Source organism: Myripristis murdjan, chromosome 24, assembly GCF_902150065.1.
Source record: "Myripristis murdjan chromosome 24, fMyrMur1.1, whole genome shotgun sequence".
Classification (NCBI taxonomy): Eukaryota; Metazoa; Chordata; class Actinopteri; order Holocentriformes; family Holocentridae; genus Myripristis; species Myripristis murdjan.
Genome location: NC_044003.1, coordinates 16,841,974 through 16,986,152, shown reverse-complemented (window position 1 = coordinate 16,986,152; position 144,179 = coordinate 16,841,974). Strand labels below are relative to the sequence as shown.

The window sequence follows — 144,179 nt, the reverse complement described above, 5'->3', positions numbered from 1 at the left end:
TCCTCCTCCTCCTCTTCCTCCTCCTTCTCCTCCTTCTCCTCCTCCTCATCCTCCTCCTCCGTCAGCAATCCATTTCTCAAAAGGCTTGGAAACAAATAGCAAGAGAGGAGCAGCGAAACAAGAGGAGCGATCCCGCTTTCCCCCATCCTTCTCAGATGTGCAACACCTCCGTCTGTGCGTTTGCATGACTGTCCACTGCCTCCCTGTCATCGTGTGAAGACGCGCCACATATGTGCTCCAATGTCTCCAGAACATAGACTCGCTGCAAGGTAAGAGGACTGGGGATCACCCAGAGAAACGGGGCTTGTCTTTGGTTTTTTAAAATTTTCTTGGTTTTTTTTTTTTTTTTGAGGCATGTCAGCCCTCTCTGTATGAGCAATTTCGGTTGAAAGGTCGCAGTCTTATGAGTATAAATTTAACAGGTTGATGAGAAGTTGCCAGAGCAGATTAGGTAATTGGTATTTCTCGTGGTGCGCAGAAATCACAACAGGCGCTCAGGGATTGTGAGAGAGATCGATTACACCTCCGTCGGATGGTTGAAACACATCTGTCTTGACTTTTAGAAGAAAGGCACCTCTTCTCTCCCTCAATCATAGTGATCAGTGCAGGTCTGTGTGTGTGCTTGTGTGCGTGTATGTGAGAATCAAGCGGGGTGGGAGGGACGGTTCCTCACCCAGTATTCTCGATGGGCAACAAGGGGATTTTCATCTTGACGATGTAACCAACATTTTCACATTGAGCTTCCCCTGAGCGTTAAAGTCGGCAGATCTGATACCGTGGATCTTCATCGCCTCTGTTGAATCATTCTGACGGACGTCCATAGATTTTTTTGAAATTTCATTTTTATTCATCCTTTATTTAAATGTTTATTTCCATATACACATTTTGAGTGTGAAAGGCCCCTAGAGAGGAAATTAACCATACCGCTTATCTCTCTGTGTTAGTGTGTTGTTCGTTATTGGATAAGATGGAGAGTGAAGAGAAAGGGTGAAGGAAGGGGAAAGGCACAGGAGGGGTGGGGGTATGGTGTGTTGGGGTGTGGGGGGTTGTTTGGGGTCACTGAGCTAGTAGTAGAACTTACTTCCATATCTCTGTGCTCTGTAAAAACTGCTGGTCAGCAGCTGAATGGCGCAATTTCTCTCAAATCCTTCAATCACATGTTTGGTCTGGTGGTGCTTCAAGTCCCAACCCCCAGGTGACCTAATGAAGATTTATGACTTTAACCCTTCTTTCTCACAGAAACACACACACATACACACAATCACATGTACAAACACATGCACACACACAATCACATGTACACACACACACCTTCTCCTATTCTATAATTAGAGATGGAGACAAGCTGGTGCTGCAGTTCCATCCAAATTCTGCATTCTGCTGTTTGACAAGACTTCAGGGCTTTTCAGTGTATTTGTGTGTGTGTGTGTGTGTGTGTGTGTGTGTGTGTGTGTGTGTGTGTGTGTGTGTGTGTGTGTGTGTGTGTGTGTGCGTGTGTGTGTGCGTGTGTGTGTGTGTGCGTGTGTGCCTTGTGATGAAGCTTTTGGCAGTGTTTTGTGCTTTTGGCCATCTAGCTTATATTGTACAGTACTGAACGCATTTGTTTGCCAAAAATGCTCAAATGTGACATGCACCGTAAAACACCTACACCTTAATGCTTTATATTGATCATTGCAAATGCGATGACGATTATTAGATTAATGCAAGGCATTAGAAGTAAGAGAAGTAAGTGCACGTGTGGTCATGTTTGCATATAGATTCAATAGAGCATGCACGTTTTGATTAGATAATGCAAAGTAATGTACGGCAGGGGTTTGACAGAAAAAACACACAAACACCAGACCCACAGCATGGCATCTCTGCCCTTGAAACAAATATCTCCTAACACACTCACCCACAAGCATACATGCCCACACTTGGACAGCTGTGAAGACCGAAGCAGGCTCTCTACATTTGCAGCGAGGCCTGTCTGGTTCTAGGTAGCCATTTGTCATGTGTGGCGTTGGAATGCAGAGGAGGATCTCAGAGGAACAGACTCTCAGCTCCTCGGAGCTCCCTGGGCGGCTTTGCACTGCTCTGATTCCCCAGCAGCTACAGTAGCATCCCGAAACAGCTCATTTAGCCAGAAGCCTTCAAAAAGCTTGCATCGCCCAAAAACCTCGCATTTTTGGCTCCGTTACTAGAGTGATGAGACATTTTCTGCATGTTGGACTTAATGTTAGATTTAATGGCCAAGATTTCTGCAAGGCAACAATAGTTTGCTCCTGCCATTACCTTTACCTATCAGGCACTTGACTCAGTTTAGGACATGGCTAATGTGTTTATCTGACCCCTAGTTTTGGTTACAGGGAGCCTGTGCATCACTGGGTCATGACAGCAGAGTGGAGACGAAGAGGTGTCATGCAATCAGTGTATAGTTCTAAACTCTTCCTCTTTTAGGACTAATAAGATGTAATATGTCTGGCAGCTGGTGTCATCTTCTCTCTACGTTCTGTTGAGGGGCTGTGAGGTCAGGATAGGAATCATTAACCAGCTATTAACTCTCCATTTATTTCTGCGTAATGTGCAAGACAATAATAAAAAAATACCAGTCAATTCTGTGAAATTTAAAGTGATAATCATCAAGGTCCTTGTTGTTTTGTCACTATCTTTGGTGCGAAGCACTCACTGCTGTGGTGTCTCTGCACTGCACATCCCAAATATCACCTGTCAATCAAACAGTGTGGGCGGTACTGTGATTTCTTTTCCCTTGGTTTTTCTGTTGATGAACTTTTGAGTTTCTGTGGCTGGCACCTTTTTCTTTGTCTGTTCAGCCATGGTGGCTATTGCTGCTCATGCTAACTACCTAATACTTTTACTTTCTATTCACCTATCACTGATATGGCAGCTGATATAGTAGATTTTTGACGTGACCATTTACATTAAGTATACTTTTAAAATAATGGTCTCATTACAATGAAATGGCTATTATGGGGGCTAATATCTTCGTATGCCGTTCCAAGACTGATGAGTCCCTTGTATGCAGAAACACAGTATTACAGAATATGCCAAAATAAGTAACACATTTTACCATGCAAAATATGTTTTTGCCCAAAACTGCATAGAATCAACATAAGGTTGGCATGTCTGCAAAGGGGAGAAAATGACTATGGCATTTTCCCCTCACAAAAATAATCTAGTTTAACTTTGGAGCAATATTTAGCCTCCTTCCCACTCCCCTAGCGTGACATGCTTGGTACCAATGGATTCCTGAAGTCATCTAGTTTCATATGATACTAGTTCACTTGATGTGCGCATACACTGTCAACATACACCAATATGATATATCTCTGACGGTATTAGCGCCTAATATATTGGTCAGGTACTACTAATTACTTATTATTATTAATTAATACAAACCACTGTTGCTGTTGCTGGAACAGTAAAATACAAAACTTTCTCAGTGAGATATTTTTCGTGCCAAATACATAGTGAGTAGATCAGGAAATCTGTAAACTTTCATGAACTGGCTATAAGTTAAATCACTCTTGTTATTATTGATCAAAGGTAGACATTACTTATTCAGTATGCAAATGTTATAGATTATTACTTTCATCTGTACAGTGAACAGAATGCTTTGTTTCCATTTTCCTTTTATTCAGTATTTTTTTCCTGATTTTTTTTTTTTTTTTTTTTTTTTTTTACTTGAATTTAGCTTTTGTTGTCCTTTTCATGCTAAGTAGGTCTCATGACCTTAGGGCCCACAGCAACATATTGTATTATGCAAAATGAAAGCAAATCAGTTTGATTCAGTGGCTGTTTTACCCCAATCTGAAAGTTAGGGTTTTGGTGGTACAAACATTATCCTACAACAATGATGTAAAATTTAAATCCATTTTGAATATTAAATTCAACTGGGGAAAAATGTCTTCTCCCAGGGTGGCAGTGGGTTTATATGTTTTTGTCAGAGACAATGAAACAGCTGTCATGTCTGCTTTTGATGCCATTCCCTCATCGAGACCTGTCCAGAATTGTACTTTTGGTCAGTCCTCCGGGAAACAAGTCCACATGTTTGTGATGATAGTCAATACTGCCATTATTTGCTGCCTTATAATTGTGAGGGATCAACATTTTTCTTAGACATGGCACGACACTTCCTTGACAGTTCCTTCCCAGGTGATTTCAAGACCCTGCATTCAATCTACATTTTAAATGGTTCGGGATTGGGTCTGTCTTAGCAGCTTACCTAAATTAGATGCCTGACTGTTATAATTTCACGTCTTTTCTCCCTCTTGTCACTATCTTGTACCTTGCTAGTGACACATTTGCATCTTCCCTTTTCTCGTATCTGTATCCAAATCACAAAAGGCACTTAAATTGCCTTCAATTTAATAACTAGGTGAATCTGACAGACATTTCATCTGGCATTTTTACCGAATACTTGTATTAGCAAGTGAGCCAGCCGAGGCATCCTGTGCTGCCATAATAAGCCTAATTCATAAACAAACATTACAGGAAGCCCTGGTTTCAGATAAATATTGCTCTAGATAAATATCCTTACAACTCAGGATAACAAAATTAATTGTTGATGTGGTGCTTAAAAACATTCTTATTTTTTTTTTTTTTTTTAGCTTTAGAGTCACACTGATTTATTTGGATGATATTTATATGTCTTCATACATGAGCCAATATTTATATTCACTTGCATGTCTGACCTTCAAGTCTAATAATTTGGACAGGCGGCAGTACAAATGTGAACAACCTGCACACATGCTGTCGCAGTGACCGTGAATTAGTAAATCTGTAGACCGCAAGCATCTGTTACCTTGTAAACCTGTGAATAGTCAACACAGTCCTAAGACATTCAAGACAAACAGAAGCTCTGTGCTGGCATCACAAAGACATATCTCACAGAATAATTCTGATTATTTATTGTAGATTTCTGATTCTAAGATGATTTAATATTTCTTAAGCGTTTTCGTCATCAGTACGATTGATTGATTGATTGAAAATTCTGTCTCTTTGCTTGAGAAATCTCCAAGTCGCCCGGAGCGCTGTCGTCCAATACACTCTCAAGTGCCAAAGTGGTAATCTCAAACAGTTTAATCCAAAAAATGGCTAAAACAATAGCAACAGATTAACATGCACACTGCAGTGGAACCTCACTGCATCTTACTTCCGATTATCCTTTGCCTGAAAATTGTATATATTGTGACATTACAGATGTTTTTTTTTTTAACTTGTGGCAAGTAGACCAGTCAACTAATCTGATTCTGCATTCATGTCATATCAGATTCTCTGTAACTATGAACTGAAAAATTGGAAAATCCATTCACATCCAAGTGGTGTTAACAACAAGAAATGTGGAATTTACTGGAATTTACTGGAATTACTCTTTTATCTTTCACCTGACTTCATGGTTGGTCAGAATCAGTCGGTGCAAGCAGTGAACATTGTGGACCGTTCAGTGATGTTGGTGGTTGACGATATTAAATATTAAAATGATCAGTTATATAATACAATCAACTGTATTTATGAAAAACAAAATAAATTATATCTCCTGTAGCTTGTGGTTAATTTTAAATTCCTAAATACAACTAACTATGGATGTGTGTTAAAGATTTTCGAGATGAGGCCATTTTTTTTGCTCCCTCTGAAATGATGTGACATGGCCAGCAAAGTAAGACACACACAACTGCAGTGTGTGTCTTATGTCGTTGAAAAGATGCGTTTTAATCGTTTGGAGCTAGCTTTGGCCCTTGAGCAGTGCATTGTGGTTTGGAAATTTTGAACACATTTTGAGCACAGTCAATTGTCATGATGGCAAAAACAAGTACAAGGTCCATTTTGAAAATATCCTATCATCTGCACTGCGCTTTATTTGATGCGTTCTTGTCTACGCCTTATTCTTTTGCTGCTGCAATGACCCGACTCCCCCACAGGGATCATTAAAGTTTCATCTCGTCTCTCTTATCTTAATACTTCCTGGGCAAATGATGTTCATTCCTGTGGCAAAACGAAGCGAAGCTGGATGGAAATAACCAGAATCCTGGCTCCTAGTGTTAATCCCTCTGAGTGGTGCTTGGTACAACACCATGTGATGTAGCCAGCGAGTGTGTGTGGGTGTATGAGTGAGTGGATGAGTGAATACGAGTTTGAATATGAAGAGCATTCAGAGGCAGCCTTTTGCATCGGTGAGCTGGATAGTGACAGCATAGAGTGCTATTGATACAATTTATTGTCTTGTATCGAGATGACACGCACATACACACACACACACATGTTCTCTCGGTCATTTTTGGGCACTGTGGTAGTTTGGTGAGATGATCATCACCTTTTGTGAAAAGTGCTGGATGAAATGTCAACCCTGGCATGATGTTACATGAAATTTCAGCCTGGAATCGGTTGTACTGGTGGAGGCAGAAAGCTTTCCCAGAGTGAACGCTCAGTCCTGTTGGTGTGGAAGGGAAGGGAGCAGCAGTGGAGGTTCGTCAGCAACTCCCTGGTTGAACCTTAAATCTCTCGCTGCACCACTCTCTTCATGGCTGCTGTAAGCTCGCTCATTGCCACTAAATATCAATTTGAAACAATCACAATCCGTGCAAAGGCTTCCTCTGTGTACTATACCACATCTTGTTGCACCTGACCTACAGTAAGCGTCACTTGGGCCCACAGTCAAGCTTTTTGTAAGGCTGTATCATCAGTATCCGGCAGCAATATTACATAATTCAAATCGATTTTTTTTTTCTCTTTTTTTTCTGTTTGGCTGTTCTACTGTACATTGTTTTATGCTTGGGCTTCCTCTCAGCAGATGATGGAAGATTTACATTTCCCACTTTAGTCTTTAGATGCTGTAAAAGAATTACAGAGCGTAACATGGAAGATATGAGGTGAATGCAGGAAAATGATGACGACGAGCAGGGATGAGACTGCATCGTTGTGTGTGTGTGTGGTGTGTGTAGTGCGTGTGTGTGTGAAAAATCACACAATTTCCATTGATCTGCCTGGGGAAGGAACCTCTTTTACAAGTCCGACAAGCGAGTTTGGAAGGAGAGATTCAGGTGTTGACTCGTTTTAGCATGAGGAAACCCCTTGCTCAGGTGAGAGCCTGTGTGTGTGTGTGTGTGTGTGTGTGTGTGTGTGTGTGTGCGTGTGTGTGTGTGTGTGTGTGTGTGTGTGTGTATGTTTGTGTGTGGGGTTTTTTCCCTGTGAAAAAGCTGTTGCAGTTAATAATGGAATCTACCTCCTGGTGTGTGGTGTGGTTTGGCTTCCCTAATGAGGACCGGATTCATCCTCAGTCTCTGACAGTACGCTGAGTGGGATATGCTGCTCTCCAGCCTGTTTCCATGGAGATACTCAGGAGCTGTAGCGTTTTTTCCCCCTTCTGCTGTACATTCCACCAAACAGTGTCGCTTCAGAGGAGAGATCTGGGCCACAGCAATACACTTTCAGTGGAAGTGTGTGTGTGTGTGTGTGTGTGTGTGTTTGTGTGTTTCTGATAACAGTGATACAAAAGCTATGTGTATGAGTGTTGTGCAAATGAAGAGAATATGCTAGTGTGTATGTCTGTGTGGCAGTGTGATATCAAAAGCTCCAGTGGTGAGTGAGTGTGTGTGTGTGTGAGTGTTGTATGAAAATGCCAGTGCATGTGTGTGTGTGTGTGTGTGTGTGTGTGTGTGTGTGTGTGTGTGTGTGCGTGCGTGTGCAAGTGTGTTGTATTCCCTTGGCTCGTGGTGTGTCCGGGTAGTAGTAACTGCTACTGCTGTAATGAATGTGCTGTGTGTGTGTGTGCGAGAGAGAGAGAGAGAGAGAGAGAGAGAGAGAATGAGTGACAGTGTGATATGAATATGAAAGCCACAGCAGCAGGTGTGTGTGATAGTCTCAGTGACTGTGAGTGAGTGAGTGAATGAGTGCATGTGTGAGTGTGTGTCATGTGGAAAGCTACTGGTGTGTGTGTGTGTGTGTATGTGTGCATGCCTTTGCTTGCACGTGAGAGATCCAAACAGAGTGACATAGAGACAGAAGAGGCTTTTATGATCACATGCACACAACAGTTGATAGTAACTGCAATTCCCAGTGTTAGTGATCAAATTACAATAGCCCTTCTACAGTTTGTGAGCAATACTTTGACAGATTTGTATCTACAGTTAAATGTATCCTCAAAGCTGTGGAGCCAGCCATCTTGTTAGTGCAGAACAGTAGGGGTTGTGGTCATCAGAGTGACAAGTGATTCCTGGCCAGACTCAAAGGGCCACCAGGGGATGGAGGATATTGAAAAAAGCTGTGAAAAGGACCTTTCTGTCTTAACAGAATGATGCATTGCAGACTTTAACTGAGCGTCTCTGCTGTAGGGAAGCCAGGGCAATCCCTGCAGCAACAGGATTTACCCCTGCTAAAGCCCTCAGCGCCGTCAGTATGCAGGCTGCTTCCTTTTCAAGGGTTGATCCTTCTGTGGAAGGTCTCGGGTCAAGAGAGCGCCCTTGAATTCATATCCTGTGGTTTTTTTGGGTGCTTTGGCTGATGAAGCTTGGTGTAACCATTTTTAAACATGTCCTTGATTTAATCATTGATTTCACATTTTAAATTCATACTGTTTACAAAAAGAGATTGGAATCAACTTTATTGACCTATGTGGTTTTAATTGCTTTCCTATCAAGCATGAAATTGATTTGTGTATGTGTGTGTGTGTGTGTGTGTGTGTGTGTGTGTGTGTGTGTGTGTGTGTGTCTGTGTGTGTGTGTATGTGTGAGTGGGCACGTGAGTGTGTGTGCGTTCTCCTTGGCAGCATCGAAAGTGAACACCTCCCTAGTAGATAATGGGATTGGCTGTGTGAAGGGCTAGCCTGTAGAGAGGCAGGGTGGTAGCGCTCATCGCTCTCTATTGCCCTCTGGGGAGCACAGGATTGGTATGGATCAGTGATGCTGTGTTTGCGCATCTGCACGTGTGTATGTGTATGTGCATGCGTGCATGTGTGTGTCGGTTAACATTTCCACATGGTCTTGATCCTTTGCCAGTGCCACAGTACCTGCTGTGTGTTAATGGCCAGAGTGTTCAGACTCACGCAGGCCGACAGTGCCCTGCCAGGTGGTGCATGTCCACACGGGGAATTCAGAGTGCTAATACTAATGTGCTAACCCAGCATCCAGACAGGCAAAGGGGAACGGTGATCACCAGGGCCGGCATTACACACTGGCAGGGGATGGCAGAGCGCGCCGCTTAGCTGGTTTACACAGCAGGATGCTCGCGCTCACTCTTTTCTTTTCTCTTTCTTTGTCTTTCTCTATCTCATACTCAAACGCTCACCAGCTCACAAGTACAGGAGTGCTCCGTCCACCGAAAAACATCTAGCAGTTTTGACAGCTCAGTGGTTTCACAAGCTGCAGTGGTACTAAGGATGTGCAAAAGTATATTTCTGGACAATTCTTGGACTCTACTGAATGACAATTTCAATTTCCAGTGTGTTCCAAACTAAAATACATGGCATTGGCTGTTTATTTTGCATACTGTTCTCAGTAGTGAACACATTTCCAGTTGTGATAGCCTTGCTTGGAAGCTAATGTGAGAATGAGCGTACCTATGTTCCCAATGTCCTATAATCCTTCAGTGGAACTCTTTTCAGTCAGAAAACATCCCATATTCCCTCAATTGTTTGTTCCCTTTACACAGCAAGAGGAACTAGAAAGTGCTCAGTATGAGTTGGATATTCATCAACTGTTAATCCTGGCTAATTTGTAATCAGTTGTTAATCAGTCTTTCCTTTCCACATGACCAACCTTTCCACAAAGTTTCATGATGCTGTGTGAATCCGTTCAAAAGGTATTGCATTATTAGTTAAAGCCACACCCACTGCCATGCGACACTTTGGCCAGTTGGTGTGAAAAGTTCATCCAACTTCATTGGTGGAAGAAATTATGTGTGATATCCTGTGATATAATAACAAATATGCATCATCTGTTGTTCAGTAAATAATATCTGAAAGGGTGTTTGTGGACATGCTGCTTCCAAAGATTCTCCCTCAAACACATTTGTTTCTTCCATTGTCAGTAAATAGCATTTCACATGCATTGACTGAACACGTATCATCAGATGATACATTATTGTTAATTTAATATGCAAGATGGAGGTAACATGGGGCTGTTTTTACTTTGAAAAAAAAAAAAAAAAACACTTTGAGAGAACATTAGACCCTGGGAACACAGGTTGGACCAATGTAGCGATCAAACTGCACAATCATGAGAGAGATATGGACGCTGAACAACAGCTGAAAAGGTTATTGGCCTGCCCCTATGAAAATACTACTGCAAGACCACCCAGCCTACTGCATCTGGGTGGGTCTTGCAATTCCTTTACTTCCTTCCTGTGGCATGCAGCTGTAATGCATTAATGGAGAGTACTAGTTTCAATTAAAGCTACAGCTCATTTATTATTGTCTACATCTTGTAGTGTAATGTGACGCAGTACTGATATGAAAACACTCGGAAACCTAAGGCATCATGTTCACTGTAATAGATTACCTTGCTTTTTGGAAGTTGTTTTTCATACTGTACAACAATGAGTGACAGAAAATGGCTCCTTCTGAAAGGTGAAAAACAAGGCTTCAATCTCCAGCTACACAAACTATAAAAAAGCACCACCAATAATGTCACAGTAAACCTGTTTCCACTTGACACGTAATTCGACGCATCATTTTCATAGTCCTTTTTCTCTGTATTCCTCGTAATGCAGTTTGTTGCTACAATAATCGTTAGCATAGCTGAAAACTGCAACGAGTTTATAGAAAAGGCTCCTGCCTACAGAGCAGCAGTCGTTTCACTTTTTTAATCTCCTTTTGTTGACAGCTCTTCAGTTACAACTGACACATCTTAGTTGGACACACGACTTCAACCATTCTTTCAGTTTTCAGTGGGTTATGCACATTTGTTTCTAGCTGCTAATCAGAAGGCTCTGCTTACTTGGAAACACAGCCTTTGTAAGAGGTTTGTACTGGACTCTAGCACCCTGCTGGCATCCAGCATCCTCGGCCTGAACAGCAAAACCTTGGCTTAACAGCACAACTTGGAAGTGAAATATTTACTATTTTATTGCAGTTATCACTTGAAAGGCATCCATCCACCCTCTCGAGGGTCGCCTTAAGTTCACCTCTGAGTCCGTCTAACACTTTGCAATATTTTCAAATTGTAGACATGAAGATATTGGTGTGCATAAAAAACAGGAAAATGAGATTGGTTTCTCTTGGTCATTTGTGGCTTCACTTGGTTTGCTGTAACAGAATTTGACACAAAAGTATGTTCACATGGCGGGTTCATCTTGTGATTGCAGTGTTAGGCTCAGCACAGGCAAGTCTCACTGCTCTGGAGAGGACTGTGTGTAGTGATGTGCATGGACTGTGATCTCAGCAGTTTTTGATTTGTCCCAAGTGAGCCTGTAGTTGTTCCCCTGGCTTTTCAAAGTGAATCCGCTGTGCACATTTTAAAATTCCTGAGTGGAGAGCAGGGCTTTCTGCTTTATTGTGCGGCCTAAAGTAGGCGTTTATGGGTCCCGGATGGGCGTAAACACATGAATCAAAGCCAACCATTTAGTTTCATCCCTTTCAGCAGCCTCAGTGTTCGCTAATTATTTTAATTGCATGGGATTAGATAGATCAGTTTATCATCACAGGAATACAAAAGGTCCAAGGAGTGTGAACATGTACTCCAGTGTCACATAGGCTTGGTCACAAGTGGACAGCTGAGACAGATCACCTTTCCCACCTGGCAGTATGTGTCTCAAATAAGTCTCCAGCAACCCCTTGTAACTGGATATTTGATCAACCTTAGAGCTGCCAGAATTACATCTTTCTTCTCTTTTCTTCTTACTTTGATTGCTTTGTACCGAGGCACACTCCTTGATTTTTGTTTTATGAAACAACAGCGCCCCCATGATGTCAATTTTCTGTCCAATCGAAGTACTACAAAACTAAATGAGGCAGGAAAGACAGCAATATTTTTGCCTAATATGTTTGCCTCAAACATAGGGGCACTGTGAATGAAAATCAAGGAGGGTGCCATTAATCCAACTCCCACCTGTTTCTTCTTCCTCCTCACCTCTATAGTCCATGTTATATTCCCCATCCTTTTCCTTACCTCTGTCCCGTTCACAAAGCAGTCACGACCAGCCTCTCTAATTTTAGGATTAACTGCCATCTCACTTTAAAACAAACTGTGTTCAAATTTCAGTTTCTCACCAATCGTCAAAGCTACCAGGCTGTCCTTCGATGTTGTCAGACACGTATCGGCACAAATTTCCTTTCACACTAGAAATGCTAATTGGCCTTATGTGTGCCTGCTCACCTCCAAAGGTGGTTTGAGTTATCGGATCGTAGTGTATCTGCAAAACACCTTCAATCCTGTTCACACCCATGTGATCGGATCACCTGAGACACGTGGTAAAACCACATGGGAACAGGGTCATAGAGGCAAATGCACTGACACCGCAGTCTGGCACCCACTAGTGGTGACAGTTCAAAATTTTTCATTGATTATGGCAAAATCCTGGATCTCATTGTCGTTGCTCACAGAATCCCTAGGGAACAGAATGGATTTAGTCATGGAGGGTATTTGTCTGTCTACCAGACTTTTAGATTGACCAGTTTAGAGAGTGGGCATGTATGTGCTGTGTATCATGCTGTGTACTGAGAAGAGGGAGAGACGGGTAAAAGCACGTGTCGCCTCTCCAAGCCATTACTCAGCCCGGCCATTAACACCAAAATCAGAGCTCTTTGTACAATTGGATCTGCACACTATGGGTGTTTTTGTGCATTACGTTAATATCCCCTGATTATGCAGCACGCTCAAATTTAAGATGTTGAGTTTGGAAACAATTGTTTGTAACAAACAGTGACCCCAATTCTGAGAAGCTCAATTAAGTTCTTTAAGATGTAATGTTACACGGGACGCACAGATATACACGCATCAAGGTCAGATACTGGGACTGGGAATAAGCATTTATTTATGTGCACAGGGGTGTTCAAGAAGGAGATATGAAGATGCATGAAGCTTATTCCCAATAAAACCCTCTGGATCTGTTGTATGAGCTGCTGTTCAGAATACTGTGTGCATGTGAATGATAGCCAGCCCTGCAGTACAGGATACACAATCTATGTGAGGTCACCAGCAATCAAGAATCACAAAATACTTTGTGTCTTGCCCTTGCAAGAAAAAAAAAAAAAAAAAAAATTCAGATGAACATGGTAATGCTCAGGGCTTCTGATTGGATCCCATTAGTCTTATGTTTGTTCTTACACATTCTCTAAGAGAATCTTCCACATGCCATCTTTGCACAAACCCTCCACAATAGCAACATTACCACCCAAGGCACTCTGAAATCAGGACAAAAGCTTCCTATTGTCACTGCAGATGGGCATAATGAGGGATACTGCACTGTGAAATACCCCCGTTTGTGCTGCTATAATCTCTCTCGGCAGAATCGTTATTCAAATATTCTGTCAGTGTGGCGTGCTTTTGGTAGCTCAAGAAGGGACAACTTCTGTCGAATGTCATATTGCTTTGACATATCGCAGCTGAGTGTGAGAGTCACATTGCTGCTTGTGCACCACAAAACAGCTGATGGCTACACCTCAGCAGAACATCAAAACCATTGCAATCAAACACAAAAATTAGAAGGAGATTTTGAAAAATGTTGCAGCCGTTAAAGCCATTTAAGCTCAGGGTAAATGGGAATCTCGCATCAAAATGATTTTGAAAATGCTGTGCATCATCTTTTAGAGCTTTATTTGTTTTGAATGGACCATCATAACACAGGTTTTGTTGAAGGCCATGGATCTTATGCCAAGATAAATTGTAGCCGAGCACTGATCAATATAATGATGATAATAATTCTAAACATAATTTTTATGGCACTTTACAAGCAATTAGACAACAAAAACAAATTACATGTTTTGAGAATTCACTGAAAAGCCTCAAGCAGGGAGGTCCAAGCTCAGCGGCCCGGATGGCACAGCCCCACCTCTTCTTTAGTGTGTAGCTCAGACTAAGTCTCTACCTGCGCATATATGTCTACACTCCAACTTATAAAGTGTCTGAGGTTCTGAGATGTAGCTTAAAGCCAGCTGAAATGTTGAGTAAATTCTCAAATGAACAGGTAACAGCCTGTCAGTAACCTGGCAGCAGAATTCTGCACGATCTGGATCCGCGCCACAGCTTGTCAGGTTAGACAGAGGAAGAGAGGCAAGATCACAGATTGTGACCTGTATTGTGCCTCTGCCAAGGCTCTTAACCTTAAAAACACATATTTCTCAGCCTTGTGACTTAAAGGGGTTTTAAATAATCTGTGACCTTTATCGACCTCTATTTGTGACAAGCAGGGATTGCAACATTAATTGAACTTACTCCTCTACACGAGTCTCACACACAGCTTCTCAACACACATCAACCCATGCCTAATGGCTGCTGGTAATTGACATGAATAATAAAGTCACAATTTCCCAACAGACTAGAGTAAGTAGCTAATAATTACAGCAGAGGCCCAGCAAAAACGTCCGGTGAAGGGGCAATATATTTCAAATGCAATCTCTGATAGAAAAAAAAAAAATACTCCTTTGACATTTGCCTCTTATGACGCTTTTTAGCCTTTGTAGTTGGAATGTCATCCTTCATCATTGAAGGGGTGCAACCCTGATTGATTATTTCCACAAATCAATTAGTCAGTAACATTAATCATCAATTCATTTAATTCGTTTAATCTGTATACAATACAGTGGCATACCAATTTTATACATAAATGTGTACAGTTTGGTTATGAACATAAAGACCAAATGTATTTTTTTTTTCTATGAGAGCTTTTTTTTTTTTAATTTTAGATATGGATTGACATTTAAGACACAGAGTGGACATATTCAAACAATATATTGATATGAAGGATCTTGTCCCAAAGTACAAAAGTTATGCCTGTCTGTGTAGTTCTGCATTGAAGTGTCGCTGTAGTTAATATAATGACCTACACTAGTGTGAGCTTTTATAGTTCACTGGAAAGGGAATCTGTGTGCACACTGAGCCGTTTGCTGCAACACCGGACAGCAGGGCTACGATTTTATTAACTCTGTACTAATTAATACTGTACTTTTGTGATGTCCTATATCTTGAATAATTTGGGAATGAGTCGGCATAGATCTGCAAACCTCTTCAGTTCCAGCTGGTTGAAGAGAGATGACAGCTGGCATCACGTTGTCTTCACTCTCAGTGGAAACCAACTCACAAAACGTGGAAGAAAGCGATCGAGCAGACCAATAACAGACCTTGCAGTCTCGTGCTGCTCTACACGCAGTTACATTTCTGGAGAGGTGCAAGAACCTACGCCGCAGCTACGGCAGCATTGTGGCCCTTGACATTGACCTTCAGGCGAACATCTGCAAGTGCAACAATAGATGGAATGTTAAAAAAGACAAAGTACAGGAAATAGCCCTATGTAATAATTCAACCATTGATTAATCAATTATCATTAACTTTAATTGATCAAATATTTATTGGCAATGAATCACCGGGTAATCATTAACATCCCTATTTGTAACCACTGATGGGAAAGACTAAATGGAGCGTCAATCAATGGATGGGGTGTTTTTAGGAAGAATGACACAATGTCTGGTGTGCTTCCTGATTTGGAAAGGAGCAAAGCCGGTGGAGACTGCTCATTGGACAAAACTCTCAATGCAAAATCACAAGGAAAGAAAAAAACAAATGAAAAATGCCTTTATTAGGGTGGCATACACAACATGGTCACAGAAAAACAAATTAATCACACTCTGTGTGGAGAGTTTTTTGTTTCTAAACAGAGCACATGCCAGAAAGTGAGTTGGAAAGCAAGAAATCTCAGCAACTTGGAAAAGTTATCATTAATCATTGATACTGATCAATAGTCCTATCAACCCGCTAGTGGGCAGAGCAAACCTTGCCGACTTCCCCTTTAAAAGTTTAGCAGAATGGAGCTCAATAAAATACAGGCTGTCACTCTGGAAACTGTGTGGTTCGACAGAGTGGCCCACAGATCGACAGCTCAGGCTTCAACAACATGTTTTCACATATTTTCTCCCTGTACTGTACTGTAGCTGACGTGAGTGACCCTGCAGTAGTTCACTTACATGCTGTTGTACCTACTATGCCAGTATCGCAGGTTCACCGGGGCATGGATAAAACTGCGTGGAGGGAGCTCCATCTGGATGAGAACCACACAAACACACAAACACATGTACACATACACACATATGTGCACACAATACACCGGTTCACAACCCTAGCCTTCTGCACTAATTGGCTATGTAGACATCTGGTTACATCAAGGGGCTAAGGGTGGCTGAGGAAGACATCTTCTGCATAAAACAAGACACTTGTTTCAGGACTGTCGTTAAGAAGCGAGTAAACAGAGATAATATTCATTTGGTGGCATAACAGACTGTATTAGTTATTAGCCTCTTCACATGCATAAAATGGATTATTCATACGCTGTGAGTGGGGGGAGGTGGAGGGGGGGTGATAGGAGGTAGGAGGAAAGAGGATGGCATCCTGTTTTGCTGCACACATATGAGGCCTAATTTGTTAAAGGCCCTGTCCCCTAGATACTGCATGTTGCTTTACTGAAGGCTGCCTATACTGCCTTTCTCCTGGATTCAAGGTCAGACAAGGTCTGGCACTTTTCCCATGTATACTCAGACTGTAAAAGGCTTATTTGCATTGGTAATGCGTATAAATGTTGAAGTACAAGAGACCTGCATTTAAAATACTACATTTTCTATGTCTAGGTAAAACTCAAATGTAAATATACCCAAACTCAGATGGTCAAGTAAATTCTAGATCGGATCTGTAACATCCCCCTTAGCTACTACTGGCAATGACTTTTTTGACAAGGCCCTATATTCCAGATAAGGAGGGTGTTGAGAGGCCCTGTTATAATACCCCAATATATGAGTATCACCCCTATTCTCCTGCTCCAGCGGCAGTCTGTCTGTCAGTCAAGGCCGCCTGCAGGCAACCCCCACGGCCCCTCCCCTCTCACGAAAGTCCACATCAATTCGTCTGTCCTTTATCCTCCCAGCTCCGTAGCACTAGGAGCACAAAGCACAGCATGCAGGAGGTGTGTGCCCCACTTCTTGCTCGCTCTACCTTGGCACACTGTGGTAAAGGTGGAAATATATTTACAGTTTCAAACTTCTTGGATCAATAAATCTTAAGTGAAATGGACAATTACCATTGGACTGGATGTACGGTCTACTGAGTGTGCAGGGACTGTTTAAAAAGTGCAACGTTGAAAACAAATACCAAAAAAATATTCAGTAACTTCACTCTTAGACAGTGCAGGGTCCCCAAAATCCCAGGCAGCAAATAATACAGTCAAAAACAGAAAAAAATGAAGGCGGATCCAAAATAGAGGATTTTTTTTTTTTAAATGCAAAATCAATTATTAATTTTTTCAATGGAAATATCTATTTTTCTCCAGTGTTAAAATTTTCAAATAAAGGTTACACTCCCGCACACCATCCATCTGCTTTACAGCATTTATATATGCAACGTTTCAGTGCATTGACCTTCTCCAGGCACTCTGATGTTTATTGAAATTACAAATTTAAACCAAATGTAAGCCCTAAAATACAGCAAATACAGTTCATGTTCTCCTCTCATATGTATCTGTTGTCTGCTGTTATTCCTTGGATTAAGAGCTCAATCACTCAGCTAAAGAGTGAAAATATGTCTCTGTTGGTGGTTTCTGATTGGCTTACCCATTTGATCTCAGACTGGGCTGTTCTTATGAAGTATGATGATGTGTGGAAAACTGTGTGTTCATTTGCATCTTTTGCAGCTTTCCGTCAAATAATTGGCTTTGCTGTTGGGTCTAATATTGTTCAGTAAGCTTGTGCATTAGTGCACGTTTGCTGTGATGCAGACAGGTGGTGGTGTGAGCAGTCGGTGTTTACCTGCTGTGTGTGGCAGTGCTTAAGTTGGAGGCGTTAGAGAATCTGGATGAGGTGCCCATGCTGTGGGCCGGTCTGCGTCAAAGTCCAGGTAGCGGGCCACTTTTTTTTTTTTTTTTTTTTTTTGTCCCAGTCCATCCCTGGTTTGAGCAACAGCATGGAGTCAGGAAGGAACCACGTGGATACTTCTGCCATGGGCTGCTGCCTCTTGTCTGGAGAAGTGTGTGTGTTTCTTCGCTGCTGTGGATTGTGTTCGTCGACAGGGAAGCGCTTCATGTACTGTGAGAAAATTGACTTCATTGAATGAGGACAGGTGCCATTTTCTCCTCTATGACTTGTACCAGAGTTTCACCGTGCATGCATGTCAACAAACTGAAAATTAAAAGCATTAAAGGTGCATCTGAGGGACCAAAATAGAGTTCTTTGGGGGAGTTTTAATACCCAGGTTTTGTTTTCATTGTTTTATTTTTATGTAAACTATGCACTGATTGCATACCTAATTCTTTCTTGAAGTAAAAAGGGGCCTAAGTTATTTTATGCAAATATATTTTGTAACATTTTAATACAATTTTGAGTTAGATGCAGTATATTTTGTGGTGGATTGTCTGAGTAAGGTTACTATTATTATATTTCCCTAGACACAGTTAAGTTGCTTCATGAAAATGTAAAAAGTTATTTAATGGGAATGGCTCTGTCATCATGTTTGTCCTAAATGCATGCCACTGTAGTTCTTTATAAGTGGTAGCATGTTGTTATGCGAGCCATTGATGAAAAGGTTACATGCAAATGTACAGTAAAGCATAACAATATTTAATCTCCCCCATGCGCAATCCCTCCTTGTGGCACAACCCTTACATTATGCTCCCTCTCTCCCTTTCCATTTGTGAAGCACCCTTTCCTCTCGCTCACCGCTCACTGAGCTCAGCTAAGTGATGCCTTAAGATTAATGCTGTACACGGAGGCCCACTCTGCCAGATGATACAATAAGCGTGGTGGTTTGCTGTTGCCTAGATACAGGCGGACAGCAGAGAAAACACTCAGCCAGGTCTAGCTGTCTCTGTCACCAAGACCCTCAGGACCTTTTGCGTCAATCAGTGCACTTTACGCAAGGCAAGCAGCACTACACAGCACTTGTGTTTATGCATTAACTGCCATCAGGTTTTTGGAGTCAATGTCTTCAAAAGAGGGCAAGGAAATCGGTTATTACCGCTTTTAAAATTCAAATGCGGGCCTGCCTCCTGTATTTCAAAGCGCAAAATGTGCCATGGGCCTGATTCAAAGATGGAGAACTGGTGCTTGTTAGGGGTGTTGTTACCCAAAGTTGGAATGTATCATGTTTGTGCATAACCTTACTACTTCATAACAACAGCGCTCCCTCCCACTAATCCTCCAGACGCCTCCACATTCATGTTTCCCTCTGCCTTTCCTCCTCCTCCTTCAGTCCTCCACGAATGTCCCAGAGCTAGAGAAGAAACTCCACTGACCTCCTGAGGTGCAGGTCAGCATGTTTCTCGATGTACCTGTACACAGTGGATTCGACTCTTTGCCTTTAACTATCTTGCATTAAGTAGGTCTCCATCCTGGTGTTTGCAGCTCACCGAACCAAATTCCATCTGCTCGTTGCCATAGCAATAAACCATGAACCATCAACCAAGTCTCATAGTAACTGATCTGTTCATCAGCATGAACTTTGAATCTTGAATTTTGAGCTGAGTGATGACAAGTGGAGGGGGTTGTGCTGCACCACTCCTGGACCCTCAAATCAACAGAGGTCCAGCAGATAAAATAGGTGCAGGACCCCTGAAAAAAACATCAGTCATGGAGAACTATTAATCCAAGTGTATCAACAAACATATTAAAAAAATCCCCCCAAGCCTATTTACTCAAAGGACAGGCATATTCTCTGAGTAATGATGCCATCATTTAGCCACCATCTGCTGCTGTGGAGCCGACGCTCTCTGAGAGACTGGCTGTGACCTTGGGTGTGAGGGGGTGGCGGGGGGGCGCAAGGCTGGCTAGGCCTGTCTGCATGACATGGACTCTTGCTGCCAGCTGTCCCTTGGTTCTGAAAATACTGCCTGATGAGTCAGTGATGCCTCGCCGATACCGCATCTCATGCAGATTTGGCTGGTGGATTGACTGTGATGCATTTTCTTCTCTGAAAAAATATCTATGTCTAGGGGTTTCTGCTTCATTAGACCATTAGAACATGTGCAACAGAGAGAACAGTAGAGATAGAAGAAATTAGCAAGAGCATGGTGGATGCTTTAGTCCTCTCAGTCTTTGAGCTTTGAAATTTAGACATTTTCAATGTGACATCAGTTAAATCAGACATTACTCATACTGTCTGCCATGTTAGGACACCCTGTGCCGGATTTCCAAACCAAATAAAGATCCTGTCACAACATGTTTTGTTCAGTAATTTTTCTTATACACCAAACTAAGACCTTTCTTGCAATTTGTTGCAATAATTAAAGGGTGATGGTAACCCCATTGTAGTTTCAGTTCCGCTCCATGTGCCCCATTTGTTAACACTGCAGTGCATTGGGCAGAGACAGCAGCAGCAGAAAGGGCACTGTCCTCTATCTCCAACAACACCTAAATATCACCTATTATCATTTCAAAAATATGTTTTGGGGTTTATGATCCCTTTAACCCTCCTGTTATGTTCACATTTTTGAACATCTTTTATGTTTGGAGTCAATTTGACCCCTGCAGTTTAAACTTTCACAAAATTATTATAACTAAAATTGTTACCAAAGTTTATGTGTTAAGTACTTGATGTTTTTTTTGTTGATTACCTAAATAGCCCTTTAAATAAAACATAACTCCCCACCACCCCACTTATACATCCAGTATTCCTATTATGCGACAATGGAAAAATATTCAAATCACCATAAACTCTCACTGATTGATCTAAAATTGGAAAGAAATATTAATTTTTGGTGTTTTAATGGCTTTATATTATTTCTAAGTACAGATTTTTGTTATTTATAACCAATGCGTTACAAAGTGTGTACAGGACATTGAAAACATATCATTATGTGAATTTCATGTTTACCCGGTAGTACCCATTACATTAGGAACACTCATTAAATATGAAGCGAAAAAAATGATGTTAATCATTTATTTAGAGATGTTAAATATTGGCTGGGGTCAAATTGACCCCAAACATAATAGGAGGGTTAAATGATTTACTCTGCTGTTGCTGGCATTTAAATTGCCACAATGTCAATGCAAAATTGCATATTTTGTTAAGCATTAACACAGTTTTAGTGGATTAGTCACATATGGATTTTATTCTGTCTTGATTATTCAAACGAGGATGATTTTAAGTGGTATTGATTAACTATGATCTCTATTGGTGACCTATAGGAATTACAAGAACTTTTATAGAACTTATCTCCTCCTACACAAGTCTCGCACACTGAGAGTGACTTCCAGTGGGTGGAAAGTTTTTGTTTCAAAACTTAGTGCGGGCTGCAAAGTTAAATTCTGAAATACAGAAAATTCAGCACCTGGTGAAGTCATTAAGTCAGTGCTGATCAACAACCCTATCAGCACTTTGCCACTGTTATAGTCATTTTATGTTATGAGGCAGTAGGAATGTGTTTTATTTCCTGTGTGGTGCTACACTGTACCCAGAATATTGTGATGAAAGACAGCGTGTGTTTATGATCTCTCTTTAAGATGTGCATGATGAGCAAACTGTGTGTGCATATGTGTGTGCACATTTGGAAGTTTGTGTATGTTAGCGTGCACTCACAGTTCTTTGGGTGTACAGTATGTCTGTGTTGCACATGTGGCTGTGTATGTGTGTGTGCGCATGTGTATGTGTGTGTGTGTGTTTTGATTTATTTACTGCCTGGGGTGCAAGTCTCACACTACACAGTGCTGAGCGCCTCAAGGCACATTTCTTAGCATTGAAGCAGAGGCATCAATGTTGTTTTCCTGCCTTCTGTAACCTGGGGCTCTGCTATGAACAGAAACACACACACTCACACAGGTGTTGTGAAACTCAACACCCGCACAAACAACGTGATAAACTCTAAGTGGCTTTTCTCGCAATGAATGCTACAAATGCGAAGTATTGAGCTGTATCAGCACGGGACATCCTGGCAGCTTCGCACGCAGAACTTCCAACGTCACAGATTGGAGTCTAAAGCTGATTTATGCTCACTACCGTGTCCGTAGAGCGAACGGCAGAATGACATAATTATGGCCTGATCGGTGCTGAACGGTGATCGAACTAGACCTCCATAGCTGTTCCGTGCACCTCACAGTTTTTGACCCAATACAGCACCGTGGAGGCCATTATGGATGAGATGATGATGATGGGTTGAAGTGAGAACTAGGAGGGGACGGAAATTTTCTGATGTGTCACTTCTTTGATAAAGAAACACGGCAGAAAAGCATACACTTTTTGTTCGAGCTATTTCAACTGCAAGAGCCATGACCAGCATGCCGTTTGCAAATGCCAAAATGGAGCATCGATCAGCCTTCACTCACGGCTTGTGTTGCATGTCACCCTCTTGTCTCCCCACTACGTTTACATGCACACAGGAAATCAGATTATTGTAAGTAATCAGGTTATGGCAGGAAATCAGGTTGTGCATTCAGATGTTTACTGTAATCTGATTACTCAGAATTCCTCTACACATGCACTCCCTCCACCCCCACCCTGACTGTAACAGTGGTGCCCCAGCCGACTTGAAACTAGTGGATAGGGCCCATCAGCTGGCCTCTTGTGGGGATCTCCCAGACGGGGTGGCAGATGTGTTTTTTGTTTCCTTACATTTTCATCAGAGGTTGACATAAAATTATGCATTCTTCAGTGCATGCAGAATGGTGAGTTTTTAACCTCCTAGGTGTTGTACAGTGTGAATTTATTGTATTCCTCATGTCATTTTTGCTTATTTGCTCTCTCTCCTGGCACACCTGAAAAGCTGTTCAGAAATTAGTGTATGACAGTAGTCATGTTTCTCCTGGATAAATCTGTCCACCTTGCGCTGATTTCTCTTAATCCCTTACCAGTAGAACCGGGACAAAAGGTGTCACACTCAGAAACAGCTGCGTTAGATATGTGGTGTTGTGGTGATGCTGAGAGTGTAATCTCCATGTCCATCCCCACTGTCTCTCAGAGTCTTATTTTTGCCTCTGCAGGGGCAGAGAGGGGCTGCTCAGCTGACAGCCGAGGTCATCACAGTTGTTTTTATCTGGGCTCGGTGCTGTGACAGCCTTGTACTTTCAAAATCCTAAAGACGAAGCCTGTGGACGAACTTAGAGTGAGCGCAGTAACACACACACATACACACACACAATCACACACACAGCACCACATTCTCCTTTGAGGTACAGGCAATCAAACCCCAAACTTTAAATCCAAGGGACTTATTGATGTCATCAAAAAAAAGATGCATGTACGGCTCCTGACAAATCCTTATTCCAGTATGAAGGGGTAGCATACAGGAAATACGTGTGGCCAAAGCTATTTCCATTCAAATGACAGCTATTAGCATAAGCTGAGATGTGGAAAGTGGTGTTTGCTAATAAATGGTTGAGTCATCATTTATGGCGCATGTTGTCAGGACTCATTTAGGTGCCACACTGCTCGCTGAACATTGTCACAGCACATGTATGGTTTAATTATCGTAGGGTGGGATCATTTCTCCGTGTGACCAAATGACTGTTTTGGATGCGTGTTCCTCTTTGCTGGATAAATTTCATCCTGTGTAGGCTTCCACTACTTCATACATTGCTCTAATCCAATGTGAGTATTTATATTCATACCTCTTTCACGCTGCTGTTAATTTATGGGTGCTTCATTCTCTTCTTAGGATCAGTGCAAAGTTGTAAGTGAGCCCTACCTTGCAAACTGTCTCCCACTGACATCTCTGGTGTTGCCTGGCAACCACTTAGCATTTATGTGAAGGATACCCATATACCCATATCCAAAAAAAGGCACGGTGAAGGCTAAGTTCCTTGAACTCCAACTGTGGGTGTTTGAATGCTGAATAAATTACATCTCTCACCAAACACTCGCGGTAGCATCACAGTCACATTCTTGAGCCAATTCCCTCTGCCTCAGCTATTCCGAGGAGGCCACAAACTCTCTCCTTGTTGGCTGCAGAGTGAAGCACAACTGTGAGATTGCATGCAATTTAAGAGAAACTTTCTTGAGAGAGATCAATAGGCTATAATGCCTGGAGGGGGGTGGTTTGAGCATGTGGTGTATACTTAAATGGAATCAAATGAATGCTGCATTGCAAGGTCATTAGCTGTCTTGGCTTGCATAGTTTCTCTTGAAAGTGCCTGTTGGAGCTACTGTAGATTGAAACACAGGACTGTACTCACTTAATCTTGTTTCTCTGCAATCTCAAGGTAGAATAAACTTGCTCTTAAACTTGCAGCTGGAGATGCGAAGCACCTCTAGCTGGAGGTGAAACTCGCTCACTCACTCGCACACAGGATCACAGTTAGCTGTAGGTGCAATTCATTTAGAAATGCCAGCTTGCTGCTTTTTACATATGGGCAAGGGCGGAGCAAACCATTTAACAGGAGAGTGGGCGGCAGCTGGAGGCTACTGGCTATTACCAAATATACTGCACAGCTAAAGGAAGATGATTCATTCTCATTGTTGCCAATGCTAGGAAAAGGGAATACACTTCCTGACTCTTCAAGTGGGCGTGGTCTGCCTTCCTCTGCCTAACAGTGTCTCTGCAGCAGGGAGTGCCAACAGATAGTGGTGAGCTCAAACAGAGTAGGTCTCAAACTAAGCCACTTTTCTCCTGATTTTTTCCTCTGAAAAATATTAATTTAGTTTCAAAAGTGACCATGGGACATGAGAATCAAGAGGCACGTCTTCTTCAGTTGGAACCAATAGACTCAGGACCTGCTGCTTGTCTCCTAAGGTGGGAGGGGGGCTACAGGAGGGTCGCAGGCCAGTGTTGTCAGCCTGTCCTTAGGCTGTGGTGAGGTACAGTAGGGGTGACCTGGTAGTCATGGTGACCCTCAAATCCAATGTATGGCTTGGCCTCACTTTGCTCTATTCTGCGGTCTTGGATTGTTCTTGTACAGTTCTGCACACTGCAACTCCACACTAACACACCTGAGATGAAAAATTTATAAAATGACCAAAAATAGTGTATGCACATACAAAAATGACCAGTTTTTCTATTGCTTGTATTTGAAATACTAAATATTAATAATTTGAGTATTTTGTAATTAGTATTTGACAGGGCTAAAAAAAATCAAATATAATTTGTAACAAGATACTTTAGAATGGATTTTGTATTTTCAAAATACACTTTTTCCATGACTCATAAAACATAAAACAATGAATGTAAATACATCTTGAAATGAAGAACAATACACTTTGACACACTCACACACAGTGATTTTGTAAGCCCACACTACTCACAGTGTTTCCGTAAACAGATTCATCCTCTGTGAAGTTCAAGCAGCTATGAAGGATGAAAAAAGAGCGTTTCTCAAGACATAAAACAGGTTTAGCTTTAAAGCTTGAGAAAGGTTTTTGTAACCAAAATGTTGACCGAGTCCCTTTAATAAATCAAAGCAGAGGTGAAAAAGTCTGTGCAGGAATTGACATTTTTCTTTGGCAATGGATCTTAGGGGGCACTGATTCACTGCTACACATAAGAGGACAAAGCAAAGTAGTGTGCGTGTGTTGCTTTCTGCTCATCTTCCACTCTTGTCCAGGGCCCGGATTCAAACATAGCCATGATTAAATTAACAAGTGTTTTGTGTAATCAGTATTAATGAACTCATGATTCGTATTCTCACTTTTTTTTTTATCATATTGCTGCCATATTGATAACTTCATTACTTTATCATGAAGGAAATTTGCAAGAAGTCACCATCCTGGCCAAATGACATGGTAATAGATGCAGGACAGCAGCTGATCGGCCTGTAACTGGTCATTATCTCCACGTCCTGCTTTTACTTTCATAAGCAGCCCGTCTCCATAGCGCGTTAACTGTGAGACAGCCAAATGAGAACAAATTAATAACAGTCTGGAACTGTCCCAACTTTCTTTGAGGAAACCGTCCAACTTATTGTGGAAAAACACTACAATGGAAATGGAGGTGCGACTGAGTTCTGAGGCTTTTCCCTGTAGAGTGTTCAGACTGTAGACACAATTTAGAGCCCTTTAAGCACAGGTTCTTGGTTGACTCCCCACAACTGTCAAAAGACAATAAATAAATAAATAAATGAATAAATAAATAGAGAGCTAATGTTGCCTGTTTCAATGGAGTTTGACTTGGCCCACGGAGCTGGAGATATGAACTTGAAGCATCTTGATCCTGAAAGGAGATTAATCATATTGAAACAAGTGAAAACACCTCACTCCATTTGGGAGAGTATAGGAAACATCAGATTTGACTATGTCCAAGATTAAGTTTTTTTTTGTTTTTTTTGGGGGGGATGTATAAAAATTCTTAAAAAAAAAAAAAAAAAAAAAAAAAAAAAAATTCTCGTCCATTTTCCAAGTTGACACAGTGCATGTCATAAACCAGAGATCCAGCCATTTGCAGGGATATTTTACATCTAATGACATACTCGTGAAGTTATGGTTGGCTGTCTTTGAGACTGGAACCGAGGGACCTGAGATTACCACTTCAAAGACCTCATTTGTCTCCATTATGAAACCCTTGATGGGTTTTTTTGGTTTAAAAGGGCTCCATGTGAAACTCGCATTTTAAAAGAATTTAGCACTATTTAGACTATCTTGGTATCTCTGCTTTCTTTTCCATCACTGTCTCCTTCTGCCTTTTCTTTCTGGTGAAGATTATTTACATTCTGCAGGTATGTCAGCAATCTCAGTTTTTTTCTCTGCTTGTTTATTCTTCCTATATTTCTTCTCACTCTCAGCCTTCTTTATCGCAGCTTGGTCTCAGCAAATCAGCAAGACACTCCCTAGATAAGAACTGAAGTGTGTATGTGTGTGTGTGTGTGTGTGTTGGTGTGTCACTTGAAGGGTTAAAGGAAGTGATAGGAGAGCATGAGCGAAATCACATGGGTCACGCTTGCCTGTGAATGAGTGTGTATCTGCAATCTCAAAGGTAGAGAGAAGAGGTCTATCCAATTAAATGAGGGCCGCGCTGCCTTATTACTTATGCACACGGTGTCCAGCATCCCCGAGTAATTCTGATAAATCACTTTCCCTGCGGTAAAATCAATATGTGGAGCACACACAATGCCTCAGCCCTAAACAAACCCTGATAATGCCCCCTGATATGGAAGCCGTGTTTTCCCTCTCATAGCCTGATGCACACAGTAGCAATCATGCACAAGAGGTTACAGGTTGCTTGTTTATTTCTGCAATTAAACCTCTTTTTTTAGCATCACACTGTCATATTAATCTCATCACGCACTACAATATGGGAATCTAGCCAGCGAAGGTCAGCATGCGAGTATGCAGCGTCATGGTAACTTGTTCACTGGTGTGATGACTAACTATCACCAGGGGATTTAGTGTAATTTTAATGCACAATAGAATTAGGTAATGGCATGTCACAAAAATAGTTTAAAGCTGCTCTAGGCAAGATAGTTATTTCAAAATATGGTTGCATCACAAACTGGGTCTGGAAAAAAGAACTTGAGTTGTTCGGAAATGCCTTCGATATAGCCTAAAATACTGGATCAGGTATCGGTGAGTATGTGAGTGTAAGCACTGACTTCATACCGATTAGATTGATTTGATTTATTAATAAACTTCAGGCTTAATTTTTGTGTTCAGGTAGTGGTATGCAGCGGTCCCTCACTGCAACTTATCATTTATCTCGCTTGACCACGCAGCTCTCTCTCGCTTTCTTACCTCATTCACTCTGTTACTCATTCACTTTTTTATCCTATTGTGGCGGTGTTTGTTCTAATCGAGGGTGAAAAAAAAAAAATCCTGATGTGCATTTATGTTTTTCTAGGCGAGTTAATCCACTGCAGATCTGACACACGAGGAACACAACAGTCTAAAAAATGTCGGAGTGAGGGGTTAAAATAGGTTACATAACCTGGCGTTTCACCACTGTAAAAAATGACGAGTAAAACAGCCTTCTTTGTTTCTTAGTGAGTTGACAGTAGACGACTATAAAAAAAAAAGTCACCTGGTAGAGCGCGTACCACTTGTTAATCTGAGCCTCGGCCCTTTGCTGCATGTCATCCCATCTATGACTATCAAATAAAACGCAGAAATGCCAAAAAATAAAATAATCTCAACAACCTGGCAATACTTTACACTGGAAAGTCCCACCAGTAAAAGGCAAAGTGTTACAGTATGCAAGTCTTTAGATTACTTTTGCCAGATATCCTGTTACTTTTTTTAAGCAGTGATATTGGATTGGTACTCGGTATCGCCCAATATGCAATTTCAGGTGTCAAAATTGGTATTGGGAAGGAAAAATGTTACTGAAACATCTCTAAGCAATACATCCCATCTGCTCTAACTGAGAAGCTGTAGTTTTTCCTCGTCTGCCCAAATTAAAATCCGGGGTCAGTTAAGGACACCTCCTCGCCTACAGGAATTAAAAACAATTAGTGTTGGAGTGTTATACAAACTGTCCTCTAAATAAAAATCTAAAATTCTAAAAATCAAATGTTTTGCCTCTTTCTTTCCTTTGGCATCATAGGATTCATATCATGTATTGAAGCAGCAAAACACAATGGACTCAAAATCCATACAGTTTTGTTGCCCAGTGTGTAAAACAGCCCAGAGCAACTTCAAATATGAGTCTCCTCAAAGTAACTGCATGTTTGACCCACTGACTTACATGCCAGTGTGATATTAGAGCAGAAACCTCTATCCTGCACATTAATGTGATTGTGAAGATGCAGCATTTACTTTATGTATACACATACACATGGGTTAAAATCTTGTTTTTCACATGGGATTGGGAGAGATTTTATTATTTATTGCTTGTATGTCACAGTTGGGCTTGTTGCAATAAAAGTGGATTACTTTTACAATTCTATGATTATTTCATTCACTATGTTAGATTATACTTGTCTAATAAGCTCAGAGGCTGCCTGCTATATCCAATATAAAAGTTAATAGTGTTGATCTGTTTGCACTAAGACAAAAAAGACTGCAGCATTATTGGAACTGTGTTTTCATATTGCGGTAATCTCAGGTGCTTTGTCGGGCTGTTGATGGAGAGGCAATCCCAGAAGAGTCAACTCATCTCCTGCTCTCATGAAAATGAGGCGCGGCTCCTTCTTAGCCATTCAGACAGCTGAAATGCACTACTGTCAAGTATATGACTCCCAGGTGTGTGAATGCCACCGCAAATCCATGGCTTATAGTCGAATCACAGTGTGGATATCATTGTGTGTGTGGAGGGATATGATCGCCCAGTGCATCCGTTTGTGTTGCTGGATGGGAGGAATCTGTTCATTTTGGTAACAGATACACAAAACATGTCATCGTGGCAGAGTGTGTCTGTGAACACAATAACTCAATAACAGTAGAAACTTTGTACTGACACTACAGCGTCTGCCTCTAGGGTTGGAGAGCTGGCAAGACACACTGGTTCCAGAGGGAGCCATTTGCATGTTATGAAACTCACTTTTAAACTATTTATAGAGATTTGTGGCTCACCGTCGACTCCTGGATTATTTTTATGAAATGCAATCTTACAATAAGGATTGTTATTCTGATTGTTATTCTGTCTCAAAAGGGTTATTTTTATGTAAACATTTTCAGAAGTGAGAGTCAGTCTCTCTCAGTATCATGGTTAGCTATAGCTGCGCTCCATTTGGACGTGCAAATTTATGACTTTTTAGCGGCAAGGGCAGAGCAAATCGTTTAGAAGGAGTGTGGGCTGCAGCTGTAGTAGCTACTGGCTATTCTGCGAATTGATAACTGTATCTGCGAAAATAAACAATAAATGAACCACTGTTGGCTACGCATCAAGGCCAAACTTACAATGATTTAGCTGTAAAATGTGCCGGTCGGGTGTTGGAGTGCATCCAATCTTAATTTGACATGCATCTAAAACACATCTGAAATTGCACTATTAAGTTGACTGCCTGCACAGCTCAGTTGTTTTTTCAGTAAGTTATTCATGCCTCTTGTCATTTCGCTGACAACATTTTGACTGCATCACACTGGGAGTACCAGCTTCCCAGTGCATGTATCTCTGCACAGTCCAGCATCACCAGTCGGTGTTCCCTGGAAGTGCTTTGGCTTGCCGTTATAAGTTTTTGTCGCACTAGTGGCGCAATCACCTAATCATCACCAAAAACACAATAAATCCAGATGCCAGATTCCTGCTCTATAGCTCCATTAGTAGCTTCCCATGTGTATGTTAGTGATATTTTGTATTTTTCAGGCAACAGGGAAAGCTGTCAGAGGGTTAAAAATCATCACAAGGCTTGACATGTGGGGGAATCTGTTTTGAGGGTCAGATGTCAGGGTGAGTATCTGTATGCGACCCAATTCATCCATGCGACCATTGTGGTGCTCAAAGGGGATTAATTCTGTGAAAATTGACCACAAAAAGAACTACAAGTCTTCAAACATATTTCTGAAATCATTTAAAACGTTTAATGAGCCCAGATTTATCCTCGCAATCCATAGAGAATCCAGTCTCGAATAATGGAAGATGGTGTGTGATCGCCAGCTTATTTTCTAACTGGATCCTCACTTTCTGTACCAGAGGCTAACCAGTGAAGATGTACCCACTTTCCTCCTCTGCAGAGTCAGTGATTTGATAAGAGTGTGGAGCGTGTTGCTCCATATGCATATTAATGAGGGAAAACACTGGGTAGCTCAGTCGCCTCTTCTTATTTGACAGCTCAGTGGGGAATATCAGAAAATATGGTTGATTTGGACCTGTAACATTGAAAATACATGCCATGCCGGAGCCTGCTGATCCACCGGGGCGTCCGGGCCGTGTGTTGCTGTGAGAGGAGCTCCTGCTGGTTTCTCCACTGCATCTCTGTGGTGCAGCCCTCATCCGGGGGATTCCCCAGCAGTTTATTTACGCTGTCACCTTGTCATCACCCTTAATGCATGAGGAGACGCATGCCTCACACACACACACACACACACACACACACATGCACACACACACGCACACTCAAACAGACATAGAGGAGACAATTGTCAACATCACAGCCGTTAGAAGTATCGGTGCTGAAGAGGTAGCCATGATCAAAGGACTGAAAGCAAAACCCCTCTCTAGGAGCGATTCTTGTCCGTAATATTCCCTCACTGTCGCTTTCATTTCGAACACCACTGGGACTAGTTTCATGACAAATGGATATATGCTAATAAATAATCTACAGACTGTCTGTGGAAGTTCACTGGAAGGAGTTTGCAAAGAAAAAAAATCAATAATTAGTGCTGAGCTGCTGTCAGAATATATTTTTTTCCCTTTTCTTTTTCTTTTCATTTTCTACTGTGTGCTACACCTTCGTGTATCCCACATATTTCTGTCCTCAGGTGACACCATATTTAGTTGAACTGATGTGAACTGGACATAAAAAGCCAAAGAAGAAAAAATAAGGTCACAAAGTCATCTAAAACCCCCTGAAAGATTGAACATTGAGTTTTAATTTATATCTGGCAAACATTTGTAATTGTACAGCTTTATCTGCTTTTTTCCAGCAGTATACTCACAATATTGTTAACATTTACAAAGTACACTTTCTGCAATATACTGATTACAAATGTTACTTTTCTATTCACTTTACATATTTTTCTACCCAAATATGATATTGGATGAAGATCAAAAACTTTTTCGAAATATTGTGGTGCTGCATTGTTTAGTTAATTTGACCTACTCCAACCTAGTAACCCTCATGAATGTTTGGACATGTGTGTCTTATGTTATACTTTCTGAAGTGTATTTGTCATCTTAAACCTTATTTGCACAGGTCTCACATGAAGTGGGGACATCCAGTGATAATCTCTTAGATCTCTTAGATGAGTAATAATCTCTTAGATCATCAGTGGTTTTTAATCCCCTGCTAATTTGCAATATTTTCATTTGAAAATGAAAAATCCATTGAATTTTTTCTGCCCCCCGTAGCCACAGGATTTCTATCTTCTTGCTGTCATTGTGGCTGTAGGGGAATCTGTTTAGGATGGTTTTAAGTTTCACCTGATGCAGCTGTATCTCAGGCGTGTGTGATTTCATTTGTTTTCCCCTCCTATCCCATGATGCACAGGGAGGAAGGGCCCAAAACACCCTGGACAGATGCCAGTCCATCACACATTTTGTCTAACTTGTTAGACAGCGAATTTCATTATCCTGTGTGAATACCTTTCACATTATGCAGGGGTGGAGGGGAAATTAATTGCATGACTGCTAGTCCCATGTTAATAGAGCTTTCGACAGCTGTGTGGAATCTGTTTTAGTTATTGAGGTATTTGGGTACAAGTTTGCAGTGAAAATCTACCATGAATAACTTTCTGCCCTTGGGAATCAGCTGCGGCTGCTTGGTAAAATACTCCACAGTATAGATTCATATACCAAACTATTTTTTTACATTGGCACGGTCCAGCAATTTTACATGTCCGGTGTAATTGTGTAATGCAGTGAGCTTCACGAGGGAGCTCTCAGAGTTGTTAACAGCTGTCTGCTCCCTCAAGTGGAATGGACAGCGCTGAAGATTTAAGGCTGCCACACAGCCACTTATGCAAGTGTTGCTGTAGTAACAGGAAGTGAGTCCATAGGGGATTTCCACTCCAGTGTTCCTGGAAGTGGCCACTGTCACATTGAGAGCCCAGCTACAAGACATCATATGACTGGAGGATCTGTTTTTGTTCAGCTTTTTAGGATTTTTAGAGCATTGTGCATGTTCACATATGGTTTGCTCTGTCTGAGATCATAGAAATAAGCAAATTTTATCACTGACTGATGTAACACAACAGTGATTTGACCTATATGAAAGCTTTTACATTTCCTGTTCTGCTGTTTGGTTGGTCTTTGCTGGGAAACATCAGCAGTTTATGTCTACTGAAGCAGAACAGTGGTTTGTTTGGAATAAAAAGAGAAAAAATATGGCATGAGCAAAGAGAGCGGTAACACTTTATAAAAGGGGTGTCAAACCACAGAGAAATGACCTGATGTAGGTTTTGGTTGGAATGAAAACCTGCAGCCTCTCAGCTCTTGGTTGGCACATGCTTTGTAATAATCATCATTAATAAATGGTAAATTGATAGTTAAATGAAATAAAAAATAGTTAAAATAAAATAAAATTGTGTTGTTTTACTGTTAACAAACAATGAAATGATAATTAATAATGTTTACTAATCATTAGTAATGGTATCATTTCTGTATAGTTAGTTATTCTATCATCAGAAAGATATTCTTAAGTAATTCTTAAATATAGGGTTAGGGTTAGGGTTATAAGTAGAGCCAAATGGCATGTCTGTGTCTGTGTTTAACATTACTTAGTTATTTTGTGTGTATCTATATAGCATTACTAATAATTTAAGTAAGTTTAATTAACTATCAATTTACCATTTATTGATGGTGGTTATTATGAAGTGTTACCAAAATGGCCTCCAGGCCTGAACAGAAACTCAAACTTCACCGAGAGAAAATGCAAGAAAAAAAGACATTACAGTTGCCGCCCACGCGGTTTGACTGACAGGTGATCTCTGGGAAGTGCGGCGCAGGAACACCACAGCAGGGAGCGTTGAGCACCAAAGATGCAGACAAAATCGATTAGCACTGTAAACGGGTTATGCAGTATAGCGCTTTTACTTAAACCCAAGGTAAATGTAATGAATGCTTTGCTGACTTTGTGCTCCGCCTTCTAGAGACAATGCATATTTATCCCTCAACCATTTCGAAGAAGACACTGCCAGTCAGTAAATAAGATTGTCTGCTGGCAGGCTGTTCACAGTGAGGCGTAGAAGTGGACAGGCTCATCCAGTGATATTAATGGTTGCTGAGATATCAGATATCATGCACTGTAATCCTGCCTTTTAAAGTGACTATACTGCAAATGCCCGGAAAAGAAAGTGGGTTTAGTGTGTGTACCTGCATTTGACTGAACCGCTGGGCTCATATCTCATGCCCACAGCAAATGTGAATGAATAAATTAACAAATCAAAGAATGGATGTTTGAATAATTTAACAGACTAAATAAATTAATAGGCTAACAACATATGACAAATAATATATTTTTCGGCCCTGGCTGCTCGACACAATTTGCATCCAGAGCCCAGGAGCAGGTGCTGGCTGCTGGTCACAGAAGGGGTGGGGTGTGACATCTGTGGTCCTAATTGTATTTATTATCTGAATACTGATGAAACGTCTTTGCTTTGGTTGAAAAGCCGAGTGTGATCTTGACGAGAGTCTGGCTGAACAGGTTTAACAGAGTTTGTGCCATTGGATTTTTATATTTTCAGCTTTTGTTATGTGATTACCATGTCTGTCTTTAACCAAGATATCTCACACAAGATATCTCATAGTCTCATACTTTAAGTTCATACTTTGAACAGTTATTAAAAAAACAACTGAAGAAATTGATCCAGAAGAAGTTATCTTGATGAAACATCCAGCTCTATTTAGGTCAGGTTTCTGAACCTGTGGGTTTTACTGATTTATCTTCATTTTGTGCTATTTTTTCCCTTTTCTTCATTTATTTATTTATCTGTGTGTATTAGGGTAAAATATGGGTTATCAGTCACAGTTTTTTGCTATTACATATTCTTACCTACCTCCTAGCCATGAATTTCAAGGACCACAATCGGATTAGTCATGTGACTTTATTGCAATATCCCGACTAATTTTATTGTATTGCATGCACATTTGTATACCGTATTTTTAATTAGTCAAATAAAATCAATCAATCGATCAATCATCTCATAAAGGTCTGAAATGATTTACGTGAAACTTTTTAGAAAGGCCATTCCCGGGCCAAGGAAGAGTAGATTAAATTTTCACACTAATAGTTAAAAAGAAATGACGCACAAGTGTCATAGACTCGGTGGTTGAAACTCAGTAGTATGTCAGTAGTATTGAATGAAATGACATCCAGGTCACACTTTCGTAATTTCAAAGCCCTTATTAAAAGACTTCAAATGTTTTTTATCATCACGGTTTTCATGATATAAAATTAAACAAATGGAGGCGAACGGCTGCTCTGCTGAGCGCACCATCCGTCTCAGATCTGTCTAGCTGCTGCAGACGTACTGCACCAATGTAGGTGGTTGAACTGATTTCAATGCGTGTGTATCAGATCCAACCGGAGACGTACCACACTGTTGGGTGAAGGCAAACACTAGGAGGACTGCGCTCTGCTCAACACAGTTTCCAATTTTATAATGTATCGTCAGTGAATCATGTGAGCTTTAGCCTGAGCAAATGTGATGCTTGTTTTGGTTTGTTTCTGTACGTTTATGTCTTCATGTGTACATGTTTGTGTGTGAGTGCACCTGTGTCAGAGCATGTGTGCAGTGAAGGTCACAGCACAGCGTCTGTAATGAATCCTGGGACGTGGTGGCCGCCCGGCTGGCTCTCTGACAGCCTGAGCGTCTTCTCACCAGCAGCAGAGTGACAGACAGTGGTGTGGCGACCCGGCACAGCACTGCCTCCGCTCACACGGAGCTCTGATGGCCCGGATAAGATGCATACCATGTAACCACGACATCTGTGGTTTCAGTCTTGGTCCCAGTCCTAATCCTAATCTTTGCTGTCTCTCCACTGTCATCAAATAAAAGGCTAAATAAAAACCTTCCAGCGGCCATATTTCAGATCCTCTGCTCATGTCTAACAGTGACGCTGAACTGCTGATTGTCCACTCAGAAAATAAAAATAAAAATAAAACATAATTTTCCCATTTTTGTTTAGTCAAATCGTGTTAGCTTACAGCTGACAACCAATTGTTATGCTGTAAACACATATGATTTACTCATCATTATTAGAAGAATAGCAAACATAGTGGCTGTTAACATCAACACTACTTGCTTTCATGACTAACCTGTGAGCCAGTTAACTAGCCAATCAGAAAAAAAAAGAGGGTGAGTCAAGCTGACCCTCAATCTGCTACTCAATTTAGAAATGAATTTACCTTTCAAACTATTCACTGTTTTAGGTAACCTCTTTTTTTGTTGGGTTGATTAAAATGGAAGTCGCCATTTTGCAGCATTTTGGTATGCCGTAATTTAACATGTCTCCCATTTGGTGTAAATCTGTATGGACAATATTCACATTTTTAAAAAATGCATAAAATACGGGCTGCTATATACAGATGAGATATTGGTTCATTGTAACAAAAGCAACATATAGAATGTAATGTGCTCCTCATTTGTTTCAGTGAGGAATGTTAGTGACAATAAATGACTGAAAAAAACAACACAATGTTTTGCCCAATCAGTAACAAATATGTTGCCTCAAACTGTAGTGATCCCTCGGTCAATAAAGAAGAAAATAATGAAAATATTGAAGTTAAGATTATTTTAGACTAGTCAACACAACTTATAAAAATATATTTCAAAGTGATTGCTTAACTTTTACATGGTTTTACATTCTATAAAATCTTGATTTTTTTTTTTTTTTTTTTTTTTTTTGTAAAAGGGGTTTTGTTTGACAGTGCAGCCTTTTGTCACTGCGGTGTTAGAAAAGCAGGTTGCCACAGCAACAATCGTCTATTGTGTATTGGACTAATGGTGTGACCTGTCCTGTCCAGGATATCTCAGCAGCCTCCTGCTCTGACCTAAGTGGCATGACCTTTTTTATTTATTCTAAATAAAATGAAATAAAAAATGTAGAGGCAAAAAGGCTTTAGGCTGATTACTAGTTTGAGTGAAGACTTTTCCTCTGGTATATATACGATATTTGACTGGTTTTACTCAACAAACCAGTGCTGTAAGGTCCATAAAGGGGCTGAGCGCAGTGATTTCTCTCTGACTGATCGTAACAGCAGGCAGGTGTCTTATTCTCCATAACCATTGCCACTCAGCATTGTTAACATCCCCGCATCAATTAATTTAATGGAGTATGTTTCTTTGAACAATCTTTCCCCTCCACATGCACTGTTTTACTTAATCTTGGTCTCTTTTGTGTAAATGGCCTTTTCTCCCCATGCACGATTGATTTTAAATTTTGCTAGCCCCCTTTTTCATTGTGTGCTTTAACAAACATTGCTGGTTGGGTCAGCCCTGCTGTTTAGGTCTGCTGCCAAGTATCGCCTTCTTTTTATAGCCTGTTGTAAGACTCCTCTCCTACCAGTTTCCCTCTGCGCCTGCTCGAGCACTGTGCAGTATCTTCTAATCTGTACTCAGCGCAACCATAAGGAGGCGGGCCTGTCCTCTATATTTCATGTGTTTCAGGTTTGGTTCGCCATCATTAAAGCTTGGGTTTTCACACCGGCTCTTTGATAATCTGGTGCAAGCTGTACAGGTATCGAGGAGGAGTGCCCTCTTCGCTCTCTCCCCCTCCTGTCTCACTGTCTCTCTGTCTCTCTGTCTGTGCTGCAGTGGCTGCAAGACAGATGGAGCAGTGCATGACAAAACAGCCTAATTAAGAGAGTGGTGCACCTCTTAATTCCCACATGAGGAATCCCGTTCCAGAACCGTGACAGAACAAGTTGGCAGCCATGAAAGAAGGAAAAACATTTTTCAATTTGCATCATCCATCATTGTCCTCAAAGCGCTTGACTTTTACGACTGCCTGGAAGCCCGGCTAAAGAGCATGCAACAAATAGGCCATTACAATGTTGTGTGCTTTCCATGGCACGTCACCGACAGACATTGTTGAACAACAAAATGAAAATCATAAAAAGCTTTATGAGTGCATGCGTTCACTGAGATGTGGATCAAAAAAGGCAAAGTGGCACACTCCACATCAAGAGAAGTGGTAGTCACTCCTTGATTGTGGCTTTTACTGAGCATAGTTTGTGTATATGTTGATAGCTTGAAAATATGTCTTTTGCTGAAGTTATATTTCTTTACAGTAGCATTAAGCATTTGCTCATTTCAACACCTTTTGTGCTCTGTGATCAAAATAAGAAGTGACTGACTGTATTTATCAATAGCTAAAGAAAATATTTTATGGAGGATATTCAGTGTGTCAGCTCTTTGCTGTCTTTTGATGTCACAGTTCCCATGGAGCCATTTTGCTGGGGCCATTTTGTATAAATCTTGGAAAGCATTTTGTTTGATAATGTGATTTGGTGATGGGAAATGATGTATCAGAGCAACTTCCAAGCTTTTAAATTGTCCTCTGTTTTCTTGGAGACAGTATTCCCACAGATAAATACCATGCCATCTGCAGCACACCTTTATCCAAAGCACCTCACAGCATTTTGACTGTTTGCATTGATATGTTTGTTGTCTCCAGGAGGAAGCAAACCCCGGCCTTCATTCAGAAACACAGTCTTGCATTATTATTACAGCGGGATGTTATGTGGAGGAGCTTGGTACCTTGCTGCACGATAGTCACTGTTTTCTTAATCTCAGTAAAATACCCACCTTTGTGACTTCTGTACAATAATTACTAATGCCCGTGCACAATACGAAAAGCTTTCCTCACTGCAGTGTACATAAATAAAATAAGAGTGCTTGGAAATAGCACTTACCAGTTCCACAACAACAGCTACTTAGCAGCTGTTGCTTAAGGCGCATAGGAGTGCTTTTCCAAGATAAAATACAACTTACAACAAACAACACAATCATCTCATTTGCATTTTGGGTTGTAGATAATGTAATAACTGATGAATAATGCAATAACTTGTGATGGAATCTCCTGCTAAAGGGATTAAAAATATGATTAAAACCATTACTGTAATAACATAAAACTATTTCAGTCAGTGATTCCCTACATTTCCCAGAATGCCTTTAGACTGCCTCTGACAATCAGCGTTTTCCAACTGGCTAGTTATGTATGGAAACTTAAAAAAAAAAAAAATAAATAAAGGAAAAGAAAATTTAAAATACCACCAAATGACAAGATGGACCCAGAAATGGAAGGGACATTGCGAGTACCTTTTCTATTCTTAACAGTGGTAATGGTGTAACAAAGTGATTTAGGATGTTATTTAGTGATTTATGAATGATTCATATTTATTAATTATTTATTAGCATTATATCAGTGAAAAATGTTAACACCCCTTTCATCTAAAAATTGGTGGTCAGAAGTATTGCATTATCAGGAATACATTATACAATGTGCCTGAAGATGGTATTAAATAATAATTTATTATATTACTGGGTTTTATTACATTTTCAACCCATTGACTGGAACATCGTGTCACATTTTGACCTACTGTTACATTATTTATGACACTATCAGCTGCTAGGAGGAGTAAAGCTCCTTTTCAATAAAGAGACAAATCAGGGTCCCCGCACAAGACACACACCAAACCTCACAGTCATGGTGTTAAGGATATCTGAATTATAATGAATAGGTCCATAATTTTAAGTATTGGTACACAATGCAAAGCAATGACATCCTACTTTCCACTGTCCGCTCTCACAGTGAAAGTTATACTCCCAAAACATCCTGCCAGATTCAGGCAAACAAGGTGATTTGGACATGAACATGCATTGTCACACACACACAAACACACACACACACACACAGACCAGTAATGTAAAATGTAACCTATTTATTGTTAATTCTGTGTGAAAAAGTTGCACATCGTAGCCTTACAAATGTTACAAGATTCTATAAGTCAAACATCCTATACCAATGACCATACACAAGTCCCACCTTCTACCATGGCTGCATCCACAATAGCAGTTTCCATGGAGACGTATCAACATTCGCTACAAGACCTGAATGAGGAGAGGCAGGTTGGCAAGCTTAGCAAACTTAAGCCTCCTACACCTGCTTTTCCTCTTGCTTTCCATAGTGTGTTACCAGCTATGATACCCTGTTAATACACTGATGTACCTGCAGCACCTCCCTTTTTCAGCTGCTAGTTGATATTTGGAGAGGTTAATGTATGCCAGTTTTGCTCCAGTATCCTCCAGTTACATTGCACATGACTGGAAACCACAGTTAAGGCAGGATAGGTCCTTAGTGAAACAAATCAGGCTTAATGGAAAAATGATTACAGCATTTCTTGTCTTTCTTGTCTTGTCTCAAATGGTTAGCTTACTGTGTCATACCTGGTTAAACTTAAAGTAGAAGTCAGAGGCAGAAAGGAAGATTTTAAATGGCACCAGATGAGGTCTGGATGACTACTTCAGGCCCAAATGTAATCCATATTGCCCTTGTTTAAATACTCTTCAGTCTCAGTCTCATTTTCACCGTCATAAACATATTACATACAGATTCATGGACACACACACTTGTTCACATGTGTTCAAGAAAGGGTATGTTAGAGCTCTATAAGGATCTGGGCTTTTGTGTTTAATGTTAGTAGTGTGGGCGGCATTTGAGGCCTCCGCGCAGCAAACGGTGATGGACTAGAAGTTCCCTATTTGGTGCTTCTTCCGCTGAAGGGTGTAGAGAAGAGACTGAGGCTGTGTCCAGGGTGTGTGGCATCACTACAACATCAGCCAGCGTCTGCCTGCTGAGGAGAGAGCAGCAGCTGTGGGAGGAAGTGGGTGGAAATCAAAAGGTGAAATGCAGCTTCTGCCGCAAAGCTACATCCTATTCAATATGGTTTTGTCTCAGTTGCAGGATCTACCACTCTCTCTACTTACATAATATTCACTACCCTCCCTGTGCATATGAGCACAAACATGTTACTATAAAAGATCTGCCTCCCTCCTGTTGTCTACAGTGCTGCTAAGACAGTAATACCTTTATTTAAAGTAATACTACATGACATTTTCATGTAAATAAAGGTCAGTTTTGTTGCTCTCCATCGCCAAATGATGTTATCACGATAGTGAGTCAAATAGCCATGAAAGCTTTTACATTTGCTGTTCTAAACCCCTGGGCAACAGTCCTCTACTGCACAGGAGGTGATGTGTTTTACGCTAATGGTTTGTTTAAAAAAAAAAAAAAAAAAAACAGAGCAAGAACTGGATAGTTTGCATGAGCAATGACAGCTACCATGTCTGAGCAGACGGTGAAAACAGAAAATCCTGTGAATAAGATATCAAAGTACTGGACACGCTGTTTGATTGGCAGGTGATCTCTGGGAATTGTGGTGCAGAGACACCACAACAATTGTGTAGATTGTGTAGATCCAAATATGTCACAAAATTCAAGATATTCAGGTTTCATGACTCACTAAAGGTAGAAAAAATGAAATAGATAAAATAAAGAATTTCCCTCTCTGACTTATTTGACAGTTTGACATCCATCAGAGGGTTACATTTTGCTGAATTTGCTTCTTAATCCAGTTATTCAGGGAACTTCAGTTGACACATCTTAACTCCATTGGAATAACCCTTGTACTCTGATTGTTTGAAACCTGGTTAGGATGCCTGACTAACTCCAACATTAAGTGAGTTACTGTTGCACAGAAACATCTCGTTCCCTTCACTTTGTCATAGGTAAGTTTTGACATCAGTAATACGCATGGCAGTTATTAGGTACATAATTTCTTTGTCAGTACAAATAACCTGCTCTTGCTAAGAGTGGCGTAGTGTCTCAGTAGTGGCAGTAGTATCTCAGCAAAAAGGACGTGGGATTGGTTCCTGGCTCTTTGGGTGCACTGGATCATTCCCACAGTCCAAAGACATAGCACTCAAAGTGGATTGGAGATTTTAATTTCCCATTGGTGTGAATGTGAGAGTGTCTACCTGTCTTAGTCCTGTGATGGACAAGTGACTTATCCAGGTTGCCTCTTAGCTTTCCACTCAGTGCATGCTGGGGATTGGATCCAAACCGCTGTAATTCTGAAGAGGAATAAGTGGGTGAAGAAACTGAATGAATGACTGCTATTTCTCAGTCTAAGAGAGAGGGGGAAGCTGGCGGCCAAATCTGTTTATATTTTTTACTGGCAGACTGTTTTATCTGTGGGCAGCACACCTCAGGTAGACAGGAATATTTTGCTAATTGGTTTATTCATGGCAACAGAGAGACTCAATCACAGGATATCAAAGGTTCATGTAAACAACTTAACTTGAATATGTATTTTACTGGAGTGTGGCCAGTTGCTGGGTTAGTGTGCATGTAAACATAGCAGATTATATTTATGTTTCACAGGCTACATGGCTCATCTTCCTATAGGCAGTTAACTTTATTCAAAAGTGAAAGTGCACATATGGTGCAAATTGAAAGTTAAAAATCATACAAAAATCATGAAGTACTGCATGAATGGGTTCAGTACAACTTGGTTCAGTGTTCAGTTCAGTGGCACCAATCATGCGAAGTGAACCCAGGATGCTGCGATCAGGACTCAGCATTAACAAGTGGTATGCACTGAGTTCCAAGAATTTTTAGAGAGATTTTTGTGGCTTCAAATGTTAAGCATTAGCCAACCCTGTTAACTGCCATTCAATTTAGCAACCTGCTCATTCACTGTTCAGTTAGCCACAGCAGAAATGGGAATCACCTCTGAAGATAATGAACGTGCATCGATGTCAGTCGCAGTAGGTATGTCTTATCGCCTTGTGTCAATTGACCTTAGCTGTTTATTTAAGTGAAATGTCAAATAATTTGAGCTGAGATAATGTGAGGCAGCGATCACTTTGCATTTGTGCAAACGTCAGCGGCAAAGCGTAAAACTGCTTGGACAGACAGTTTGTTCGGGTGCACCACATTGCCCAGTGTCGTTTTAGGTAACAAGAAGCAGTCAGTTTTTACTTGAGCTGCCTCTGTAGACATTGCTGATATGTTTTAAGTTCCAACTTATTTGATTCTGACAATTATGATTGCTCAGATCGCGATAAAGTAACATTGATGCTTGTTGCAGTACCAATGCACTGCTGTGCCTTTCTGAAGCCGTAGAGAACAATGGAAATGATGCCGCTGCCTCTGCCCTTGCTACTGTGATTTCCTGAATCTTCTGTCCACACTTCAACTGGGGAGTTGCTGCTGGCACGTTTGTTTCAACTTGCCTATCACTGAAAACCTCTTACTATGTTAATTTTTAATAAATTAATAGGAACCACTATGGTGTCAACTTTATAAATAACCTGGTTTAGTTTCTTTGGGTTCTGTTTCTATGTGACCCTGGTATTTGTTCACACTTTTATCATTTACTGCTATCATCATCATCATCATCATCATCATCATCATTAGTATTTTATTTATTTAATCCTTGCAGGACAGGTTGAGGCAAAGACTGTCATCTATGATGTTGCTGAGGTTACAAAAAGCACCACAGCTATGCAAATCAACAAAATAAAAGCATTAAATTAAAAGAAAAAAATACCAAAAGATAAATCAATAAAAAATAAGATAATTAAAAAAAGAAAATGCAAACAATAATATGAGGCAGTTCAGTCTGCATTAAAACAATTACAACAGAGCTGAAAATGACTTAAGAGTGCAATCCTGAAATTCCCTAAGTGTTATTACGTTACTGAGCTTAAAAAGGCCAAAAGGCTATTCCAGGTGTGTGGATCATTACAGTAAAATGCAGTCTTTCCTTGGGCCGAATAAATAGGAAATAGGAAAGTTCCTTGCCAGTGCAAAGTAGGTGTTTCTGGGGGTTGTGAAGCTGCAGCATGAGTTCATCTTGCCACCTGCTGTGAACTGCCATGAACCCACTGATCATGGTCTCATAGAAATGAACTGGAGCCACGGTAAAATATCACTCTTATTCATTCAAAAGTGATCATAGTCTTAACCAACTCTGAGAGCAAATGCCTCAGCTGGTAAAATTCCCTAAAAATAACGATGATACATAAAGAGGGAGATTCCCAATAATGCCTTTAAAGACAAACATCTGCTCTTTCCTGACTGAAAGAGTAGGCTGGCCAGCTTTGTTATATAAAATACAGTGATGTAGTCCATAGTTATTATCTAGGACAGAAAAAAAAATAGATTCAATAATGCATCTTCTGCCAAACATAGTAAGACAGGACTTGTTTCTGCATAAAAATCCAAGTTTTAACCGCAGCTTTTTCAGCTTTTTGTTGATGTGGACATTGAATGTAAGTTTATCATCTATTCAAACACCAAGATATTTGTAGTGAGAAACGTTTTCCAGGACAGCACCATTTATAGAATAAATCTCAGTATTATTGTAATCTACCTTTTTTTTTTTTTTTTTGCTTCCATTTGGTTTTATCACAATTTAAAACCAATTTCTGCTCAGCCAGGTGCTTTTACAGGGAGTTAAATGAGAGAGAGATTTTCAGTAGATGGGTAAATAGAGCCAACACATCAATATAAAACTTTATCATCTGCATAAAGGTGGAAACTGCAAGCATTCACTGATGAAGTAATGTCATTAATACATATAGTAAGAAAAAAGCAGCAGCCCAAGGACAGAGTCTTGGGGGACACCCTTTTTGATATTCACAAGTCTCAACTATATATTTCCCACACTCACACACTGGAGCCAACCAGAAAGAATGCTTTTTAACCACTGTAGTATGGTCAAAGATAATTTGCATAAAAGCAAAGAAAGATCCACAGTGTCGAATGCCTTAGACAAGTCAACATAGGGCCTCAACACTTGAATCATTGCTTTTAACACTCAAAATTCTGGATGATGGTTTGGTTCTCACATCAAGCATTTTAGGTTGATCTTTCATTTAGAAATCAGGGCAAGGAAACAAACCAGGCGAGTAAAAAACATTGATTAAGAAAGGATTTTACTTTTTTTTTTTTTTTATCAGTGTGATTCATGTGCTACAGTTTGGCTGCCTGTTGCTCTCTTCTTCCCAATGGCATTAGGTAGCTGTGCATTGGTGTGGAGGAGGAAGGACTCATTTATTCCAAGTTATGCAACCATCTTGGGAGAAGCTGGCCAGGCGCTGACTGTAGCATACCAGAACAGCTTTAACTTAGCAGCAGCAGCAGCAGCACACTGGTCTCCCAGAAAGCAGACACAGCAGAGGCTTTCCCTTCTCTCTTTTCTCTCTCTCCCACTGGCCCTAATCTCCCTTCCCTGAGTGTGTGGTTTTCTTTCCCAGGAATAACCCGTTTATAGGCTGCATCAGGTGCTGACAGGAGCAAATCTGAGGTATAGAGGAAATTGCCTGTTGATCTTGCACCACAATAGTGGTTGCATAAGCCGTGGTACAGGGTGGCTCTCATCAATGTTTCATGAACTTGCAATGTGAGCTCTTAAACAACCAACAGGGAGACTGTGCAGATCTCTAACCTAGATTATTATTTTAATATTTTCACTGAGAAATCAATCAGAGAAATCAATCATTATCATCATGATCTCTAAAAACATCAAGCCAAGTGTATTTATTTTGCATTTCAGCTACAGCATCAATTGTATGGATGGATGTCTGTATCATTCAAACAGCTTTGTTCACATTCATACCATTGCTGCATGTGATCTTTTCTAGAAACATGGACTCCATGTGCCTTTTTTCTTGCTTTTGTCTTTAGCTATTCCCCTTATACCACAATCTGAACAGATTATATGTAGTCAGTCCAAACTAGAATTTATAGATGAGCCTTATTAGTTATTTGCATCATCAAATCATTTTTACAGATGGGAGTATCGAAATATGCCCAGAAATACTGGCTCTTACAGAGAACTATGCACAGCACTATGTACAGGTTATGTGCAACAATGGTGTTCAGATTGTGCTAATCAGCCCAGATGTGAAGATTAATCCAGAGCTCAGGAATAGACAAGACAGTCCAGGTTAACAACCAGACCTCAGCGCCCTCGTAGTCTGAGACTGAGACTGTTGTGCGGAGAAGTGCTTGAAACACTCAGCGGCTCACCTCAGGCAGATCAGCCCGAGGCTAAAGGTGCTTCGCAGTTGCATCAGCTCATCGCAGAAAGAGTGGGAGGCATTGTCCAAAATGAACTTCCCCATCAGTGCTATGTGTAGGTTATCCAGGCTTAGCCCGATGACACAGCAAGCCTTTTTTCACCAGATTGTTGATTCTGCTGGCACCCACTGCCTTAGTGTCACCTCCTCTCCACGCAGCAGCGAATGCACTGACCACTATGGATTGGTACAAGATGCAGAGCAGTCTATTGCAAATATTGGATGGCATGCGCCTGCTCGAATAGACGGTCTGTCTGTACTATCTCGTGGAGTGTGTTTATGCTGTCAGGCTAGTCCAAATTACTGTTGATATGAACTCACTGAACTTGAAGGAGTGTACCACCTCCACATCTTCACCCTGGATGGTGGCAGGTCTCAGTGGCCTCTTGCTCTGCTTGGAAATCCAATACCAGCTTCGTCATTTAACAGTACAGCACTAGGAGTACAGTTCAAGGAGGCATTTTAAAATGGTGGACCCTGAAAGTTTGTGCTGCAACATGTTTCTTGTCAGTACATGTTTTTTGTCTATACTCCTGAGTTTCAGCTTGGGGTAAAAATGTGAGAAAAAAGTCAATCGATACGAACGATATGAACAACATTCATACCGTCTTAGGCCTGAAATAGAGATTGAAATCCACAAACTGGATATTTCTCAAGTCAGAATCTATGCAACGGCGATTTGTCATTCAAGTGCCATACTAAAAACTGTTTTTACAATATTGTTGACCTCAAAAGCAGTGTCATACTGAGGGAGTATTTTGTATCCCCATTACCACTGCTGGTGGTGGCCCAAACCTGCCTTTAGCCAGCCCCTCCCTCCCTGGAGCTCTCTTCTTCACCTTGACATTTGAAACACCATACAACAAACCACAGGTTCTTGGCGAAACAGATAATAAGAAACAGAAGGTCTAAAAAATGATGCGTCTTACATTAATAAAATTCCTTGCAAGTAAGATGACAGTGTGCAGGAGCCTTGTGCTTCATCTGATCTTAACTGTTTCTTTGACACATCTGTCCTTTTGTTGGTGTCTGTAAGCCACTTTTAATGATGAAACAAATTTTGTGATCTATTTTGCATTTTTGTTACTAGCCACTTGCCATGTTGTCTTGAAAATATTTGGGTCCACACTTGCCTAAATGCCGTGAGATAGTTAAAAATGATGATGGCTTTAATGCTGACAGTTAAAAAGAGTCACTGGTGGCAAAAGTAACCCATCAGTTTTATGTTACTCCAAAGTGGCTTGGGGTGCTCAGTGTGTTTGGGTAGAGCTGAGTAGGTGCTATTGTAAGGTAATGGTATGTGATTAGATTAAACTCATAAACTTCTTTTGCTCTGTGATTCATTACTAAAATACAAACATTTTAGCACCTTCTTGGTAGTTTATTTTAGCAACCAGTCTCTCAAATGATTCATGTCAAATTGACTCTCCTTGAAATGAATTGGTTGATAGCTGGAGAGACCAATCATCCTGGTGAGATTAGTCTCTAAACAGCTGATTATGGGGTAATCAAACCACCTCAAGAGAGTTAATGTAATCATGATCCTGGGGTGGTTGTAGAGAGAATATGCAGATCAGGCTGACAGTGATACACAAATTAGCGTTTATAGACACTACTCCATGGGAGCAAACAGATGTCTTGAATCTTCTAAGAAAGCGTAAGACGGATTTCATAACATTCATGAATTAGTGGTGTTTACAGTAACATTGTGCAGTGATACAGGATTTCTGAATTTGCCATTGTAACATATGCACTCTCTATTATATTTATTATTGAATGTTTTCCAGATATAAAAATGTCACTCCATATGGGAGGGAACAAGACTTGCTTAAACAGCCAAGTACACATAATAAAATGGGCTAAATATTAAAGAACTGAGAGGCTCCAAAGACGCCCGCCTTCTTCATCTAGTAAAATCTAGTTGTGCTCACAAGTTTGTTTCTATTTTGAGGGAGCTTAGAATAGATAAAAACTGTCCTGCACAAATATCAGAGAAACAAATGGGCATCATGCTGGTGTAGTGAGTTAATGAGACCATCCTTCAGCTTGAAGACCAGCGCCACTCTGATAATCATCTGCTCTGCTGGAGTGTCCTTGAGCAAAACACTTAACATTTACCAGCTCCAGGGGTGCTTTTCTGTAGATGACATTGACCTCTGACCTTCCTGTGGAGGGGGGGCAAGCAAAAAAGAAGTTCTGTTCGGGGTTTAATGGACTGTCATGAAAATGGCCTACTTGGCCTAGTAATCCTGTCCTGTGGAGCATCACACCTGGTGTGAAAGCAGCATCAAACTGGAAAACCACATTTAGGATTAAGGTTACTGGTTGACAGGAAAGCAAAATCCCATAGCACATTACATGTATTAGATTCATTTGACTTGTCTGCTGTGAATGCATGGCACATGGTGTCAGCTGTACATAATCTCTCTGCAAGCCTGTCTGCTATTGCCCGTTTCCCCTGTTTGCACAAAATTGGGTTTTTAATGATATATTACATATTTGGGGCGTGGATAATTTGCTATGGGTGTGTCATATGGGGAGATGGGATTTAGATAACAATGTGAGACTATTCACAGAGTGGGAAAGTCACAGTAACAACAATGACAGAAAGCAGTAAGCAAAATAAAGTCCAGTGAAGCTAAATTGTGTAGGACAAGACTTGGTCAAGAAAATGATGAACATTGTCAGTGTTTTCTTTTTTTCCAGACTGGCTGCAGTCATGGATGAGGGTTACTTGATTACTTCAGCCTCAGGCTAACACTGTTTCAAGGCAGACAGCTCATCAAGCTGAGTGACAAGTGTCAGGGCGTGAACTGAGGGGGAGGAGGGCGGGCTTAACAATACATTTTGCTGTCTCAAGGCGAAAAAACATGCACATGGTAGCTTGTAAGGAAAGTTTTCCAACAGATAATAGCACCTATACTCAGCACCATCTTTTTGCTGCCAGTAGTGCTCATCTGCACTGCCTCAAAATGCCAGTTTCTCATCTCTTGTTCAGTCAGTGTAATGCTATCCTTTTGTTGCGGTGTTGTGTGGCATAGTGGATGACACAGAGTGTGGGGCGCTGTGTACCCATGGTGCTGCCTGGCTATCCTGGGCAATGATGTGGTACTGTGGTCATTATAGTGCAGCCAGGGGTTGAGGGAAGCACCACTGTATGTCCATAATGGTGGGCTTAATGCCTGCAGGTTACTGAGGCCAGCTGTTACAGTACAGGTTCAACAGCCCTTATTTCACTCTCTTTATCCAAGCAAGCACAGGAAATGAATTCTACAGGTGTTTTTTCCTCGGAGTTGTTAATGATAAATGTTTTATTAAATAAAAGTCCAATTAAATGGCATTCTATTTTCTACCCAAGTCTGAACTAGTGAGTACAAAGGCATTATCTACACCATTAATGGAAGCTACTGTAAAAGCAGCATCCTGTCGAGAGGCAATAATTGATTCGATTTTTAGTGGCAGACCTCTTGGCCATAAAACATTCCCAAAAGTAGCTATGCATAATTATTGACACAAATTAACTTCAAATTAACATCAGTCTAAGTTTAGTATTTTACCTGATATGCATCTTTTGAACGTTTACAATACAAACAGAGCCATTTTCACAACAGCCTTAATATTTTTGCCACTGACTGTATACATCAGTATGGTGTCAAGGGAGGGTCAAATTTAGGTTTAATTAGTGACCTTAATTGCTTTTCTTGTAACCACTCATGATGAGACTGTGTATTGAGGGCTATCTTGTTCGTGTATCTGACTTTTTGCTGTATTGTGACTCACCAGCAATTGCAACAATTGCAGGGCTTTATCCAAATCAGATTAGATTGATTGACTATGCAATTACAGATGATTTTGTGTATTATGTTGAACATAAAACATACCAGTTGGTCTTCAAAAAGTGCAATATGCATTTTCCAGTTGTTGCTATTATTTCATATAAGGAACTTGTTGTGTGGGTGCATCTTTTCAGTTTGCAGCTCAAACCTCAATGTGTACAGTAGAGATAAGCATATGTGGAAACATTTGAATGATTTGGCGATGGATGCTTGGCTGCACTTGTGAATGCAGCCTTTCTGTCTCCACAAAGCAGCTGTGTGTTTCTGACAGCCTCATCCTTGTATGGTAGCGCCACACAATACTGCACATACAGTACATGTGTTGTCTACTGCATGCACATACAGTAGCTCTCTGTGCATACATTACAACTGTTAGCTTTAATTTGAAATGCTTTGCTGCCTTTGCAACCAGTCCGTGTCATCTACCTCATTCCGCTGAATTTGAGATACAGTGAAAGAGGACTCAGAGAGGCAACGGAGAGATGTGATGGTAGAAATGAGATAAAGTAAGGGAAAAGGGAAAAGGGAAGGGGGGGGGGTAAACAGAGGCATGACTCTGTATACGCAGCACAGTGACTGTTATATTCAAGCCTTGCAAAACCCCATCTACCGCTGCCCCTGGTCACCTGCAGTGTTTTAAATGATAAATGTCAGCAGTGGGGGTCCATCACAGCTACTGTACCATAGCTAGAAATATCCCACCACTGTTTAAAGTGCAGAAATGAGATGTGAGGATGACTGATGCGATGGAGCTGAGTAGACCCTCTGAGCAGTAATAGCAGCTGTTAATGTTCACTCTTGCACTAAAACCAAAATTTGAAGCAAGGCATGGACATACATCAAACCAAAACAAGAAATACATCCACCCACCGATGTTCCAAGGAGCTTTTGGGGGAAACCTGCAGCGCGGTGTAAACCCGTGCCACTGATGGTTGATTTTGGGGGGTCAGTGATTCTCCAGTGGGTCTTTTTTGCTCTACATGTGTTCATTTAAAATGTAGGTCCAGTGTAGCGTTCCTCCAAGAGACATTGCAAACAGCGCAAGCCGCATCATAAGACATGCAAACTGACAGTCAAGTCCTCAGTGAACTAGTAAAAGAGAATGGCTAACAAAATTGTGCTCCACTGAATTGATGCAATATTTCAGTGTACAGTTATGTATTGCTTATTTCTGTGTGTGTCTTCAAGCTCAGACTTAAATTCATAATTCATTTGAACTCTGCAAACTGCAGCAGTGCTTGTAACGGTGCACCAAACACAATAGCCAATACGTCCAGTCAGGCTCGAGTGTGTGTATTACATTTACACGTTTTTTTTTTCCTTTTCTTTTTTTCCTGAAGACCAGGATCCACCCGAAACAGCCTTGAAAATCCTATTACATTTTCAGCAGTGGTTGCTATGACAACTGTGCATTTTATTCCTGGCTCCTTTGAAACAGTGTGTGAGATCAGAGATCCCAAACATTATGTAAGAGGATGTGCTCTGTTCATGACTGGGGTTTCCTGCTGCAGAGAACTTAAACTAATTAATTACAGGGGAATGACAGACTCTCAAGGTGCTTCACCATTTTCTCGCTGTGTACCTTGCAGCCTTTATCACACTCTGGTAAGATGTAGACTGTAATTGTTAGGTGGGAGGGTAAGAATGGGGCCAGATGCTTTTAATAATATTGCTCATTTTGGCACATTTTGATGAAAAGACATTTCCAGTTTAGGTGCCTGACTACATCCTGACAGACCTCAGAAAATTAAAAATCACAGGCAAAGTGTGTGTGTGTGTGTGTGTGTGTGTGTGTGTGTGTGTGTGTGTGTGTGTGTGTCTGTGTGTGTGTGTGCCAGTGAAATATGAAAATGCAGGAAAATGTTTATATCCCGTCAGAGTTTGAACATGAAGAGTCCCCCCTAAGATTACATAGATCGATTACATTTAACGAGATAAGAGTAATCGATTACAAGGCACCTGTAATGTGCTACACTTGCTCAGTTATCATATATAAGACAATTAAAGAGTATTTTACTACTTGTAGGATTTCCCAGACTACATCTGAAGGTTATTTAACTCCACACTTTTTGAGACAGAGTAATCCTTAAGTCCTTAGAGTTAAATCCGTAGAATCTGCATGGGTTTCCGCTCCAATTTCCTCCCACAGTCCAAAGACATGTAAGTCAGGTGAACTGGGGACACTAAATTGCTCCTACAGTAGGTGAGAGTGTGTCTGTCTCTGTGTCTGCCCTGCGATGGACTGGCGACCTGTCGCGCTGGGATAGGCTTCAACACCGCGTGACTCTAATTCAGATAAAGCGGTTTGGAAATTAATGGAAAAATGAATATTGTGGCAAAAAATGATTAGAAATTAGAAATTGAAAGTGGCATTACTCCCAAACTGTGGTAGGTGATTATGCCATTGTTTTACCTCTTTAATTTCATACCCATGTCAAATGTGTGTCCGGCAGGAACCATTAAACAGATTTTACCAAAATGATATGGGGAAGACAGAAACAGCTGATGCATCCTAAAAACACTCAAATTCACTAATGAGGCCTCAATAAAGTTCAAAGGAAGACTTTTTCCGTTTAACTTAAGAATTAATAACATAGAAACCAACACAGCATACATCCCCATACAGCATGGGGATGTAATACATGCAGAAGATTTTTTTTCGTGTGTGACACAAGAGTCAAAGTCACAAAGACCAGCCGAGCCAGACCAAACAAGCCTGGAAAAGGAGACTTTAGGACAGATCTTGCATGGATAGTTTCTGTATACTCAGACTACCAGAAGGCTCCAAGAGACTAAAGCTCGCTGGATTCTGAGTTTCAAAGGATTGCCAATGGATATTATGCAGGCAGACAGAACTGGATCTACTGGCACAGAGAGCAGAGATGCTAATTATGAAACTCCTATGATTCATGGATGGGGACTGTATCCTCAAAGCTTCACCACTGGCAGTGGACAGGACTGTTTTTCCACAGACTATAGTGCCTGTTTTACATAGACAGAGCAAAAATTCATACCATCCATACCCATTAAGACTAGGTGTCCCACATGTCCTGATGTTCATGGGTAAACCAGTCAGAAATGATGCACCACTCACTGAGAATAGATATTATGGAATGGCGATAATAATAAGGCTTGTCAACTTTCATTACCGTCTTGGACCTTAAATGGATTTTTTTTCTCCATGTAAAATTGTTTGAGCAGAACAAGGAGGACACAGTGGAGATATTTTGGTTACATTAGGATGAAGTGCATGGCTTTATCTTTAGGGAATGACCTTGTGGAAGGAAAGTACTCTAGGGTCTTTTTTCTTTGTCTTGGATACACATAACTGCCTCAAACTTATTAATCTGGAAGATGCATGGCCTCTCAGCATCTCTTAAAAAATATAAGCTACTTCAGGGACCTTTCCATCATCCAAGAATAATTTCTTTTGTAAAAAGATACTGCCGGATAGTAAAGCAAAACATTGAAAGGCAATTTCCAACTCCAAGAAAGAGAGGACTTTGGTCATGCACAGCAATTATTTTTTCAAATACTTAATAACAGAATCACAGGTTATTGTTGGAGGTGATCTTTTCAATATTGTTATTCAACATAATAATAAAACAATCATGTCAGAAAACAGCAGCGTTCAGCATCAAGGGCCTGGGCTGATAGAATGTATTTGGATGGTTAGAGTGAACTACTGTATCAAGCCCCTAATAAAAAAGGTATTCTTTCTTCTCATTGTGATATGAAATCTTTTCACAAATTAACTTTTTCCCCCCATCAAAAAATCTCTTTGAAGTAGTGGAAAATGTGTTCTACTTGTTGCTCTTTGAGATCACCGCCCAGCGATGTGCAGAGGTATGCTCAAAGTAATTAAGCGTCCTGCTAGATGTTTGTTAGCTACTACGAGGGTGAAAAAGTAATATTTTTATCAGAGAGTTAAGAGCAGTGAACTCGATTTGTTGAAGGTAAACACTTCCTTACAGGGCATAGTGTAGAGGTTTGGAATAAGGTTAAGAACATGAGGCACTAGAAGGAGTTAATCTTGCCTTTTGGGGATCAGGAATGATACTGGATGATTTCAAGGTAGTAGGGCCGGCCTAATCAATTGGTGGCCCGCTGGCCACATCCAGCCCAGAAGCAACTTCTGATTGGCCCAGCAAGTTTGAATTAAACAGGCTACTTTAATAGCAATTTTAATATTTAAATTGTAATATTAATTTAATAAAAAATATTTGTAAATACTAATGTTATTGTGTAGGCTAAATAGTTACAGCACTGCAAGCTTGGTCTAAAATCCATAAGTAGTCAAGAAGCAGAACCAGTGGAAGGAGATGGTTTGAGTTGGAGTTTATTCAGGGTTGCAAATCACTGTCTAGTGTCCCAGATGGCTTTACAGACTCACAAGATTACAGCAAACAAGATTGGATGACACATCCTAACTTGAACCCTTATAGTGAGAAAGAAAAAAAATCCTCCAAAACCCACAGAAATGATGATGCTGATGGCATTATTGTAACTCCTGAGTAAATGTTGCCCTCTTATAAGTTGTGGTAATGAGAGTAATATGAAGATACAAGAATACACAGCATGTGTGTATTTCCAAATAGGGGTATGTTATGATGTGGAGGATTATCTCACAAAATTAAAAAGGGGTTTTTCTAGGGCTGTACCCGACTCACAGTTTCCAGAGTCAACTTGGAGGCAGCCTTTCAGTACGACGAATCAACTATTTGTCCCTCTTTTGTCCCTCATTTGTCCCTCCCGTTTGTCCCTCCTTGCCCAGTAGCTATCTAAAAAAATCTAGAACTAAAAACAAAAACAACAAATATAGGACTCTTCGACTTCTCCGTCTGAGTTTAGTGTGGAGGTCTACGACTCGTCGACTTTCAGGGGCCAGCTCCAGCTTTTTAACTTCAAATCCAAGAAAGCCTAGTTGATGTTTATGTCCCCGTGCCGCCGTTGTCTCGGAAGAGTGTAAACATTTTAAGAAAATGCATCTTTAAGGTTTTAGGGCTGCTGGATGTTATGTGCTGACACACAGATGTTCACTTCACAGCTTTTTCTATCAGTTCTATACAAGAGTTTAATTGAGAACATGATGCATCACATCCATAGTGCATTGTGCACTATGAATGAAGTTTGGGTGCAAAGTGCCATTCTCTGACTAAATCTTCATTTCCAATCACCATTTTTAGTTAAAAAGTAAACTTGTAGATCTTCATTTGTCATAAGTCCTTGATTTGTTTGTGTTTTGTACTCATACTTTGATTGTCAAATGCTTTCTGGCAGATAAAAGAATAGATACTGAGAAAGACCCTTTGTTTTTTATCCTCTGTGATGAGGATAATGGTGGAGGACAAGTACTTGAGAGAGGCGAGGGGTGGAATTATCCTGGCTGTTGCATGGCCATGACTTGGAACCCTGTTGAATAAAAATGTCAATAGTTGAGGTTTCTGGCATTTATGGTGCGGGTGTAATTTCAGTTTTTTTTTTTTTTTTTTTTTTCCTGCTTATGAAGTCTTTGAACAGCTGCCATGTTGAACAAGAGCCATTGTTGGCAAACTGACTCTCCAGTCTCATCCAGAACTTTGACTTGGAAACTTTGTTGAGTAGATTTGGGTGGAATAGGTAAGGAGAAATTGGGTTTAGTGATAGGATCATCGCAAGGGGGTCACAGTTTTATTTTTGCCAGCTATGCCATTCTTTATTCCTGTGTCACTTTATCTACAATGTATCTAAATTAAAATGGCAATTACTGAATATGAAGGATGTATTTAGTTAATTACTTTTTCATACTGTATAGTACTGCTAATAACATTGATATCTATCATCATAATATATGTTTTTGATGAAACTCGGGGTAATGACGGATTTTGACATTGGAGTCTGGCAATTATGAATTTGAATTTGAATATAAACCTCACAGACATACCTTTGGACCGTATATTAAAGGCAGTCCATTTATAGTTACTCTCAGAGTGTTTTTCTTTCTAAATGGGTTATGATAGCCTCATGTTTTCCAATAATAGTTATTAGGTGGCCCAGGTTTCTGACTGGTGAACAACAACTTCATAATACTGTAATTAAGAGTTGTCACCCTCAGCTAGGAGTCCCTATACTGCCATTTGTATTGTAATATCCTCATTTGATAGGTAATAATTTGCACTTAACTGGTCTGTCTTCACAAGAATGTTTGATCTTCTTATATGATCCCTGGTTTATACTGAGCTGGATTCAAGATGGTAAGTGATAAGAAGAAATATTAATGTATACTCACATACAGAGATTGCATTTTGAAGAGATAATCTTAACTTTGACTTCATAGAGATGTAGATATGAAACAAAGGGTTTCACAGGGTTGCCAAGCACATTTCTTGCCCTTCTCTCTTCTCATTTCTTCTCCTGTTGTTTTTTTCTGAAACAGACCAGAAGTTTTCACCTTGGTCCCCATCTCAACACTTCAATGAAGGCAGACGCCTCTCTCCAGCCAGGAACATGAAGGGCTTATCGGGCAGCCGTTCCCAACACCAGATCCCTTTACCCCACGGTCTGGACTACGACCCCTACCCCCATGACCTTCATGCCCACCATGGCCCCGACTCCCGCCACTCCTCCTACCTGCTCAGCCCCACAGAAAGCTGCCCCATGGACTTCCACCATCGTTACTCGCCACGCAGCTCTATCCACTCCGACTGCATGATGATGTCCCCAGTCATGATGCCGCCAGTCGCTGCCTCTGACCACATCTCCAGCAGCACCTTCCCCAGAATGCATTACAGCTCCCAGTACTACGACTCTGCCACACGGGATGACTGCGCTGCCATCACAGCCTCTGCCACCTCCCCTGCTGTCGCTGCTGCAGCAGCCGCCGCCGCCGCTTCCTCCTCTCACCACGCTGGCACCAAGAGCAACCGCCTCCCTGCCAACCTGCTGGACCAGTTTGAGAAACAGCTGCCACTTCACCGCGATGGCTTCCACACGCTGCAGTATCAGCGCACCTCCACCACCACCGAGCAACGCAGTGAAAGTCCCGGCCGCATCCGACACCTCGTTCATTCTGTCCAGAAGCTCTTCACCAAGTCCCATTCCCTGGAGGGCTCGTCCAAAATGAATGGCACCAAAAGCGAGGTCGTAGGAGGAGGGGGTTACCACCATCATGGCCAACACTCCACCAAACATGGTAGCAAGAGGAGCAAGAGCAAAGAACGCAAGCACCGCTCTGGTGGCTGGTGGAGCTCCGATGACAACCTGGATAGCGACAGCACCTACCGCACACCCAGTGTCATGTCGCGGCACCATGGGGATCACGCTGCCCACTGCTACCCGGACTCCATGCACAGCCACCACTTTGGAGACCTGTCGCTCAAGACCTCGAAGAGCAACAACGATGTCAAGTGCTCGGCCTGTGAGAGCATGGCCGGGGCACCGGAGGGCAAATTCATGAAGAGGAGCTCCTGGTCCACACTGACTGTCAGCCAGGCCAAGGAGGCCTACAGGAAGTCTTCGCTCAATCTGGAGAAACCCATGATGCACACAGACCTGAAGCCTTCACTGCGGGCCTGTCACTACCTGCAGGTAAGTGTCGCTATATTTATTTTTAATTTCCACTGTCTTGTGAGGTTATTGTTATTTTTTATTATTATTTCTGCTTTATTAGACAGTCAGTGGAGATATACAGGAAGGACAGGGCAGAGAGAGAGGGGATTACATACAGCAAAGGGTCTGGGCTGGATTTGGACCCAGGCTGCTGTGGCTTAGTTGCTCTGCACGGTGAGCCACTGGGGCACCTCGCCTTTCATCATTATTAGGAAGTGAATGATAGAGAGAAAGACAAACAAAAGAAAGAGAAAAATATTGATGGCATTCTCCTCGCCAATTCATGCTTCTTGCAGTCTGTCCAGTCTATGCAGCATCAACAGCGATATTGCATGATTGCAGATCTCGCACAGAGCAATGCATCCCTTTATTTTTGTAAATTAATTTTTAAGTGTCTCAGAGGCCGCGTTGCAATGATTGGGTAAATGGATGCTTTAAAAGAAATGCCGGAAGTGAACAGTAGTGCATCACCATGGCAACAGCTCACACCTTGTTCTCTCAAGAGCTTTAACAACCAACATGCATGCTGAAGAGAAGCATGAATTGGCTTTTAGGCTGTGTGTGTGTGTGTGTGTGTGTGTGTGTGTGTGTGTGTGTGTTGGTTACTGCTGGTGTAGGTACATTGTTAATAGATTTTACATTAGATTATACTTAGAAATTTCAATTCCCCAAACTCACTCTATCATAAAATACACTTTGCAGTACTTTTGGTTTTATTACATTGGAGAATAAGAGGTTTGTTAATAATATTGAGCAATAAATCGAGACATAATTCAGTGTAAGAATTCATATATATTATTTTTATAGCCATTGGAATTTTATTAAATGGCAGACGTTTGTTTTTTGCACACCTTTACTTTACATTGATGTGACCTTTAGTCGCAGTATGCAGCTTCATTCCAAGCTTATTTTAATAAGCTCTATGAACCTCACACCAGTGTAACATTACCCAGTGTGTTGGACAAATTCTTCTCATTAGAGCTGCAAGAGACAGCAGTGAATATTACACACTGTCCACAAAGGGCGAACATAGAACATGTGTGGAAAAAAAAAAATGCGCATCATGTGTCGGAAGATAAACAAAACAATAATTGAGATTAATCCCCACAAATGCCTTCTTGAGTAAAGTGCACTGATTGATGTATTGATTTGAAATCTTGCACAGAAAGCATATTAGATTCCACCTTTGTTTTTGGTTTTCTCTTGAGGGTAATTACAGTGTCCATGAGTGTGGGAAGTCAATATATTTAATCTGGATTCCCTCTTGTGTGGACACCTCGGGGAGCTATTGTCTATTAAGAAGTAGAGATCGGTTGAGGGGATCAATGTCATGGCGGAAGACACTGACAGTGGAAGGCTACCTGAACTGGACAGCGAGATAGGAAACATGCAGGAAAGATGTATGCTGATGATGGTTTGGGTATGTTGCTGTGGAAATTGAGCATTAAAACAGCAAAACCATGATGTCATATCCAGGTTTGTAGGCCTCTGTTCTTACTACCCCTCTGACATATTAAGGGGCTGAACTACTTTAGCCACAGGTATTGGGTTTTTCATTCTGGGTGGTAAAATAGTCAAAAGCTGGCGTGCTGAGACAATGAACTGAAGCCTTTTTACTGGGGTCATTGTTTTGCCATCCATTTGCATAGCATTTCAATTTTCAGCATTAAGTTGTGGGGTGCAACAGCAGAATAAGCTTAAATTCATGTTTCTAATGGTTTGACCTGAAGGTTAATTAAGATCCATATTTAATAGGTAGCAATCCATTCTTTTGCTTCATATTCATCTTTTACTTTGAAATTCATAGTGAAATAATTGCAGTTGAGTCAACAGCTGAAGACTAACTTTTGATCACTGTCCTGTAAAAAAAAAAAATTGATGCAGTAAACGGACAGGTAACTGATGTCAACTTCTTTGTATGTAATGAGTTGTGCCAGAGACTTCCACCATATCTGATTGTGGCACAGCACGGTAAGGATTCGCATGTTTCCTAGTCGCTATTTTGCTGACTTTCGCCCATAGAGTCAGCAAACATACTGTTGACTAGGGAAAAGACAGAGATGACACACGGGAACGTGCTTTGCATTCTGAAGTCCCGCCAGTCTATAGCTCGTCATGCAGACGATCCTCCAACATTTTCAGTTTTTTGTTTGCTTTTAAAATGCCTTTGTTAACTTTTGTGTGACAGACTTTTGGACTTTGCTAGCTGAACAAATAATGCATGAGTCTGCTTAGACCGGTCTCCACATCATCAGAAAAACACAGGCTTTGAAAATCAAAACAAAAGCTTAGAGGGGGACACTAAAAGAGACTTGTTCCAGAGCCGGGATTCATAAAAATCATTCAATGAAAGTGTATTATTGGTACGCCAACACCACACTTAGATTATCATGTGGAATGCAGCACATTCTTTTAGCCAAACTTAAAATTCTGTGACAAGTAATTTATTGCTTATTCTCATATGCACAAGTCAAGTTTATTTTCACCCAAATTCCTGAGAGCACTATAAAATCTTGTATCATATGTAGTAATGATTTAGTGTAACTTACATCCTCATTGATTCAATACTTTATTTCCACATCAACTTGACAATTGCTAGGAATTTGTGAAACATACTCTAAAGACAAAAACAACCTCTAATACAAAGCAGAGTCGCCATAACATGGCATTGATATTTATGATCACCTTCCTGATTTTTGTGATTTTTCAGTAAATCAAACAGCCAACATCTTAGCCAGATGATCGAATGATTATTGATTATTTGGCATGATTCTAATCTGCTTATGTTATTCATCTCTCCCAAACACTAACCACAGAATATTCACACATTTAGGTAATGCAGTCACACTGGTTAATTAAGTGAATTAGCAAATGGTGTCAGTAAGCTGATTTGTTATTCACCCAGGATCCATGGTTGTAACTAATATACTTAAGTGTTTAAAGAAAGAGCAGGAAATCAATCATGATGGCAATCAAGCACGATGACACAAATATAGTTTATTGACCAATAATTTGTAGTTTGCTCAGAATATATTCCTCTGAACAACATCACTGTTCACTTGTGTGAATTCAGGTGATTCACTCTCCAAGCTCCAAACTTCCATGCTCCAAACATGGACTGGGTGATGTGCCAAAATATGTATTCCTCAGATCCAAGTGCATGCTGCGTATGCATTTGCTTTGCTGCCCTCGTGTGGCGGTGGTCATCAAGAGCCACACAAACAATATTTTTTGCTCTCTCCACATTATGGTGTGATATCAAAAGAAAAGCTGACTCCTCTGCAAGTCTGAGAAAGTCTGCATGGTGCCTGACATTACCTCATATATCCAGAGGAGAGAGGGTGTCTACCGCTAAAAATGGACAGAATAAGTTCTTTTTGCACAGGAGTGTAATGACATGACCAGCCACTTGGTTTCTACATTCAGAGGACATGCACCAGTGTTTGCCCCCCCTAGAGACAACAGATGTTATTGCACAAAAGTGTCTTATCAGTGCAGTTTTGATGAGCACTTAAAGGACTGTCACGTCTGTTCAAGTAGCACTCTTACCGTAAGTCTTACCGTCAGACTCAAACAAGTCAATAAGGCAGACTTTATATTTGGACAGTTCACACTCTCACTCTGTTGACCATTCAGCTTCTGCTGCTATTGACCCTGGTTGCTGCAAAAATTTGCTAAAGATGTCTTCCTTTGACCAAATGAAAATTTCTTCAGGGAAGGTATTTGCCCTACATTTTGGTGCAGCTCCTCCCGCTTCTGCTGCAGGTACTGGTGTGACTCCCGCTAAGAAGCAAGAGCCCAAACTCAGGTAATAAGTTCAACCTGACGGCTTTTCAGAATTCAGAATATGCAGACCTCACTTAGTCATGAATGCCCGCTTCAAGCTCTGGAAATTGGTCCTTATCCTGCCCCGCTCCATCTCGAGCATCTGCGGCTCATTAGACACCAGGGCCTTTCCTTCCCAAGAGATTTTTTCATATGCTGCTGCTGTCACACCACTGCTGAAGGCGCAGGAAAATGCAGCCCCTGCTGCCACAAATCCCTCCTGCTGCTGTAACTTCACCTGAGCATTTACATTTAATAGATTTGCTCTTGTATTAAGCTTATCTGTTTACAGAGAATTGCATTTGTGCTGGATGGTAGGTGGTTGAGCTTAATTTTCAGTTCAGGTTGTTTTTGTGAATTGGGTTATGTATTTTGGCATATGCATGATGGTGCTGGCATGCTGCCGGCTGTCATGTCAGAGAAAGGCGATGAGTTCAACATGCTTGTTCATGGGATTGTGTACGTTCAGTAGCGCAGAATATTTTCCCTTGAATAATAACAGATAAATAAAATGCATGTCATCACATTATTTATCTGCTCCTCTGAAACCATTTGGTATTCTGCTTGACACAACAACAAGGGCCTGCAAATGCAATGTGCTTTCTGCCTAGTGGTTTGGGGCATTTTCCCTCTATTGAGATACAACATAATACCGTGCTTCATGTTCAGTCCTGGGAGGACAAGCAGGCTTGCCGAGCTCTCATCTCAACTCCAAATGGCTTTGTAAAAATCCAAAGGGATTCGCCACATGCGTGTTGCTTCACATAGAACAGGTACATAAAGATGATATCTCAATTGTACCAAGATACAATTTAATATCTTGTAGCATGTTCATTCAAAAATAGCTGGAATGCAAGCAGAGATCATGCCTCAGATGAGAGGGCTGTGCATCATTCAATGGGAATTTGCATACACTTACTGTATTACATGTGCTGTTAGCATGGCAGTCTCGGTGTTGTCTCTGTAATTTGGGGGTTTCCTGTGCTCTGTGATTCAAGAGTCTAGCAGGGAGTAATCTCATGTTGTGAGAGGTTTTATTACACTGTACAATCTCTTGCATGCTGCTTGGATTCATTTGAGGCTCATTCTCAAGAGCAAAGCCTTTTCCATCAAATACTAACTGGCTAACCATGTGTTGCAATAATTGTTCCAAATTAGTTTGACGTAAGTGTTTCTGACTCAAATGGAGCAGCACATTAACTACGGCAGAACAGTGAGATCATGCATACTTTCAGCTGATTGGCTGCCGGCTGCACCAACCAAACAGCACCTCCGCTGATCGGTTTAAGATGACTGTTACAATCACCAATCACATTCAAACAAGTCAATCAGACAGTCTTCATGACGTGACTGCTCACACTCTTGCTCTGTTGATCATTCATTCCGCTGCTGCCGTTGACTCATCAGGTGGCTGAGCAAAAAACCTCCGTGCAAGCTGTCTCTGAATCTGGTTTTAGGTTATGATATTCATGTTATTGAATTACAGCCTACTGTTTCTCTGGGTTTCATTGTGCTTTACCTGCAGAATCTCATGCTGCTCGCTTGGATTTATTTTCCCCGTAATGTGACCAGACATTGCTTTCATTACAGTATCCCCAAGTGAGGCTTCGGGAAATTTGAGAAACAGTTGATAGATAGTTATAGTTGAATACAGAGTGAGTACAGGAATTCAAATCAAAACAATGAGAGTATCAAATATAAAAATATTTAAAACCCCAAATCACATAAAGGCCACAGTGAAAACGTTAAAGACCCATGTTAATGACCTTAAATTTTTATGTATAATATGTTTGTGCAATAAAATCACAAAATAATATTGCTTTCATTCGGACAAAAATACTTGGTTGACGTCCCACATTTTCACAACATTTGGTTCTTGTATGATTTTCTGTTCATCAGGTTGCCGATATATTAAAACTAACATAACTGTTAATAAAAATAGTGGAGACTTGGCATCAGGTGTTCACCTTGCAAACATGGAGAACTCAGAAAGGCTTGAGTCAAATACACAGTACAGATCGCAGCACAGCCAATAGCCAAGCTCACCATGAATTTTCCTCTTTGGTTTTATGTAGATTGACGCCATGGTATTACATGACAAACTGTCTGCCATGTTTTAGTATTGATTTTGGTAGGATGCAAGCTAGCCACCTTGCTGTAGCACAGAGCAGCTCCACTTGCACAGTGAGAAAGAGGGTGGTTTACCTCATCTAGGAGAGGTGGGACAAAATAAATACATTCAAAATATTAAGTGTAATTCCTGATGTCAAATGCAGATTTCACCCAACTCTATGGCAAGTAAGGAGCCACCACAAGCATGTTTTGGTCCTACAAATTTATCATGGCTTACATATCAGGACATCATTTTTGAAGCTCTCTGTATAGTAAGGCTGATCTAACATGGAGGCACAATAAGATAAATGGTTGGTCTGCTCAATCATCTGCCATCATTTGTGTCTTCCATAGTACATAATAATGAAGTAATATTACTGATAATTAATGAGACTGAATCAGGCTTCACAGCACCTGGTAATGATGGAAGTAAGCTGTAGAGATGTTGGCATCAGGAGCATGATAACTTGCAGTGAATCTGATTTGCTTTTTTTTTGCATTTTCGTTTCATTCAAGTAAATCTCTAATGCTTAATACTCTGCCTGGCAACACTAAGAATCCTAAGCTGTAAATTTATCACTGTGCTGAACTGAAATACTCTCATTATCCACTTCACACGTTTTCAGCAAACACTCAGGTGCTGGAAACGTCCGGTCCACGCTGACTAATACCGCAGCACCGTGCTCGCAGATTGTTTGGTGGGACATTCATGCTGCGAACATCCTGTTCCATCCCAAATTTGTTTCTCCACATTGATTAAGATCTCTAGACGGAAAGGAAGCCACTCTTCTTATGTTCCTGGAATAATCGTGAGACAGTGGCACATTGTCCTGCTGGAAGCATCCGTTTAAAAAAAAAAAAAAAAAAAAGAAAGTGCTTAGGTGTGTTTGTGCCAAGAAATCATTCTTCACACCGTTTCATCAACCAGCAGCCTGCACTGTTGACACCAGGCAGGATTGATGCATCGATTCATGCTGGTTATGACTGTGTTTTATCAATGCCGTCCACGTGTTGGTCTGATTCAGCAACGTTTTTCCACCCTTGAGTCGTCCAGTTTCAGCTCTGTCTCACATGCTCACTATAGTTACACTATCTTGTGTGTCACCTACGAGAGTTGAACCCAGCACGGTCTTCTGCTGCTGTAGGGCGTCTACCTCAAGGTGTGACAAGTAAACTCTGTGAAATCCCTCACAGTTTCTGAGCTGGTACTCGCAGACTTGTGGCCCGCTAGGTGTAGAATGTGTCCTGACACTCTCTTCTGAATGTGAATGAAGCGTTTCCCCTGATAGGGAGTTTTTGTTTGTTTGTTTGTTTGTTTTTTAATTACAACTTTCTCCGTAACTGTTAGACACTGCTGTCCCGGGAGGTTGGTTATTTGAGAGATGCTGGAACGGGCGCATTTGGCACCAACAATCAAACCCTGTTCAAAGTCACTTAAATCACACTTCTTGCTCATTTCGACAGTAACTGAGCATCTCAACCCTGTCTGCACGCTTTATACTTTATTTATGTGTGACTCACTGTCTGGAGGAGTGATTTGAGGCTGTTTGTGTAAACAGAGATGTTTACATAATTAAGTGGCCCTGAGTGTATCTCAGTTTTCAAAAAATGTGCAACACTGCTCTTCCATGACTTCCCCTTGACCCATTTTCTATACAAACCAGTGATATTACCTTTTCAAAATAACACTAGGAAACAATATTATTTTAACTCTATTTAGTCCCCTTCCAGTGGAGCCACCATCAGGCAGCACATTTTGACAGATCGTTCCCAGCAGAAGTAAATTTATTTTGATTCATAATTTAAGCAGAGTAAACAACCGATTGTACAAGCTTAGCCTTCTGTGTAGCCTCAAAATATATCTTGTTGCACTCCAGCCGAAAGTTAAAAAACAACTGGAAATCTTTTTAAGGATGTATTTTTGTACCATGCACATTAGTGTATGCAGTTGCCTTGAGCCTATGTGTGTGCAAAACTTGTCTATTATCAAATTACATAGTTGACCTGATGATAATGATGACCATAACAGGAAATATGTTGCATTATTGTAATAGCAGCATAATTGTAATATCTGAAACCAAGTTGAAATGTCAGCCTTTAAACTCCTTATTTCAGTTGCCAGTAGCCAAAACAGCAATTAGCCATTCTTGGTATTAATATGAAGGACTGGAAGGGGAATTTTAATATTTTCTTTTTATTATTGCTATGGTGTGTGAGAGGTTAAAAGAAAGAGGGAAGAGAGCAATGATGGCCTTGGCTATGCGGTTTGTACCATAACGGCTAGATGCTTTAAATGGTGCAGAGCGTTTGGTGGTGCACTCAGATCAAGACTTGGACAAGATTAGAATGATAAATGCATGGTAACAGACATAATTTGATGACGTCAAATAAAACAAACGTCTTTAAATTTGTTTGAAGATGTATTGTGCACAATGCTTAGTATAGTTTCTTTGTCTAAAAAATCTCCCCCATGGATAGCCATGCATTTTTTGGCATTTTCTAATCATTTTCTCACTAAGACTGATTATTAGCAATTATGAAATGATTTTATTTTAATTCTGTCTCCAGCTAAATCAACTGCTGTCTTCTCCAGGTCTTCTGAGCTCCAGAAATATCTCAACAAGATTAAACTGGACATAAATTTGATCATGGTTTCTCCTTGTCCCAGGATCTTGAAACAAAGTCCTGTGTGCAGTAAAAAAAATTGGACAGATAATCCATGAATCAAATGTTGTTGCCCTACTCTATCTGAAATTTGCCAGTGAAGTCCTGTCAGGTGTATTCACGAGATCTCCCTGGAGGTGGCGGTGAGTTTGAACAGGTTGTCTGGGGAGAAACTCTCTGTCCTTGATGTCTCCATTTGAGTTTCCACTTCAACACCTCTGAAGGTCAAGCAGGCGTCCGCCGCATGATATACAGCGGCCTCGTAACAAATGGTGTCTCGGTGGCCCAAACACCCCCCAGCCACCCTGTGCTTAGAGAGCGTGGCATGCCCACTCCCACTCAGCATACATGTGTCTGCGCACATGCTGCATGTGAAGTTATGGAGACAGATTAGGGTAATGGTCTGCATCCCTGTCCGGGGGGATTCTTTCATCATCTGGCTGACTTGCATGGATCCAGTAATTGTAATGAATAACCTGTCAAACCTAGTCCCAGATGTTATATCAGTGATGTGAGACAGCATTCAGTGTAGCTACAAAACCAGCATCTGACCGCTTCATATGGTTATAAACGCAAGAACCTGTCAGGTTAAAGTTAATGTCAAGACCAGCACCAGTCTCTAATAAATAAATATTAATTATTGTGTGTACTGCAGTGTTTATTTGCCCTTTGGGAGTCATTGTAAATAGGACAAAGTACAGTTGGTTTTGCTTTTCACATTATTGCATAAAAACCTGATGGAAAGCATCTAATTTTCAACGTGTGTCCCTTGTATCTGTCCACCAACAAATTCAGGTGCAAAAATGTTATGTAAACTTCATATTTTTTTTTACAACTGGTGTTTAAAGTCAAGGAGAGTGTTTGTTATAATTGTCTTCATATATAGTACAGTTATAACAGTGCCATGGGACAGTTGTAAAACACATTTGTAATTCTGTCTACTACATAACATAGCTAAGACAATAAATAGACTAGGTTGTAGTGTTTTTTATTTTCATACATCAATAAAATGCACAAAACAATAGGCTGTAAGAAACTGACATGTTTACAAATATGAACAAAGGTTTGTACTTGGATACATAATGTGAGGCTGTTTTCTAGAGGACAGATCAGTGATTACAGCAGTATAAGTTTGGTTTATGGTCAAATAGGCATGAAGATCTGTCCAGTGTTTATAACTGAGTGTGAGAATCGGCCGAACTGCTGCCTTTTCATTTCACAGGGTGGACAAAAGTGTGTGTTACAGCTGTCCCCTGCTTACCCCCTGTCCCAAAATATGTCACCTTAGTGGACAGATCAGTGATTATAAGAATAAAAGTGTCATTTCATGGTCAAAACGAAATAATTCAAACAGACTTTGTGTTATATCTTTAGAGTGGAGATGCGTACCGAAAATTTCCCACATTCAAAGCCAATGGTAACATGTCCAGAGCAAATATGACAGTTCAGCCTGACACGACTTAAAAATATTTAATGTGTTAAACTGTACTCTGTTTACCTTACAGGGCCTGGGAAGGAACACTGCCTGTATTGTGTGTTCCACTTAATGCTATAAATAAAGGTTGTGGTAATTTAATTAAAGGTTAATGATCTGATCAGATAAACTTGTTTTCAGTGAGGAGCAATTTCAGTCCACCTGAACAAACCTCTGTTTTTGGGTTAATCAGCAGGTTAATTTAATTAAGGTACATTTTGTTCATGTTATTTTGTGACTATACAAGCTGCTGCTATAGGAGTCAACTTTGCCTTAACCTTTGACTGAATTGACATTTGTCAGTCATGCCATCAGAATTTCAGACTTGATTTATCATTTTCATCAAATAATTGTTTGAAGTCTTAACAATAAGCTTTGTCAGTTAAAGCCCCTCAAAAGTGTCGGTGCAACTTTCTTATTTTAGTCATTCCCTTCATTTAATTAGCTGGAGTTTTCAAATTGAATAGCTGCTGGCCATTTATTCACATTACTTTTTACTTCATTCAGTTACAGACGAGGTATTAAAAATGTCAATTGTGACGTGCATTTTTCACTGTTTTCTGATGTTTTATAGACCAAGTTCATTTAGTAACTGAGAAAAATAATCTGCAGATCAATTGATAATGAAAATAATTGTTAGTTGCAGTCCTAATTTCATGCCATTGCCACCAAATAACTCCAATTAAAATGAAGAACCTGTAGTGCTTTAAAGAACCACGTAAAGTGTGTGAAGAACCATCGCTGAAACAAAGAGGCTCTTCAGTTGGTGAGCATTTTGAAGAACCATTGAAGAACCATTATTTTTCGGAGAGTGCTCCTAAAGTTTACTTTTGCCAGATACATTAGGCGTAAACTATCTCACACATGCCCCTTGTTCACTCCATGCATCTTTGCACAGATGTGTTTGAATCTCAGTGTGGTTCATATACCTTATAGGTAACATTATCTAAGGGTTTTTCAAAAGTATAGCATACCTTTGTGTTTAGGCTACCTTTTTTTGAAAAATATATTTATCAGGTTTTTCACAATTAACACAACTGTTACACTTCTAAAGGTCTAAAAAAGGAAAAAAAAAAAAAAAAAAAAAAGAGTCCTGCAGTTCTCATGTAACTGTTACGCTGAATAAAATTACATTATCTTTATACACTGCAAAATTCTTATTTTTTGGATACTTTTCAGATAATTGTCCCCATATCTTATATAAAAAAAAAAAAAAGTTCTGAATTTTCCCCTTGGTGCTATATGTCATTTTTTCCATGGCTAAGCAGTTGGAGAGACTTTTCAACCAGTGTTCAGCTGCGGGTGCCTCTCTGCTCTCCCAGGCAAGTCGCAACACAGTGTTTAGCCTGAAGTGAGCATCTTTTTATTTGCACCTGTCAGTCCTAACTCAGGTGGAAGTAGTCCAAGGAGAAATACCCGAGGGCAGACAGGCAGCCCAACAGAGATTATATCAGATATAGTTTGTATGACCTTTTCCCAGCTCCAAAGGCAGTAGAATAATGGGCCTTCTTCTTAAATACATAAATCAGGATTATTAAGATTCAGAGTTATGTATGAATGCATGATCCAGTTTTAATCTTTTTGGACGTGTCACCATCATAGTTTTATTGTTTCGACTATTTTGTATTTGTATATTGCTTTGTGATTTTCACATGTTCAAAATAAAGCCTTCATTCATTCATTCATTCATTCATTCATTCATTCATTCATTCATAATCTGGTGTTGATAGTCTGGCTTTGTGCATCTTGGCAAACTCTCTGCCCATCATCTTCAGAGATTTCCACACCCAAGTCACTAGACAAGCCACTCTATTATTGTTGTTTAGGCTACTTTTATCTCCAGTTACTTTAATTCAGTAACTGAGTAGCTTTTTTGTTTGCATGGGGAATTTAGACTTTATTAAATTGATTTATTAAGTTTATTTCATCATAAACAAAATGGTTACGTTTTTAAAGGCACTAGCAGTAGCTGTTCCACCTCTAGCAGATCCATGTTTGTATTTTGTGATGGGCACATACTCACTTCTGACACTCACACATCAACTTCTGCAACGAGAGGATGCTTTCTCACCTCAGGCTATTTTTGAGCAAAGTCTTCGCACCGTGGAGTTGTAGCTAATGTTGCTGTAATGCTGCTTGCCCTCGCTCGCTGCCCCAGAGGCACAGCAGAGCATGTTCTCTCAGGTGTAGCGTCAAATGAGCACAGAAATAAGGGGCCGCTAATGAGCTAATGCTATGCTTCTGTGAGTGATGGCTGACTTAGTTAACTGCAGCCCCAGACAATCAATGGCAGTGCATTAGGAGGAAAATGATTCATTCTCTTTATCGCTGTCTTTAAGCCTGATTAACTGACTTTCCAGACAGTTGCTGCATTTTATTCCTGCTCTCATGTGGCAGATTAGCATGCACGATAGTTCTGCTGATATAGGCCTTTCAGGGAAGACATACTGTAAGCAGGCCAGTTAGTTGTAATGTGGCCTTCCCATGTTGAGCTAATGGGAGAGCCTTCTTCTTCTCTGTTCTGAAGAAAATGACATGCAAAGTTGGCTTCTAATTTACCAACCACAAGTAAATTCCTTGGTGTTTTACTTCTAAACCACTACAGTGCAATTAATGCTGCATTTCAGTCCACAGAAGTGCTACCAAACCCCATTTTCTCATAGTACGCAGGATAATGTCGAAGGGATCATTGTCTGGAAACACTCCAGTTTTTCTGCGTGTGTCAGTTACATCTATGGTACATTATATAAAGTTAAAGTCTAAGAAGTCCTAGTGGTAAAAAAAAAAAGAAAAAAATCTGGCCCCTGAGCAAAGTTATTTGACTGTACTGTGCTGAATATGTTGCACACTGAATGATAGTCAAATATTTTCCCCTGAGGCAGGATGGGTCATGCTGGCCGAAATAATTTTGTCTGTATCCGGTTCAAAGTAAAGTGGCATATGGTCTGAACGCTTCAGAAGCCTTTCCACCTTGACAACAAAAACATATGGGGAAAACATTTGAGCAAAATATGCATTAAACTGGAAAGGATTGGCTGGTATTAACATCATCACTGAACCACTCCTCTCTAACCTGTCTTCTACCCCTTGTGGAGGAGACAAATGTTCATCATTTTCCGCTAAGTGCTGCTGAGTCCCTCACCTGTCTGGCCCTGTGAAGGCGGGCTGACGAATCAAAGACAGTGCAGGCTGCAAAAGGAAAGACAGAGTGAGGGAGGAAGGGCAGGAGAGGAGAGCAGATAAGTGAGAAAAGGAGAGATAGAGCAAGTATTACCTCCAGGCAAAGAAAAGAAGCTATCAGCTACTGCTTTCCATAAGAATAGCCCGGGAATTGTTGCAGAGAAATAGCCAGGCAAGCTCCATGATTGTGTAAAGTGAGTAGCTGGCAGAGCATTAGGGAGAGCCCTGAGCCTGGGGCTGTTGTTCCAAGAGCCGAGGCCACCCTCTCCGCTGGGACCGCTGCTACATCTGCAGCACACACACTGACACAATGCTGCACTTAACCATGGTGCACACCTGATCAATACTGTGCCACAACATATAACGTGTGACACAGTCGCTGTCATGAATTGTCTTCCTCAAAGAGAGGAAGCCACAGGATTTAAATCATGTGGCTGTGTGCAGTTTATCCTCAATCAAGTCAAGTAAGCTGCATCGAGTACGATCATCAGTGATGGTAAGGGTAATTGACCTGGATGTGCTCTACCTTATTGTTATCACACCCAAATCTAATGAAACCCTGCCTTACTATAGGCTTTCAATGCCAAAGCAGCATTTCATGTGTATGCATGTTAATGGGGCCGCAGTTAAACTACACAACATTACAGTTTTCACACAATAAGCTCACTGTTTTAATCCTAATGCTGTAAAGTTTGCTGCTGCTGCTTCTGCACAGTGTATTACAAAGGCTATATTTTAAAGGCCATTAACAGTATAACATAATGTAAGGGCTGTGCTGATGTGTTCATTTCTGTAGTTCCTCTCCAGTTGCTATGGCTGCAGCCTAGATACTTGGCAACATGCCTGTTAGAACTGCATTTTGATGTTACACAGTTAAGCTACAGGATGTAAAAACATGTGCCGTGCTCGTTTGATAGACAGTCACAGCTATTTTAGCAGCTATGTATTAGAGGTGATGCCATGACTATTAATTATGACACGCACATGAATTGTTATTCAAAATCACCGCCACTTTAATTAACGGCGTCCCATAAATGACAGAGCGGTGTTTTTTTTTTTTAGAGTTACAGTTATACTGTAGCCTTGGGGGCTGTGATTGGCAGGCTTTGCTGTGCAAGCAGAATTATAAAAATACCCAAAGTGCATGACTGGCGAGAGCGTGAGGGAAATTCTGTTGCCCCTTTTCTGAAAATCCTTGTGTCAAGTAGGCCAGTGTGTTTTAATCTGCACATAAGGGTGTAATTCTGAAAGGTTTCTCTCACCTGCATCCCTTCTCCATTACAACCAGAGTAATGAGCTAGGAGATTTGAGTAAAGCAGTAAATGAAGTCCCCCTAGAGATGCTCTAATGAATCTCAGATGGTCCTTCACATTTATTAGCAAAACTTCAAGCTCACAAACACGGTCTCCGGCAAACATCTTTGAACAGAAGTGCATTTGTGGAATTTTACTTTAGCTATTTTTCAGTCTGCATTCTTAAACTGTATAATTAACGCCAACAAAAGGACACATCAGAATCCAGCATTTTGACGTACTAATTAACGACATTTATTGACTGGGCTGTGTCTTGCAAGGTTGGTCAACTTTGGTAATGTCTAGAAATATTATTAATTTTGGTTATAATGAGTTCTGAATGCTTAGGAATCTGTGAAAATTACCATAAAACTGAAATGGCCAAGCATAAAGAAGCTTTTTAATAGCAACATATGGTTGCAGTGACTGCTTAGCTCCAGATTTATTTTCCTTTGTCAATTGTCATTCAAGTTATTGATTTAACATGTGATGCTGAATCAAAAAACACCATTTATTTTGTCACGCTGTAGATGAAAATCTGCATTGAAAAATAATACTTTGAAAAAATAATTGTATGCAGTTGAAGAAGATGAGAAACAACTTCTTACTCCTCAATTAAACCCAAACCGATTCATTTTCTTTACCTGTGTATCCCTGTTCTGGATTAGGGGGGCACGGAAATCTATAGACTTTTTGATTAATCTGAAAATTAACTCCACCTCTGAGGAGAGCATCCAACTCAAAACCTTAACTGGACATAAAATGTTGGTCTGTGTTTTCTCCCTTTATAAAAACCATTTTTATTTTTCAGTTTGTGTTCCCTGTGACACAGAAATGACAGAACCCGCTGCACATAAAAATGTACAAGAAAGCTGCATTGCTGGTGTCTTTCCTTTAAAGACCCCATGAAATTGAAATCAAAGCACAGTTTATGATGTGTGGCTCAGATAAATATGAAATACGGGTAGGAGTTATGTAAGTTGTGGGAGGACAGATCACGTTGGTGACAGCACAAGCCAACTGCGCAGCGGCTGCAGCAGACAGATAGACGGAGTTTGAGCACAAAACAAAGAAGCAGATCTTAGCTTTGTACTTGCAATAACTTCATAAGATTATTGTGCCCTTGCAGTTTCACACTGCAGTAATAGAGCTTTAGGTTTGTATACAGTAAAACGAGAGAGTTAACTGTGCCCTCTGGAAAATAAAATAAGCCTGTAAACTAGCTGTCATTTACAGTAAAGTGCAGTGTAACACGAGCAGATGATTTTATAGCGCTTGATCGTGGTGACTGAGGGCCACCGCACATAAATCAGCAATTAATTTTCATTGTTTGGTCACAGGAAATCAGCTGTGCCCCACCTTTACATCGGCAACCAGATGAATGAATCATCACGCTATTGTTTTGCCTCTACTGAAATAGTCACATTTCTCACATTTCTCTTTGCCTAAAATATGATGGAAAGATGATTGTCGCAGTTGGAGCCTGCAACAAAACCATTAATCAGGTCAAACGCACAATTCAGAATTAATTTAATGGCACCAAGGGAAATGAGCAGGTCGCTCGTAAGTGCATGAATTTTAAGTAGCGACATAATAAGACGCCTGTGTTGGCTTTTGAAACAGGCGATTGCAGTTGGCATGCTTTGTTTACAACTGATGCTTGAAGCAAAGACTGTTTCCATGGTCACTGTTGTCTCAGTGCTGGAGGATCTGTGTTGTGTTGTGACCATGTGATTTCTGTAGCTGTAACACTTGACGTAAGTTCATTCATTAGGATAAACCCCTTGAGAAGAACCATCTCATTTTCAAGGAGGTGCTAACATGCAATACAAGCCAATCTCAAAGACTAAATGCAAAATAAAGTCTTTAGAGTAATAGAAAAGACAAAAACAAAACAATTCAACAGACACATTACAACTATGACAGTCAACACACAAACATCAGAAAGAGGAGTACATTAGTGAACACAACCACTAGATGGCCACTGAACATGTTATAAAATGTTATGTTGATAAATAATATAAAATATACACTGATTTTTATATTGTATATAGGCATCATCTAAAACATGTACTATTAATTTTACAGTACTCCATGTTGAAAACTGACTCACTCACAAGCCTTCAGTCTTCACACTCGTGCTACTAAACTATTTGATGTCTCAGCCTGTTTATTTAGTGTGCATCAGATGTTTTTTGTGTATTTCTGTTTGGAGTACATGTTGCATTCGATACCCTACTGTGCCAGTTTTTTCCCCTTTAGGACAAGGAAATTTATTAAATGTCCATGAAGTTTTCTAAGGAGGATTGTTACCATCCTGGATCATGAGAAATGGTGACACTGGCTCACTGGGGCAGCATTTTCTAAAACAGATGATCATTTGTTTGTTTGTTTGTCTGTCAGAAGCTCACAAATGGTACAGTTTTAGTTGACATGAAGACAAGAAGCATATTTCCATTACCTGTTTAGACCTAAAGTATTCTGCCATGGTAAAAAAAAAAAAAAAAAAAAAAAAAACTAAAATTATCATATGAATCAGAAAAGTAACAAATAATAATGATTGAAAAAAAAAAATCCAGTTCAGCTCTATTATCCTTGGGCGCCCCGGTAGCTGAGCAAGTAGAGCGTGTACCACTTATCAAGGCTCAGTCCTGACCACGGCGTCCTGGGTTTGAATCCGAGCCCTGGCCCTTTGCTGCATGTCATCCCCTGTCTCTCCCCTGCCTTCCCTGTCTCTCTCTATTGCCACTATCAAATAAAGCAGAAATAAATGCCAAAAAAAATGTCATTAGCCTTGCTAGACTTGTCAAAAGGTGACATTTAAGCAATATAGATCATGAATAGCCTCCTTTTATCTGCAGCTAGAATCAAGCTGGAAGCAGGATACATCATTGCATGTTGGTAATTAGACCGTAGAAACCTGCTGCTCCAACCTGCTGCATCTAAAAATACATCCTGAAAGCTACAGCTCTGTCACTTCTATACTGGAGACACTCTGCATGCTGCTGCTGATATGACTATTATTATTATTATTGTTATTATTATTTTACAACTTATTAGCCTTTCCATCCAATGTTTTTTCTTCTCAGTGGTTTGCCAAATTAGTACTATTTGTTAATAATGCTAATAAACTGTGTTGATCATTTCGATGAGTAAAGTAGACCACATTTAAATAGAACTGTGACATTTGGGCTGGGATGTTTCTTTATTAAAAGGATTAAGGAAACAGCTTTGTCACGATTACTTTCTTGCTCACTGGAAAGCAGCTCTCTTTACTGGCTTGGCTCTCTTCACTCATATGAAGTGGAAAGTGCTTTTCCTACTCGTTGTGCTCATTAATAACCCATCTGATGAACAGACTGTGTGTCGCAAGTTTTGAAAAAGGCTGTAGTTGGTGAAAGTTCTACTTTACTATTACTTTAAGTGTTCTGTCATCAGCGTGACACTATTAAGGAACCAAAACAGCTGCAGCCACAGATAGTGTGTGTGTGTACAGACTGTATAATGTACCCATACTCTTGCACATGCACACATACGCACACTCACATGGCCCAAAACAGATGGGATAACGTTGTGAATAGAAATACAAGGTGCTGCACGTGATCTGTTTGTTGTAATGCCTGCTTGTGCTCGTTTTAGCGCTCCTTAAGTTTACGGTAATTACACAGATATCTGGTTATGCTAATGTGATAGCTGCATTAGCTGTGCTCTGTAGTAAAATAAAGTATTCTCAATTTTAATGTCCACCATATTTGTTTCATTATGGGTTTTCCCGAACGCAGCAAAACCAAAGCTGACTGTTACTGACCGAGAGCAGAGGGACTATCACCGTCACACCACTATCATCCCAATCATTTGGTCACGATAACAATTGGACTTTAGCAAAGGCTTTTATTCTTTTGTGCTGTAAAATGCAGGTTTTGTTATATAGCTGGAACCCTCTCTTTGTAAGTTTTGGTTCCATGGGAGTGCTATAGACATAGGAATACTTTGGCTAATGATTTATCAGTCCCGTTTTTTTTTTCTTTTTTGCCTCTCCAAACAAAAGTTAATGCTTATCATGTAACAGTAATGCAAAGTGGCCATTATTAAACGGCTGCAGATGGGAACTGTGACATCAAATGGAAGCAAAGTGTGAGCCAGAGTTAGAGGAGGAAACAGTTGGATCCTATTCTCATGGGTACGGTTGAGCAGTGAGCTTGTCTAATTAGTGAGCCCAGACTCAGAGGGGTATAAGCTAGAGGTGGAACTTAAACCTGGGAATGCATGTGAATCTGCTCAATTTACTGTTTAGGGAAAAAGCTCAGCCAGAGCTCATCCTACTGCCTGTCTGACTCAGTGCTCACACTCGTTTGGCTAATTGGGTCCCATTGTACTTGCAAATAAAACTACTCACAGAGCCCGCTGTACAAGCCTGATATTTTGTCTGTGGGTGGGTCGACCCACTGTTCCATTTATCCTCCAGGATAACCCACGATGCCTCCATCATCAGACACTGCCTTAAATCAAGCATTATCTCAAAGTGTAATGGTCTTAAGGTTGTGAAGGTGACTTGTGTTTGATAGTGGTGGATTTTCTCTCACAGGTGCCTCAGGATGAGTGGAGCGGATACCCAGGCGACAGGGACGAGGAGATCCCATGTCGGCGGATGCGCAGCAGTAGCTATGTCAAAGCGATGGGAGAGGTGGATGATGAGAGTGGTGACTCTGACACCAGCCCCAAGACATCCCCGCAGAAGGCCATCCGGCCTGATGCTCTCGTCCTCAAATCAGCCATGCAGAGACCCCACATAGACTCCCACAGGTAGGCCTGGTTGCCAGGATTATTATGTCCACACAAAAGCTTTACAGGCTGAAACATGTCAAATGTATTTTCTATAAGAAGACCAGGAGAGGGTTAACACACATTGAGATACAGACTGTACCTCACAGCGTACAGAAGAAATTAGACCCAATGGAATAATGCACGAATTCATTAAGAAAACTGTCCTTTTTCACAAATTTATGTAATGACATTAGCATTTTTTAAAATCACTTGATCTTATTGGATGAAAATGTTTGAGGCAGTGGTAGGAAGCCAAGCAGTAATACCTGAGAATATCATACTTTACTGGGGTTATGGATACTGATGGCACTCACTTCAGGCATCTTGCAGGTCTGAGGGGTAACTGACTGAAAACTGTAATCTGATACTGTGAGTGGAAAAATAGTGTAGGGTTATTATCTGTAGGATTACTCACAAACAGAAAAAAAACAAGCATTTTGTATCATTACATGCTGCTGATTAAAATTTCATGCAGGGAATCAGTGACTGTCTAATGGAGACTGGAATACATTTTGGAAGCACTCTTGTCAACCCTAAATCTACCTAACCAGATCACTGTGATGCCCATAATCACAATAACAAATGCCCTGTCAAAATTATGCCACAGGCCTACATAAAAAGCTCGCCTCTGGCATTATTCTAACAATCCAATGTTAAATAACCTTTGAAAGTATTTCTATTCTGCTGCACAAGCCTGTCACAGTGATCACCCTTAAAGGTTCTCCGCAGGTCATCCAAAACGTTTTCATACCCGAGTTTTGGTTTGTGAGAAATCTGCATCAATAGTTAGCATGAGTGTGTTAAAGGTCCCATATTTTGCTGTTTTTCCAACTTAAGACAATTCCTTGTGATCTTAAAAAAACAGCTTGTGTAGTGTTTATTCCAACCTTACGCTGTCTCCATTGTAAAGAGCAGGATGTGATGCAGCCATGCAGGCTTTTGATTTTATGGTAATGATCCACTGACACCTCATCAAAGGCTTGGGTTTCCGGCTCCTATGAGATAGAAGCTGAGAAATAATCTGCAGTGAATGGTTACTCCATAGAAATACAGTGGGAGTGGAATGGACATCCTCATTCAAATCAACATAGCAGGATGGTCAGAGTGGCGGGAATTTTTATTTGAACCTCTGCCATTACAAAGAGCTGTGACCATAGTAGTGGGCTAACGTCCACATAAACTTCTGTATAAACTGACTTGTGAAAAGTTGCAGACTCACTGATGATTTTTGCAGTAATGACCAAACGAGCAGTGGACTAATACAAAGAATGCAGAGGCACAATTCAAGTGACCATCAATTAAAAGAATGCTGTCTGATTTTGTTAATTGTGGGCGAAAAAAATCTGACAAAAACAAAAAACCAAAACAAAATTTTGACAAAATGTCATTTATGTTGTCAACTCACATGATGGATGCTTTCTTCGTTGATATACCCCCGTAGAAGAAAATGCAGGGTGGTTTCATCACGAGAGCCTTATTTTCTCCTGATTTTGTTCCATGAACCACATGCCATTGCAGCTCTGAAATTTATAAGAGAGAGTTTTTTAAGGTCCATCTCCTCTTAAAGGTCAGTGAAAGCAGCAGCATGGCATTGTGGAGGTAACTGCTATATGGACTAAAGTATTGGCACACCTACTCATTACACCTACAGGAGCTTTTCTGACATCCCATTCTAAATCCATAGGCATTAATATGGAGTTGGTCCCCCCTTTGCAGCTAGAACAGCTTCCACTCTTCTGGGAGGGCTTTCTACAAGATTTTAGAGTGTGTCTGTGGGAATTTTTGCCCATTCATCCAGAAGAACATAAGTGAGGTCAGACACTGATGTTGGATGAGAGGGCCTGGCTCCCAATCTCCATTCTAGTGCATCCCAAAGGTGTTGGATGGGGTTGAGGTCAGGGCTCTGTGCAGTCCAGTCCAGTTCTTCCACACCAAACTCACCCAACCATGCCTTAATGGAGCTTGCTTTGTGCACTGGGGCTCAGTCATGCTGGAACAGAGAAGGACCTTCCCCAAACTGTTCCCACAAAGCTGGAAACATAGAATTGTCCAGAATGTCTTGGTAAGCTGAAGCATTGAGAGTTCCCTTCACTGAGGGGCCTAGGCCAACCCCAGAAAAACAAGCCCATAGCATTATCCCTCTTCCACCAAACTGTACAGTTGGCACAATGCAGTCAGGCAGGGAACGTTCTCCTGGCATTCACCAAACCCAGACTGGTCCATCAGACCACCAGATAGAGAAGCATGATTCATCACTCTACAGAACACATTTCTACCGCACCAGAGTTCAGTGGCGGCGTGCTTTACACCGTTCCATCCAACACTTGGCATTGTACTCAGTGATGTAAGGCTTGCATGCAGCTGCTCATCCATGGAAACCCATGACGTGAAGCTCCTGGCACACAGTTTTTGTGCTGATGTTAATGCCAGAGGAGGTTTGGAGCTCTGCACTTACTGAGTCAGCAGAGCGTTGGCCACTTTTATGCACTATGGACCTGTCTGTAACTTTACGTGGTCTGCCACCTGGTGGCTGAGTTGCTGTGGTTCCTAAATGCTTCCACTTTGCGATAATACCACTTACAGCTGATGGTGGAACATCTAGGAGGGAAGAAATTTCACACACTGACTTGTTGCAGCAGTGGCATCCCATTACATTACAGTTGCAGAACCAGGCTGGAATTCAGTGAGCTCTGTTGAACGAGCCATTCTTTCACAAATGTTTGTGAAGGCAGACTGCATGAAACACCTGAATCAATCAATCAATCAATTTTATTGAGCATGTTAAAACATAATAAAACAGAATCAAGGCAGAGTAAGAAATAAAGTCTACTCACAAATAAAACAACAGTAACAACCAAAAAAAAACCCCAAACAAACAAACAAAAAACCCTGTAATCAACAGGCAACAAAGCCTTATCTGTTTGAAAAACAGTACATCTGCCTAAGGTCAGTTTGTCACCCAAACATCATGTCCAAAAGGGATAGGAAGAAGTTAAAAAAAAAAAAAAAACTTTTCTAGTCCTACCCCCTTGTCCATCTGCTTTAGCATTTAGTGCAAATAATCAAAATGTAGGCCAAGACATCAGCCCATACCTACCAAGAACACTACATAAGCAACAACAAGACAAAACAAAACAAAAAAAAAATCAATTTTTTTTTTTAATTCATTGATTGAGAGGGGTGTCCTAATACTTTTGTCCATAGAGTGTAGATGCAGTCTGTCAGAGTAGATGCTGGATGGAACCTGATAGAAAGCACAACATTTTTTAAATGTACAGTCTCCAGACATAGTTGACTGTGCTATGAGGCCTCAAGAGCAAGAGTCCATAGAGAGGTGAGTGAATTTCGGTAATTTCTCCTATTCATTTGTGGTTTCTCATAACTAAAATTAGTAGTAAGATTATGATTACAGCCCTGGGCTACATGATTAACATAATCAAGAGACAGACGAAAGGAAAACGCCACTGTAGTGTGGACGGTAGGAACGGATTTCTCAAACTAGTGAGTGTGACACTTGCGGCCCCACTGCCATGTGTTCTCACCATAATGACTAACAACAATCAAATTACCACAGTCGAATTACCACAGCAAACAGTTCAATGTCCCTTTTACTCCTGTTTAATTTCTATGGATTATTCACTCTGTCAACCCTGAGCAATGTCATTAAGGACTTGAAATCAGAACGCTTGTAGAATCACTTGATACAGAAACCATACAAAATTGGGAGAAATTTCAAGTTTTCATATTTTCTAGGTACAATTACAAAATGCTTAAAAATAACAGTTAATAAGTAACATAGATTAGAGATTAGAGATCAATAGCATTGGTTTGTAAAAATATTGACCTTTGCCTTTAATAGCTTTTTCGACAGCCTGCTTAAAATTTTAATGTGTGGTTGCATCCCCTTTTTTTGGTTCTTTAAATGTGATTGAACTACCAATGACAAGAGTGTTTCATCTTCCTGCTGTCCAATATGCATGCAGAGTAAAACTGCTGTTTGCTGATGCAGCTTTTTGCTCTGCTGTCCCCGTGAGGCCGGGAGAGACTTTAGACTTAAGAGATGCCAACTGATGTTGCCTGGTAACAAAGTAAGAGGAACAGCCCTTGTTATCGTTTCTTGACATCTTTTTATGCGCGCATGGACAACTGTATTAGGATGGAACTAAGAGCCGGGCTGCATTTGCTCGTTGACTTGTTTTGTAACCGGATTATTGACTTGTTCCTGGGTGCTGTTGGCTTTGTGCTGGAGTGCTGACTGCTTCATGAGATCAGGTAAAACAGCGCTCTGCTGAGAGACACAGTACCAAATAGGTTTGTGTCCTGACCTTTATCATCTGCTAGCTCAATATTTGCCCAACATCTTAGCGGGGCAGTGTGCCTCATGTTATCACAGTGTTGTTGACAAGTCTGTAGCATAACTGTCGCATCTCCACAATGTCACACTCAAGAGAGGAAGCTCCAATGCGCCCGGGCTTAACAGATTAAAATAACATTGACACATGGGAAGGGGCTCCGTGCAAGCTGCTGGATTCTTGTTGATCAGATGGCATTGTGAAGATTAATGGTTGACTATTGTGTTTAGGTATACAATGAGAAGCACCGCATGGAGGAGTGTGATCAATGATACAGTATACAGTAGAGCTCAGCTCAGAGTGGCCAACCCATTACAGGCCATCAATTCCCCAACCGTTTTTCAAACAAATTGGCTTCTTGAAGTGCACACAGGGGCTGCACATTTCTTAATCATCTCTCCTTGGTTAGTGGTGTCTGTTGCTTGGGTAATCAATAGAAAATACAATAATGTTCCCCTAAGTGAAATGGTGACCCAGAGAACACAATTGCATCACCTTTGTGTTCCCGCTCAGCTCATTTTTTATTGGACTGTGCACTACAAACTGCTCAAGCTGTCTGTTTTCAGGGCATGGACACACGGTCTTCATGACATACATTTGTTTGCATCATCTTTTCGCAAAATTGGACTGGTCCAGGAGTTATTTTATGTCGATTAATGGAGAATGCACAAAGCTATGCATGGGCTTTATATACCCAGTTTTCCTCCACAGTTTCCTCCACTTAAGTATTCAGCAATGAATGTTAAATCTTTGTGTTTCAAGTGTACCTCTACATTGCAAGGTTTATTTAGAAGGAATATTTACATGATTTATTTTACTGCCTTTTTAATTTTTACTTCCCCTCGGACAACATATGGTACAGTTTACACACTGATTTATTACTAGTAAACTGTACAAATCCAGTGTATGAAAGATTTCTATGGCCTGATGGCAATGTAATGCAGTACACTGTGGTGCAAACCCAAAACAATTAACACTCCACTAATGACCGGGGTAAGTGAACATGCGGAGGCCTCACGCAGCCATCATCCCTACTGTCACTTTAGTGCTCAGACTCTATTTTTGTTACCGGAGTTTTAACATCATCTCACTGGGACTCTAATCACTTTCTGCTTTTGTCCACAAACAAATCAGTCCTCTTGTTTTGTCTAGCCTCCAGCGGAGAATTTAATCATCTTTTATTGCAGCGCCTAGCTCTCATTGTGTCAGAGCTGAGCACCAGAGACACGCTGTACACTGTGTAGTTTTGGGGTGGGAGAGTCACTGTCTTCTCTGAGGGGTAACCATTCAAGCCTTCAAGAAAAGTTTAGCGCTGGTGCCAACAGGGCACTTTCTGTTGCAAGAGGATTAAGTCATTCAACTGCCTTGATGCATGCAGGCATGTTAGACTGAGTGCGGTATGATGCAGTGATGTACCACATGTGGCGTTTGAACTGTGCATTCGTGTCTGTCCCCACCCCCTGTCCTTGTTCAGCCAGGGCTACCACTTGCAAACCACAAGAGATATGCGGCCCCACCCTAGTGTCTCACTGGACCCAGCCACCACCTTCAACCCCCCGCCGTTCCGCTCTCGCAACCAGAGCTACATGCGCGCCGTCAGCACCCTCAGTCAGGCTAGCTGCGTCAGCCAGGTGAGTCTCCACCACGAGCACCGCACAGAGGAAACACCTGGAGGCATGGGTGAGAAAGAACAAGGGGTGGGGCAGGAAATAGTATCAGCTAGCAGGGGTGTTAGTGTTGTTACTAGCAGCAGCAATATTATTTTTTAGGTTATTTCTAGGCTAAGAGGCTTTCAGGTGATGTACCACACCCTCTGGCAGCCATGTTGGAGGTCCACATTAGAAGAGCCATCTCTAAACGTACAAATTGGCCATCTCAATCGAAATCAAAGCCTTGTTACTTTTTGCTCTGTTCTCGACAGAAAATTGATAATAAATTAAATGATCTAGTCAGTTTTTATGCAGTTTTTGAAGTTACCTAACCATTATCTAACTCACTAGCTAACAAACCAGCTGCAGACATGTTCTTTGATGTGGCTTAAAATCTTTTGCTTGATGTTTTTTGAAGTCTTATAGCAAAAAAGCTGGCTACTAAAATGGGAGTAATGTGAAATCATAGATATTCAAGAAACTTATTAAGTCGACACACCAAAATATTGTGTCTGAATTTGGCCTGAGGATATCTAAATTTAGACTCTATTGTTGTAAGTCTTACTGTCCTGTTGCTAACATCTGATTTTCACACTAGCTAAAGTATCTAGTAGAAGCAGAGGAGACCAATATTTGCATGTTAACATTAAGATCAGTTGCTTTGCAAAATTAGCCTGCTGTCTAGTTAAATGGCTAGCTTTAGAAGTCAATGAAAAAGTAAGACAATATGTTTACACACTTGTACCCATGAAGATAAATCTCAAACACAGTCTCAACTTGCAGCTAGAAATTAATTTTAGGAAGCAGTGTTCCGATCGGCTAATGACCTTCCTCGGTTCTCAGAAACCTGCAGGACTTGAGGAAGATCCCTGCCAGCTGCAGCTTGAGACAATGTGAGGTATTACTCTTCATCAGCTTTAGAAACCAATAAACAGCTGTGTGTTACTGTATATTGTGGCTTCTCTGATCTGTAACCGGACAGAGAAAACAGTGAACACCCAGCAAGCAAAGACAGATTTTGTTTCTGCTCTTTTGTAATTCTGTTTTTTTTTTTTTTTTTAATTAGAAGAATCAAGTTTGAAGTCTCGTCTGTTTCAAAGTTGCATAGAACATATAAAATATAGCAATGCTCTTTTCTATAAAGTACTTTTTACTGAGTATATTTTACATGAGCTTTTTACTTTCTCCTCAGCGTGTTTTCTACACCAGCAGTTTTCAGTAAAGTAGCAGTACTTCCATTTGAGTAGGACATTATGGCCCTATTTCCAGCACTGTTTTTCCCTCTAACTTCACTGAATTGGCCTACACCCACACCACAACAATCTTTTGCCGTTATCATTTTTTTTTTTTTTTTTTTTTTTGCCCTGCTGTCATATAGTTAGACATTATTTGTGCACAGACAATTTTTGGTTGGACCTCCATGATGGCGCCAGCTGTAGTTGCGAGGAGATTTGTGACCCAACTGCAAAGTGTGAACATGTAGTAGGAGCAGAGGGAAGGATTAACTGTCTGCAGGAAGCATTTAGCAGTGCTGGGTGCTATCACTCATTATAAGTACACTGATAGTGGAAAGTGTAGAGTAGAAACAGGATTTTTGCTTAGAGCAGAACTGTGGGACCTGACTGTCCTTGGTGATATAACTTATTCTAGTATGGAAAATGTTAAAAAGATGACAGTGGATTTAAATGACAGCAGTGTTGAAAATGACAAGATTATGTCCATGTTTTATTCTGCTGACCGTTCAAGCTTTTTTCTTTGCATGTTTAAAGCATCCATAGATATTATTTTTTTCTACATAACTATACACATAATAGACTTATCGAACTTATCATAATAGTATTATCGAAACGATACTGTGCACCAGTGCAAATAGGGAAGGAAAGAGTGTTGCTGTTTTATAGTGAGGATTTTATTGCATTATGAACAAAGCAAATTGATTATCAGCTTGAAATTGTGTTTTCCTAATTGTCACAAACATAGACTTGCTAGAGCTACCACATAGCAGCAATTTTTTTTTGGAAATTGAAAGTACAATTTTTTTTTCTTTTTTCTTTTTTTTCTCTTTATTGCCTTAAATCATTTTCTGCCTCTGACTAGGTTGCAAGGACACTTGATTATGTCTTTTCTATATAGTCACATACATTTTTGATAAATTGCAGTGGGCTTGTTTTAAATGGAATGCTTTATAACACAAATTGAATATTTTTGTTGATTTTTTGTTATCTGCCTATTTTTTATTTTCTGTATTTATTTATTTATTTATTTTTTTCATTTGGTCAAGACATTGATTCAGTTTAAGGTCGGAACTGACAGCGGCATTTCCTTATGCTAACACTCCTTCATATTTGCTGTGCAAAGGGGAAGAATCAAAGTGAGAAAGAGAAAGGAAGAGGAAAAATTAAGGACTGCTATTCCTGTTTTTGTCTCTCAGGTGAGTGAGACTGAGATCAATGGCCAGTTTGAGTCAGTTTGCGAGTCCGTTTTTAGTGAAGTAGAATCCCAGGCCATGGAGGCCTTGGACCTGCCTGGCTCGTTCCGCACTCGAAGCCACAGTTACCTCCGTGCAATTCAGGCTGGTTATTCCCAAGATGACGACTGCTTGCCTTCAATGACATCCTCCACTGTCACTTCAACTCTCAGATCCACAACAGGTAAAAAAAATCCCCCCCTCCCCCCCAGACGAGAGAGGGCTTAGAGTACATATCCTCATACATCCTATACATGCGCACAAACTTGACATACCTACATATGTACAGTGGGGTACCCTTGAGCTTGAGAGATGCCAGGCTGAATGATCCCTGTCATTTTCTTTAGAAGCTATGGTGTGTGTGCGTGTGTGCGTGCGTGCATGTGTGTGTTTGTTTCTGCCTCTGCGTACTCCCGAGTGTTTTCGGTGGGTTTGCTTTGTGTGTTACTTTGCACGATCCACGCATCATTAACCAAGCTCCCGGTTGGTCACTTGTGGTGTTGCATAGCTGGAGACGAGGTTAAGGGTGGGAGGGTCGCACTCAAGCCACGCAAACGGCAACACCTACCCACAAGTACATGCCACCGCAACACGGCACAGTCACATTACAAGGCATGCCTAAGAGGACCAGGCCCCACCCTAAAGCATGTGAAACTGTGGTGTACTGTATGTGTCGTGAGGAGAGTGTGAGTTGCATAGGGAGGGGTGAAAGAAGGAAACAGGCCAGGGGTAGGGGAGGGGTAGGTTTTTGACTGAGAGGATACACTGAACAAGCCTCCCGCCTGTCCTCCCCCTGATCTGTTGTACCAGCACATTAGCATACATTTTCAAACTGACCTTGTAATTGACCTCATAAGATTACAGAACACAAGGCAGGAAAATACAAACAATCATGTAACCAATTTCAGGTAAGTCAACAAGCTCTAGAGAGTAGTACACACACACACACACACACACACACACACACACACACACATGCACGCACAGACACACACACACACACACACACACACACACAGAGACGCGTGCTGATTGCACAACGGAACTGTTAAATGATTGCCTATTTATAGATTCTGAAGAGTAGAACAACATTTAGTCACTAGCAATATTGTTGTATTGTGTTGCATGAAACTCTGTAGCTTACGAGCAGTGTTCCCACTCCAAATAAATGACTTATTAATAATAATAATTATATAACGTAAATATTAACACAGCACTTCTTCAAGGTTTGTAATTGGTTATCTTTTCAATTGCACATTTTCACTAGAGCCAACTCTGTTTTTGATTATATTTTATAATGAGCTTCGGTGAATGTGTAGACACAAAAGTGTGCCGAAAGTTTTCAAATAGATTAAGATTTTGTGACAGAATTTAAAAATACAGTGCATGTTGTCTGTAGTCCAAGGTTATGGACTTCTTGCAATGTTATTTGTATTACATACTGCGAAAAAAAAAAAAGAAAGAAAAAGTGAAGACTTTGTGGAACACAGTACACACAATATAGCCCTAAGATCAACATATCAGGTTCTTTGTGCAAACAGAGCCATTGCTAAAACTCCCTCACTCCAAGTTCATTTGGTGTTTGCCTGCAAGAGTAAAGCTATGAACCCTATTGAAACACTTTGCTTTTTAATTGTGCATTTTAAAATACTATGACCTGGATTTTTATTGTTTTTCTACACTTTTTGATTCTGTCAATTTAAATATTGGAGACATTTGCACTTTTACTCACTTTGTGGGCTTTGTTTTCTTGTTCAATCTGGAATTTTGTTTTGTAATCCTCTCATGCTCGATTGGGTTTTGATCTACGATTTCTTCGATGTGACAGAAGCACTGAGGATAAAGGAGTGTTCTCCAATCCCACCGTCTTAACCTGCTGAACTCTTATTCACTCAATAAGCTATCTGCTCCAGTTCTGTCAGCTCTCAATGGGCTATGCAGACTATAATATATGTTTTGAAGCTGTATTTTGAAAATTGGCTTGATGGATCAATTACAGTATATCAGACAAAGTTATAGCGACCCAGAAGGAGGGTTCCCTGGAGGGTAATTTGTTATATGCTCTCACCTCCCAACCAAGCAATGCTGTAAATAATCTTTCTGGTGTCAACCTTTGGTGTCCTCTTTGCAGTGTTATGAGGGAATAGTGGCCTCAAAATTAAACAAAGGAACTTCTCCAGCCTGTCTTGGCTAGGAGAAGTATTGATTCCTTGAATCAAGCTCTTTTGCTTAGTATACTAGTTAAGAACTGATTGTAAGTGGCTTACCAATCAAACCCCATGTGAGGCTAGCAGGCCCTTGAGTGGGGAAGGTATCCCATGATGCTCCATAGGGCAGACGAGCAGCAAACCCCTCTCCATTTGACCAGCCATCTCTTGAAGGATAACCAGGGGGAAAGAACAGCTGGAGGCGTCAGTGATGATTGTTGCAGGTATTTTAATGTTGACACGCATACATATATCTATGTATATGTGTGTTTTTGCACTGCCTTCTCAGTAAAAATAAAATTATAGCAGGTAGAATTATCCCGTTATGTTATACTGAGCAGCAAACATGGTTCCAAACAACTCACAAAATTCAGACACTTTGATTCCCTTTTTTGTTTGCCTTGACATATTTTGAATGCTTTCTGCCAGTGAAAGGAGGAGTATTGATTATATTGATGAATGCCTCACTGGCTTTTGTGAGTTGTTTACCGTGTCTCTATTTTAAGTGTGCTAAGACCACCTTATCAGTGTAAATGTATGACACAAATGTTCTTCCCAAAGTTTTCGTAATGTTTTCATATCGCAACCATAAAGTAGCACTGAATGTTATCGCATTGCCACTGTCTCCAATCATTTGTGAGAGCAGCATGTGTCGGCTGTACATGTGTGGACTTCTTTTTATTTTTTTTTCCTTTCCATGAAAGTTGACTTCCCGTAAAAAGCCACTTGTGGCAGTCTAACCCTTGGCATTGAGTCTGTCAGCTGTCTTTGACTGTGGGATTGCAGCCTCTCCCTGGTGCAACCCTGTAGGGGGGGAGTGACACCCCCTGACCGGGTTACTCCACATGGTCCAATCAGCCCTGTGGCGATGGACCTGATATGTTCAATAGGGTTCATATCTGCTTCTTGGCCCAATGGGTAATGATTCTTCTATTCCCTTTACATCTTTTCTTTTGCACAAAAATGGCACAAATTTTAAGTCATGAAGAAACATCATTTCGAGAGTTATGTTTTGAGAAAGAGGTTCTCTGAAAATGGAATCATGATTTGAAAGTAATTGATATATATCTTATGTTTTATTCCACTCCACACTGTGCTGTGCAGTGAAAAGATGGAAAGAAGCTTGATGTTCCTTGAGATGAATGAGAAGGCAGTGTAAAAACACTACGAAAAGCCTACAGTATGTGAGTCCAAAGACATTCATTTGCACACATGAACCTATTTCAGAGAGGTGTGTTCTTCTGTTCTAGGAAGGCATTAACTTTCATTCTTTACTATTTGCTGGAGCTGCATCTCCCTGCAATGCTGGATGTTTCAGAAAAAAATACTCTCACATAAAATGTACACATAATCATGTATCCGACTAAATAGGTTTTTATTAATTATAAGCAAAAAAGGCATTTTTGTTGCAAATGCTACCAACAGTACATTTAAATTTTGATCAAATATGGATTTCTTTTGGATTGGATAACATGATATCATCCTTGACACCAGTAATCATTGCTTGAACTAAGGTAGCCCATAAAGCAGGAGCTTACCTCCTGTTTATGTGGTGTAAAGCAGCTTAGGGGCACAAGCACACCGTTTTGGACAGGACACCAACTCAGACTGGGTGCTTACCTCTGATCCCGCTCTTAAAATCTGAGAGAGAGTTGGGAGGCATTGGATTCCATGTTTTAAATCTTTGGAATGACTCACTCCTCACATACTGTATGTTTTCCATAGATATGTGTTCCTTTCTTAGTACAGAATCCAAATCAAATCACACTCCAGCTGTTCCTTTCATTATGAGTGTCCTTCTGTTTGCATATTTAAATCTTTCTTCCAGAGGGATATGATGTTCTCGATGGCACATCTTTACTAAATGACGACATGATAGAGGATGATGATGGTGCCAGCTCCTCCGCCTATGTGGAGCTGGAGAGGCTGGAGAGGGAGACAGCTGCTGCTCGCAGCCAGCACAGTACTAGCTCCACCGTTACAGCAATCTCTGTCCCGCCGGCATCCCCACCTTCGTACAGGGTCCCTGCAGCTTCACCCATAGCCACGTCCGAGCCAGCTGTCCCTCAGGCCATCCAGGCCTTCAAGGAGTCCGCCAACATGGTGGCTGCATTCAACATGCAGTGGAAGGATGAGATCTCGGCGATGCGGTACGAGCTGGCAGAACTGCGCAGGGACGTGTGCGGGGAGCTGAAGACCTTCAACAGCAACTTCTTCAACTTCACCCAGTGCTACAACATGTGGACTTTGTGCCGCGAGCCCGCCAGCGACAGCACCACTCAAACAGACGACCGAGTATCCATAGGAATCCAAGCGGGCTCAAGCTGGCCCGTTCGGCAGAATACAGAGGACAAGTCGGTAATGTGCCAACCAGAGCCGTCACACTTCAGCATCATGGATTTAATGGACCCTCCCCGCATCGAAATTATAGAGGGCACCCCTGAAGGCACACCAGAGGGGTCAGAAAGCCCTGCCAGCCCACAGCCAACAGAGGACTTCACGTGGGAGATCAACAAAAAACAAAAGGTCCGCAAGCAGACAGACTCAGGTGGCCACAGAAGCGCCAGTCTGGAACTTTGGAGCAGGAAGTACACCAGTGGGCCCATGTCATATCTGTCTATGTCATTCTAATCATTCCCATCCAACACATAGGACCAGACCAGGAAGCTAGGGTGAAAACCTGGAGTTAACCAAGAAAGGCAGGGCAGTGCTGCTGTTAGATGTCCCTTTACTCTATGCAGACACAGTCTGTCATCTCTCCAACAGGTTATGAAGATCTTCAAACAATCATTTAACAAGTGTCTTGCTTAGCCATGAGAATAAAAGAGAATAATTTTGTTTTTAAACCATAATGAGGTGACATACGAATGTGAAAGAGAATGTGACTGATGTTAAAGATCCTCAAGTGCCAACAAGTGCAGTCCTTCCCTGTCTTAGATAGCCAACCTTCAAGTCACTTCAAGTAAGCATGAATATATGATGGTAAAACCTGAGGGTCATTTAGCCACAAAGCTCAATAATTAGTCAGAATCAGTGTAAGGGGAGACATAAGTCGGCCTGTCTCTGTGCATGGGAAAACAGCTCATGTTCATTCCAGTTTCTCTTCATGTAGAAACAACATTCTCTTAAGCACCTGAGTATACTGATAAAATACTGTGAATAACTTTATAAACCCTAGTTTTTTAATTAATGCATCATAAAGTAAATATGTTATTTATGAATATATTGGTATATAGTTTATTGATTAGCTACTGTATTATAATCAAAGCATTCCCTTGCCATTACCTTTTTCCATTCATTTTGTAGCCAGTTCCAACAGAAAGGGGCATTTTGAAAATTTCTAATTTTAGGATAGTCTTTAAAAAAAAAAAAAAAAAAACAGTCTTCTTAATGGCAAACTAGTGAGCCACAGAACATAAAGTGGTACTCTATTTAACAAACAGCAGAGAATATTGGTGGAAATGTTGAATCAACTATCCCCGTAGAAGTTTATAAAAGCCTATTCCGCTCTATGGACGACAAATAGTCTCAAGGCCTAGTGGACTTACAGTACACAGTCCCCGGCTAAAAAATGTTTACAATGGATCAGCTGTTCAGGACTGGGAAACGGCTTAAAAGTCTGACAACATGTGGGAACAGTAAAGGAGAATAGTTGGGTTTCAGAGTGATCATGAAGTATGAATGTATTGGCTTCAATTCATTCCTGCACAAACTGTATTCATGTTTGAACTCTATATATGTATATAAATGTAACATTTTTGTGCATAGAGAAACTTATATTCAATACTTGTACTGTTTGCAATTATAACCATACTGTGTTCTGACATAGCTCTGAGAGGGGTTACGGTAGTAAATGTGGTTCTAAACCAAACCCAGCACTTTTTCCATCATGTTTACCTTCATCCATTTCATCATGTACATCATCATCATCTTAACATCAGCATCATCATCATCATCATCATCATCCTCATCCAGCTGTTTGTGCACCTCATTGGTTAGTAGTTCATACCAGTGTTTTCCCTGTAGTTTTTGAGCAGTGGTGACCAGGGTCATTTAACATTTAGTTCAGTGTTTTTCCAATGTGGTTCCATTTTTAATTCTAATTGGAGGCTGCGTTGCAAATACAGTTTTAAACACTTTATTTTGAAAAGTAATTCTGTAAACACAAACTAGAAATTTGAGCTCTTTATTTTTTCATGCCATGCTTTCTCTAGCTGTGGTTGCATTTTTTTTTCATGCTCTGCTGGTTCATCACTACTTAAAAATGAGAGGAAAACGCTGCTCCATCCACGTAGACAATCAGAGCCGCTGAGGGCCTCTACCTCTCCGACCATGTCCCCAGAGGTGCAGTATAGTACCACTGAATGTACTAACACCGCCTCACTAGTGATGGCTTAGCCGGGCTCCTGGCAGACCTTAACGGGTAGGAGCCCTCAATCATCTGCTACATTGGGCCAATTGCTCGTTTTGTCTGTTTGTCATAAGAAACAGTCGATCATTAAGCCGCTTGCATCCCCCTTAACCACTCGTCTGCTCCATCGTCCTATTGTATCAACATGGCGTACCAAAGTTATCGCTGAGGCCCATGGAACTGAGGCCTACGTCTAACTTCTCCAAGTCTCACAGCACTTATCTCTGGACGGTCACTGCAGCACAGGACCATGGGAAGCCTGTATGTATCAGACCCCTGACTGAAATGTGAACCTTTCAAAAAAAAAAAAAAAAAAGACTTTCTATAAAGGAGAGACAACATCTCTCACTTTATCAGGAAAGTGGATCTTCTTCCCCCTTTGCACGACCAAAAGACAATACTTGAGACAACAAGTGGCACTTTGAAAAGATGAATATTTATACAGAGGTTGTACTAGAGATAAGATCAAAATTAAAAATCAAAGCCACAGAGGAAAAAAACAAACAAACAAACAAACACACAAAAAGACGGTCATTTTCACCTGAGTTATTAGCTCCACCCCACACACCTGGCACAGTAACCTTCTGAAACTGAGGTTAAATGCCCATCTGAACGGGTCATTTGCCTTGATAATCCAATATATATGTTACAGAGGCTCACAATCACAGGGCATGTTTTGTTGGCAGTTCTGTTCTTGGCAGCAGCGCCGTAACTCAGCCGAACTTTCAGCTTTTGGTAAAAAGAAATATAGATTATGAATGAGCTCTACTGTATTGTTGCCATTCTCCACCATTTGCAATACAGAGTAACAATAATATAGCTCAAGACCTGTTTATGATTACTATCAACCCAAAACACACACACAAAAAAAAGATTTTCCCGTTCAAGACTAGCCACATGTTGGGTTGGTATAAATCCTCATGATTTCAATGAAAGGCGTATGACTGTGAGAGCATTTAACAAATCAGCCTATAATCATTTTAATATGTTAAAAAAAAAAAAAAAAAAAACTTTGGGAAGGCTTGTACTCATATTTTCTTTTTAGAATGATTAAGAGGGGATTGCAGTGGCATTCCTTACTTGCATCCTTCCCCATGTCTGGGGAGTGCAAACTAATTTAAAGGTGCTGAATCCATGATGAAGGCTGGCCAATCATGATGTCTCAAAACTACATTCATTCATTCTATGCAAGTCCTTCGTTCTCTGTTATATTGTTGTGTCATCTTAATATTTGCGGTTGTAGATGTTAGGTCTTTTATGTTGAACCCTCATGCAAGTCATCAACACCTGGAGTGGAGCGGGGGTTTCAGAAACTTTCAGTGGACAGTTTTTTGCATGAGCCTCAGGCAACGCTAACTTTATTTTTCTTTCCATGATTTTTGTTCGGCATATATGCTATAATCTAACCATTTGTGGGTGAGATTCCTGAAAGTACAGTACTGTAGCACAAAGCCGAAAGATAACATTAATGTTGATAACACTGAGACCTACACATACTGATATGGCACTCTATATTCAAGATTAAAGTGCAAGTTGGACTTTTTTCATGTCGTGAGTGGGTCTTGGCCCTGCGAGTAGTATATGGCCCAGGTGAAACTGGAATGGCAAATAGAAAATTTGATTTTTGCTAGTACTTTAAGAAAACATGCAGAAAGATTAGAGATTTCCCGTATGTCTAATTGGAGGCTTTCACTACACCTCAGAAAAAAGACGTGATCTTACTGCTTTCAATCGGGGGTGGGACTACGCGCATAAAAAAAAATATAGCTCGCTAGCTAACTAGTTTGTGAACAGTCAGGCGAGCCTGTAATTGCAGCCACAACTCTTAAAACCCGACATCGTTGTGGCTCTATTTTATTCTACTCTGTTGAGGCTACAGTCGGCGCAGAAATTAATATCTCCTCTGCTGCTACAATGGATCTCTCACTGTGTGATTGTTGAACATGGACTGACACCAAAACCTGGCATTTCCCAATAACTTTGAAATGGATGAAACTTTTCGATTAAACATTAAACCTTTGCAGGCGCGCTCGAAATACTGGCCAAACACAGTGTGCTGTCACCTTGTTTACGTTTGCATCCGCTGTGCAGCGTATGGTTTCACCTGGGTTTCACTTCTCTCAGGCAAATGAGCCATCCGATTTTCACATGAAAAAAAAAAAAAATACAATCATCCTTTAATTGACAAGAAGTGAGAACTACTCAAAGAGCTGATATACACCATGGATATCTGTACTTCCGTAACCTGCATAGTAGTAGCATCATAGAAAGGGTGTGCTTTTTGGTATCATAAATTTAAGATTTCAAATCAATTCCTAGCGCATCACAATATAAATGATTTGTCTCCTGACTGTGAACTGACTAGTAAACAGAACCTGTGATAATATCATTGGAAATGTTATTCTCTGATTATTAGCCCTGTAGAAAGTCCTCTAAATTCGTATATCCTGTTCAGTTGTGAATTCTATTTAGTTAATTAGCTTATGCCAGGGAACTCACCCATACTACAATATGTTTAATCCAAAGTTTCACTATTATTGCATCATTAAGCCCAAAGAAATGAACATTACCTTAAAAAAAAAAGTTGAGATGTAGCAAAAATGCTGAGAATGATCTAAATATTATCACTAAAAAGATCTATATTTAAGGAAAATACTGAAGAAAAAATGGACAAGGGTAACTAAAGTAATTTTTTTATCCACAAAACCATATTTTGTGTAATGTAATATTTAAATGTTTGAAATTCAGACTGTGTCTATCCAATATGTTTTACAGCCAATCAGCCCATGAGTTCAAGTTGTTATGTTTACATTTTGCTGCCATCCAGAGATCTGATGCAACTACTGTGCCACCTCTATGATGTCCAGTTACCAAGGTTTTTGGATGGAATCTGATCTCATTTACAAAAATCACCTGAACCTGTAACACTGCTTGAATATAAATACTTTTCTACCCCGTTGTTCCCCTCCTGCATTTATTCAAAGTTTCTTGGAGGAAATGTGCTTCTCTGTTTTGCACCAATCATGTCGCAGTTTTCAGGGATCTCAGACTGCAATGTTCAGTGAATCCAATTTTGTCAAAATAATGAGGATCCTTTTTAAAGACCGTAAAGTTTAGCCTGCATTTGTTAGCTTATGCTTGAATTTTGTTATACAAACAAAAAAAAAATTCCAGTATGTAATACTGTATATTTGTTTTTCATTTCTCTCTATTTTTTTTTTTGTTTGTTTGTTTTTTTGCTTATTGTGGTGTTTCTTGTGAATTTTCAGTTACAACTTTTATTGGCCTTATGTATTTTTCATAAATTGATATAAAACAATGGATCAAGATGTTCATGATGTTTATGTTTATGATAATTTAAATGGCAGAATGGGGTCATAGCTTTACAGTGGCATCCAAAGATGAAACCAAACTATGAACCGTTTCCGCAGCATGTAGGCTTACAAGTGAGCACAAACTCACAACACTTTTGGTTTCCACTTGTCCAACAGTAAAGGGCCTGAAACACACACACACACACACACACACACACATGCACCAACATACAGACACACAACACACACTTGAAACCACAGTCAACACACAGCATGGGCAAGGCACAGTTATCTTTTATTTTAATCCTCTCAATATGCATTGCTTTTGTACTAAGCTATCACCCTTTTGTTTTTGTCGTTTTGTTTTTGTTTTCATTTTAGGCGCCCGTAGCTTAGCTGGGGGGCGTAGAGTGTACGGTAGGTCCGGTAGGGAACCACTTTATTATATCTTTTTTTCTATGTTGTTAATACATTTTTTCATACATTTTGTCCCACTCATTAACATTTGCCACTTGGTAAAGTAAGATACATCCCAACTCACTTAGTATGTAAAGATACATTTAAATGTCTCCGTCTGTTTGCCACTGAAAACATTGAAACCAATGCAAACTAGCCAACAGTTTCTTTGGTACTTGGCCAAATCATCCAAACAGTCAAGCAAATGAACAAAAACCCTGTTGACTGCTGTCCTATACGATGGCCTTGTGTCAACACACTGGCATTGTTACGTGAACAGACACGAGAGGAAGTGTCCAGTTTAAAATCTCTTCCGCACAACTTTCTAATTCATGTCATTTAATGCACTTTGCCTCCGATGTGCGTGTGACCTTTAACAAAAGCCGCACTGTATTGATACAGGATGATTCATTCGGTTTTATTTTGTTTATTATGTTTTTTTATATTATAATTCAGTTCAAATTCATTGGTATCAGTACTGAATCACGCTCTTGCTTTAACCATTGTATTTCTTTTTTTTCTTCAAATGAATAGAGGGGAATTTAACCAGCGCACAGCACTGTGTCACTATTTTAGATGTTCTGGCATGCAGCAAGGCAGGTTATGACCAACATAACAGCTTTGTTCTACAAACCACCACAAATCAATGCTGCTTTTAGATAATTAGTGCGATATTACAGTGAACAAGCCACAGTTTGTGATGCCAAAAAATGATAATGCCATTTATCTGCTGTAGCAAAGTGACTGGCTGTTTCAGAGGTTGTGATTGTGACTAGAGATGATGTTTTCGATTCATATCATCCTTCCAACATTAGCTTCAAAAGGAGGGATTGACAATAGCACGGTTAAACACACCAGCCAGTGGAGGATTTAGAATGAAGCTGATAGATTATTCAAAATTTTCACATGGTTACACACAAAAAATGCTTTCTCTCTTCTTTAACTTGTCAAAAAGTGAGAATAAGCTACTTTTCTTGCACTCTACAACAAAATCTTACATATTATAGTTATATAGTCAGATATAATGCAGTTATTAGGTACAATGGATGGTCATGAACCTGCATTAACTTTGTATTTCTGCAAAGTCTATTCGCGTTGAAAAAATTACATTGGGATGCAAAGTTCATATTTTTACGACAGCAAAGTTAATGCAACGGTTAAGACCTGGCAATGTCCTTCAGTTGCAAGTTTTTTCACTTTACGTTTTTTGTCAAACAGTCTTTTGTATTTGTGTGCACATTTACTTGGGACATTTTTAGTTAGTAAATTCAGCTGCACTTCACTATGTCCAAGGAGCAGTGAAAGGATGGTTTACATTTGTTGAAATGTGTTTTTCAGGTCATTGATTTGTAATGGTTTGTTGTGATGATTCATACATAAAAGGTTAATTCACCTTGCATCCATGGGGGCATCACCACTGTATGTATATATGTATGTGGCTATGGACAACATGCTTGTTTAACTGTACCTCCAACACCTCTGGCCAAAAAGGCTACAACTGCCTTCTTTTAACAACCTCCAGTGGAATCAGCTGGTGTTTAATGAACTACACACACCCTCAACAAGTTCTGCTATATGTCCTCTGTCAAATCATCTATCCATTCACTCATCCATTGATCCGTCCCCCCCTCCCACTTATCCATCTTTTGCAAACCACCACTGCCATACTCACACTCGCTCTTGGGCCCGAGGAAATACCCCACATCAGGCCTGTGGGATCAAACAACGCTGGTAGGAGAAAATCATCTTTTTTCCTTAGCGTGTGGTCTTTTTCAGATAAACACAATTATTTATTTTGACCATGGCAATATCTGTATTTAATGCACACACGCCATTTAGCTTAGACCAGTGATTGAAAAAAAAAAACTTAGAATAGAGCTCCATATTTTCTTAGATAATTTTCAAGAGGGGAAAAAATCAATTTATCCTCGAGCAACCTCAGGCCATTTCACCTCAGACCAGGGTTACTTAGCTCATACTTAATCCAGGGATCGACTGAATTTACTGTTTCTTTGCCATAATGCAAGGCCTGCAGGATTCAGTCATCTACTTAAGGGAGTTTGTGAGGATTATTTTTTTGTTGTTGTTGTTGTTATTTGGATAGGAAAGGGTACAGTAGGTGGTTAAATAATTATATATAGTGAGCTTTACAATTAGTCATAAACACTGGGCAGCCCTCCCATCTTCAAATGTCTACTACGGCATAGAAACTTGATGTTCCAGTTCAAGTGTGTATCTGCAGTGTGTGGAAGAGGAGCAGGGCCACATGAAAATAAACAAGTGTCTTATCTGGAGTACTCATGCTCTGCTGGGCCTACTGGTGGCGCTAGAGGGATGGCGCTAGAGTCACCAAAACTGATAGTTCTCGTCCTCTGGGTGACATTAATTATATCACCAAATTTCATGATGATCCACCAGATGGATTTGGAGGTATGCAGCTTTGGACCAACCAAATCTCACAATCTAATCTCACAAAAAAGCCAGAATACTCACTTTGATCTTACAATTGTGAAAACAAAAACAAAAAAAAAAATCAGAATTTAAGTCAAAATTACTTTTTTATCCCCTTCAGAATTTTTACTTCAATCTCAGAGTTCTGGCATTTTTTCCTAACAGGGATTAATCGCAGTTTTTTTTTTTTTTTTTTTTTTCCACATGGCCCTATGCCTCTTCCACAGCAGTGCTTTTAACGTGACTGTGCGTTGGCATGTCCATTGATCTGCCGTCATGCACATGTGATCTTTACTGCAGTGTAGAGAGTACAGACAGTTGCTAAGGAGAAAGGGCAGACAGGAGGAGTTGCAGCACACTACAAGTTCCCAGGGTTAATCCAGTCTACAGTCAAACCACACACAGTGTTACAGCTACTGAACTTTTCATTTTTTATTTTATTTATTTATTTATTTTTAAAACTTTCCCTAGCAACCTGAAGCTGCCTATCCACACTGACCTCATCACATCCACAGCCCCCATGCTCATTTGCACAGCTTGTCAGTCATTTCACATCATCACGCCAGTCCACCCTGACTTGAGTAAGAACAGTATCTCGCCAGCCTCTTTACCAGTCCGGGTCCACGTCTATGGCAAGGACGGCCTCTGGCACAAAAGGAGGGAGGCGGACGGAGAGGAGAGGCTGTCCGTCACAACATAAGCAGCGAATTTTCTGAAATAAAAGTCTTGACCACAAGGGAGCAAAGGTTTGAGGTCTTACTGAAAGGCCAAGAGGCTGAGGGTCTGTGACATATTCTCTGCACCATAATTAAAAAGCATTCAGAAATGACATTAGGTCACATTTTACATGAAGCCCATGCCTGTGCCACAGTTATGTATCACCACCTAGGTAACCAGGAATTAATTGTTCCTCAGATGCATTCTGTAACTATTTCACAACAAGAAATATAATTTAATCAGTGTATAATTGCATAATTATGCACCATGAATAGCACTGTGGAGTTGCCATGTAACAGCATGGGGTCAAATAAACTTGATGTAAAGTGTGACTTAATTTAACGCGGTCGAGTGCAAAAGGGATTTAAAATGACTAATTGTTCTTTATGACAAAAATTAACCAAGGTTTGTGATCATGATCATAATCACCTGGTTTGCAGAAATAGTTTGGAAGACTGAAACCGTCTCACTTTAACATGTGAAAGATTGAATTGTTACAAATGAGACCTTAAGGATCTCCTCAGTCTGCAGCTCAGTGTGCATCGATACTGTTTTCACTGTGTATCTGTGGTTGCATCACCAAAAGCAGTTCAGGATTTAATATGACTGACTTGCTTTTCTGCTTTAAAAAAAAAAAAAAAAAGAAAGAAAGAAAGAAAGAAAAAAAGGTGCTGTCTTTGTCCTCTCAGCTCACTGTCTGATATTCGGTGTTTCCCTGCTGTCTTAACCTCATTGCTGCCTTTAGCTCTTCAAAAATGCCACTGTAGCTCCTTGACTCGAAACGAAAATGTTCCAGTTCAAGTTCATGTTTGTGTGGCATTTTCCTGCAAAAGTGGAGTTGTCTATGGTTTGGCTAAATCAGTTAATGTCTGTCTCTGTCTATCTTCTCCGTCTTTGTCCGCTCATGATATTTTTTGTTCGCTTTCCACTTAATTATTGTTCTGTTCCTTTCAAACAACTTAGAATTAACAGTTAAAAACTCATTCATTTTGTATCTTTTCTGTTTTTAAAATACCCGGTTCCTTTTTCTTTCTTTTTTCTTTTTTTGTGGGACCATATTTTTATCATTTGGGGCATTGCTTGCAACACTTGAATTCTTGAATCATCATAATTTCATTATAGAAAAATATCCAAGTAAATTATCTAGAAATGTAGAAACGTGAACTACAGTTATTTCATCCCATTTTAATAATGCAGCCCCTGAATGCACCCTTATTTATTTTACTCGATCCTCATTGCTATGCTTTATTTTTGCTCTTTGTCTTATATCTGTGTATGCTTATATAGAGTTTGCTATCAAGGTGCAACTCTCTTATGATTCAGATGATGCATGTTAAATCTTACTGTGTGTTGTAGCATTTTAATGACTTAGATGTTGAGTATTAGTCTGATAATTGGTCTTTCATGATACATGGGCTACATTTTCAGATATTGCAGATGGCAAATTTGCTAAAACTTTGACTCTATTTACTCATATATTGTATATCCTACTAAGTTTGCCACAGACGTTAATCTGTAAAATCTGCTAAACGTACTATTGGCCATTTTTGGTGACTCGTAATGTAGCCCCATGGATCATCATCCTCTGCTACCCTCTCTTCTACCAGTTAGCCTGATACTGTTCATGATATTATAAAGCACTTAGCAGTTTTTGGACAACGCAGATGGGCAACATTCCCAGCAACAGGAAACAAAACAAAAGAGGTTAAAGAGGTTTTCTGATTACAAGAGGCTTGTTTGAAATTACTTTGATGAGGCTGCGGCAACTGCCAAGTCAGTGTTGTCCATAAAACTGCTCAGTGCATCGGTGCCATAAGAGTGTGTGAATACTGAGGACAGGAACACAGACTGTGCTGGATGCTGAAGGTCAGTCAGAAGTCAATCATTTCGCACAGGGTTTTTTTTTCTTTACAGGTTGAAAAGGCCACTGAGGCCGCTTTTAGAGTTCGTGACAGTCATGTGTCAATCAAAATCACGACAAATTAAACTGTTACAGGCAAAGTGCGGCCGCTTTGCCCGTTCAGTAATTGGGAAAAGGCTGCTGTGTAGTATTCTAGCTCTGAATATCCAGCATAATCTGTGTTTCTGCCTCTGCCTGTTACTGATTTAACACAATAATTAGCCAAGAGGGAATGTTTAGTATTCAAAAATATTCATAATGTGCCACTCAAGTGTGAGTTCTTGCAGTGAGTTATGGTGGGTATGGAAAGTTGATCCACAGTCTCTGTGTGTGTGTGTGTGTGTGTGCACGAGTCTGTTGTTTTCCTCCACCTCTCCTCTCTAACCGGTGTTGCTTACTCCTTGCAGGGATCCAGTTTCGTCTCCCTACTTCCTGCAGTGTGGACCGAGCTCATCCACCTCCAGGTACCACTCCTGCTTCATCCCTTCTCCTTACCTCTGTACTAGCATCTGTCTTTTCAAGGAGGGTACAACCTTTGAATAAAAAAAAAATAAATAAAAAAAATTACAGCATATGCTGCTTTGCTTTCACTTTGCTCTTGATCCTAATGCGAGGGCTGTGATCATGGAGCCATTAACATAACCATATTCATTTTCTCCTTTTTATTACAAAAGATTTTCACTTTTCTTCTTTGCTTATTTTGTCTCCTTCAACACATCAAAACTTAAAAAAAAAAAAAAAAGTTTTAATTTTATGCCTGATCAAGCTCTACTTCCTCTACTTAGCTGCTTTGGAATGAGTGTTATAATCCACTCAAATATACAAACTCATTAATGTGGTCTGTTTACCTTCCCTTTCTTTTGGGTCACTTGGCCTCCAAAATCCATTGAATTATGCACAACAATGAACAGCTGCTGTGTGTAATGCACAACATAATGAATAATAACAATTGTGAACAATTTATTCCAACCCAGACACTGCAATTTGTCACGCTGTTTCCTTCCTCCGTAACCAGTGTGAATAATATTTGTATTTTTGTGTGTGTAATCTCACTATTTAACTCCCTTTTTCTGTTCAAACAGGTTTATGTGTGATCCAGTAGATTTTCAAGTATTTCGTTGTAATATTCCATGAGTTATAATCTTTTTGCTCCCAGCCGTGCCTTGTGTTTGTGAGCTGTGCTGAGCTGGTTACGTCACTGCCCTGATGGTGTTGTGATTCACCACAGCGTAGCACTGCTGCCTAAAAAGGAACGGGTGTTGAGATGTTGATGTGTGAGATAGCTCTGTTATTTAAATAGTGATGAAAGAGGAAGTAACCGGCATCTCTGCTCTATTGAATTAAAAAAAAAGAACAAAATAAAACAAAAAAACACCAAAATAATGGGAGGAAATTCCACAAGGATAAAGGGAAGGTTGGTGAATCTGTGTTGTGGTGCACAGTCATCCCCTCTCTTCTGAGCTGGAAAACACCGACATATTGTCAAAATGAGTATTTTGCTCAAATTCATATTTCACTTGTGTTCTTCATTGTGTACTTATAATACTATAAATACATTTAGGCACTATTTTACAGCGTGGCATTCAGTTTTGTTCAGGCTTGGCTGCACCTCCACTACATGAGGTCTGTTTGCTGAGCCTCCCAGTGCAGCAGCGCTCTACCAGCAAACACCAGCCGAGTTCAAACAGAGCCAAACACAATGACTCCACTACGAACGTGATGCCTCCCCCGCTCGCTTTACCCAAACTTAGATAGATAGATAGATAGATAGATACTTTATTGATCCCGCAGGAAATTCAGTTTTTCAGCAGTATCCACAGATTACAGATTAAATAAAATAAAAAAAGATAAATAAAAAAATAAAGAATAAGATCTAAGTACAACAGAATAAGATCTGAGTACAACAGAATAAGATCTAAGTACAAGCCAGTGTGCAAAAAGCAATGTGCAACAAAAAAAACAGAAAAAAAAAACGTGTGCATGGGTGTATAAAATGTGCATAGAGGTAGGTCAATGTGCAAATTTAGAAGAAATATACAGTATACACATGATAAATAGCAGTAAGCAATATAAACACTATAAACAAGGATTATAAAAAAATAGAAATATGAACAATTTAAACAGAAGTATTAACAATTTAAACAGCAGTGGAAAATAACCTAACCTGAGGAACACACGCTCCGACCGAGATTCAGAGTTGCAAACTTGCTGCTGTAGCTACTTGTACAAAACACTACACTCTCACATACTCTTACACTAAGACGTGATTTGATTTGTCATGTTCAACACATGCCAGGAGTTATTTTTTATGCACATATTTGACAGGTGAGGTGATGCAAATTACTTTTTTTTTGATGTACCTATTTTCCATCTACTTTCTTTGTTGCAGTAGTAGCTTCCAACATTCCACAATAGGGGCGGGAGTCACTGGGTAACTGGCAATACGATATTATCACAATATTTTAACCACGATAATGTTGTGATGTGGCACATGCGTCTCCAAAAGGGTCAGATTAGGTCTAGAAAAATTACTCACAACAGGTTCCAAAAAACCTCAGAAAAATGAGTGCCAAAGTCTCCAGTCAGGCTTCAATAAGGATGCACCAGAGTCAGGCAGGGTCCAGAGTATGCAGGCTTTATTCTCTGTTAAAGATCCTCAACAGGAGTCCTCCCAGGAGCATTCCCCTCCAAAAAAACTGACTCAAATTTGTTTTTATAACGCTTTACATACTGTTTAGAGGGTCCTCCCAGCTTTGACAATGGAGCTGAAGGACAACCCTCTTTCTATCCTTTTTTGGACCTTTTTCCAGATCTAAAAATAATACCCTGTCAACAGGGTTTTGCCTAGCAACAAGCGTGCAACACGCATGTCTGACCAGACAAGTTCAGGACAAGCCCAGACTTGTTCTGACACAGTTATTTTCCGGCCTGATTCTAACTATTTTTAAAAGGTGTTTTATTCATACAATCTTAATTTTTGGTTAGGGTTAGTCAGTCTTGATTATTTAACTTATACATTGTTACTCTTTACTGTTTCTTGATTAAAATAGCTTCCACAGATGGTATCGCAATACACAATTCTGCGATATGAGATATATCGTTAAGATTATCACCAGTGATCCAACACGATATCTGTAACTGAAGAGGAAAAAAATACTCTGGAAAAGGCAAAGTAATTTTCCATTAAGCAGGAATCAGCCATGTTTTTCACTATGTTAATCTGCACAGCGACAGCAACGTGCACATGCCAGGGCAGCTCCAGTTAAGGCACCGAAAGGCACAGAACAAATCCACCTCATAGGAACTCAAATGTGTATTCATGCAAATTAATTTGAAAACTCAAATATCGATAATATATCACAAGAGGAAGTATCATGATAAATCTATATTTCAATATTTTGGCCCAGCCCTATTCCACAACCCTCAGAGAACATGTGGAAATGTGTTGTATCCATCTGTAGGTGATATACTGTATGCAGGTGGAGAGAGCGACATCAGTGGAGTTTTTACATTGGAGAAAAAGTGAGAGTTGCACCCCTCACTGATAACACAACACGTCTTGTGTCTGCATTGTTCTCTGGTCCATTGAGGCCTCTGTCGGTGGAGAAGTTAGTATCTCCTCCTCCTTTATGACAAATTTCTCCTTGTTTGTTGAATGTCAAGGCAAAGTGGCACGCTAGAAAGAAGTTTACCATGAGTTTAGACGTATACCACTGATGGTTTTAGAGAGATGTAAAATGTTCTGCTGTCAAACTCCATTATGGCTGAGCTAGAAATAGGGTTGAACTCGAGAAATGCAAGAAATGCAGCATGTTTCCAGCAGCTGTTGCAAATGTTGTCTGATGGACGTTGTAAGTGTTTCAGGTTAGATTTCTCCTACAAATTAGCAGTAAGGAAGATGCTTGCTACCTCATATCACAAAATGGTAAGTAAGTAAGTATTTGCAGGGACAGATATGATTCTTGATCAATACCATCTGACTCAGTGTTTGGCCAGATGTTGAGATTTCTTACCTCTCGAAACTCACATTCTGACTCCTAGTGCTAAAGACTGATGTGTAGGAGGAGATAAGTTGTATCATTGTTGTTGCACTGCCTGCTGGTCACCAATAGTAATCAATAAAAGTCTTAGAGTGCTTAATACGTCTTTAACTTCTCCTCTTTCAGTCAGCGCAGGCCTTACTAATCAGATGGCACCTGGCAGCTCTCAGCTTTAGCCTGAGATAACCGTGAAATTGCTCTCCTCACCTCTCAATGTCTAATCTCAAATTCTAATAACTTCCAGTGCTGCTACAAAACTTAGCTGACCTACCAACCCACACCACTGCTAACTTTCTGCTCTCAGGAACACGGGGTTATTCAGGGAGAGTTCAACCAGGTCACTCCTCAGACATAAATAAATGTAGACCTTAAGCTGTGTTTCCTATACAGTTTATGCTTAGTGGTTTCTGTTAGCACACTATTTCTTCTCTTCAGGCTCTGGTTTAGCTCTAGGCTCCATCGCCTACTGGAAAGCAAGGAGACAGATATAGAGATGTTAATAAAAAAAAAAAAAAAAAAAAAAAAAAATCAGGATCTGCTAGCTCTCTCCAGCTATGTTTACCATGCTGAGTCACTACAAGCAGAATGTTTTCTCCCTTCTCCCTTCCATTCTTGTGGAATTTCATTCACAACACCCAAACAACACAAATGAAAAACACACTCAGATGGCAGTAACAGTGAGCTGAATACTTTTAGATGAAGCTTCTCATGTAGTGATGGGCAAAACCAAGCTTTCAAGACTTGATGATCCTCTGGCAGAACAGTGCTCAGACAGGTCTCATTGTCTCATGGAGGACATCTGGTGTCCCATCAGCGTCATTGCAATGCTTTGTGACTTTTTGTCAGTGTAGGCCAACTCTCAGTGGTAGCACAGCCTGTCACAGAGGTCCTCAGCCCCGCTCTTCAGGACCCAATGCCCTGCTGGTTTTCATTCTAACCATCTAATAAGAGACTGATTTACACTTTGGATGCAAGATGAACACAATTAACCTCCTGCCAGGATGGAAACCCAGCAGCACCCTTGGTCCCGTGCACCAGGATTGAGAACCACTGGCCTATTATATGGTGACATGACAGCCCAGTCAGAATGAACTGCAAATTAAGTGTCTTCTCTAGACAACTTTAGTACTTTAATAAAAGGATCGGTGTATGTTCGGTGTGCCTGTGCTTAGGCCTAAAGCCCACAGGTATTGTTTGCAAATGTTGATGCAGGCAGTCGTATATAAATGAACTCCATAACAAGAGCGCTTCCAGCTTTGAAACTAGGGATAGGCTGATGTGTGCAGTGCCAGACTAAGATACACTGACACACTGTTGTACATGATGTATGAAACCTTATTTGAAACAATCATTTGGATTTTAGATTTGGCACAAGCATGATACATGGTGTAACTACAGTTGTGCCACTTTCAAAAGCTTTAGAGGAGACTCTTCCTCAGTAGAAGGTGAGCTTATCCATGGTGGACTTTGATCAGTGTCAGCCATGCAGACACATACTTTGTCTCCTTTTCTTAAGTAGGTCAATATCCTCAAGTTGAAACTGAAATGTTGTAGGCTGTCTTAACTCAAAATAAAATCAAACAAACAAACAAACAGAGAAAGCACATGCTTTTTTCAGCATGTGTCTTCATCCGGTTGCATGTTGTTACTGTAGGTTTGCTCATATTACAGCACCGCAAAGATCACTTTCTTTTCCTACCTTTTCTGAAAGGACTGCCAAGCATCTGTAATTCCATCCACCACCAGAACCAAAAATTGTTTTGCACATCACAGGATGAAGAAAGAGAATGAGATCACAACCCTAATGGACACGCTAATCCAATACTGTCTGAACAGTTGCAAGTTTTCTGTCATGTCTAACAGCACGCTTATGAGACAGTAGCCTACCTGTGAATGAAAACTCCGGTGGCCCAAATCCATGTCCTTTTCACTGACTAGAGACTAGACTAGCTCCTAAGTAAGGACAAGCAGGCCTTTGTGGCTTTGAGGGGTTGTAAAATGTGAGCAAAAAATGTGTAGTTCCTGACAAAGATAATCAGCACCTGCCCAAGACCTGACATTATTATTGGGGCCCAACTCGTCTGTCCATTCACTTTGCAGGGCTCACTGAGTCATGGGCTCTTGTGAGGCATCTGAAAGAGATAATATAGATACTAGCAGTCAGTGCTGAGCAGCAAGGAGGGAACACCAGAGCTGCCCTGTGGGAGTCGGGAGCCGTGGATTTGTAGCCACATTAAATGGCACTTCATTCAAGGAGGTAGTGATTTGTGGTCAGAGCTTATGTCCAGCCATGAAGGCAGCTTGTGAAGCAGCCAAAAGGATGCTGGAATGATAGCTCAATAGTAGCAGTCTGACAGTGGAGGCTTCTGCTCATACTTAACATGAAACCTTAATTTACTATTATTACTTTCACTCTATACATTTAGCAGTTATAGACAGGGCTTACTGGGCTTAACTTAGTCCATGAAAACTGATTTAAATATTTATCAAGCACCACTTTTTGATGAGGATGATGATGATGACAAAGACTGACTAAAACACCTTGAAAAAAATTATTAAAACTAAATTCCTTGTGTTGAAGGTCGACCGCATCTTAACAAAACATCAGTCACTAAATCAAGTTTGTTTTCTCTGGTATCTCGGTCTAGTGGCATTCATGCACCATGAATAAAAGTTTATGCAGCATAAATTGCAACCCTGCAGAGGCCAAATCTGCTTTCTCAACAATTGTCTTTTGCTTGCTAAAATGGAATAATCTTTCCTCATATTCCAGGCTCGCCTACTCACAAATGATGCCAAGCTCATCACACTTTTGGGTGTCATCACGCTGAGTCAAGTAATACAATTAGAGATTTAGTCATCTATAACTATTAGTTATAAAGACTAAGACAATTAAGACCAAATAAAACAAGACTAGGTCAAAACCTACTATATGGCTGAATCACAACTATATTTAGACAGTGGCTGTTCTGATCTCAGCTCTGTGAACCCTGATTATTTATACAGTTAAATAGCGCCAATGTATTCTCACCATCCGATAAGAATCCAAAATTGTTTTGATGATATATGGTGGTTTGCCTACATTCTTGTTCTGATTGTTGCTTCTTATGGTTGATTTTTACCTAATGCCTTTGTCCACACACACACACACACACACACACACACACACACACACACACACACACACACACACACACAAATGTGTTTTGTCTCGTTGATAATCTAGCCATTTAAAAAAAAAAAAAAAAAAAAAATCAGCAAATCTTACACTAATATCGTTCATGTGAAGCAGCGATTCATTTTGAAAGAGCAGCAGCCAACAGGGAAAGTCAAACACACAGCTAACTAATGGTAGCCAACACACTGCCGATGTCTTTGGTCGGCCATCTAGTTGTGTAACTTTGACTCACTCACTGACAGGATCAAGTGTAGGGCTGGCTCCAGGGTGTGATCCAGCCAAAAAGATATATGTATAATTCAAGTAACTGCTGAAACAATGTGATTTCTGAGCTAGATGGGCCTGTTACAAGCCAGAGGGGCCAGTGATGTCTTCAGCCTGAAACTGCTGGCACAATGCAGTTTCTGAACAGCTGAGTCAGAAACCCCCTGACCTCTGACCTCAGCAAAAAGTTAATGCAGCCCTTTGAGGAGCCCAAACGCAAAATACAAAACAAATCATCTTATCTATTTCTTTTGATGTGTCAAAAAAAAAAATAATAATAATAATAATACAATAGACCCTCTCTCCAATGGAGGGCGAGGGCCTAAAAATCAACTGATGCTGTTACCACTATCTAAGCTCTTATTTATTCCTTAGCTCAAGATCAATGACAAATAACTTGGGACACAGAAGTTACAGAACCATCTCACCTTCATGACAGCACAAATCTTGTAAAAATTGTATTGATTTTTTTTTTTTTTTTTTCAGCAAACTGTTCAAAAACAAATTTAAAATGCACCACATGACTTTTGCATCCAAACTGGCTAAGTGCCTGTATCTTTGCAGTTCACTCTTACTGTAACAAAAATGTAAATCGTGAGTCATCATCATCATCGAGTTCATGCCTCCAAACCAAAGAGGAGAGGAAGATGGACTTTTGTAACTGATGTTGGTAGCATGTATGCCGTTTCACTGCTCCAAAATATATCAAAACCTCAAGTCATTTGAACTGCCAGAGGGAGCAGCTAGACCATGCTTTTCATGTAAATATAAGAATCAGAAATCAGAAATACTTTACTGCTCTCAGAGTGGAAGTTGCAGTTGCTCAATTCTCAAAACAGAAGAATTAAATTATATGAAAATAGAAAGAAATATGAAATATAAAAATATGTGCCTTATAAATAAATTATGTGCATTATGTACATGTTGTATCAGAAGTATGTGTATTATGTGCATTAAATCTCAATATGAGCATGAATCCTACAAAATATTACAACAATGCAGAAATAAGAAATTGAGCATATGTTAAAAAAAAAAAAGTATACTTATACATGCCATATATACACAGGGATATTGCGCTGTTGAATTATTGTCAGGTCCTACAGGTATAAATTACTGCACAGTTCAACGGTTAAATAAACAGTTTACATGTGCGCAGTGTAGCCAAAATTTGTCATTGGGACCAGAATGGATTTCTTTCCCTAGAAGATTAGTTTCAAGCAGTAAAGAAAAACAGTTTTGTTGATGTTTCATACTTTTTTAATAAGTTTTTGAAACCTCCCGTCTCCCTCTTCTGCTATGAGCTATCATGTAGCTGTGTGATAATTTGATCACTGGACGCATAATTTATTAGACACACTGGAAACACTCTTTGTATACATTTAGGAAAAGGCATCTTGATTGTGAATGGAGAAAAATAATAATTTGTCAACCAACTATACATGATGATAATGACCCAATTAGTAAAAATCCCTCATATGAATTTTGGAGGCCAAGTAGGTCAAAAGTCACTACAGGCAACAGAGATATTGGATTATTCCAGGAGCTTATGTCACTCGTTACAAGTTTAAGCTGGTAACAAGTCATTTGTGAGAGATTCAATTTTGAGAGCAGCTCTCTCAGATCAAGCACCACTAAAAAAAGAAGATAAATGAAAGTGCATACTGCCTGAGTCACCCTGTCCTTGTCATTTTGGTATCCACCCACTGTGTCTTGCAGAGGAACTGCAGCCCCTTCAAGTTGGAATGAAGTCAAATCTGTGACAGGTTTTAGCTCAGCAGACTTCCCTGTGGTTTCTTATTTCTTATTGTATTTACTCACCTCTAATACAAAGCTGTGTGTGTGTGTGTGTGTGTGTGGTGGGTGGGGCAACAGTTAGAACATTAGTGTGTATTTTTAGCCGAACGAGCCAGACTAAGGAAGGTTGTGTTCAGTATTCAGTTTAATATATGATTTAATGGACAGGCGTCTGAAATGCTGGTCGGCTAGATGGATGGGTTTGTGTCTCTGGACGAATGAAATGGACGAGTGATCAAATGCTCATGAGGGCTGAGTGGCCCTGTCTTACTCTTGTGAGGATTTTGTTTTTTGGTTTTCGTGGTGATTCACAGTCCCGCTCTCCTTAGTGATGTGTGCAGACGTTTTCCATCCCAATGAGAGTGGTAATCTTCTATTTTGTCCTAAAAACCCTGTTCAAGCAAGTGAAACATAAACTTCATTCATATTGGAGACCAAGTACTCCACTTTATGAAGTGATTAATTTTACAAGGAAATAATTCAGAACGGCCTGGAGAGATGTTTGTTCAGAGTTAAGAGATCAATCAGCGATGTTTAGACAAGAAATAATAACAATTTATTCTCTGAAGTATGTTTTATATAATGTGCACTCACATGAGATGATGATACAAATTGTAAATACAAATTAATTGACTTTCTCTCTTGCTAGTTTTGTTTACTCCTTTTTTTAATCAAGATTTATTCTCATTCAAGAGTTACAGGGTGACGTTAACAGAAAGCATTAGATGTATAAGACATTCATAACGACGGAATAAAATGAAAAGAATGTCTGTGGAGGACGTATCCATGCGGTATTAAAAATGCTCTAATATAATATTTAAATTCCCCACTCTCACTGTGATAAACTCTGATTGTTTTAGCAGATCTTAAACTGTCAGAGTCATGCCTGGAAATGGATCCAAGGTGTCAGCGCTCCACCTGCAAACAATTTAGCCAGAGTATTATTCCATTTATCCAGACTGATTCTTATCTGGAGTAATGGCATAATAACAAAAATGCCATAATACTCACTAGTCAACAGTGACTCTGATAAATTGGCAAGTGCAATGGTTCAAAAAGCTGAGATTATGGTCAGCAGGTAGCCTGAAAAATCTTCACAGGAACACACTCCAAAACGTTTTTATAAATTGTTGTCTTGACACACAGTTTTATCTCTATGCCACAAATGTCACAGATGTTGTGTGAAAGCTGACATTAAGGTTGAATGTTTCATGGATGTTTTTACAGTGTCCACAATTTATTTACTGTGAATTTGTCAGTTATGAGAACTATTGTGAGAAGTATGACCTTTGTCATACTTCTTCTCTTCTTTGAACAATTTGTCATAAAGTATTTTGATAATTGAATGTATGCTGACTAACTGCATTTTAAATCATTGTTTTATCATAGCTGATGTATCATAGGTTTGCACAAAAAAAAAAAAAAAAAAAAAAGTCATCCAGCAAGTGAAGTTGGCTTATCTCCAACTCTGCTGCTAGGTCCATCTGGATGGATTACCATCAGATTTTCATTTGCACTTCAAAGAGCAAATCTTTCCCATAATCCTTCACTGCACTTCCCCAGTAAACACGGGCATATTAGCCACTATAAGCTGCTGTCGCTCTACACCTCCTTGACATTTCCCTTGCTTTTGTGCTGAAGTGCTCTGGTGCCTAATCTCCCATCATGCTATGATGCTCTCTTATCACACACTGTACTCTAGTGTACAGCAGAACTTGGCCCCTGCCAGCTTCTGGCCACATCTTTCATGCTCATACTTTTTTTTTCCTCTTCCTTTGTCTTGCCTTGTCCTCCTCCCTGTCATTCTGCTTGTGCTATCCAGCAGTATCATATACCCCCAGTTACAAGAAGACTCCACCTCCCGTGCCCCCGCGCACCACCACCAAGCCTCTTATCTCTGTGACAGCCCAGAGCAGTACAGAGTCCACCCAAGATGCCTACCAGGAGGGCAGGCATCCGCGCGGCGGTCTGTGGGCCACAGACAGCCTCGGTCGTGCCATCTACAACTCCACAGACAGCCTGGACAGCACCAAGGCGGTCACCATGGCCATGGAGTCAGCAGCGGGCAAGAGGCTCGCCTCGTTGGGCAGCCACACCTCAGTCCAGACGTGTGACAAGGCGGTGCTGGTGTCCAAGGCGGAGGAGTACCTCAAAACCCCTCGCTCCTCCATCGGAATACAGGTGAGCACACAGCAGACACGCTCACACTCTGCTGCTCGTTTCCCACTCCACACACTCAGCCCAGCTCTCACACCGGTCTCAAACAGCAGTTCATCTGGAGCCAAATGAGATTCCTTTTGTTTTTTGTTTTTTTTCCCTGTGGTATTGTGTCTGAACGTTGTCTAAAAAATAACCAAAACTGGCATGCAGTAAGTCACAGAAATAATATTTCTCATGGTTCCCAGTAAAATCACTTTAGAAATGAGTCAATGAAGTGAATCAGTTTGAGATGAGTCAGAAAGGAAATAATTACAATGACACAGTTGAATGTTGGTAGTTGATGCTATTCTTGCTCTGTTTTTAAGACTTTTTCCAGGCCAAAGAGCGACTGGAAAGTTACATGAAAGCAAGATTATATTTTCCTCAATGGCAGAACTAGCCTAACAGGCTGCATTTACTAACATTAAAAGGGATTAAGTAATTTTTATGCACATGTACTTTTTTAATTACTTAATTAATCAGCTAATTCATTCATCATAATTAATATGAGTGCTGGTAGTATTTTACAACATTTTTTAGCTCCTCAGAAGCAGCAGAAACTAGCCAGTCATAAACTGATACATTTGTGAAGCCATTTGCAGTGAATGATCATCAGAAAAGGAGAAATTTGTGTATAGGCCTACTTTATTTTGTGAAACAATCTACTTGAATTCTACTTGAATGTGAAAAAATAGCACATAATAATGTTCTCTTCTATAAAAAATGATAAAATAGTTTGTCCTCTGGTATGTTTAGTTTATCTTAAGTAGATTTTTATACCAAGTGACAGCAACGTGACAGCACCTCTACTTGATTAAGTATTCAAGTGCTCTTCCCTCAGCTGCTGGCGGTGTGTTAAACCCCAGGGCAGTGTGCGGTGATTTGCCTGTTACCCAGCCCAAAAAATAAAAAAGTGTTGTCCAAAAATTTGGAACACAATCAGTGCTGGAACGACGGTCAGTATTCTGTCGGCAACTTTCTGTTTTTTAATTAAATACTCAGCAGGGAGAGCTCTTTGATTTTGCCTAAACCACGGAAGCTGTCCCCGCTGTTTATTTGTGGAAATGTTTAGCCCCTTCGAGCCTCCGTTCAGCACCTTCTCAGAGTAGTCTCGTAATTAAACGCTCCATTGACACTTGTTATTTTTGCATGTTTAATTCTTGTGCCGTTGGCAATTTTTTTTTCTTAAAATATAACTAAAACAGTGATTAGAACTTCAGAAATCTTAGGAAAATCACCTTCCCTAAGCAGTGTGAACAAAATAAACACCTGTTGTAGTCATTTTAGAGTTGGTTTTAGGAACAAATGTACAATAATAATCTCAAAAATGTTTTCAGTTGTAAAATTGGAAACAGAAAAAATATTCTCTCAATTTTGCAAGTTGGTGAATCTCACCATGGTTGACATTTTTTTTGTGCTGCTACATCTTCCAGTACAAAAAAAATACAAATCTGTTTCAATTGTTCTGAGATGTTTTGAGTTTTTGTTGACTTCATTTGATTACTGTGCTGTGTCAGGATATGCAGATAGCTCTGGTTGTCTAATTATGTGGCTAGTTAATTAGAAGTTTCATGTTGATGTAGTATCTACATCCTTAATGAAATAACAAGTTAGTTGTGACATGCTAGCAAAAAGAAAAAGAAAAAAAAAAAATTTAATTTGTTGGTTATAACAGAAACTCATCGTGACACGTGTCATAAACATAATTATTACCTCAAAACTACATCAGAACATGTCATAATACACTGTAATGCATGATGAATAGGTGATGCGTGTGTTAACCTCTAGGGCCTTTATGTATTTATTTATTTGATTATGAGATCATAGACTGATAACATGCATATTAGAATTACATCATATTGGCATTAAACTGTCATAGTACAATATTATGCATCGTGAATGTGGTATGACCAGATTATGTTGCTGTTTAACAGTGGGCATCTGTGTATTTTCTTTTGTTAAAATATCTCAAATTGAGAATTTGCCGTGTGCAAATAATGGCTTAATGTTCAGCACAGACAAAGATGAAAGGGCTGTGGGAAATATGAGCCTTGGGAAAATGCAGTCCAGTTTATGACTGATCTTTAAACTCATCAATAAATGTCTCTCATTTTCCCATCTGCCTCAGACATAATCGTGACAAGCATGTGCTGCTCTGCCAGCTAACTGGGAGCCTGATCACAGCACACGTCAACCTCACAGGCCATCGTCAACTTATGAGAATACTAGCAGGCCAAATAGACTCATAATATCATGCTTCCCTACCATAATAAAGGAAATACTGTCCCCTGTTGACTTGGGGCGATGAGCTAAAATCACTTTGCTCCTGGAAACAACTAGAATTTATTATTATTATTATTATTATTTAAATTCAGTTGTGTGTTGGTTTAGGTCACAGTAAATGCAGGGCAAAATTATTTTTCACACGTGTCCAGGCCTTAATAAATAAGAAGTACAAGAGAAGATGTGCATCAAAGAGAAGTTACTGAATATTATTTATAGTATAGCAAATTGATTAGGATTTTTACCACAGAGCATAGTAATGAGATAAATGCTTTTTCCTTCAGTGATTTACAGTACGCCTGCTGGATGCTGCGGGTGTTTAATTTATAGAACATGTTTCCACATTTCACAGCCTCGGCAGATTTAAACCACAAAATATATTTTATTATTACAGCAACTCTTGTGGTGATATTATGTCCTCAGGGTGTCGGAGGTATAGCCTAAATCTGGGTTTATGGTATTTGTCATGCCATCACCTCTCTTTTACCACTCTGTTATGTGTTTTTTAAAGCATAAATGTCAAAAACTAAATCTGAATTGATGAAAAAGGACAAGGTCTCACTTGTGATAGACAGTCCAAGGATTGAGTCACACCAGACTTTACAATAATCACCGTTGTCATCACCATCATCATCATCCTCATCCTCCTCCACCTCCTCCTCCTCTTCACTGTCATCTTCCACGGCGCCATCAGCACATTTGGTAACACAATATTTGTCATAGTAGTCCATCTTCCCAGGTCACGGCAACCATCTTTGCCATTTTCTCCAGTATGTCAGGTTTGAGAAAGGAAAATCTAAAAAAGAGCAGTAAAGGTGTGTTTGTGTGTACTGTATGTGTGTGTGCTCGTGAGTGGGGCAGTGTGTCGGGCTGCTGTGCCTCAGGGCGAGCCACGCACGGGGACATAGAGAGGGATGGACCGTGTAAATGCCATCACTTGAAGGAAGATTTGGTCATTGGTTCAGGGTCAGTGGCTCGAAGGACAAAGCAGGAGCTTCATCTGTCACTGCTGACAAAACAAAGCCCTCACCTGAAAGGGCTGTCGGGACGTTTTCAGAAGTATTGTGACACGCTGAAGATTGTTTTAGTAATTCTCTTTATTTTAGGGATGCACAATATTTGTATTCGATATGCCAATAATTTTCAACTCTTTTGACTGATTTCCGATGCCGATACCATTTTTCCTTGATGTTGCAGAGAACATCAAGTCTCTCCTGTAGTAGAATTAACATTATATCATGCCTACTCTTATTGTGAAGGCCCACTGGCAGATGCAGACAAAATATAATGCTTTTCAAAATGTGAAAATTCACAGGGCAAAATAAGAACACTACTTCAACCAACTTATGGAAAACATGCCAGTTTTATTTTTATATAACATTTTCTTTAAAACATAACTGTTATATTCATCTTTCTTAAACAGGCATGGGTGATGCTGATGAGACAGTCCTAACAGCCACAATCAGGCAAATTTGACCTACTTCACATACCCGCATGTCATATCGTTACAGATTTTCATTACAGGCCACTGCCAATATTTTGTTTTAAAAAGGCGCTATTGACCGATACTGATCAAATACTGATATTATCGTGCATCCCTGCGTTATTTGCTTTGTAGGTTTGGGTAATGGCAAATTACTATTCCCCCCTCAAAACAGTCACTAGTTACGTACATCTAGAGGATATTGAAGGTGCTCCAGGTAGCATTTTAGCGTCAAGCACACCCACATTAATTGTGAGACATTGGGAGAATTACCATTAATAAATGAGACAATTTCCTGATTATATTTTATGAGAAATCTGCAGGGTTGTTTTACGGGAACTATTTTAAACTACTTTTATTCTAGTTCTTCAGTTCTAATTGCTTTGCTTTGACTTGACATTGGCTTACCTCCTCTGAGTGTGAGGTGGCTGTTATCAGCTCTTACTCCTCAAATAGTTGAAATGACACCAGGAGGTTTATGGGAAATGTAGTCTTACTAACACAAAGCGCATCTTTAACACAAGCGTTTTTGCACCCATCATAGTTGAAAATACAGACATTTGTGTCTTGAGTGTTTCCAGACATTGCCAACAAAAACAAAACTTCAGCAGCCTCAAAGAGCAGTTAACACTCTTGAATACATGTTATTATGAGTCGGTCTGGACTGAAAAACAGTTTTCTGGCATTGTTAAAAGCCCTCATCAAAACCAGTCAGTCCAGCATCTGGCTGAGAAACAAAACTGTAAACTATAATCCCATGTGTGAGAAGTGAGAAATGTCTGGCGGAGAAACATTTAAAAATGAAAACTTGGAAATGTCAAGCTGTCTGATTGGTGCACTAATGTGTTGTGTCTGTGGAATCCTGTTGTGAATGACGTTAATTGAACGGAGTGCTGCGGTCTGTATTTACCAGGTGGAAACTGTGACAGACTCTGAGACTGAAAGTAAAGGCCTTCCTCAGTTCCACTCTATTGGGATCCAGGTGGAGGATGAAAAACGGTACGTTGCACAAACTGGAAGAGCACAGCGTCCGTCATACAAGTTTGTTTTGTTTTAATGCAGCATATTTAGATTTGTCCGGCTTGTTTTTTTTAATGTGTGTCCGTTGAGGAATGTTTTGTACAACTTGAAATATTCAGGCATACTTGAAAAACAATTTGTGAAAGTAAATCTCATCATCATGTTTTCATTTTACATTTTTATGTCTTGGCAACATAGTATTGACATGGCAAATGGACAAAATCAGTTATAATATGTTTAACCAAACACCTCAAAATCAATATTGTGATATTACTGTATGGATGATGGACTATATTGATGCTTCCATAAGATATTTAAACGTAAGAGATTAACACAGTAATCATTTATGAGGATATGATGGCCAAATAACATCTGGAACAGTCTAATAAGTTCAGAAAATTGCATGCCTTTATTATTATTATTATTATTATTATTATTATTATTATTATTCAGCCTTTAACATTCATTCCATATCACCACAGTACGATATCCAAAATCCCAGATAATATCTCGACTTGTTTCACAATATTGATACTGATATTTATAAAATCACCCAGCCTTACCATAGTGCATGACTTGAGTATCATTACATTGTCATGGTTTGTCTGTCTGTCTGTCTGCCTACCTGTCAGTGTACAGATGAATTCAAGGGAACAGGAAAACTGTTTTAAAGTGAGATGACTCTTTAATCTTATTAGATAAGGAGTTCACAGTAATGCTGCTTGTTATCTGGCGACAATATGTCAGTGTTTTATATTTCTATGTTGACAGTTAATTGTCTTAATTAACAAGTTAATCAGCATAACTGGTTATATTTAATATATCATGGTGATTCTGGTGGGCTGTTTGGCAGCTCAAGTGGCTCTTGGTAGTGAGGCTCAACATTTTTGTGTCTAGTTCACTGCCTGACTCAAAAAGCCTTGATGTAACTGTGAGGTGGTGACTAACTCTAATTATGTTGTTCAAACCTATTATTGTTCTCAGATTAGTGCTTTTAAAAGCTGCTACGTGTCATTGTTGCCCATCGTGACTGTCTGCACCCATTCCTGCGGGTCTTTTTAGGCATGGGCGGTTTAAGCGCTCCAACAGCGTGACCACCGCGGTGCAGGCCGACATGGAGCTGGAGGGCTTTCCCTCCATGGAGGACAAGGGCCTCCAGTTTGGGGGAGGCTTCGGTCGCCACTCTGAGCCCAGCACGCCCACGCAGTACGGGGCCATCCGTACGGTGCGCACCCAGGGCCTGTTCAGCTACAGGGAGGACTACCGGCCTTCCAGCGGGCCCCCCAGCCCCCAGCCGGAGCCCTGGCTGGTGGAACCCAGCCTGGAGGCCCCCGAAACGGGCCGAGTGTCCCCCCTCCGCAGGGACGGCAGCTGGTTCATGCAGCTCCTTCATAATGAAACCAAGCGGATGGAGGGATGGTGTAAAGAGATGGAGAGAGAGGCAGAGGAGCACGACCTGTCAGAGGAGAGTGAGTGTCCTGAGGGTAAAATATACTCCATACTTGCCAAAACGAGAGTTGTGCGTGTTGCCTGAGATTGCTGCTTTAAGGAATGATGCTTAAATGAATAGTGCCAGGTCTGAGAATGACTGTTTTCTTATGAAGGTATTCCTAACAGCATATTTTCTTTTCAGAGACCATTTATACATTACGTTAAAATCACAGTACAAATAGAAAATCTATGAAGTCTGCTTTTATGACCAAGAACAGGTGTAATTTATAATAAGATTTATCTGAAAAAAGCAATTCCTTAAAATCAGTTTCCTGTGTTTTCAGTTGTTTTAAAGGTGCACTGGACAAAAATGTATAGGGATGACTGAAGTGAGGAACCTTTTGACTCAACTCACAAGAAAACATCGAATAAGCACATAATGGATGACCGAGCCCACATGGTTCTCACTGTAGGACCAACTTACTGGTAGATTTGGTGCTTATTCCTTTTTTATTTTTGCCAGCGGAGTCAAACCGGGCGTCACCTCAATCAAACCATCTTTAATGTCACATCTAGTCCCAACCTTAGTGAATCCTGTTTATGTTGAGTTGGGTTACAGTTCAACTGTTGGTAAAATATGAACCTGTTGTTTTTTTTTGTTTTTTTTTTTTGTTTTTTTTTTGACATAACACAAAAAGTGCATTTCTTGGGGCCACATAAGCATCCAAGTAAAAAAAACGAAACAAAACAACGATGCTCAACACGTTGGCTTTTCACAAACTGTTCATGGTGAGATTGGGATTTCTCGCTGTCTCTCTCTCTCTCTCTCTCTCTCTCTCTCTCTCTCTCTCTCTCTCTCTCTCTCTCTCTCTCTCTCTCTCTCTCCGTTCCTGTGTATTCTCCAGTCCTAGGAAAAATCCGGAGTGCGGTGGGTAGTGCTCAGCTCCTAATGTCTCAAAAGTTTCAGCAGTTTTACTGGCTGTGTCAGCAGAATCTGGTAAGTGGACAGTAACAGACCACAGTGATGAATCTCTGTATGGTACTTGTGTACGAGAACACTGTCTAGACTTTCTTATGTTACATTAGGCGTTACTATAAACTTTTTTTTCTATCTCAGAGATCGGAGAAAGTGCTGGCTCTGAAGCTGCACCAGCTCCTTCCACAAATAGACCACACAGATCGATAGTGAAACAGTCCCTGTGCTTCTATTGACCCCGCAGCAAACGAAAGGGGAATTACAATAGGAAACGGAGCGCCGGTGTTCAAATTGTCCATTAATGCGCAGAGGCAGCAGTTTGAACAGGATGTCAGAGTTTGAATAATGGACTGCCACCGCGTCCCATTGTTCAGGCCTCGTGTCACGACAGGGAGATATTCTCACATTTTCTAATGCTAATTATTCACACAGTCAGTACATATTAGGAAAGGGTGGTGTCACCAGTGGAAATGTTTCCTGAGATACAGTGGAGGCAGACTGTGAAAGAGACAGACAGACTGGCACTTAATCACACCTTTCCAGAGTATAGCTGCTTTGTTTTTTTTTTTGTTTTTTTTCAATGAAATACAAAAGCCTCTGAGGTGGTTGTGAGTTCAGCCTGCTCTCTCGCTGTTGCTTTTTTTTTTATTTTGTGTCTGAGAGTGGTGTGCTGCTCTCTTTTGAATGTTTTTGGCCCGTTCTCTCTCTCTTTCTCTCCCTCCATAGATAATGGGATGATGGATTAAGTCCAACATTGGTAGTGACAGGCCTTAGATTGCCCTGAGCTTTCAAACGTGTCTGAGCAAGAGAACAACTCTGTTTCCCTGCTGGACAGAGCAGGAACTGCACCAAGCATCGCTAAGCAGCTCTGGACGTGCTTTGAAGTTTGACAGGGAGACGTTATGTAACATTCGTCAAGAACATTTGCGTGTGTTAGAGAACAAGCACGCGTAGTGAATGTGATACTTGGAGTTAAAGATCAAAGTAATAATCTGCAGCATTTCCATTTGACTAAACGCCTGATGTGCTGGTTTGTATCACCAATTGATACAACGCAGTGGTGACTCAAACAAGCAGAGGCACACAAATGGACCTGTCCTTGTAAATGTGAAAAGGAGGGGCGTTCCTGTGAATGAGCCAGCCAAAGCATACAGTATATTTACGCTCCTTCCTGTCATTCTACACTGAGTGTGGCCATGAAAATACGTCTTAATAGCTGCTCAGACCGTTAACTGTTATGTTGTCTCTACACTGTGCAGTAGGCCCCATCCTCGGTCATGAGAATGATCATTAGAGGTAGCTGAACAACATCTGCACACAAAACTGGTTCATCACAGTCATTTAAGGTTGTGAATCAAGGCTGGGGCTTTACTGCCACACAGTGGTGGGCATGGTGCTCGGCAGTGCATACTGTAAATTTCCCCAGAGCTCACCTAAGATCATTCTATCCACCTGACTCCATGCTGACACATCTATTCTGAAATCTCAGATTCCACTAATTGTAAATTAACTGTTTGTTATAGTTTGGGATTTTTCATTAGTTTTTATCTTCTCTTTCATTTTAGTTCGTTTAATGTGGGTTTGGTGGATTTAGTCCAGTTTTTATTTAGTTTCCATTGTTGTTTGGGTGTTTTCAAGTATTATTGTTGAAATTCAGGTGTCATATATGTTTTAGTTTACTAAAATGAATTGCTTTAGATGATAAGCATGGCTCAAGTGCAGTGCTTACTATATAAGGTTCATAAAGAATATATGTACCTCCCTAAATTCTACCACACAATGACAAAAACTTATTTTTGCAGAAACTTTAGCTGCAAGACAAATCTTTTACTTTCCTTTTTGACAATAGATTGTTCAACTGATAATATGATAACAGGATCTGCTAATTTCTTTGCTTTTTCCCCTCTTTTATTTATGGTTTCACGATCTTTTATATGTGTATTTGTATTGTGTATAAGCTTTTGGAATAAGTACATTTGTATTTCATGCTATTAAAGCCCATTTGAACTGAAAACAAAATACACAACATGACACTGTTTTTTCCCCGCTTCCACCCTGGATCACTCTTCACCTCCTGACCCTCCATCCCCAAAGGACCCCAGTGCCATGCCCAGACCCACATCTCAGGACCTGGCTGGATTCTGGGACCTCTTGCAGCTTTCCATCGACGACGTCACTGCCAAGTTTGACGAGCTGCAGCAAATCAAGAGCAACCAGTGGCAGCTGGTGGAGAGCCCGGAGAAGAAGGTGAGCTAAACATAGCAGCGATTTGTCCGGGGATCCAGACGTTCAAAATAATTAGTCTTCATGGGCTCCAAATGAACTTGGTTGGTTATTAAGGGGACAGCTTCATCAACATTTACCTTCCTTTTAAGACTCCTGACCAACAATATATTATTTATTCTTATCTTAACATTGCAGGGACATGGAGACAATATGACAGCTTGAACAGCTAGCAGCATCTGCCAAAATGATAAATTTTCCGTTCAAATCACCAACAACTTCTCTGCATTAAACTTTTAAAGTTTTAATCACCTCATGATATTTGGCATCTCAAACTTGGGACTAATCCATATATTGTTATAACTCTATCATGTCTCTGTGTAGTGTGTGCTAGTGCTCTGCAGTTAGTGAAGTTTAGAGCAATGATTCTCAACTTAATGTGCACCAAAATGCAGCAACTGGTGAATTTAAAAGGCACAGCAGGTAAACTATCACTGGGAACAGTTACTGTAAAAAGTTGTACAGTAAGTACTTACATGTTCACTGGGAATTTGAAAAAGTAAAAGGTCAAAGTCAGTGCCAAAGAATGGTAAGTAGGCTTAAATGAGCATATCTTCCTTAAAAAGATCTACAATGTTTTATTAGCACTTCCCTATTATAGTCAACTTCTTCCTCTGTATGTTAAGGAGCGGAAATGGCCACCACCTCTGCCAAAGAGGCCGGCCAAGGGCCGCGGCGCAATGATGAGGGAGCGCTCTCTGGACCTCCAGGACCGCCAGCGACAGGAAGCGCGCAGACGTCTCATGGCTGCCAAACGGGCAGCTTCTTTCAGACAGAACTCAGCCACAGAGAGGGCAGACAGCATCGAGATCTACATCCCCGAGGCCCAGACACGGCTTTGAGGTCCACGGATTCATCCCCAGCTCCTTCTCCCCCAGCTCCACCCAACACCAGCTACTGGCGTCTACCCAGCCTCTCTCCTTCCTCCTCCTCTCACTGTCATTTTCTCACTTGCTTGTTGATCCTGTCATCTGCTGCCGTTCTCTGGGGTGTCCCTGCTGAAGCTACACTAGGCAAGACGCTCACGTAAAAATACACTGAGCCCAAGTCACAAAACGGGGCTGCAATAGGGAAGAGTGTCCCATCCCCACTAACTGGGAACCTGTGGATTGACCAAATTAACAAACAGTTGACAGATCCAAACTTGAGTGTCATACAAACTGGTCCAACAGTGAGCAGCTGGACCCACCAACATTAGATCTTCTTCTTTCCTCTGGTGTAAAGCTTCACAGACTGGCTGGGCTCATAAACATGAGCATGATATGTGCAGTTTACTGACTTCACGTTAACATAATTTGTGGGTCCTGAAAATCAATTTTATTACCTCTCGCTGCCATTTGGAGCCACTAATGTACAAAGTTGCCTGGTGTAGCTTTAAGTTTAGCAGGGACTATTTGCCACAGATTTGCACCATGAGAATGAGCTGCTATACCCCAGAATAAACATTTCACCTGGTATTCATTTGAGCAAACATGAATTTAATTTAGCAATCATTATTATTTTTAAAAATCCAGGCAGTTTTTAAACAAACAAAAAAAAAGCAGAGTTTTTTCCATTGCTGCCATTGCCTCTGGGCGAGTAAGGGTAATTCTGTACTTCCCCACCTTATTGTAAGGGAATCACAAAGTGCAACTTCTCTGAAGAGTCTCTCACCAGCAACAGTGGTCTTGGGCTAAAGCACCCTGCGTCAAGGACTTGAACAGTGGCAGAACCATTTGGCATTTCCCTCGGGACACTGTCTTAGCAGCATGTTTACAATCTGCACGCTGCCGAAAGAGTTACAAAGTGAAAATCTTGTAGATGGAATACAAACTTCTCCATACAGGGTCGCACACCCTGCCTTTTCTGTGGAGGTGGGTAAAAACTGGCACAGAGGGATTACTCACTGTCAAGTCTGTTGTTCATTAATGTCCTAGAGCTGAAGGACACAACTTATGTTTGATTAATATGGCCCTGGTGCAGTAGTAATAACACCAGTGTTTTGTTTTGTTTTGTTTTTTTGTTTTTTGTTTTTTTTCCACCAGGCATGCTGCAGCTGTTGACCAGTGTTGCTGAGAGTGAAATTTAAAAAAAAAAAAAAAAAAAAAAAGGGTTAAGAATCCTTAGGCTACCATTTCAACATATTTTCATTGTCATTCATGCACTGCCATCACTCTTAGATGTATGTTATTTGCTGCTGGATACATTTCCATTGCAGAACAAATATGAATTATTAACAAAAGACAGTTTCGCGCAGCCTGGAAGAGTTGACTGTATCAAACAATGCATTTTGCACCTTATAATATTCATGTTTGTATTTCCAAGGGAAATGTAGTTTATGAAGCTCATGTGATATTGTTGCAGTTGAATTGCAAGGACAGATATGGAAAATTTATGACAGAACATGACATTAATCTATAGTTCATATAAATTGCACCTCATGTGTTGTTTTGTTTTCATTTCTCTAATGACGGCGTTCAAGCCTCTTAACTACAATTGTGATGCGAACACTTTTAATTATAATTATCTGTCATATGACCAACTACACATTTAGTATTTATAGTTTAACAGTTGTGGGTTGATTTGACCGTAGAATGGTCCTGCTTATTAAGGAGTGTTTCTTTGCCAACAGAAACCATGTCTCACAACCCAAAGGGACCGCATCCAACCTTTTGTTCCAAGTGGCGCATAATGAAATATTTTCTGTTGTTATTTTGATCTGCTCACGTAGTCTAGGAAAGACAGGTGCAAATGACACTTTAACAATATTCAGTTACTATAGTAAATGGTGCTGCTTTTTACTCTAAAACTGTTGTCCTTTACCCAGTCCTATGTGCACGCACACACACACACTCAAGGACTTTTTAAACAGAGATTTATTAATATGGTGCCCATTGTCTCTCCAATGAGTTGCGGTAGATTGTGACTTTAGAAAAGACCATCTTTGCAATGCTCTTGGCCTCAGCGATGTAAATAAGGAGAAGATGTAACGGTTTAACTCCCTCTCTCGACATGCAAAGACAAGGTCAGGGATATTTATTTATGAAATGGGAGAGATTGCAGGCTTCGACATTCCACCGACCTTTAAGTGAACAGTAATATGCCCACTCTGAGCCAAGGGCATAGTGGTATTAGCTCAATACACTGTACTGTACCTGTCCATATTTTATACTGCACCGACAATGATTCACAAACATCTGCAATACATGACAATCCATCTACATTTACCAATCTAGATACAGCTGATTAAGACAAATATAGGACCACTGGGATTATGCTGCAGTGCAATGTGAACTGTTACCCATGTTATTGTAATTAGAGGGACGTTCGGTGTCCTGACAGCCGTCTGTGTAAGTACTTGGACCATTGATAGTTTGCCATTTCTCCTGCAGCTGTTTTGGTCGTTTCAGGATGTGAGATGGGCTTGGTGGGGGGAATAAGGCATCGTACATCTAGCTTGCATTGAGGCTTGCATTCGTGTGATCAGCAGCTGGGGGTATTTTGTTTTGTGACATCTGTGCGTCAGCGCTACGTCTCAAACCCTTATTTTACCAGACAGCCTTAACCAAAACACTCATGAATGTAGAGCCCCAAACAATGCAAAAAAAAAAAAAGGTTGCAGGACTTGAACAGGCATTGAAAATCCATCCGAATTGGACTTCCAGTTGAGCATGCAGGTGTCAAAGGCAGGAGAGGAGCGGCTCCCAAAGCTGTACCGCCTTTAAATATGATTTGTTTTTGTGTGTGTGTCATTGATGTCTTTTATTTAGACGAGAGAAATGCATGTTAATTCTCAAGTCAGCATTTAAGCAAATGTCAGCAACCAAATCAAATTGGAGACCTACTACTAAATTGGCAACCTACTACCATTTGCATTTTCTAGTATGGCAACAGAATTTTTTTACATTTTGGGAAGTCATTTTGGCTTTTTGGTTAAGATGAGGGTTAGGCATAAGTTGGTTATGACTAACAATGAATTCTGTTGCTGTACTAAGAAAGGCAAACTACCCTACAATTTGGAATACCATTGATTTGCTTTGGTTGGTGATCTCAACGTGATGGTTGCCAGATGTCAACGACATATCGCTTTCAAACGGCATATCTATCTTACTGACCTCGCATTTCATTTAACCAACATTGTACACACAGAATGATGAAGGCTTTTTCCTTACAACACTTTGAGATAAGAGTCATTCGGTGTTAGGTGTTACCTGCTGTTCACACACAAGCCAGAGGCACTTCATTGGCAGTGGATGTGAACAAGCGCTCTGTCTGCCAGGCTCAGATGAGGAAAATATCTTTGAGGTGGACAGTATCTCTCTCTGTATGTGTTTGATGGGCTGTTGAGCATGACTGTTTAGGAGGACAATCTTTTGAGACGGCAGCCTGGTAGGATTTCTTTCCTGTGGACAGATATCTGCAAAAATATTTGACATGCAGTCAGCCACCACTAGATAAGCTGCCTTTAGCTGCTGTTATTATTGCTGCTGGACTTCAACCAGAGATAGGAGGTGCACTGTCTTGCTTTTTAAACCACCCTCACAGTTATAACATTATCAAAAGATTCCCAATAGTTTATAATCATCCACTGGGACACCTCACCACTGTCTTTAGTGATGAAAAATTTAACCTCTGTGCTGCAGCGTCTTGCCTCTCTTTAACACGGTCCAGTCCTCAAAAAACATTACACATCCTCTCTGAAAACCCGATTTATTTTTGTATTTATTCTGAACAACTTTGAACAGCTACTGATCATTTCTTACCACGTTTGGAAATACTTTTTACAATAACTGCAGCTGATCCCAAACATTCGTAAACCTCTGCAGCAGCAAAAGAGTGCAGATGCATACAAGGCAATGTTTTGTTGGACCGCACGCCATGCAATCTCTCTCTTTTTTTTTTGGGCACTTTCAAGACCTATTTTCCTATTATTCTCAGAAAGGACATTTACAATGGTTTTTGTGGCTGGGAATGCTTTTCCCTACTGGACTATGTCTAAGTTTAGCAAGCAGCTGCAGTTTGGTCTGTTTCTCGTCACTAAAGAGGAAACGGAGGTTGTGCCATCCACATTTGTAAATGATGGAAATCAACATTTTAATACACCCTGAGCTGAAAAATACCTAACCTTATTTTAGTGTATAGTATCTATGACAGCATTGAGCTTTCTGAGCTTGGTGAACTCCCTCAGCTCAGTGACTTTATTGTCTTATTGGGATTAAACCAGATTAGATGAATATATTGTAGGGGCCCAGACAGGCAGCTCCAGTCTAACATGTCTAACACGGGGATTTATTTCATCGTTTTAGTTTACCTAACATTACAATCAGCAGTTTCTTTTATCCAACAGAAAAAAGGTATTTGGATCCAACTTGATGATCTTCAGCCACTTCCCATTAATAAGGGCTCACTGCAGTAAATTATGGAGTTATTTTGCAAAGTATACAGAAAACATCTAATGGCTGCCAAATGTTGTTTCCATCTCCTCAATTTATTCGACAAGTTTTATTTACTACTTGTCTGTCCTATTCGGCAACACTTTATAATAACCATTAATAAATGGTAAATTCATAGTTAATTAAACTTAAGTTAAAAGTTGTTTTTCAGTTAATAAACTAATTGTTTACTTATTTTATGATAAACAAGTTATTAACAATTTATTGTTACACATATTGTAACATTTAATACACAATATTAAACATTTGTTAATGAATATCAAATTATTTATAAGCTTATAAGAAATTATTTGGAAGCACTTCATAGATAGTTGGACCAGATTTTGCTGATGGTTAATATGATTTGTAAACCATCTATGAACATCACTGGATGGCTGTTACAGAATTGCTACAGACATTCATAATAAATATGAAAATTCATATAAAAATTACCTTTATGAATCTGAATATTTTTAATTTAACTGTTTGCTGAAATTTTTGACTTCTAACGGTCTGCGTGGGCTTGAACTACAGAATCACCGCTTGCAGCTACAGTCATAAACTAATTATTATAAATAGTAACTTCACAATAACCATCCAAATAATGTTTATAGATGCAAAGTAGGTATTTAACCATTTAATAAGGTATTATAAACATCAGTCACAAAAAATAGCAATCATATTAATGTCTATAGACGGTTTACAAACCAATTATTAGCCATAAACAAGGTGTAATAAAATATCTGGTCCATCTGGCCATGTGATGTTTGTAGATGTTTAGCAACAATAAACTGTTAATAAATAGTCTACTGTGTGATAAGGAAGCGTTATCATTTCATCATTTTTTGAATTGTAAAATAACTATTAACTAAATTTTAATTAACTAATAACCATTTATTTATGATATTAAGTTATTATAAAGTGTTACTTGGTGGTCTTATAGGACAAGGGAAATTCTTTTTTGGTTCACTTCTTGAATTTTGGACTTCACATATAGTTTGACAACTCAGTATTTGTGTTTATTGTGTTAAAACTTGCCATTCTGGTAGTTAAACACGTCTTGAACATGATTTCCATATTCTGTGCAGGGGGTCGAGGGTTCAGCTCGTCACATTTGTGAGTTGTTGTGGTTGAAAGGTCAGTGCTGGTCGAGGTTTGGTGGGGTTTGGTTTGGAGAAACACAGTCAGCTTTCACTTCTTATGACTCCCATGTCCTTTAATGGGGAAGTCGTGTTTTAAACCAGTAGATGAGTTCATGCAGGGATGACAAATATATCTTATCACCTCATGCCAGCTGAGACACATGTGAAGTGTCTTTATCCATTCAGAGGTATGTAGTTCAACACTGTAGCAGCTTTCTAGAAAACAACTGAAGCCTTTGTGGCGCTTTTTCCCGTTTTAAAAAGGTTTAAAAAAAATGGTGTCAAAATGACTCTGTATAGCTCGTGCAGCAGGATCCAAGTCCTCTAAGGCCAATCCCATCCTGAGTGGAAAAGGCCTTTTTGTTATCTGCTATTGAGCTGAACCATTCACTATGGCCTCTGATAGCAAAATAGTTCACACTGACGTGCACCAAGGCCTCATAGAGCCATTGTCCGCTTGATGAGAACTGGTGAGCGTTTTCTCGAAATGTGTGAATCTGCTCCTCTTTTATATCGAAGCTCTTTTCTTTTCTTCTTTGTGCGTCTTACAGTTAACCATTAGCATCCAGTACACTGTCTCTGTTGGTGTTACAGCCGTGTAAACGCAGTCATGCAGGACAGTCATGCGTTACGAGAGAATTCGCCAAAGTTCCTGTGGAGCAGAACATGGACAAGTGAGGCTTGGCTGAAGAGGAGCATAAACTGTTTGGCTATCAAAGGCTTTTGTGAAGGTTTGTGCTCAATAGCGATGTCAATGTCAGTCTTTTCCACTCAGGATGCAGTTGTGTGCTGCTAGCTGGCTTGGATCAGGCTGCACAGGCTGTGTGGAAACATCTTGAGGTCATGTTGTGCCCTTTTTGTATGGACAAGGACACTTCACATCAACTGGCAGCCAGTCAGTACATAAAGACAGTTATGTGCCCATAAACATCCTCATGGGCATGGAGAGATAAAAATGCATTACTTCTGTGAAATAGTTTGGAAAACACCTAAGGATATTTTACATGGTAAAGTCATACCATTTGTAACTCATGAGAACAAAAAAAATTAAATTAAAAATTGTATCATATTGTATCATATTGTTATTGCAGCAGCCTGGGTTCAGTTCCAGCGTTGGCACTTTTCTGCATGTTGTTTGGGCCTTTATTAATTTATTACGTCTTGGACCTTTACAAAGGTGACAGATTCTAAAAAATTCTTTATACTTGGATTTCATGTCTTAATGTAGAAGAGTAGATTGTGCTCTTTGAGTTCAAGATCTGGACAGGAACAATTCCAAAAGCCCAGTCATGTAAAATGTCATATTCAAGTAAAAGTGCCAGCATTATCTGTCTGTGTCTGTGTATCTGTCCGCAGCTAACCTCATATACTTCTGGAATTATCAGTCTATACTTTTTCTGCACACTTACGACTGTATGATCAATCACTTCTCATGGTTGTCGTGATTCAAAACCTTTGAAGAACCTGTTTTTTTAACAGCAGTTTAGTGCTAAATCCCCAGCAGGTTTTTCACTAAAGTCTGAGCTCTGGAGAAGGGGAGACACTGGGAGTTATGGAGGCACTACCTGCGTCTCTCCCCTGCTCCGGCGCTGAGGAGACCGCACTCAGCTGTGGTATCAAACTGGTTTTCACAGGTTTTGAATCACTGCAACCACAGAGTCATTGATCATAAAATCCTAACTGTGCACAAAAACTATTAGGCTGATAGGCCCAGCAGTATGTCCAGTGCCGGCTTTACCTGTGTTGGTGCTCCAGACAAAATTACGCCCTTGCGCCCTTCCATGCCATAACCCCCCCCCCCCCCCAAACAATCCCGCTAGCAGCGCCCCTCCAGCAGATGGCGCCCTAGGCAATTGCCTATATCGCCTATGCCAAAAGCCGGCCCTGAGTATGTCAGATTAGCTGCTGACAGATACATGTGCACACAAGACTAAACACATGATTCCCTCCATTCTGCCGCCTGGTGGAGATAATTAACAATATGTCCAAAAACAATTCCAAAGGAGCAGAGGGTGATTTAGCTGCAGCAGCTGACATGGCCATCATGTTTGAAATCTTATCCAGGCTGGCTTCAGTAAACTCCAGAACAATCCCAAAATGTGAACACTGATGATATTTAACAAGATGTAACAGCCATGTGCTTCTCCTCACCAAAACCTGGCAGAGTTTAGTCTTCAGCCTTCGTTTGTTGTTGACTTGTCCTGATGTTACTAACAGCATCGCCGCTCTCTTGGCTGGATGGAGAACACGCTCAGCTTGGTAACAGGTTAAAAATGGTAAGGTTCAGTTTGCCTGCAAAGGTACCAATGATAGCTTTTCTGAGTGACGGCAACACATTCTGGCTTTCTTGAACAATCGAACCGTTCTTCCACCAGACTGAAAGTCGTGCGAATCGAGTCTACTTCCCGCAGACTGCATACTGTGATTCCATAACGTTCACTACAGTCAGTCCAGGCGTGCCGCTACAAATCCTGCCTGTTCAAATTCATTTTTCTTTTGTCGTTGGCTGACTATTTTTCAATTTTTTTCCTTTCCAAGGAGTAGGCAAAAAAAAAAAAAAAAAAAAAAAAAAAAATCCAGTTTATTTATGTTTCCTGCATGGTGATCCCAGTTTGTCTGTGCTTGTCCATGAAGCCTGACTGACGTTGGAGGAAGTTAAGAGGGGCAGTGCAGGGAAAGGGATTAACACTAAGAACGATAATCTGTTATCACTGGACTCACAACTTCACAGTCGCTCGCTTGAATGGAAAAAAAAAAAAAAATGATGTCACTTGAGCTGTGCTGCACTTCCACTTCAGAAACTTGCTCATATCAGAGACGAAGGCGCCCTCAAACATCACAGAGTCACCAGCTGCTGCTAGTCATGTACTACCCAGTGGTACAGTTGCACACTATTATCTGTGACATGAAACACAGTTACTTAGAGATGATGACATCAAAATTATAGATATTAGGGAAATATATTTTTGTGGTATCATGTGGGGCTATTGTATATTCATGGTACCATTTTTTGTTGTATAGCTTCATCATAACAGCATGCCGCTTCTGATGAAACCTATGATTTTTTCCTTGTGTTTCATGTTTTCTGTCTTTTTAAAGAGGGGCTTAGGAGTCTGGCAACTATGTAAATGACTAATCCTCAGGTGCCTTACAAATTGATTCTCATAGGACTCTGTGAATGAATGTTTTGGGTGGAGCAGTGTGGAAGGAGTGGACCACCTCTGTGAGTGCAGGTTGATTTAAAAAAAAAAAAAAAAAAAAAAAAAAAAAAAAAACACACCATTACAAAGGGCTGGAAAGGAGGATCGGCTGGGTTTGCTGAACTTAAACTAGCAATTTACATTTATATTTAACTGATTTAAATGTCCTACCATGAAACTTCAGCACAATAAAGTTAGAAGAGGATAAAAGAGGATATCAAAAGAGCGATTTGTGAACAAAATGAGACTTTTTTTTTGTTTGTTCATGACAGTTTTGGTATCATTTACCACAGTGTGACGCTGCATTTTAGTTTCAAAGCTCCATCCAAGTCGTCGTGATTGTTAGGAAACCACAGGCGCAGGGAATGCAATGGGCAGGCTTGTTGTGAGTGGATATGAAGTTATATTCCACACAGTGTATAGTGTGTAAGTGTATGTGTGTATGCGTGTGGACCAGACACACGAGGCTGCGTGTCAGCCGCTCTCAGTAAATCATGACAGATTATTTATTTGAAGGGTTTCTTCTGTTTCTCCTCCTAGCTGTGATGTTGTAATCTTGTGACGTTTTTCTAATGCCTCTCTGGCATCTCACCTACAAAAACTGCAGACTGACAAAACTTGACCAGCTAAAAAAAAAGTGCAATAGTGTTTCATAGAAAACAACAGACAGGCACACATACAGCTATTTACCTCACGGTGAAGGAGTATCTCTGATTTCCACAGGAACACGTTGACATGCCTGTGCTCTATGCAGCAGTACCTTGGTGGGGCTGCACAGCTTGCAGGCCCCAGTGTGGATCACCTTTCATAGTGTTCATCGAGCAAAGACGATTGCTACTGACACACACATACACACACATACACACACACACACACACACACACACACACACACACACACACACACACACACACACACACACACAAAGCCATACGGTACAGTTTGGCTTTAGACTGAAGATGTGTCCAACTCTTGATGTCATCCTCATCCTATGCATGCTGCACCAACACAAATTCATCCACACAGAGTTTACCCATGATCACGCCCATTCCCACATTGATTGTGCGTTGATCGATTTATGACGTCATTCAAAGACAAATTCGATAACGTAGGGCTCTAAAATGACTGGATTTGATAAGATACACCTCTAAAGGGATATATTCTCATTTGATTTCTTTGCTCCTGTTTAGTTATGGATCCAAGACTCAAGATATTTGAATTAGTAATTATTATTATTTTTTTAACATCACAGTTTGTGGCACCGTGTGTTTGATAGTCATCCTAAAGATAAAACCTCAGTGAAGTCAGTATAGGTGCTGAAATTAACCAACCTCTCTCCTTGTATTTTTCCTGAATTTGCATTCTCTTTTTTTTTTGTTAATTCTGACAATCAGCACACACCAAAGCATCCAAGACACACACACACACACACCACAGCAGTGACATTACACTCGAGATGCAGTACAAGTCGTTTCCAATGAGAACCCCACGAAATTTTAATTGAGAACTTTTCTCCTTGTTTTTCCGATGCAGTTGCGCTGCAAAGATGTCTTTCTAATGCTTGCTCTCTCTTCACATAAAGCATGCGACTTTTTCAAGACGCAGATTAGACCGATGTCGCCGCAAACCAAATATCAGTCGATACCAGTGACAGGACGTTGGACTGAGTTAATTAAGGACCATATTTGAGATGATGCTTACATGAATATCGGGCTGTACAAGAGCACATCTGCTCCTCTAGCAATAAGCTTCATTCAGACGGTGGACTCATGCTCTGCAGGCTTCTGACAAAACCCCAATCTGAGCAACAGCACCACACCGTTGTTGCTTAGATAAACAGGCATTTGTCTCCTTCGGGCCTGGAGAATTTTTTGAGGCAATGTAGACGGGCGCTATTGCTTACAACCAGTAAGATGCTGTCATAGTTTCTGTGTCCTCTTATGTTCTTCCGGTTGATTTTGTCCCATCTGCCAGTCGCCCTGCCTGCTGAAGGGAGCGACGTCCGGCGTCCCTCGTCAATCTGAGCCAGTATTGGGTGGCAGTGCTGCAGGAGGGCGGCTGGCTGCGCTCCGTCGCTGCAGTGCCCACTGCCTCCTGCAGCGTCCCACATCCACAGTTTAGCGGGAAAACCAAACGCCTGCCTGCACCGTCCGCACTCGCCTTCTCACTGTTTCGCCGTTACAAGCTAATGCAAGACTCCCTGCTCCTACACCTGTGCTCTTCTTTCTTTTTGTTTACATGTTTTATGAGGAGAGAGAGCAGTCACAATGTTTTGTTTGCCTTTGGTGGAGAAATGTCTTGTGTTGTGGCTGTGGGCACAAACGATCAAAAAGGCCTCTCTTATGGGTTTTGGAATGTGACATAAGAAAAATTTGATAACATAAAGGTAGATGTTTAGCTTAAAACTATTTTGAATTGTTAGATATATCAATAATAAGGATGAATATAATGCCAAATATTCAGTATTTGTACAGAAATATACATATATAAATATATAATATATACCTACTTTAAATGGAACTATTTTCCGCTCTTGACCATGTTTTCGTTGTTTCACTTTTCTTTGTCCACATTATTTTATAAGCTCTTCAAGATAGCATGCAGGATAGTGAAACTGAATGTATTATTTGGTGTTTCATTGCTGTTCAGTATTGCAGCATTCTACAGACCAGTTTGTGTTTGTATGATTCATTTGCATATTATGCTAAATATTTAATTTCTATATTTCTTTATTCTAGAGATGACCTGTAAAACTTTCTTTTCTAAATGCAAGGTTTTGAAAGGGTTTGAACTATTTATATCATTTTATTATTTTCCTGCTTTATCAATGTGGTTCAGTATATTTTGCCTCTTTGAAGTACTGCTATAAACCATCAGTTGTAAATAATTATGCAAATTAAACTTTTTAAAGAAAACGGCAAGGTTGTCAGAGATCGAATTTTAATTTTTTTTTTTTTTTTTTTTTTTAAATAAAAATATTGGATTTTTTCCCAGAAGGTGCAGCCGTACCACAAGGTGAAGTATTTGAGCTCACAAGACACACAAGTAAGAGATGAATATCTATATTTAAAAAAAAAAAAAAATGCTCTTAATGTCACACGTAATGGTTCACAAAACTGTCTGCATTGCCTCAAAACACGCCTGTATGAAGTCGCTGTTAAAGTGGAAAAACAACATTTATATTGCAAAGTTCTGTGTAGAGGGTCAGCTGTAGAGTTTTATTTATTTATATATTGATTTATTTGGCAGGGACAGGGCGCATTGATGAAAATATAATATAGAAGATGTGATATAGAAGATGTAAACATGTTGGAAGTAGCAAGAATGCATCTTTGCATCTGCAGTCCCTTTTAAATACATCATTTTAAAAACACTTGGATATCTTAACTATTATATAATCTATTACGTAAAGTGATATGGAGCTTTAGTAAAACATTTGCTTGTGTATGTTACTGAGCTCAACCTGTTTCTCAGGCTCACCAGGAGCTCTGCTGCAGCACGAGAGTGTGTGCATACCCGACCCGAGCCTGGTGGTCCCGTCGGGCCCCGGTGGGTCCTGGGTTTCCTGTAGGAACCGGATTCGGAAATTTGGTCGATATGTTCGGGATGTTTGGGTTTGAATCTGGCTGGTCACGCTGGTGTTATTTTAATGAAACTCTAGTGTGAAAAAAATAAAATGATGGACCTGCTGTCTGTTGTGGGGAACTTCCCATATAGCGCTGGAGTTTACGTGATGACACCGAAGGCAACACGTGGGCTATTTCAGGACGTAAATGTAACCTAGTGTTAGAGGACGAGCAAAATCTGGGGCTCGGGTTGGGTTCGGACACAAAAACATGAATGCCTGTCAGGTTCAGGTCGGGCTCGGACAAAAATATGCGTCCCGATCAGTTTTTCATGTCTTCATTCATGAATATTACACTCACTAATTCTAACTAAAATATGAACAAGTTAAAAACTTAAAGACTATCTGTGGTTTTGAACACTGGCTGCTGAAATATCATAACTAGTTTGAATGAAAAAGTAGATTTGGTTCACTGGATCTGAAAATTTACCAACAGAAGAACAGAACCGATAAGAACCATCGGCACCAGAACCGAGATGTAAACCAATCCAATATAAAACAGCGATAAGATGATTCAGGCTGGAGTTTCCCTTTAAGTCAGTAAACCTGGAGATCTTAGAAGAATGTGCATTTTTGTGCACGCTGTGTCAAATGTTCGCTCCAAGTTTGCTTCAAGTGCTGCGTTCGCTCCGTCACGGGTTTTTGAAGAAACGTTTAATTCCACAGCAAAACATGGTGACAGTGGAAGATAAAGACCTTGAAAGTAGCAGAGTGGACTTTGCTGTTCAAATCAAAACACCAGCTTGATGTGTTGGAGCCACTGCCATTTTGGTGTGAATTGTCACGGCCCCATGGCGAGGCCTCAACCGGCGGCAAGTCTCTGGTGAGTTCAGGTGAGAGGATTTGCAGAAGCGCTGGAGGTTTGTCTCGTGTTTCAGCCGCTGTGTGAGTCGATCAAAGCACTTTCCTCTGGTGATTATGGGCATTTCAGGAGGATATATCAAACAGGTTAGGCTGTTTCATCTCATTGCTAATGTTGACTTTCAGTTGTGACCATTGTCTAAGCGCTCGTGTAACCCAGCAGGACACAGGTCCAAATATTCATAACTTCAATTCACTTCAGTTCAGTTCAATATTAAAGACTCAGGGTCCAGATAAAAGACAGGAAATTACATAGATCAAATTAGCCTACATACAAAAGCACAATAAAAGAACCGTCTAAAGAAAAAAAAAATATTAATGTCTTATAAAGAGACAACTGTACCATTGTCTTCACGGGTTGGATTTGTATTATATAAAAACCAAGATGATTTCATTTTCAGATTTGAGTCTTTTCCACCTTCAGGCTGCAGGCCACAGCAGATGGTGCCTGTCATGTGTCCAGTAAAACAGGCGGTAAAACCACACAATGAAATTCTTACTTTGCTAGTCCTCCCTCCACACAAAAAATAAAGGTGGATAAAATTGATATGTAATATTTCTGTGGTATTCCTGTTGTAGCTGCAATGCGCACATTCATATGGCCGCCTGTAATATTTCATTGTAGTATTCCTACTCTGTGCTTTATCGCGCCGGGGCAGGACGTTTAAGAACAGCCACCGCCTCCAAGTTTTACGCGGAAGAAAAAATCTGCATATTGTCGGTAAATATTTTAAAGACCCCACAAAATCTTTTTTTTTTTTTTTTTTGTAGAGCTCATGTCTTATTAAGAGGAGCTGGGCTCCTTTCTTCTCTGCTCCGCTTCTTCTGCTTCACAGGAAGCTGCTGTTCGGTCTGAGGTGAGATGTGGAAGCACGGCTTCTATAGAAACCATCATTCTGCAAAAGAGTCACAACACTGCATGTACTCCTGATGAATTTCATAGCTTTATTCATTAGTTATACAATATTCTAAGTGTAACTATTTATAGCTATATATGCCAATTTAAAAAAAAAAAAAAAAAACAAACTGCTTGTCAATAAAGCACCACTAAGGATATAGGAAATGTGATATTGGAGTGTTACTGCTGTAATTCCAAAGATCATAAATGTAAATGCTAACAACTGAAGGATAATTCCAATCATTTTCATATTGGTCATTAGCCTACTTTCCAGGGCCTGTATTCAAAAAACATTTTAAAGTTAAAAGTAGCTCCTAACTTGCCAATTTAGGAGAAAATCTTAAAAATAATGGGCGTGTCAGTCCTAATTTTAGGACTCCTACATTTCTCTGCTAAGAGAATATCATAAAGCGTCTTGGCACTAAAAGCAGCTCTTAAGAGGACTCAAGAGGACTCCTTAAGCATCAAGACCAACTGTTCTTGCATCCAGTTCGGCTTTCACTTTCTTTTGGAGGACACAGCGTCAAATGTTTTGTCATGCATGGTCACTGTGGTATCTAGATAATACTTGAAAAGCTGCTTATATACATAGTCAAATTGTTTAAGGTTTGACACAGTTTGCAAAACATGTGCTTGATTGTGTTTATATTGTTCTTTGTTTCATATTTAAATCAGGAGGCTAATTTTTTTTTTTTTTTTTTTTTTTTTTTTTTTTTTTTTTTTACATTTTTAGGTCCTAATTTAAACATGCCAAGAGCATCATAATGCCTCTTTCTGCAGTATTTCTAAGATAAGATCACTCACAAAGACACTATCAACCAATCGCTGCAGGCAGAGCAAGTCAACTTGTTCCTGAAACGTGACATCCATAGCAACAGGAGCTTTGTGAATAGTTTTTAAGAGGAAACTCTAAGTAAGGAAATTTTAGTGACGTTTAAGAGTACTTTTAGTGGTAAGATAAGATGTTTTGTGAATACTGGCCAAGGTTTATACATTATGACTGATTGTGTTGAACATGTTGTTACTTAGGCTACTTGTGTTATGTGGGGAGGTTGGTAGAACCCAAATGCAAGAGCAAACAGGCATGTGAACACTGTTTCCCAGTGCTTCCTGGGAAACACAGGGACCACTAAAAGCATTGGAAACCACAAGCGTGACATGCAGCAAAGTTGATGACCAGAGAAGACAGGAGTTAAATACACAAGGAACCAATCAGATAACAGGACACACCTGGGGAAGGGGCTCGAGCACACAGAGGAGAGGCTGAGGGAAACACTGGGAGGGATCAGGACAAGCAGGGATAAATGACAGACTGAGGACAGGGATGGAAGTGGGAGGGGCCAGCAAGACTAAGCAGACACAGGTGAAACCACTGATGGGAGTGACACAACATGGCAAAGGAAACTCCACCAAAACTCAGAAAACACAGAAAAAACAAAGTAGAGTCCAAACCAAAAGTCCCAAACACCAGAAACTCAGACAACTTGTAGTGATTGATATTTCTGAAGCTGATTTCCAGTATTACTGTCCTTTGTAAATAATGATCCATCTAATTTCATTACTGAATCTAAAAGCTTTAACTGTTAGATTCCTCACTGGTACATGTTTGTTTGTTGATTTGTTTGTTTGTTTTGTATCTATATCAGCCCGACATTCAAATCCTCGACAACAAAACTGTAGTTTACTTTGTCTCCATCCCAACTTTTTTATTATTATTTTCTTCTTCTTATTGCCATGTATTGGTCTCTACACACACAACGGAACCGCAATTTCTCTCTCTCTCTCTCTCTCTCTCTTTCTCTCTCTCTCTCTCTCTCTCTCTCTATATATATATATATATATATCTTTGTTTTGGACTAAACTATAGTTTTCCCCTCTTGATCACATGTAAGCCAAGGCAAAGCGAACTACAGTTTTGTTTTTGTTTTTTTGAGGAAATGCTTATTTGTACAGGATTCGAATGTTGGGCTGATACAGGCACTTGAAGGCACCTGAACACCAATATCAGCAAAAGCAATGAGCCTGTGGTGGACGACCAGAGGAACAGGAGGTCGCCTGTCCTGGTTGTCATCCAGGGACAGGAGGTGTGGAGGGTGGACTCATACAAGCACCTTGAGGTCCAAATCAATAATCAATTCCTCCTCGATTCACTCCACTGAAGCCCTTCACAAAGCACAGCCTGATCTTCTAATGGTCAGAACATTATGATGTCACAGTGACACTGACCTCTAATGTTTTGCATACAAAACATCATGACTTCATCATTTTATCCTGTTAGACATTTGTGGGAAACTTTGTCATAATTAGTATGTGAATTCTGGAGTTTTGTGAGATCACAGTGACCTTGACCTTTGATCTAATCAATTCCTCCTCAAGTTCAAGTGGACGGAGAAATTCCCTCTGTGTGGCGAGGCTTCAAAAAGATGAAACAGACAAAAGTAGCACTCAAAGACAGAAGCTGTTGGTCTTGTTTCCCTACCATTTCCACATTGTAATTTTAATACTTAATTTTAATACTAAACACACCCAGCATGTTTTGTAATGCTGGAAAGCTTTGATGGCTTTTTAGATTTGCAAAAAAATGGCCACAGTTGATGAAGACATTATTATTATGTGGATGTTTAGATAAATTAGTACATCTATGAGACAAATGAAAAGGGTTGATGTAACTCCATTCACACCTGTAATGGGGCAGATGTTTTGCCTTATTACCTGTGTGAATCGATGTGGTGTTGTTCCTCCCTGAGCTGCCCTCACATACACGCACAAACACATGTATCCCAGACACTCAGCGGCCTGTTGGCGCTTGTCAAGGCTCTCCTTTCACCTCCACAACCTGCAGCTCCCTCCCTCTCACAGGATCAGTGCCAGGGTGCCGTTCGTTACAACAGAAACGGCCAGTTAATGAAGCAAAACAAATTAAAGACCATTTAATGACCTGCCACGTCTCACAAGGGTAAACACAATATCTTGCTAATGAGAAATATGAAAAATGTGTCAAGTTAGAGCAAGGATTGCATCACTGGGAAAAATATGATCTGAATTCTGGATGCAGCAGTGATTGATGGTGACAAACAGGGCTGTTCATATAATTTCTGTGTGGTTAAAGTTTGCTGTTGAGACGAAGAATGTATCTTGGAAGATGTGCTATCAGGTAAAAGTATCTCTTTGTGGTTGCGTAAAGAGGAATATTCAGAAGGTCTTTATCCATCTAATGGAATGTGCAGCCCTGCAGGCACTCATTGTGAAAACACAAAATACTTTTCCTTGTCTCCCAATGACCCGAGATTCCAGGATTTGAATTCTGTAAGCCACACGACCTTTGTCGCGTATTAATCTCTCCCTTTCTCGGTCACTCTGTCTCCTTCTACTGTGTACAAACAAATCAGGGAGAAATGGCTAAATGAAAGTTGACTCCAAATATACAAAACAGGGGATGGAGCCGGCAGAATATATGCAAATAGGAGTGGGATAAAAATAACAGGGATAATTCTTAGAGGGCGTTTTTAAATTGTCACAAGGCCACTTCTCACTTTGGCAGCTGAAAGCGACAAGCAACAAGTGAAGTTGTGAGAGTTTGAAGGACTTTATTGGCCAGAAATCTTCGTCGTGTGACTGCAGGGGTGGGTAGTAACGTGTTAGAAGTAATGCATATGAGAAACATGAGTACACTTCATGTTATTTTCTGTGGGCTGCACTAATTACTCTTACTCAAGTAGTTTTTGTTACCAGAAATCTTTTCCTTTCTACAAACAGGTTGCATATCTATCTTTCTATTGCTCTATCTATGAACTTACTTTTTTTTTTTTTTTTTTTTTTGCTTTTTAGACATAAGAAATACTGAACAGCTTATTTAAAGAAGTTGTCTTTATTACAGCAAAGAAGTCAAACATTACAGACAAGAATAATTATTAACCATGAATATCAACTTTATATTCAGACTGGCCTCCCAATCCAGACACCAGCTTCATTCATTCTTCCTCAGGGCCACTGGTTCAGATTTAATGAGGAGGAAGGGTGGGCAGCTCAATAGTGTTTTATCTTCACTTAGATACATTTAATAATTTCTGCTAACACCCCCTAGACTGCTTCTCCACTCTTTGTCGACTGGCTGTTTAACCCTAAGAAGCGATGTTTGACGGATTATAATGCCATAATTCTCACAATATTTTATTACTGAGCTTTTTATTTTAAATAACCCACTAATATATCCACATCTTTTTTTTTTTTTTTTTTTTTGATTTGCAAACTACCTCAGACTTAGCTGTTTATTCTCTGGGTTGGACCAGAAATCTGCAGAGCAAGCAGAGAAACTGTGGCAGTTCTGAGGCTCCACCTGCAGATTAAGACCCGTCTGAGGTTCAGTCTGCAGTCAAAACACCTGATGTTCATCATCGTTAGCAATATCAGCTCTGGAGGTGCAGTCCACTTGATGTGCAATTTCTGATTTATCTACAACAGAAGTTGCATCTATCAGTGAAATCTCTACTGTTCCTCCAGCAACAGAGCCTTTTAGTGTACTGGTGATCGTCTGTTTGCTAGTCTATTTACAGCACCACCTTTAACAGTAGACCAACTAGTGTTCCAACTAAAGTAGAACCTCTGGCATTTTATTTACAATAAAACTTTTTATCACCAGTCTGTGCACCACAGAAACACTTGTGGTGTTCAGTAATGCTGTAAAGCCTCACTAGGAGTTCATGACGAATTCTGATAAACGAAACATATTGAAGCATGGGTCCAAAACATATTCAAAACATTGATCGTCCATGAGAACGCATTCAACAAAGCCCTGTGTGCAATCTACAATGTGGTTAAAATGCTGTCAAATATTTGTATCAACAAGGTAATTCAAATGATTAGGCACAATAAATGTTTTCATTTCATACTCCTGTATATTTCGCTCACTAAGCCTGTTTGCATCACTAGTCAGTGTGTGTGTGTGTGTGTTCAGCGGTAATGGTGAGCGGGATACGAGGAGGCAGATAAACAGCTTATCCCAGCTAAAACGTTGAGAGGGATATCAGCTATTATCCAAAATACTCGGTGCATGTAAATGCACTGAGGTTGCCTTTCTGAGGCTAAGAGACGTTCTACTGTCCACAAGCAGAGCAATGGGCTTTTACACAAATAAACCACGGTAACATCACATAGATTCATAAGTGAAAACAAGATACTACTATTGAATTCCACCTAAATATTCAAAACTACATCTAATGCTTTAATATACAGCTTCAATCAGGGATTCTTAAACTTTTTTCTGCCTGGACCCAAACTGAGTAGATGTAGTCTCTTACCCTGGGACCCAGGCTCATTGAAACACACTAATACTCTCATCTTTTAGGGACCCACTGGAAACAGGCTTGTGACCCATTTTGCGTCCCGAGCCAGAGTTTAAGAAACGCTGGTGGTAGAGTAAACATGGAATGAAGGATGATTGTTCTTATAAGCAATGCAAGTAAACAAACAATAAATACAAACAATGTGCTTTATCCATATAGACATATTTACACAAAGTCTTTGGCTTATGAATAAACATCAGCTACAAACTTAAAAAAGAAGAAAAAGAAAAAAAAAATGTGTCGGCCATCAGTGCACAAAACAATTGTGGCATTTGGGTCATTTCCAATTCCATTCAAGAAATAAATGAAAACTGCAAAAGCTTGCTAATGAAAGAGCAATTATTCTCAGCCATTTCCTTGGGTGGATAGGCCAACCTCCTCATACCCAAAATTTGCCAATATTTGAATTTTCAGTTGGTTGAATTGAAAGTGCACTGGGCCCAGCCCTGGAACAAACATGATTAAGGTAATGTCAAATGGTTGCACTGGATACAAAAGCTATTGCGTTAAACAGCAGTTTTACAATTTGGAGTACCTTTTGCTGTCAGAGTTTCTATTCAGTAAATCAGCATTTGATGCTTCAAAAGCAGTAGAGAACAGAAAAAAAAATAATAAATGCTGCTGACAGAAAACAGCTAATAGGGGGTGCAGAACATAGCACTGATGGTTGATATTACATTATATTTTACTGAACACATTCTAGTGAAAATCCTACACAACATTTTTAAATTCTCCACTTCATGTGTTAAAAAAAACCTTCTTGCCTCTGAAAGCCGGATAACCCTAAAATAAGCTTTGTCCGTTGTTCCATTGTCAGTGTTGTTTAAGACACAATATTACCTTGAATGCAAATGTATGTTGATTGAAGTTATTTTTTTTTAACCCATTTTCCTGTTTTATTGTTATCGGACAATCTCCCAGAAATTGGTTATGCCCCCCTCCCATTAAAATGAATGTAGAATAGTGTCTGAAACTGGCTTTAAAATACTCAAATACATAATTGTGATAGGTTTTGACTATTTTGATTATGATATGACCACTGAACTGACCAGAAATATAAGGTGAAGATGATACTGCTGGTGCATGGAGTAGAAAACAGAACCATTCATAGAGTTTGGCTAGGTTGTGTTATGAGCCCCTTGTTCCTGCCCCTTCTGCAAAACTACTGGCTGCAAATACTAATGCAAATACTAATATAAGTGTCCTCTAACACCAGGGTTGAGAACTGAATACATCATAATTAGAACTGAATCCAAAATACCAAGAACACAGTTGAAAGTTTACTGATGATAGCCTGAATGTACCAAGAATAAAGGTAGCTTAATTTTTGCTCTTGAAATATTTGTTCTTTTTTTCCCTCAAAAAAATTTGGAATCAGAACTGACAATTGCTAAAAACTGTGTTCGATAAGCAGAGTCAGGATCAATACAATTGAAATGACACCCCACCTTATCCACCACCATGATGAGTAGAGTTATTCAGAAACTCTCCTGCGCAGGAACACAGGGCTAACACGTCTGTCGTGGAAAACTGTGATATATGATTTCCACACTCTTAATCATTGGCTGCATTTGTAGCTTGCAGGAGGAAGGGAGACATCTACAGTGCATATTGAGTATGGCAGCTGTAACAGCACGAGGCTTAGAGTCCATGGGAGATGCTAAACATCTGAATGGTGCCCAAAACACGCAGGGGCCCACTGGCACTAAAAAAAAAAATAATAAAAAAAAAAAAAAAAACCTGTACAATAGGCATAAAGGAGTTGACAGCTCCCACTGCGCTCCTCTCCTCTCCATCATCCTTCTGTTTAGAAGTCTGAGAGGCAAAACATTTCCCTTTGCTGGATACTAACACACTGAACAACGAGCTGATTTCACTTGTGCTATTTGCCATCCCCAGCTGAACTGATCAAAATGCTATATCACTAGTAGGGACGCAAAATGGATGCTACAGAACGGCCACCGCAGAAGGGAGTTGGGACATCAAGCGAAAGCAAAGGATTAAACACACGGGAGGAGAAAAGTCGCTCTCCTGCTCTTCTCCTCTCCTCCGCCTCCTTCTCTCTCCTTTGTTTTTAGGAGGACTCAATGAACTCCAGTGCGAGGTCGTAGCAGAACCGATACTGCTCCTGTAGACACACACACACACACGTACATGGTGACACACTGGTTGATATGATGGCTGATTCTCATATTTATTTCAGGTTTATATTGAAATAATGAGGTTTAAGTGCAAACTATCTACTTCAATTTGACTTTCAGCCTTTCAGTGGGAAAAACGACCCATGCTGAGCTGATGAAGAC

At 40.3% G+C, this 144,179-nt stretch overlaps 2 protein-coding genes across 4 annotated transcripts in view; one reads left to right on the top strand and one right to left on the bottom strand.

Moving 5' to 3' along the window:
• The first annotated feature begins 56,035 nt into the window (after window positions 1-56,035).
• On the top strand, window positions 56,036-122,239 carry LOC115356150 (disks large-associated protein 2-like). Its single transcript, XM_030047191.1, has 11 exons — window positions 56,036-56,377; window positions 56,447-57,130; window positions 76,284-76,501; window positions 82,349-82,505; window positions 84,955-85,174; window positions 111,545-111,903; window positions 116,601-116,686; window positions 117,770-118,176; window positions 119,044-119,135; window positions 121,209-121,361; window positions 122,024-122,239. Exons 1-11 carry the CDS (start codon window positions 56,051-56,053, stop codon window positions 122,237-122,239), a joined length of 2,919 nt encoding a protein of 972 aa, XP_029903051.1. The 5' UTR covers window positions 56,036-56,050.
• An 18,472-nt stretch (window positions 122,240-140,711) lies between these two features.
• Window positions 140,712-144,179, bottom strand: part of ptprk (protein tyrosine phosphatase receptor type K) — a 126,828-nt gene continuing 123,360 nt past the window's right edge. For all 3 annotated transcript variants that reach the window (XM_030046839.1, XM_030046840.1, XM_030046841.1), the window contains one exon: window positions 140,712-144,004. In XM_030046839.1, the coding sequence (XP_029902699.1) occupies window positions 143,951-144,004 (54 nt within the window). In that variant the 3' untranslated portion in view covers window positions 140,712-143,950. The remainder of the gene's footprint in view (window positions 144,005-144,179) is intronic.

Coding starts and splice junctions, on each gene's coding strand:
- LOC115356150 (XM_030047191.1), top strand. CDS start 56,051: ATGAAGGGCTTATCGGGCAGCCGTTCCCAACACCAGATCCCTTTACCC. Junction 56,378..56,446: donor CACGGGATGACTGCGCTGCC/ATCACAGCCTCT, acceptor TCCTCCTCTCAC/CACGCTGGCACCAAGAGCAA. Junction 116,687..117,769: donor CAGGTGGAGGATGAAAAACG/GTACGTTGCACA, acceptor GGGTCTTTTTAG/GCATGGGCGGTTTAAGCGCT.